Genomic DNA, 124,415 nt, shown 5'->3' with positions numbered 1-124,415 from the left:
TCTTCAGCTGCAAGACAATTTTAGATTAACTAGATTAACAAGATAGGATATGCATGGGAGACAAGAACAAACAATATTATTTCAATTTTACAGATGGGAAAACTGAGACAGAGAGGTTAAGTGACTTACCCGAAGGGAGAGAAGTCAAGGGCTGAGAGTAGAACTCAGTCTAGCGATCTAAATGGGCAGATGAGAACCAGGAACTCCTAAGAGCCAGCTGGAATAAATGGGAGCTGCACCCAGCTGGGGAATCGTCTGCCTGTTGTTTTTTCTAGTTAAACACCATTGCTTTAAGAAAAGTTTGTTTCCGAGTATAAATTTGCATGTCACTTGCAATAACCCCCCAGGACTATATTGTCCATTCATATGCAAATCAGGAGTGACTGCACTGAAATAGACGTAGTTGCACTGGTGTAAGCAAGAGGAGAATCAGGCCCTCTTTTATGATAATTTTACTGTTCTTGGACAGTGTACACGTACCCATTTCAAAAACAGATCTGTATTATTGGCCAAGGCTGGGGTTTTCAAAAGCAGCTCAAGCTCCCAATTAATTTGGGCACCTAACTCCCTTAGTTTTCTTTGGAAAAATCTCAGCTGAAGGCCTCTGGGTGCTAATTCCAGGTGGCACTTGTGTTTTGGGTTTCTGGCCCAGCCCCCATATCAAATGTCCTAGCTACTGTTCGTGGCATCTAAGAATATAACAAACAGCAGATAAAATCAAGGCCAAGCAAATGTTATCATCCAAGTGTCTAGGAGTCTTATCTTTGGACCTTTTCATCTCCTGCCAGGGTTTTGTTAGTTTGGCCATGATTAAAAAGAACTTTCCTTTAGATCCAAAACACTCCTCCTACTCTCTGTGCCACACACAGTGAGAAAAAGAAAAGTAAAGAAACTTTGGATAAAACGGGCAGTCTTTCCCACTGCTCTCAGCAAGGAGTCCCTATGGATTCTTTTCAAAGAAACAATCCTCTAATGCATGTTACATTGTTAGCCGAGATCCCATTTCAGAAGAACCCTATGGGTGACAAAACACATTTATACTATTGGAAGAAGGATGATGTTCAGTATTTCGAGTGATGACCCTGATCTGTATCTGCAGCAGCCAGCAGGCTGTTTAAATTCTCAGTCAGATACAGGGAGGGTAAGACAACTGTGACAGTCTGCAGAATGTCAGACAAGCAAGCAGCACAGCTGCCATGATTTTAAAAAAGCAAAACCAAAACAAAACCCCAAACCCCCCCACACAGCTGAGAGTTGCGGCCAGATATGCTGACTGAAATCCAGGGAGGGATCAACTCTAGGTTTCTCCCCTTCTAGGCTTAAGGCTGTATCATCCCATCCCCAGGCTCTTTTGCTCAGAGGAATGTATAACAACTTCCACCAATGATCATCAATATGGACAGAACCCAGGACCTTCCATACACAAAGTCACTTGGGCTGAACAAATACCTCTATTAGCTAGTAACAGCAGCAGGCTATTATCCTCTGCAGGCCAGCTGCTGTAGAGTGACACATTTAATCTACAGGTTATACAGGCATGTGAAGTATGCGGGTACATGTCAATCTCACTTTTCTCCAGATCCTATAGAACACCACTCCTGCACAGTGTTGAGCTCTACGGGTTTTGTGGGATGGAGGGCAAGGCAGGGCTGTGGGGAGAGCAGAGTTGCTCTAACTCTCTGAACTTGCAGAAGTTAAGCCACACTGTGTATGAGATCTCTTCAAACACACATCAGGTGTTCCAAAATAAAATAACAAATAATAATAAAAACCCACAACCTCTTTGCACGTTGGTAGCCATGAACCTATAATGTAGGCTATGCTACTAGAGGACTCAGAATAGCTCCTAAAGCTGGGTAGGAAAAACTTCCCCTTTGTCTGAAATTGAGCTGCCTCCAGGAACAAAAAATTATTAAATGCAGTCATAGGCAGCAACATGGCTAGAACTGCCGACGCTACATGAGAAGTGAATCATCTGTCAAGCAGCAATGGGAACAAGGATTAACTCAATGCCCGAGAAAGAAGATCTCAGATTGGAAGCTGTAACAAACAACAGTGGAGAAAAGTCTGGGTTATGACGGGAAAGATAAAATGTTGATGATGAAAAAAGAAATAATAATAAAAAAAAAAGCGAGAGAGATGCTGTGAAGTTTTGACGCTTTCAGGTTGGTACAGACACTTTCCAGCAAGCAGCGCCAGGGGGAGACTCAGAAATTTAACAAAAATAGCCTCAGTGCTGGAAGTGCTGGGTAAGGTGGAATCAATTTTTTTTAAAGTCTTTTTACGTTTAAAACCAAGGCCCTTGCCACTTTTGGTTTCTAAGAGTCACAATTAAAAATGGTTTCCGCCACTGAGAAACCAAGTTAAAATAATCTCTCCCCCTTCAAATATGCTGTAGCCTCCCTTGCTGTTTGAGAAGAGAAGTCGTTTAGTTACAATAATTCTCTCCCCCACACACTAGGGTTGCTAATTTTGGTGGACATATTCCTGGAGGTTTCATCACGACATAATCTTTAAACAAAGATTAATCTTTAATTCCTGGAGACTCCAGGGAAATCCTGGGGGGTTGGCAACCCTTCCCCACACCCAATAGTAGAGGTGGATGGATTTTTACTTTGCTGGAATTTTTCAATCTTTGATTGGGAGAACTGAAATGTAAAAGGTCATTGTGGGATGTTGATTAAAAAAAAGTTTAGTTTCCATTGAAAATGTAGACTTTTCATTTTGCCATTTCTCATTTGAAACATTTCAGAATATTCAATCTTGCACAAATTTGTTATTTTAATTTTTCATTCTCATTGGGAATGGAAAGCAATTTTGAAAGGTCAGTTTCCCACATATGGAAAATTCCTTTCTCAAACAGCTCTACCAAGTAGATCTATCAGCCTTGTTCCTGGACACATTTTGTACATGAAAAAAATTACATATATCTTCACAGCAAGGTGTGAGTGAGTAACAAACTTTGATACGGTGGTGAATAGAGCATTACAAATGCATGTACCAGATCTGCACTATCTACTTAAGAAACCATTTCCATGCACTGTCATTAATAAGCAGCTGGTTGCTCCTCATCACATGCTAAGATGTAGACCTTTAAAAACTTTAGGTCAATGACTTCAACTGCAGAACTTGCTTCCCTCTGTTAAAATATCAGTTTGCTCCCATACTACGGTGTATTTTAATGTCCTTTTACATTAAAGGAGTTTGTAGCGGATAGGAATTGGGCAATATCCCTAAAATGCAGCACAATATGACACAAAGACCCTAAAACAAGCAAGCCACCCCATTACAAAACTGCATATAAAATATAAAAATGCCATAAATCAGCCATTCAAAATACAATGCATGTAACAGTATAGGAAAGCTAGGCACAGCACTGGAGAAATGCATATGAAGCTAGCACCTGAGAAATCATAAAAGGTTCAGGCAAACATCTAGAGTTTTAAATGCTGATCCCATCCTACAGAAGTCCCCATAAGGCCCACAGTCCTCCATTCCTTATAACCCCCTTCATCCTCTTCCCAACAGACCTCTCCTTCAACAAAATGAACCAAGAGTAAACTGATGATGAGATGTCTACTTCAGTTTGGAGCCAAACTAAATATCCCCCATCACAGTTACTTAGTGGTTCATTCTTGGTTAAGAAAGTTTGGTCTCCCGTTAGCCCTGTCCAGCTTCTTTTGTAGGGGTAGGTCCACTCTTCTCTGGCAAAATTAAGGGGTCTATCCCTTCCCACACAGATCTAAAAACAAGTCGAATTAGCATCAGCTGACCTCCTTGAACATGTTAATTACGTGCAGAGAATCAGGGATCATTAGGAAATAACATGGGGCTTCAGCTATCTGACTAAATGCAACCAACCAACTCAGCACTCAAAAAGGCAACCCCAGAAAAGATACTCTGACATTTTTTTTTGATGGTGGTGGGATAGCAGAGGAAAAATGTGACCCAACTTGGTGGGGGTGAGGGCTAGGGGAAGCTCTCATGATGAAAATATCCCCCACACCCTTTGGTTTCATAGTAGTGCTAGGGATTTGAAAAGGGCTACATTTCAGCTGTTTTCACATTTCGCTACAGCTATTTTGCATGGGCTGGTTGGCAGTGCTGGGTGGAGTTTAGACTCTTTGAAGGGTATTGCAGTCTGACAGAGTTCTCAAACTTAACTGGTCAGGTTAATTGCTTGCAAGAGCCAAGAGATTTGTCATTTCTCTGACAGAGTGTGTGGTTTTTTAACTTGCAGGTTGGGTGGCTCTTCTAAAAGGAGGTCAAGAGTTACACGTATCCCAATGGCTTTGGAGCTGCAATCCATGGTCTTGCAGTAACACACCAAAGGGAAATAAAGCACTGCAGTCATGTAAATGTCGGAGGGGGAGATGCTGCCTGGCAATGTAGCACCTGTCAGAGTAAGGAAGCAGATAATAGCACCAACTCCTATCACATGTTCTACCCTGTCATGCCCAAGGGGCATTTGGCTGGGAGAGAACTGGTTATCCTTGCTTTGGCCCGATAACATTGTGGCTTTGGATCTGGTCTTACATCCTACCCCTTTAGGATTCCCATCATTACACCTGAAGGCATAAGGCAATTGCATTTTAGCTGTGGAACTCATTCACTCCTGAAACCTCTACTTTATTCCCTCACCCTTTTAAAATATTATTGTTTATGTTAAAGTTGATCCTAAATGCTAAGTGAAGCCTCTTTTCCAACCTCCTCCTCAAAGGTGCCTAGTACCTGGCTATTACCAGGTTGCTAACACCTTCCTTTCCAGTTGCTTATATTAAAATTGTCCTCACCCATTCGTTATCTGCCTGTACTCTAGGCAGGCAGTATTTTAACATGTGCCCTCCATACTCTGTTTTTTTACCTGGACTCCTTGGCAGTGGATGCTGTGTAAATAAAATTATTGGTTTTGATCTGAGAAATAATTTGTAGACAATTCTTTAACAAGCATACGCAACTCCACAGGTGTGGCTAAGAAGAAACATTGTAAAGGGGATGTGCAGCAAGAGACATATGCCATAGTAAGTGCACAGTTGATATCCGTATATTTACGTTATTGTAGTGCATGGACCAAGACCCCATTACACTAGGTACTTATGAACACACAAACAAGAAATTCCTCCACACAGCACTGTAAACATTTGTAGCAGCTCAGGAATAGTGACCCCCATTTGTAGCACTGGTTAGGTATGTTATTGGATTCTGGCTTTTGCGGAAGCTTCTGATAACCTTATTTCAGCATTGGCTAGTACCTGAGTTAATGATCAATACTCGGGCGTTCTGCAAAAGCTACCATTATTGCACCATTATAGCTGAGCAACTAATTCAATCAGTGCTTTTTCAGCCTTGTTGCTGTTTTTTTTTTTAAACTAGGGCCCTGATCCCGCAGAAACTTACTCACAGGCTTAACTTTACACACTGTGTTTAATCCAGCTGACATTGTCTGAGTGCACAGAAGCAGAGATATGAACAGGGTTGGTTAATTTCACAAAAGGTGATGTGGTGATGTTTTCATTTACTGTTTGCAGATGCATAACTCTCAGACCCACTGGTGTTTTAAATGTGTTTCCTAAGATTATCCCCTAACATACACTTAAAATTTCCTGTTTCCACAATTTGCCTACTAGTAAAATGGGTTAGCTAGACTACTTGGCATAAGCAAAAAGGGGAAAAAACCCAAGACTGCCCAGTTTCTGAAAGTAATTACTTTGTTCCAGTAAGAAGCCACCAATCTGATTTCAAAAAAAGTGTTAGAGTCTGCTAAATCAAGTTCCGCAAGGAGTGCCTGACCAACAGCTGCTCTAAGTATATGATAGACATGAAAGACTTTGTGCCTGTTTGATGGTTGAGTAAAATATTGGGCACATTCATACACCAATGTTCCATGATCCTCAGGGGTTTACTATTGTTTGAATAAAGAAAGGATTTCACATTCTTGAGGACCATGCCTTCAAAACTGGGCCATTTGCACATACACCCAGCTCTGAGCTCACACTCCCCAGGGTAGTATTTTGTACACCCACAAACTGAAAGGAAAACAATTTAATAGACACAGTACTTACAAGTGCTGTCTACACAACAGCTCTGGCTCCCACAGGTATTTAACTCTTCAAAACATCAACCCTTTACCTGATCTGTCTGTGATGGGATGTTAGATGGGGTGGGATCCGAGTTACTACAGAGAATTCTTTCCTGGGTGTCTGGCTGGTGAGTCTTGCCCACATGCTCAGGGTTCAGCTAATCGCCATATTTGGGGTCGGGAAAGAATTTTCCTCCAGGGCAGATTGGAAGAGGATTTTTTGCCTTCCTCTGTAGCATGGGGCACAGGTCACTTGCTGGAGGATTCTCTGCACCTTGAAGTTTTTAAACCATGATTTGAGGACTTCAATAGCTCAGACATAGGTGAGAGGTTTATCGCAGGAGTGGGTGGGTGAGATTCTGTGGCCTGCGTTGTGCAAGAGGTCAGACTAGACGATCTTGATGGTCCCTTCTGACCTTAATATCTATGAATAAGAATGCATCAGGTGGATATGACTGGTCAGGTTTCAACATTCAAACACACATTTTCAGACACTTTACGATGGGGTAGATGCACTTTCTGAAATGTAGTTTTATTCTAGAGTTAGGACAATTTATGGCATCTGGTATTCAGGTATTTTGAATGGAGGTCTATATAAGGTTCAAATAGCTCAGAAGGATAGCAGTGTAATACCTCCATCCACCGGATCCTACTATTATATACTTGGAAGGGGTGCGTGGCAGGAGATTTACTAGCATAATAGCTTCCCTCCATGTTTATATTCCCCAGCAGGAAAGACTACTGAATGATAAAAACACTTTAAGCAGATGATAAACAATGTAGTCTAGGGGGTTGGAGTTGGGAATCTTGGGTCCTCTTCCCAGTCCTGCCATTAATCTGCTTCAAGCCATCTACGCTGATGTCTTCAAAAGCAGTCAGTGATTTTGTGTGCCCACCTTCGACAGTTTGATTTGAAGTGTGCAACAACCAGAACTTCAGTTGAAGTCAATGGAAACTGCAAGTTCTCAGCACCTCTGAAGAGTAGAGTCACATTGCCCCAAGTTGGGCACCCAAAAACTTGAGGTGCCTGTGACCAGTGGCCACTTTTGAAATGCTGCTCTTACCGTCTTTGGTGCAGCTTAGCTATCTATAACAACATGTCAATACCACCATCAACTGAGCACGGCTGGTAGGAGGATTAATTAAATATTTGTAAAGCCTTTGAGGCACTCAGATGAGTGGTGCTATGGAAGTGCAGTGTTACTTCAGGCTTCACACTTTTACGAGGAAAAACAGACTCAGACTTTAAGACTCGTAGACTTTAAGGTCAGAAGGGAGCATTATGATCGTCTAGTCTGATCTCCTGCACAACGCAGGCACATCCTGCAAAGCTGAACCCAGCTGTTAGAACACCCTTAAGAAACTTAAAGCGGAAACCCTGCAAACAGTTAGGTTTTTAATCTGTGATTGCTGCAAGCTGACCACAGCCTACAAGGAAACGAGTCACAAGAGTTATCTGCGCTTAAGACTTAAGTTAATCTAGACAGTTCTCCGTTGATTGAGGGTTACTCAAGTTAAGAACTTCTCACCATCAACCATGTTCTTGTTGCAAAGGCAGGATCACAAGGGTGGTATATATTGGTGTCATGATGCAAAACTGGAATGCTTCTTCAGCAATTAAAGCTGCACATTCCAAAGAGAACAGTACCTAGCTGTGCACACAGACACACACATGCACACGCAAACACACAAAACAAAAATATTGAGCATGCAAATACACTAGGAGCAGACTACAGCTTCATTTTAAAACCACAGCGTCTACACATACGCTGGCTTGTCATTTTAGCCCGTTAAGAATGTTAGTGATTAACTCCCCTACAGGCAAACACAGAGCTGAGGATATATTTTTACCAATGTTTTCAAAAATTAGGGAAGTGCATTTAAAAATACATTGTGTTGGCAAACTCAGAATTTGGCTAAGAAAGCAAAAGGAGAAAACAAACATTCCAAAGTATTGTAAAATTTATTGTATAAGTATTGCAGCTTTTAGAATGACATATAATTGCCACTATTGGTTACTGTTACACAATAAGCGTTTACAACAGATTCTTGTAAATTGGCATCAGAGCACATATTCATACTAAAACAGCAAAATATAGATAAGTACTGCATTGCATGTGCGGTCAATAGTTTACACAAGTTTAAACTTGAACAGAATTCAGGATACAGGACTGCCTATAACAAACTTCAAAGCCAAAGCAATGCAACTGGAAGTTTAAGAAAATATCAATACAATGAAATGCGACTATAAGGCAGGCAAATTAGGACTTTAATGTCGTCCTTCATGAGCTTCTATAGTACAGCAAAAATTTGAAGCACAGTTTCTGGAAAACTTTTTTTTTGTAGCTTTGTGTTGTACATAGAAAATTGGAGCTGACAGAAGAGAATAAAAATTCATTCTGTTCTTGACTAACATTGTTTATGCCACACATCTGGATTCAGTCATTTTTCAACCCTTAATAAAAATGTTGGGCTTTTATTTTTTTTCAGTATAGCAGTTAGTGCAATTTCATCGATTCATATGCATACAAAAGGGGTCATTTCCCAAGAAAGCAATCAGTTCTCCTTACTCCCCCACTTAAGATAGAATGCATTTTAAAATACTTAAGGAAACAATGCACTAGATTAGTAAAGCTGATATTCCAACTGTTGAAATCAAGGGTTGTGAAGGGAACTTAGTTTTACCAGTGTTAGAACCAAATAAAACCCATTCTTCCTTGCCATCCTTATTTAACAATCCTTGTTCACATTGCAGTTCACTAAGTTTTGGTGGCACTTTATTGAAGAATGCTGTTTGCCCTACTAGAAGATACAAAGAAAAAAAGGTAACATGACTTTAAAGCTAACATGTCAAACTTCTAGCAAACAGGCAGATTGGGACAAGAGGTTGCAAAGCATAAGCAATGTCTTATTTCTTCTGCTTTTGTTAAATTAAAAAACAAGTGAAAGGGTGCTCCTTCTTAAAGGGCTTCAAACTTTTCCCCCTCCAACTCCCGTAACATCAACAGCAAATCTCCCATTATAGTCCTACACTACAGGAGTCAATCAAGTTCAAGTACAGTTCTCTCATCTGCAGAAAGGCAGGGGAAACCAAGGGCAAAGATACATCAGCTGTTGTGCAGCACAGCTGGTTTTCAGTAACTTGGTGGTAATATCAGTGTTCAGTAGAAATGGACCCTGAGCCAAAAAAAAATTAGACCATGATTCCGAAAACCCTGTTAGGATCTTGGGGTTGGTTTGGGTCCCATCTTGAGTATTTGGGTAACAAATACATGGATTACACAAAGCAGAAAGAGGATTTAGGGGGAAAAATGACTGGGGGTAAATCCTGGCTCCAGTGAAGTCATCTGAAGTTTTGTCATTGACTTCGGAAGAGCTCAGATTTCACTTGAAAGGGTTAAGTGCTGTTGGAAAACTAGATTGGCTGGGATCTGTGGTTTCCCTTTCCATATATGCCCATATCTAAATCCCTGTTGATGGACGTTAAGGACACCTTGTTGGAAGAAAGGATAGATCCTTTTTTGTCTTTGTGCAATAGATGAGTTGAAAGAGGAATTCCTTTTCATTGAAAATTCCATGTTTTGAGCCTTCCTGCTTACACAGACATATCTTCTGCAGACAAGAAAAACAAATGAAAATACTCTTCCTGGGAAATAGTTGGGATAGGGGAGGGAAAGGTGGACATCTTTCTTAAAAAAAAAAAAAAAAGTGAAAAGTGAAAATTAGACTCTATATGTTGACCAGCTCTATTTTCACTATTCTTTTTAGAATCCTCTCCTGCCAACTCCCATTAGACAGACAGTGCCTTCAGGAGAGCCAGATATCTTTCCGATTGATTTTACAGATTTTTGGGGCATGTTTATCCCCTCTTTCCCCCTCCCAATGACAAGACAGTTCAGTTACTTAACAACCTCCAGTCCGGATAATGCTTCCATATTTACTATACAGTTTTAGATGCGATGCACACTCCACCCAAAACCTGCTGAGGTAACCATTTTTGTAGCAAACAAAACTAGTTAGACTACGGAACAAACAAACAAACAAAAAAGAAAACCCAACAATACTATTCACGCATTTTGGCTCAAGAGGGCAGTAGATATTATATTTCAGTTTGTCTTTTGGTTGGTATCTCATTTACAATATCCACTACAGTTTCCTACCCACTGGAATAGGATATGTGCATAAATGTATTCAAGTTACCTTACAAACAGTCCATGAAAACAAATGGCAGAAAGGGAGCACCTTACATGGCTAGGCACATCAAACTGGGTCTAGTGGGTGAAAGGGAGCATTTAAAGAAGCAGTACCCCTTTTAAATACATAATGGGAAAACTTAATGCAAGGATCTAAAGGTCAGGAGACCAGACCCTGGTAACTCACAACACTAGCAAAGATTTGTTTCTCCCTCTTTAAGGGGCGGGTTACTGTTTCTTTAATAAGGCACTAATTAGACATGTTACATAAAGGAAAGATAAATTTTAAAAACTTGTATAAATTCATCAGTTTTGTACCTTTCATGACAAACTAGATTTATTCCTTTGCATGACTTTTTTTTGTTTTGTTTTTTGTTTTCTTGTTTTGAAGGTCAAAAAAATTTAGGTGATATGACTTGTAAAATTATGAAGATTTCAAGAAGCTGTGGAAAAGCAGGCAGTGATACTGCGAAGGTACTGGACTACTACCAGGCAAAAAACAAACAAACAAACAAACAAACAAACAAACAAAACAAAAAACCCACAAGCAAAAACAAAGTAATGATCAAACTTCAAGTTCATCTATTCATTATCTCCTTTAAAATATATATAAATATTGTTCAAATGGTCAAAACTGTTCTCATGGTTTGTTTGTTTTCAAGTAATAGGAAAAGTTGCTTAACAATAGTTTATAGTTATTGCCTTTATATCTTTCATTTATGTTACTCTACTAGTTAGCATCTTGCAGAAAAAGAAGTTACACCTCCTTGTAAAATCTTCACTCTTTGTGGTTCCCCCATCTGACCCTTCCTCACATTTGTAGATATCCTCTCCCAGCAAATGGAGAGGTGTAGCTCAGCTAATAATATCTGCACACAAGGTAGCGAGAACAATTATTCCCTTATGTGTTCTCTCTCTCTCTCTCTCTCTCTCTCTCTCTCTCTCTCATATTTCACACTGTCACATACAAATTCACCACAAGGGTAAAACGTCTATCAGATATCCACACAATAGAAAAAATGTAAACAATAGCATAGTAAGACAAAATGCTTATGAAACAAAGATAAATTAAAAACACATCCAATGATTTTGAGGAGGTGCTTGGAGGGGGGGGGGGGTGGAACCTTGACATTGAGGGACAAGGGATGGTGCTTGTTTTGGATGAAGAAATATTCAGAAGAGGTAAAGGGTTTTGCTTCTAAATCATTAAGCAAGGTTTTGTTATCCTTTATTTAATACATCACAGGAGCAGATTCATTTCCATCTATTGTTTTTTATGCTTCTTTCTCTAGAGTAATAAAAAAAACAATTAACAACCAGAGGCAGTGTACAAGGATTGCAGATATTTATGCAAGACAACTGCACTCCGTTTTATTCCAAATAAAAGTTTTGCAGTTTAACATCGTATGAAAATGACATGAACAAACTACAGATCGTTCAGCTTGTTTCAGTGTCCCATTTAAATACCTATCCAAAAAGCCAGACTTCAGTTATGTTACCGTTTACTCACATTAACCTCAATAACCACCACTTTCTCTCAAAACAGGGGCCTTCAGTTTAATATTTAAAGAAAAGCAAAAAAAAAAAATTCATTGTTTTCCTTCAGACCGAAGCTTATTCCCTCCCCCCACCCCGCCCCTCAAAAAGAAACAACTAGAGGTTGTCCCCCCCCCACTCAAAAGTAATTTTTTTTTGCTTCTGTTGTTTTTAATTCACAGAAGTGTTGAGAGCTTTTTTTGTTTAACTCCAATAATCCTAACTGGCAACATACATGCAAACACACAAACTCCTCTTGTTCTATAGGGAATGTATAAAGCAGTGACTATCATTAAACTACCCAGTAGCAGACTGTACTGTATGGGTAACACTCAGGTGACTATGGAAACTGAAGATTTGCATAAGATGCAGTCTCTCTTGCAATGTTACTTCCAGGGTTGTCACTTTAACTTTAGGATTTTCCACCCCCTTCCAGCTAGTTTGTTCTTCACTTTGAAATGTATCCCTTAACAGTTTTGTGGTAGACATGATAGAGGCTTTGACCAACACAAGCACTGACATATTTATATTAAAAAATAGTGCAAAATTTCAACATTTATATAAATAACTCTAAACCCCTGCTTTTGATTTTTTCTGTTTTTTTTTCTGTTTTTTTTTTGTTTTTTTTTTTTGTTTTTTTACAATGTAATACATACTTTTTGAGTTGGCACTCAAAAATTGCCATTTTTTTTCTCCTAGTTCAGAAAACAACAAAACTTTTTTTTTTTTAACTAGGCCTCTTCTAATACAAAAATACTCCTGCTCCTCACACATACAGTTTCTCTTATTTTTTAATATATATTTATATATATATATTGCAGATCTTTAAACAAAATGTTTTTGTGCAAATATTTTTTTAAAGTTAAGTGAAATAAAAAAAGCATCCACACACACAGCTCAACTAGAAACAACAACAACAAACAACAACAACAACAACAAAAAAATGAAGGACTACGGTTGATTCTTTTTTTTTTTTTCTCCTTTTTAAACTTCTAGATGCAGCTCAATAAAGAAATGTTTTTGCAAGCTTTCTTGGCTTGTGCATTCAGACCAGACATAACAAGTAAATATTATACACAGAGTGGTGGGGAAGGGCTTCTTATTTTTTGCTTGTCTTCCCCAACTCTCTCTTTTTTCTTTTAATGAGAAGTGCAGAGTGTTCTTACTTTCGTGTTTGATTTTTTTTTTTTTTTTAAAAGGGGTGCCCTTTTTGTTTCTCTTTATCTTTGTTCCATGCGGTTGTGCTCTCAAGGCCATTGATTTGTGAATGGTGGAGTCTACTGCCCTCCAGTATCGAGGGTATGCCATTGTTGTTCTGCTGGTGCTGGAAAAACGTAGATCCCGGATAGTGACCTATCACCTCACTGTAGGTCGGTGGCGGTCCTTCCATTCTACCATTGCTTCCATAGCAGGTCGCACTGATGCCAGAGTTACTGCTGGGTGGGCAAGGCCCTCCGAAAACTGAATTATCTATCAAGTCACTGTCGAAGATGGTTCTATTGGGAGGGGCCCGGACCGATTCTCTGTTTAGTTCCATTTGCTGCTCTGGATCTCGGAGTTGTAGTGTGCAGGGTCCCTGGTAAGGGGGCGGCTCCTCTCCATCTGATAGGGAGATGGTGGGTGGGAGATCAATCTCGTGTTGCATGTAGGGGTACGTTGGCTGGAATCTATTAAAACGGTCCCTCTGCAAAAAGGATGGAACTGATAGTCTGTCTGTGGGTCTTGGAGTGTAGATTTGCTGCTGAAGACAAAGGAGAGAGAGAGAGAGAGTGAGTGAGTGTGTGTGAGTGAGTTTTGGAACATTTCAGCCTGTATCATAGCCTGCATGCAAATAGAGGAGGTTATTATGCAATACCAGCCTTGTCCTTACCTCTGTTACTCCATTTCCTGACACTGTGCTTTCTGAAGGCCACAGACTTCCTTCCTACATTGGAAAGAATAGGAGGAGAATTGAGAATCATTCCTGTCCAACCAGAGTCTAAACTGCCAAATATTTTCTAAGGAATTCTACTAAGTTACATTCTGGACCAGAACATCAGCTGGTGTAAATCGATGTAGCTCCAGTCAGTGGAGCCACATAATTTACAAGAGCGAAGTATATAGTCATAGGTCTTAAAAACAGTCAATATTCTTACCTGCATTATTAAGAGCATTAGATTATTAACATTGAAAGAATTCTCAGAATCTAAATTTTCATCATTTATGTTTTTTATTTTTTTTATTTCACTTACAGCTTGAATTGGACGGTGAAAACACCACCAGTGTTACTCTCTCTTTCATTAGAGTTGTTTTTTTCTTTTCTTTTCTTTTTTTTGGTCAGTTTCACTTTTTGGTGCTCAGGCATGAGAAGCCCTGTCTGCATTCAAGCATTGGCCCCAGTCCTGCAATTAGATTCCAGTGTCACCAACCTCAGGCATTCAAAAATCAGGAGCCAAGCCCCAAAACACCCAGTTTAGGGTGTCTCTCCTTGAAATGCTAAAAGGTTAAGTATTAGGACAACCACATACTGTGGAGTTAAAGAAAATGGATCTATAATTTTAGTTTCATACCACATATCTATGCAGCTGAAATGTCTGATAGTAGTTTTTTATAGGGAATTTTGAGACTTTAATATGCAACTGTCTACACGGGCACTGATTGTTTAGTCTATTTAATTGCATATGGCTTCCTTTGCCTACAAGAAGTGATGTTCTGTAAAAATATTCTATGGTAAAATTCTCTCAACATCTAAAGTCACAGAGCACTTGAACCCATCACAGACTGAAATCCTGTCTGGAAACAAAACAAAAAACAAAAACACAATTCCCCCATGCCCTCGCAAAAGGGACTCTAAACAATTAATACCAAAGAACTTTTGAATCACTGGAAACATCTAGTGTAAATCAATGGAATCAATGAAATCGAGGGAGCTATGCCAATTTACATCAGTTAAGAATCTGGCTCTTTGTAACCAAATGCATCTCTCTCTAAAGGAGGAGGCATGGGATTATGTTGTATGGCTAGGCAAGGAATGCAACAGAAGAGATACTACGAATATGAAGATGGCTGATGATGCACTCAGAAGTGAATACAGAGCCAACATATGGCTTTAAAACATTCACTGTGGCTGTACGCACGGATTAAAACTTTGCTGGCTTGGAGGTATGTTTGATTACTGTTTGTTACCTCGATTAAAAGGAATCTGAACCAAAGGGCAGCAGAGGGAATCACTTTGAAACATTTAAGTGTTTACTTTGCAATGTCCTCATGGCAAACTTCCTGAGCAGCTAGTGCCTCACTGCCTTCTGCTAGATGTTTTATATTTAACTTAGCAGCGGGCAATGCCATTGCAATATCCCATCTGCTTTTCCATTTCTCCTGCAGTGATGTCAACCTGTTTCCACACGGGCAGCTGCTATGCAGCAGGAAGGACAGTGCTTTCCCCAAGGCAGAGATAATAACGCCTGCCACTAGATATAATTTTGGGTTTTGCACTGTAGAAGGTAGCTCTCAAAAGGGGAGGTGAAATACTGGTAAGTGAATTAAGTTACTTTCAAAGCTCCCCTCCCACTGGAATCCTCACCTCCTAACCCCCCTGCAGTATCCAGGCAGTAAACTCTTTGGGGCAGGGACTATCTTTTTGTTTGATGTTCTGTAGTAGTCACCATACAATGGGGTCCATGACCAGGGCTCCCAGGTGCTACCAAGATACAAAAATAATAATCACAAGTGGATGATGCCCAAGAGGAACTAGAACAGCATTAAAATGGAACAACCAGAAACTTAAGCAGTGAATGAGTGAGAGGCTGCAAAGTTCAGATCTAGATCCAAAGTTTGAAGTGGTTTGATTATGGGATTTTCTATTTAGGCTTTTTTAGGGCCTGATCCTGCAAACAACTGAGTTACCCCCAATTAAATTAAGGATGTGCTACAGTGTTGCAGGACTGGGGCCTTTTACAGTACCAATCATTATGGTGCCTGAGAGCAGCTTATGTCTCGTCTCCAAATATAGAGAGAAAAATAAAAAGCAGCCAGGAAAGCAGCAGCCAGAGGTGTGCAAAGTTTGTAGGCTGAATTATTAATCATGATTTTCTTCTTTTCTTTCCTTTCTTTTAAAAAAAAAAAAAAAAAAAAAAGACATCCATCTCCTGGCCAAGGGAGCACTATAATGCCAATCCTAAACATTCCAAAATCACAAGGAAGGCCATCCCTCCACCCTCCCACCAAAATCAAAACCAAAACCACAGCAACCATGAGATAACCAGATTTTCAAAATATTACATTGGGAGTTATTATTATATGGCTTTCTAACTTTTGAGCACTCAGGGTCATGAGTTTTCAAGCTTACCTCTGCATATGTGATGGCTAGAAACCTACTTTTTATTTCTTAAAAAGCTGAGATGGCAGTGTTTGTACATGACTCCATGGTCTAAGGCTTAAAGAAAAAAACTGCAAGACTCGCCAAACAATTGGGTGAGACTATAACAAATCTGAAAGTTATTTATTTAAAGAATTCTAACTGTCTATTTACATGGCTGCCCATCACTGTAGTAGTATACGAGTACTTTCCATGTAAAATCAATGGTAATGGCAACAGTAAAGCTTTTGGGGAGTTAACACTGTGCTTAGAGAAGGGTTTCTGATTTTGATTTCCTTTTCCAGGGAGTCAGTAGGGCTTTAGTAGTAGAAGGGGGTGTCAGTGTTTTGAATAACATTTTCATAGTGGAAAAGGCTGTGTCAAAAGGAAGGTTTTGCAGTGTTTCCTAGAGACAGTCAGACTCTGGAGAAATGAAGGTATCTGTGACAGGCAGAGAAGGCAACAGAGAAATATGGTGCCAGCAGTAGTCACATTAAAAACATTTGGGGGGAATTGCAAGGCTCTCTTCTTTTAATTGCAAATGTTAAGAAGCAAAACCGTGTGGGCTCTAATGCAGATCTTAAAAGAAAAAATGTAGGCCACGTGAGTACTTCAGTAGATGGAAAGTGCATGGCTCCATAGGCTTCCCTGGGCATGAAAAAGTTTGCCTTTAAAAAAAACTTCTCAGTGTGCTCTGTGGATTGGCAAACCACTATCTAGTTCAATACAGAGAATGTGCAGGGATGACAGGCAGCAATTGATGTTGGAACATTGTTTTCTACAGGAAAAAAAAAATCATACTGTGCTGAATCTTAAATAGGCCACTTTTAAAATCTTTATTATGATTGATCCTTGTGTAATGAGCTTCCTGTTTAGCACACTAGGGGGCTTTTCTGTCCTTCCAGGAGTGCTCGCAGCATGTCAGTAAGGAAAGTAATGTGTGGCTGTGAGTTAATTACACTGGATGGGGTGGGGGTGAAGCTCTCCTCGGGGGGCTGGGAGGAAGGAAACCAAGACATGATCCATAACTAAAAATAAAAGATAATGTGGCTTTTGATCTATGGAGCTAATTTGTGTTACAAAAGTATTCCTTCGGTGGTAAATTCAAACAGGCTCTGAAAGTATTGTACACAATACAAGCGGCATTGAACTGGCATAGTGTAAACCTGCCAGGAGATTATCTTGGTTTTGCACTGCTTCCCTCCTTCCCGAAGCCCATGAGGTTCCACTTCCAAAGAGCTCTCAAAGACCATAAAGAACTGCACCAACTTTCTGTCCTGTGGGAGGTTTTAGCAGCTTGCTTTAGGCATAACACAAGAATGAATCAGAACCTTGCACATCTCAGCACATAAGCCTCTAAATGCAGGCTGGTCCATCAGGAGCAGGCGCCTTAGATCAGAGACCAAATCTGAGGGCTCGCCACACCTATGGAGGTCTAGTTTATAATAAAGTGCATTGCAGGTGAGCTTTTTTTGCATAGCTCTCTTAATTTCTGACATGTGAATATCAACCAACCCCTCACTAGGAGCAGAAAGATGCTTTCCTGATGCCAAGGTTATTCCCCAAGTGTCCATGATGGGGTATCTTGCACGCCTGAAGTATTTGGGATGAGCCATTGTCAGAGAGCCATGATACCAGACCAGATGGAAAGCTGGTCTGATTTATTAATGAAATCTCTATATAGCTTGCTGTGGGCTAGGAATCTTGCAAGAACAGATTCTCTCCTGAACTTTCAGCTCCTGTCGACTCTTGGCTGGATTGGAAGCATGACAAAAACAGACTCTCTTCTGATATTTTGTTACTGGCAGAAACCAGGTGCATGAGAATTTAGGAAGAACGGCACCAAAGGTTTTTGACACTACCCACTGGGATCTGGATTCAAGTTAGAATTTCAGCTCTGATTCCCTGGCTTATTCACTCCAAACAGGGCAGGTGCTTTTGTAAAATGCCTCATCTGCAAGTCACCATAGTTAAAGAAAGTTCACATACCCTCCTCTCCCACCCTTGCAGTTCACTCCTCTTGCCTGGTTTAAACAACTTGTTCATTCCCTCACTCCTTAGAGACATATTCCACATAAGACTAAATGAAGGGTCCTTTAACTAAATTGCATGATTTCACAGTTGAGGGTCTCTCTCACTCTGGCAAAAAGCCCTTGTCAAGGGGCCTCAGTTACCTCTGATTATTTCATGTGAAAGTGAAAGGGCACTGTGGGATGAGGATGGTTTGCGTTCTTTGGGACATTAAACGAATACTGTAAAGTGTAGGCAGGTTCCATGTTACTACATGCTTTGGGCACTTCAATAGGTGTCACAAGAAGGGCTTACTAGAACTCACTCTTTTGAATGTCAAGTTTCCTGTTTTCAGAGGGATAGCTTCATTTGATTCTAGATTGTACAAAACATTGTATACATGAGAATGGTGCACCATACATGACAAACTAAACATCTGTCGGTGCTTTTGATTTATAGTGGAAACCTGTGAATTGGGAAAAAGTGACTTTTATTTTGCATGGATTTGGGGGCATTCATTTTTTACTTTCTGCCTATGGAAACTCCTGAACAGTTTCAAATGGATGAAGTATTCTTCCTCACTTCCTGTCCCAAACCGTTGAGCAGGGCTGCTATGTACGCCTTCTATACCAGTGGTAGTTTGAAAGATTCTTATTGTTAAAGAGTTTTGGTATCCTTCGGGATGCAATGCAATATATGAATGCAAGTTATTGCTGTACTAAATGGTAGATCAAACAAAGAGTAGTGGAAAATCACATGTTCAGCCGCCAAGAAAAATAAAGATTCTATTTCTTTTTTATGTAGGTTTTTATAATGTGCTCATCACCATAGTGTTTGAACATCTTCCAGTTGTGCATTAAGCAATGTGACTAATATCTGTCATGATATTGGAATGGATTTTGACTGAATTCGTGTCAACACTACAATTAAAATAATGTTATTTCCTCTTTGTTCGAAAGAAGCAGTAAGCTTAAATTGCACCATGAACTTTTCAGGCATTATTTCAGGGAGAATTCACTTTGTTAGACTGACCACATTTTCTGTGTTCTGCACTACAATAATGGGACAAGAAAACCCCAACAACATTGTTCTTCTAGTGGTAATAATGCAGCTTTTGGACCACTTCTACAGAACACCCTAGTAAATTCTGTATTTGCACCCTCATCTCTAATCAAGAGTATAGTTTAGGGACTCCCTGGCCAATGCAATACCCAAAGGACTGCTGTATTTTGGGGTTACGTGAGTCAATAATGTGAATCCCATCCAGGTGTTTATAACTTGTGTTTTCAGATTCAGGGGGATACAAGAATAGCCCCCTTATGCCATGCTGTGGTACCCCCTTTGAGTTAACTTCCGGCCAGTTAGTTGGCATTGGCATACATATTCACAGCTGCATGTCTGGAGGTTGCAGAGCATAAAAACGCTGCTGTGCTTGCCCTCATGCAAAGGGCCCCACTGTAGACATGTGGTGGTTTTGTTCTCAAGACACAGAATGCTAACCTGAAGTTTCTACACAAAATCCTGCAAGACCCCAATCACCCGAAAGATTTAGCTGCTTGGAAGGTGCCTGTTCGTAGGGTTCTAAATGGCACATGCACTTTACTAAGTGGGCAAATGCAATCAAACTGGACTCCTTTCACAACATTTCACAAGCTTCTGATCATCTGGACAGCAATGCACACAGAGATGGGGGAGTTACTTACTGAAGATAGGTTCTCATCTCTCCGTCTTCCTTGACTGTGCCGGTTGATGAAGGATCGTGCAGAGAGTTTGTAGTGGTTCAGCAGACATGTGATAACGACCACCATCACCATCATCACCACCACGATTATGATTATCTGTACAAACTCCAACTCCGCTGCAAGAGACACAGACATGCATTTTGAGCCACCTTAGAAAGCAGCATGAAATACAGCACAAGAAATCCTAGACTGAGTTCCACCACACAGCTAGTGGAGTTGCACAGCTGAATTGGTTCCATGGATATTTCAAGCTATCAGACACAAAAGTTCTCTGCAAGCTTCCACTCAAGTAACATAGAAAAGGGAAATGACTAGCACCAAGGAATAACAGCCCTCATCCATAATAGATGAGGGTCTGTCTTTAAACATGATCTGCAAAGACAAAATTATTCTAAATCATACCTAGATGTTGGCTTTATCGGCTTGAGTTGCGAGGCTAGAGTCCAGAGACCAAGTTTCTCAAAATCTCCCGGGGGTTTGGGTTCAGGCCCATCTCTACCAGAAATGTTTGCTAGATGCCTCCACCAACCAGGCTGTCCAACTTTTACTTCTGTGCTGAATGCCTTGTCACCCTATTTAATGAAGGCACGCCTCAAATACTTCTGGTCTTAATTAAACAATTTTAAAAACTGAGTTTGGTTTTGCAGTACACTTAACATTTACATGGCCTTATTCATATGAGGATCTTGTATTAAATTTAGGCCTTAACAGCCTTGTGAGTTCGGTGAGTATTATCCCTGTTTTACAGGTTTGTAAATAGAGACTGCTCAAGGGGTCACAGCAAGCCTGCAACACTTTGGAATAGATTCCCAGTCCCACCCACACTACAAGTCTCTCTCTCTAGGTCTAGTTAATCTGCCAAAAAACACACACAGTGGATAAGACTTTGTGCTTTTCATTAGAGGACAGACATTGAATCTACACTGACTGCATCCCTCCCCACCACATCAATATACCAGATCTCCAGATGTCATTCAGTTCAGTGCTCAGCACAGCCAGCTGACAGTGGGTGCTTGAATGGTGTGAACTGGCACAAGAGCGTCAACAGGTTACCAGTTAACTTCAGTGCGTCTCCAAGAGACGGACACTAGACAGCAACTGGTGTGGAATGACTCCTAAAGTCAAAGGAAATCATTCCTTACTTGGACTGTAGCATGCATTGGCTGAAACTAGATATCAGAGATAGCACATAACCGTTTGACTGATATTTCCATGCAATCCTAGTTCCGAGAAGATGTATTCAGCATCCAGGGAGAGCCTGGAAGCCACGCTGAGCAACTCAGCTCCCTGACAGCTGGCCAAGAAGTTACTCTAACTGTCTGCCGAACACAGGTGCTCACCTGTTCTCTGGTGCTTTTCTATCTGGGCTATCCTAGCAGAGGGAATCTCAGGGAAGTTTTTTCCCCCCAGCAATATTTGTGAAGACTGGGGCCATTTCAAGGGAAAGAAGGGAGGAAAAGCAAAGCCATCAGGGCAGATGACTTAGATAGAACCTGTTCCTCCACAAGAAAAGCCAAAGAAACCACTTTTTCAAAAGCTGTTCCCTCCGCTATCACAGATACTGTAATTTGCATTAAAATGTAAGAGCGCCTAAACAGAACATCATCACAGTAACATCTGTATCTGATGGGATGGCTTCTGCTGACTCAGGTAGATATTTTTAATGGAGCATTTTCCTTCTGGCAGCAGTGAAGTAAAAGCAAATAAAATGTCAAGCAAAACAGTCCAGGTGGCAATTCTGGCCAGTTACCTTGGAATTAACTCTGCTTAGCAGCAGCAGCCGTATCTGCCACCAAACCAGTCTTAATATTACATTTCCCATAGCACCTTTCATCCCAAAGGAACCCAAAACACTACTGATTGTGCTTACAACCTTCAAAGACTTTGGTATGTCTTCAAGTCATTGGGAATATTTCGGTGCTTAAAATTTAAGCGTGAGAGCCGGTCTTTTCAGGATTGGAGTCCCCCTACCTACAGCACCACTGAAAGTGCAACTACCTCTTGGGTGGAAGGAAGAAACCGAATGGAACAATCAGTCCACAGTACCCTGCACAAACAGTGATGAATGGGAGTTTTAGCTAAGGCCCTGGGACAAACCCTACTCTCTTAAAAAGGGAGCCATGGGATCTTCAACAGTAAAGCAGACCAGGTGCGCACATGTTATCGTGAGGGGCACAGCATGCCAACTACCTAGAACTGCTCTCTTTTAAAGTTTAATCTGAAAACCACACAGGCAGCATACTCTGTGGGAGAATGAAGGGCTATTTGACCCCGCTGGGATTGAGATGTGTGGTTCTAGAGAGAGAGAAGGATGTTTAAAGCGAGTTAATCATCTCTTCCAGGCACAGCCCTCACATGATTAATTCTAATAGTTTTTTTTTTGGGGGGGAGGAGGGGGGATCTATTAAGAACTCTTATAAATCTATTTACTTTTTGTAATGCAACTGCATAGGGAAAACTTCAGGTGAGGCTTCCGTGGAGAAAAATGTGCATTATATTGCTAGATTCCCCCCACCCCCAACACTCCCTTCTCAAACTTTTACAAAGCTATAACTTCCAAGCATGAGCCTCTTGGATACGGAAAAGGGCTGGAAAGGAGATGGCGGGAGAAATTTACCCAGCGACAGCAAAGAGTTCTCTTTCCCCTCCAGAGCCTTTCGAAGTCTCAAGAATCTAGATGTAATGCTCTCCACTGAATGGATAACATACAGTACGCATATTGTCCCCCAACACCCACGTTCACAGCTGCAGCCTGTCGCTGGGGCTTGTTTTGGGGACCGTAATAAACAGAGGTCTTTAAATCCACTCCAGAGAAAAGGCAGCTCTGCACTTTCTACCTCAATGAGATAGATGTCAAAAAGCCACACAATGCCATGAAGGGAAACAGTCACACAGGCCCTCCGCCTCATTTAAATATCAGTCATTAACATTCAAGCGCCCTTTGTAGAAAGTCTCCCTGCATGACCAAAAGGATGAGAGGCTTTAAACCATTACCCGGAGTCCTTTTGTTTCCTTCCAACCATGAGAGGTTAAAGGTAACAGGAACCCTGACAGGGAGACAATCCCCTTGTCCTTGTGTTAACTGCTATCGCCCTGGGCATGCTTGGTTGCTCCCTAGACAGCTCTAAGCACTTGGCAGACAGGCAGGCTGCCTTGAGGGTGGAGTTTGGGCAGACTGCATTTGGCAGTCCTATCACGCACTGCACAGGCCTCAGCCTTGCCTGACAAGGAGGAGGTTCGTATAGGAGCAAGGGGTTTTTTTGTTTTGTTTTACTAACCAGATTTATGGCTGCCTGTCTGCAAGGTGGAGGGGGTTCCAATAGTTGCCATCTATGTCTTTCGGGCAGCAGGAGACCTGCATTTTTGGGCTAGTCTGTGTTTCTTTAGAGAGACGAGGAGTACCAGAATTGCAGAATGCCAGACTTAACTGGAAGGAGCGATTCTGTTTCCTAATGGGGCTATTGTGGTCCTCTGCCCACTGGGAAACACCAAATGCCCTTTAAAAAAAGAAGGTTCCCTGGAGATGATTATTCAGATCCAAAGGCCCGTTGTAAATGGCTGCCGTTTGGAGAGACAGACCTCACTGGGGAGGTGTCCCAGTTCACTTTCCTTTGGGTTGCCAGACTACAAGAGATGGCAGCATATTGCAACAACCCCTTTCAAACTCAGGTGCCTTTCTAAATTCCCATATTCCGTTAATTCTAGTTAGAAACTCTCCAAATCCAGCTACTGTACAATATACTTTCCAGCAAATATCCTCATCACTCCCCCTACTTTCCCTACAAGATGACCCCAATCATGTGAAATCTGAAGAGGAACCTCATTTAATTATTCAGGAAGAAAAATGGAGATCACATAAGATGACTGGGTACTGTAGTGATATGGTATTCAGAACGCACCTGTACCATGCTAGGGATTATACATGCACTTGGATTCACAAGAGTTTGCCATACAGTCATTTCAAAAAATCTGCCAAAGTACAGATAGCAACTAAAACTGCAGTAGACACAAAGACTGCCAGCTACTCAGGCTGCAGTTCTGGTCTGCCTCTCCAATCTGAACTCTTTATGCTCTCTCTGAGCTGTCCCAGCAAAGGTCCTGTGTGTTTTCTGTAACTAAGGCTTGGCACAAAGTCTAGACAGTGCACTTCTGAAGAACATTCCATTTCTAATGACCCTGCCCTTGTCAAAATGCCCAAATTACTTAGTGACTCCATTTCAGCAGATGTATGACAGCTCTTTAAAGCAGAAGGGCACGGACAATGGCACACCTTTATAATGATAAGCCCTCTTTTCCCTCCTACATATTTGTAACAGAGAATATCAGCTGGATAAACTACCATCCCACATTATGGAATGCTTTGCTTGCCACATAATTTACACAAAGCTGGATTTTAAGGAGGCAAGTCAACTTTGCCAGTGATGAAGTGTGACATGTTTTGGTGACTAGAAAGAAAGAAAGAAAGAAAGAAAGAAAGGAGTGATATCAGTGGCCAAATGGCTCATAAAACCCAAGAAAGGGACATGGTTCTACTCCAAAAGATTCTGAAGGCTGTCTAAAAAAACAAAAAACAAAAAAAACAAAAAAAACACAAGACTAGCTGGTTATAAAGAAAAAGTTCTCACACGATGGGTGTGAGACATATCAATTAGCCAAGTCTTGCTAAACTGCTTAAGGAATTTTGTTGGTATAAGTAAAGCTAAAGCCATCTGGGAGTGTTTTTCATATCCCTCCCACCTGTAAAACTCTTAGTTATCATGAGTCCAACCTCAAGTTTTATAGTCCTCTAAAAGTCACATAAAATAGCTTTTCCATACACAAAAGTATCGTGACTGGAGAGTCTGGAATTGAACAAAGGATGTTTTCCCCATGGGGAAGGTTGGGGATGGTGTAAGAGTCAGGGACATAGGTTGTTACTCTATCCCATGTCCAGTACTAAACATTGCCTGGTCTGCCACTAATTTAATTGGCTGATTACAACGTAGGTGCCAAAAGCTATTATTGGAACATGGTATGATTATTAGATAAGAGGAAATATTTCTTTTCTTTTAAAGGCAGCTGTTCGGAATATTAGAAGTGAATACTCAAATGAGGTAGATTAGTGGGCAGAGTGCAGGTGAGATGATGAAATGATTGGTTCTGCAGTATATTGCATAGCACTCTCTACTTTTGATTATGAGTTAGGCTGTTTAAATTTATAATTTAGTTTAACAATATGTGCTGTGTGGGAAAGTTAACAAAATCAGAACTTTAAATTTCTTAATGGAGGGGGGGGGGAGAATTACTTTTGTAATCTCAACAGCCTACAAGCAGATTTTTTGCAGTATCATAGGTCCACTCCTCTCATTTCGGCTATTGTTTCTTCATATCCCACCGGTACTGACTCCGTGGGTGTCCCAGGGCAGGAGCACCCATGGGAAAAAACACAAAAAAATAAAAAAAGCCCAAACAAACAGTGGGTGCTCAGCTTCCCCCAGCGCCTCCCACCCACTGTGGATCAGTTGTCCTGCGGCATGCAGGAGGCACTGGGAGAGGGAGGGGAGGAACAGGGGCAGGAAGAGGTGGGAGGAAGAGATGGGGCAGGGGCTTCGAGGAAGGGGTGAGTGGCAGTGAGGTCTGGGGCAGAGTGGGGGGGTGTCAAGCACCCCATGGCAACTTGGTAAGTGGGCGCCTATGTCTATGCCCATGTCCCTGATCGTTTCTCTTTGTCTGCGTGGGGAAACAAATGGCTCCTAAGCACCTAAAAAATCACTAATAGAGTGACTCTAGATTTTTACTGGACTAGCGATCAGAATCTGAACTTAGAGACTTTTGTGCATCTCATCCAGGTGCTATCTATGAGGGATCTGCTAAGTTTTATAAATAAAAAAATTTCTCACCATTGCATTGCCATCAATGTGCCTCTCGTGCGGGCAATGCATCAGCAACTTTCAGCGCAGGTCTAGATGACAGGGTGATAGAGACACCACAAGTGTCTGGACATTATTGTGCCCATCACAGCTGCTACCAATGGGGATTGCATCAGTGAGATGCCTGCAAGTCTCATTCTGCCCCCAAACTCTAGCCTGCAGTGAGCAGCACAGCATCTGAGCCTGTGGCTAAGTCAGATATTTTGAGATGTGCTGTAACACAATAGGAAGAACGTTCATGCCCCCTTTTGAAAAAAAAGCAAAACAAAAATATCCCACACAATTTGCTCTTTTCAAGCTTCAAAAGGGCCAGATCTACTTGAAGCATCAAAATTTATGCCAACCCCTCTTTCTGTTTTAACTTGTATTCATGTGCTTCATTTTCAAAACTAGTGAAAACTCCCTGGAAATCTGGATCTACATAGTAAAATTTCATTCAAATAGCTAGACTCAAACTAATTAATAAACCCTGAAGTATATAATAACCATGCAATTCAGTCACTGGGCAAATAAAAAGGGATGGGGTGGGGGGGAGGTGACAGGACTGCAAAGAATATCATTTATAATTCTGCTGGTGTCTTAAAAAAAAGAAAATAGAAAAAAAACCCACTCGTTTTGTATTTGGCTTCCTAATCATTGTCATTTTTCAATTAGAAGAGACCTCATTCCATTTCTGTCTGTAATTTCCCCCCAGGGAGGTGTTATGAATGCACCAGGCTTTATGAGATGGACAAATTTGGCTTCCAAATACAAAGTAAGGTCACTTTAATTTAATTTAGCGTAATTTTCACTCCTCGATACATTTCAAACTAACAGGTTCAGACACCACATTTAAGTGACAACCTGTTTCTCTATATTTTCTGTCTAGACAGACATTGCCGGTTTTGGGATCAGTGTGTGATCACTCTGCAGCTATATAGATATAGATATATATTTACAGATTAACAAATTTCTGGAAATGGATATTTAGGGTTAAGTGAGGGCGCTTAAGGAAATCACTTATCACTAGTGCATTCAAGTTTCTATCACTAGTCTGTCCTCTTAAACCAGCTTTGTCCTTGAACAACAGTTTCATAATGGATCATAATGTCACATTAAATCAAACATAGGAGCCCAAAGTGCCTCCCAAAGCTTGTGGACTACAAAAAAACGCAGCCTATACAGTGTACCTCAGATGACAGAAGTGCACAGAGTTATAGCTTCACACACAGCTATTTTGACTTTTTGTCTAAATTTGTGAACAAATTTGGTGTAATACTTTGACAGTGTGCCAAGAGCAAATGGGACCCTTAGCCTTGCCAAGTGTGGGTGCCACTATTGTAAAGAAATTGCCTACTTGCTAAGAGGAACAACTCCTCCCTTCCTGGTTAAAAACAACCATGTGCAAATTTGGTCATGCCTGTGCTTCTGTCTGCCCACAAAGGTGTTAGGAACTGAAAGTGTCTGAAATGTATGAAAATCTAATCTGGCTAGTAACTGTTCCCTATGTGATAAGGCACAGGATAGATAACTCATTGTCATTCTGACCAGCAGCTCCCCATGTGAGTGACTTTCAACTGGCAAGCCGTTTCATTTATCTAGGCTCCAGGAGCACCAGAGCCAAGATTTAGTCCTCATTTGAATGAAGACCTGTTTCTTTAGAATTTAAAATCAAATTGAACCAGACACTGAAAGGAGCAAACTTTCTGAAAGCTGCTAGGAGCATTTCAAATACTATGTCCATTTAGCATTTCATCCACAAAAGTTTTACATTTTGTTTAAAAAGACGACAGTGATTTGGGTTAATATTCATACCGTAACCAATGATCATTACTCTTTCCAAATGTATGAGGTGGTGCAAGTATTCAGCTTTTAAGCAGAACCAACTTTGCCACATGATATTTGCGATCCATTTTGAAATGTGACTATTTAAAATGCATTTCCTTATTTTACAATTATTGTTCCCATATACAGAATAGATAACAATAATTGTTCTTTTCTGCTATACCATTTATTTATGATCGCCAATACTCCACCGCTGTAGGGGAACAAGGTATGTATGGAAAATATATCTCTATTTTGCTGTACTAATTTAAAAAAAAACCCTAAATCTGTAAGTACAAAGGTACAGGGTGGTTTTCAGAAGCGTATTTTCCAGTAAGACCTTTGCTTTCAGTTGGATACAATTTGCAAGTCAGAACAATTCTATTACTATCCATAAGCTTCAGTCATTATGTATATTACATATCGTACAATAGAAAGGGGTGAGGGTGGGGAGGGCCAAATTATTTAGAAGATGGTAATCCAACTACACTTTCTTGCTTTACCAGTTGGTAAAGAATACACAGATCATACATGCTATGGTAAACTGGGCTGAAACTAAAGAATGTTTTTAGTGAGACTTAAAGTTAATTATTAATTCAGAGTCAAAGGAAGTCTTGGTGAAATGGATTCCTCTAATGTTTTTTGTTGCTTTTACTTTGACTACCATTTCATCCAAATTCTCTTGATATTGTCATTTGAATTCCTTGTTTAAATCAGTTTCTGGGGCAGTTCAGATGATACAAAGAACTGATCTAGACCACAATCTAGATCCTGAACCATATCCCAAATGTGTGTTTTGTAAACTTTTCTTCATAAATTTCATGCACTCTTAGGTATTTGCCAGGATTGGAGATGGCTAAATCACAGTGTCAGAAGAAAGGTGGTCCAAGCACCAGATCCAATCCAGAAATACCAGGCACCTTGTAAGAAAACCTCACTTTTTAAAGGTTCACAGCTCATTTTCCAACCCAGAAGGGTTGGGATGTGCACCTGAACTTTTGGATGCTACCTAGACTGGCATCAAAACCAGTGGAGGATCACTCATCACCTCTGGTTTTAATCAAGCACTCTTTGAAGAGAGCATCTGAAACTATATTTTATGATTGCTCCGGAAGCAGCGAGATAATGAGACAGCTGGCATCAGAGGCAGGCAAGCCCTTATGAACATGATACGTTGATTTAGGGCCAAACTTTCAACCAGGTTCAGGTCAGCCTCTGATTTTGCAAGATCACTTTTATGTAAATAACTGTGTGTGTGTCATTCTATACATACAAAATTCACATGTGTGCAAAAGCTCTAGGTGAAATTCTGACCCCACTGAAGTCAATGAGAATTTTGTTATTGACTTAAATAAGGCCATACTTTCACCCTCAAACATTTAAAATAGCTCCTTCCAAGGACAGCAGAGAGATTTTAAACTTTAATACATAGGCCTTATTTTCTTTCTAAGGCGGGTTAGTATTATTATCCCCACTTTACAGACAGGGAAAGCGGAGGTGCAGACAGGTTCAAGGGCTTGGACAAGACCATGCAGTGAGTCAGAAAGAAGATTCTTCTGTCCTTTGCTCTGACTTATCACTGTCATTTTCAAGACAAACATTTACACATTAGAGCAGCAGTAAAGATTATATAGAGATGTTACTCTTCAGAGAAGTTAATTCCTTGTGTTAATAAATTAAAGAAAAAAGGGAGTAACGGTTTGATGAGTTTTGTTACTGAAAGAAAGAAAATGTCCATCCTATTTCCTGCTAAAACCACGTGGCTAATTCTCTCTCTTGGATCTGGTCATGGGTGATGGAACAGTTTTCCATTTATAATAATCGTTCAGGCAGTATTTGCCCACATACTCCACACGTCTTCACTTCTTTTTCTCTGAACCCTAACAAATGCCAAAATAATAGCAGCTGCCTCACATCCTCTGTGCCCATGCACTGCGAGTTTGGCTGGACACTAGAGACCTCTGTGAAAGGAAGCATCAAACCAGTGGCATTCTGAATTATTTTAGCAAGTCACTGTCCATACAAGAAAAGTGCTGAGCCAGGACTAAGAGAGGATTAGGGTGCGTATCTGTGTGTAATCCATTCCCTACCTACCTGTGCACCAGATTTAATGCAGGAGGGTCCAAGATGCTGCTTTGGGGAAGTAAATCTCCATTAGGCTCAACCCATATCATCCCATTGGGAAGGTTTTCCATAGAGTTTGGGAGGGGTCGGCGTGGAAGGAGTGTCAAATATGTTTCAGCCTACTCCCAATCCCCCTCTCAGGGATCCGGGTGGGCCCCTTTACAGCTGCACCCCCTTCCCTAGCATCTCCATGGTCCCCTGGTAGCATGGCTCCAGTGGTGCTGTCCTAACTGTTGAACCTCCTGACCTGTGGAAGGTCCAAGGAGGGGGCTATGCAGAAGAGGATCGTTCTATCAGGCTAGGATAGTATGAATCCCTCCCCACATTCTCCCCATGCTCTCCACTCCTTACTTTCCTCTAGCACAGATCTCAGAATAGGGGTCACCATAGCGGGGGAAGGGGGAAGAGAGACAGCCCTAGAGGGAACTGTACCCCTTGTCCAGGTGGAAATGGGGTGATCCACATACCGCGAGTCCCTCTAGGTACAGAGAGGGGGGCACAACCCGGACCAGTAAAAGGCTGGCTTGTTTTTATACAAAGTCAACTCTTTTCAACGTCTTTTTTCCACTGCGCCCTCAGTCAAGTTCCTGCCCCCTCCAACCCTCAAACAGGTCCAGGCGACCAACATAAAAAGTGGTTGTTGAGTAATATGCAAAGGGGGTCGAAAGTCCTGGGTGATGAGGAGAATACAGGAAGAAGGTATAACAAGAAAAGCCCTGTCTATACCAGGGAAAGTTCTAAAAATTCCCCAGTGTTATTAACACCAGGTTATAGAAAGGGGGCCAAAGCTGGGTTTACAATAGAAACTCAGTCGCAGCTTTCATTCACTAGCATCTACCGCTAATCTATATAGCAAGGCTAATTAAATTAGTAGAAAAAAAGAAACAGGAAGTGAGTAAGAATGTCTGAGACTGTAAAGAAGAAAATAGACTGAAAGGAACACAGATTTTATTATATTACAAGTTTCAGAGAAAAAGTTGTTTCCACTGGACTCTAAATCACAGCCCCCTCTTGCACTGCCAATGTCATTATCAGCACTGCCCAGGAGAAGTACTGAGTAGGTTTTCTTTCACCTAGACTGGCTCTGCTTAAGGGGGAATTTGGTTTTATCTTGATTTGGTCATGTTCTGCATAAGTGATAAGGGACTCTCCTGTTGAGTACTAAGGGGAAAGAAAGAGTGTACAGAGATGGAACTTGACTCAGAGTTACAGGAGGGATAAATTGGTAGGTGTTCCTGGACCGGTTTCTTTTCCAGTAAGATTGATAAAATTGCTGTTTGCAAATCAACACATGAAAGCCTTCACCTCTCAAAAAGAGGCCAGTTTCCTCTGAAAACAGGGTATTATTTTTTAATTAAGAAGTTCAAGAAATGGGACAAAATGTTCAGAGAAATGGGACCCAAGAAGTTAATAGAATGGCTAAAGAACTATTGCCGACATTGTACATTTATTTGCCTTGGATTCTGAATTTGTCTAAGCTATTTCAAATAACTTTTGTGGCTAGCTACACTGGGATACTGAACAGGATATCTTTTGTGCAAAAAGATTCCTGTTGCCAGACTACCAGTGCTCAGTAAATGCTATAGGAAGATTATCAGATTTAAAATTTGCCTCTTGAAAATGAACTAAGGGGCAACTTGAGTAACATCCTCCTGAGTATCAGAATAGTTTTCAGAAGACAGGGGACTGAGGACTTCTTTTCACAGTGGGTAGTTTGAGGATGTTCATCTTTAAAGATATTGATTAGAATTAAATTCTAGTCAGTTTCAACATCCTTTTCCCTTAGCCACAGCACTGCTGGAGATAATGCAGGTGGACGGCTGTGACTGCGGACGGTCAATATAAACAAACTGCCTCGCGGCCCGGCCCGCCACCGGATTACCCTGACGGGCCTCGTGCAGTTGGCGGGCCGCAGGTTGCCCACCCTTGGTCTAAGAGGTATAAAGAGGGTTATGTGAATTCATGAAACAGACATGGTTGACAGTGGGAAGGGAGAGAGGAGCTAACAATCTTTTAGGGACTTAACTGACTCTAAACTAGGTTAGCAGCTAGAGTGTAACCTGTCCTGGGAGACACCGCTGTCAGCCACACTAGGATGACTCCCTGTGATTGAGGTGAGCAGCCTTTGGAGCCCTCTTAAAAATCTCACCCAGTGGCTCAAAAAACAGAATCCTGCTTAAAGATGCAAGCATACAGCAGAAATACTGAATGGAGAAGTTTTACTTCTGTGCACTGAAGACGTTTATGCAACGTTTTTCCCTTGCATAGTGCATTGCATACAAAGGTCTTGTTGCACTTTAAATACCGACCCAACTTTGTAGACACTTTTTGGCAGAACTGGGAAAATGAGGCACAGAGAAGTTAAGGGACTTGCCCACGGTCACATAATGAGGCAGTAGCAGAGCTGGGAATAGAATCTAGGTGTCCTGTGTTACTCCTTCATAAAGCATTTGCAACAATTTGTGAAGTCTCACTTTATGAATATGACTCAGCGCAGTGAAGTAAGAGAATAGGGAAGCACTTCTGGCAGAGTTTAGGCAAGTTGGTGTGAAATGCCATCTCACATCAGGAGGAGAATTCACTTAAAACAATAATATTCTGATTGGGTAATATCTTTTCAATTCAACAAAAATACACTGTCCTCTCCTACATCTAAAATAGGTTTGAGCGAAACACAATGAGGTTGAGGAATGTGTTCTGAAGCTTATACAATCTGAAGTGAATTGCTGACTACAATAAAGCTGCAATCTACCATTATTTTCTAAAAGTGGCGGCATTGTGATACATTTGGCCACACACTTCAACTTCCTCTACAATCTCTGGAAACTAAAACATCAACTTATACGGGTTTAAAGGTCCCACTCTCCCAAATGGAGTTTTAAAAATATTTTTTTGGTCTCGGAACAAGGAGTGCGTGCGTGTGCACATATGCGCATGCACACACTTTCCAAGCAAGACAGAAATAACTGGAGGAATTAATAAAAAGAGGTTCAGCAATCCTTTTTTGCTGGGGTAGTGGGTACTTTTGATCATGTGTTGTTTTCTGATTTTCCATTAACACCTCCAGCAGCCAAACGGCTGCCCTAACAATGCGACTCACAAAGCAAAATGTAACAGTTATGTGCACAATCCAAATTTCTATTTTCATCCTGGTTTTCTAATCCTTTCATGCTCCCCCCCGCCCTGGGCATCTTTTGCTTGAACAGATTCCTTGTAGTTCCTGATGGCAATGCTAGTTTGTAGAACCAGCTGTAAAGGAAATACAAAGACAGTGCAAGGTTTTGACTTTAAGACAGGTTCAGGTGTTAATGATATAAGATAAGTAGTGGGAAGGAGAGAGAGAGGATGTCTAAATCATATGGTGTTCACCATAGTGTTCTGCACCCCCATTTGGGATTTTGCGCCAATAGGTCTCCATGCACTCCTCCCCATTTCTAGCTTCCTTAATTCTGTACCTGATAGGCTTGATGGGGGACGGGAAGGAGACACAGTAGGATGCTGGACATACAGAACACTGGGCTGCCATCAATAATAGGAGAGTCAACTCAAGCCTGTGTGGTGACTTGCAGGACTTTTGAACAAGATGACCCACAGAACATGCGGGAGAAAATGAAAAGCAGCTCTTGGAAAAGAGGGAAGAGCAGGAGCCCTGTGTATCCCAGTTTCAGTAGGAAATGCTTTTCACTATTCAAGACTTTGGACTGCTTTAATAATATTGTAACTTTCTGTAACGCAGCCTACCTTTGGGCCAGCTGCCTGGAGGACCCACCCATCTCCTGCACTTGAAGGGAAATGTTGCTGCATGTGCAGTTTCCCAAAGAACAATCCAATTAAGGTTTGGCATTGAAGCCTCAGGCCCACAATCTATCGCTGCAGGGCAGCCAGAGATGCTGCCTTTCACCAGAACTTACGGACCTGATCTTCAGCAGGGCTCAGCACCCAAACTCAAGTGGGAGCGAAAAGGAGATATGGGTGCTCAGAAGCCATGAAAATCAAGTGCTGGTTATTGAAAAGGGGAAAGGGAAGGGGAGAAGAAGATACCCCGTCATGTCTGTCTGTCAACTGTTGACACGCATGGCCAGATACAGTCAGACAACTTCCTTCCTCTGTCATTGAGTTTCAAAAGCATGACTATTATTTGTACTGAAGTAGTGCCCAGAGGCCCCAGTCTAGACTACAGCACTGTTTTGCTAGGTGTTGTACAAAGATAGACAGTTCAGTTCTTGCCATGAAGAGCTTACAGCCTCCCAGCACTCGGCATGCCCTGAAAATCAGGATCTGCCCAAATAGAGACTTAATCACTTCAGTAGAAAACAAACAAACAAAATAAAGCCTGTCCTCCCTGAACCTCATGCTCTAAAGCCAGACACACATGCGGTGAGCGAACAGTAAGGTTTATGTTGGCTAAAGTCTTGTTGGTAACATCAGACGATGCCCTATTGCTGTTTGAGGCAGCAGTGCCTAAATCATGGAAAGGCTAGAGTTCCTCGGAGGTTTAGGAACACGCAGCACCTCTTTGAAGGCAAGACTCAAACAGACAATCTGCTTGAGTAAGAAGAGCTGAGACCGGCTGCAGGGCCACAGATACATGAGTATCTGGCGTAATGCTGTAGTGTTACATGGGTCAAGCAACATGGCCAGACCTTGGACCCCTGTTTTTCCAGACAGAGCAGAGAGTTTGAATACGCGTCCCTGGAGTTTTGTTGGTGATCCAAAAAAAGATTTACAAAGAAGTCTAATATTAACAGTTAGGAATACAGCTTTTAACTTGTGTGTAACAACTGCCTTTTGGACTACCTGCAATGCCTTGATTATCCAAAGGAGAATGTAGGGGCCAATTCCTACTCCTCCACCCACATAGGAACACAAGAAGAGGGGAAAATTCCCCTGGCAGAGGGGCAGCATTGGGCTGACATGAACAGCCTTGCACTTTCCCCAATGTAAGAGGCCTGCTGTCCTTGAAGCTGCTGTAACTTATGCTGGGAGCTGTTTCAGCCCTTACAAGAGCCAGAACTCAGCTGTTGCCCAAAGGTGGCACAGCACAGAATCCAGCTCCTGGTTTATAGATACTGCACTCACCAGATCCCAAACAACACATATTAGGGAGACTCTAATGTTCTTGCTACCAAAGCTAGAGAGGATGGGAAGAAAGGGCAAAACATTAAGATGGTACATTTCTCTAGTTTATCACTTGCACATCAGGAGGATGGTCATTGTGAGAAAATATGGACTGTCAAACATGGCATCTGGTTGTTACTGCACAGATTTGTCCATTTACCTTCCAAATAACATCAGCTCAGTACATCTGTCAACAATGCGTGATAGAAAATAGTGAAAAAAAGAATATAGGACCCCATCCTGCTCTTACATACATTGCAGGAGTTACTATCTCGAAGTCAACGGAATTTTACTGGCAAAAAACATGGACATAAATGAGACTGAAATCAGGCCCATAATAGCCAGCACAGTAGAACTAGGTACATAACTATGGAAGAGTGAGTTTGATTCAGTTCTGCATCATGCATTCTCAGCACACTTAATAGCTAAATTATATTTCCCAAGTCAACATGGTCAACTGTGTTGTACAAAGCAGAAATAACGCTGCACGACATACTGATTCCAGCTTGAGAACTGTAGCACTGGGGGTAAGGAGTAACAAATCACACCGTGACTTAGAAAGGGAGCTAGCTTGCAACAGAAATTGTTGCTCGAGAAAGATGAAACACCAAGATGTCACCCTCCGCGTCAATTCTCAGACCATAACTCCACTTTAATACAGCTCAGTTTTTCATTTGTCAGACTGGATAAGCAAGTGTCATCGGTTACCTGAGTCACAGACAAAGTATGGCCGTGAGTTCTTAGGACCTAGCCTTTTTGGAGAAAATCACCCTCATTTCATAATTGCCAGTTACAGCCACAGTGGCAACATCAGTGTAGATGGGCCTTGGGCATTTTTGCCACAGCATCATCTAGACCTGCTCTGACTATTGCCCTAAAACACAACTTTGTCGCACTTCTGCTAGTTATAGTGCTAAGATGGGAGTTTACCCAAGCTAGCACAGACACAGCCTTAAGGAATAAGAGTCCGTCAAGTTCAAAGCCAAAGCTCCCAGGAACTGAGAAGGATCTATCTGACAATCCTTAGCACTTACTTGAAGCTTTATGATCATTAATGTTAAAAATCAGCAACTTTTTCAGTTGGGTCACCTTTTTGTTTTAAAGTAACTGTAAAAAAGAAAAAAGAAAGAAAAACAGAAAGGTGGCAACAAGTAATTCCAGCACCGTGTTGGGAGAGGTTTATTACATGGCGGGGGGTGGGGGAAGGGAGGAGGAAGCAATGGGGACAGGGAAGAGACTAACCAGTGTTACAGGAGTTGTGGAGAGAGTATATGAACTAAATGGCAATCCCTTAGGATAGTGAGACACTTTTAAAGATTAACTTCCTTTTTTGCCCAGTTTCCCCCCATGAAGTCTTTTGAACCAACATATTTTATGCACGGAGAGACTCCTCCAAAGCCCATTGGAGTTTATGGAAGAACCACAGTTTGTGTACTATACTTTGGAAGCTATTTCCAAGAGCAGGGATGGTCATTTTACTTTTTAAATTCAGAATCTAATTTTATACTTTTAGACCAACTACACTTTATACAAACTTTCAACCCCCTCCTCTAGCCATCGCCAGCCAAAGAGTAAGCAAAAACAGCTACTTCACCATCCCTTGTCAACTCTACAAAGCTACCACAGCTAGATGGCTGCTCAAGTACCAGAAACAAAAGCCCACTGAGTCGCTGAATTCCCCCTTTTATTCTCCTTAGCAACAGCAATAATTAACAGCTGAAGCTTTATGGCACGATCTCTCAGCACCCTCCCACCTCTCCTTCCCAAAGAGAGAAAAGTCAGACCCCAACTCCACCCTTGACCAAAAGATAACAACCACCCCCAGGCTTCCAGTTTTGCATGAGGCCCTTTACAGAGCGTCAAGAAAGTCAGAGAGACTGTGCCAATCACACTGGCATCAATCAGGAGCAACTCCACACAAATCAATGGCTTTACATTGGTGTAAACATCAGAAATCAAGCCCTGTATATACACACTTTGAAAGACAAAAGATGCTTTGGTTAGCCAGGAGTGCTTTAAACGTCTATTAAAACGAGACAGAATAGTCCCATGTACACTGGAAACACTCTGGATCAATTATGTGGTTTGCTGCTGGATAGGATTTTCCCCCCAGCCATCAGAAACTCATGACAAAAGAGCACCTCTCATTTACGAACTTAGCTATAAATACTTTTGCTAACTGCCGTTTAGGAATTTCATTTCCTGCTTGAGCAAGTCCTGTTGAAAGAGGCAATTACCAAATTTGTTTCTAGTTATAGAAATAGATGTTTGTTGCTGCCCACATCTGTTTCACCAAATTGTCAGCTAGGGACTCTCTGAGGAGAGTGAACCTCTTCCAGAGAGAGCTTTGCCACCTCCCCAGAAAACTAACAGCAATTAGATGGACTAAGTTTCCACTCCCATCTTCTTTTAAGCTCTGTCTGTCACCATACTGGAGAGCTGGCTGGTGTTCACAGGACTTTTCGCATGCAGCTCCATACTTACTTGTGACAGTCTAGATCCCCTCTGGTAGAGGCACTATAGATTGTTTTCTGTAGGATAGTAACTGGCTCTGTTTCCTGCTGCTATTGAAAAGCTACTGCAGAATATACATTTGAGCCATTGTCAGAAATATCACACCAAAGCAGGTTAAGTTATGTATGTCCTGAAGTTTTGAATCTGGAGAAGGAATAATGAAATAAAGGGAAAATTACGTGTGTATTCTATATACCTACATATACCCCCCCAGCCCCAAGGAACGAGTGTCTTGTGGGTCAGGCTGTGACCTGGGCATCCGAAGAACTGGCTTCAGCTTCTGGCTTCCTGTGTGACCTCTGACAAATCAATTAATCTTTTTTTGCTTCAGCTTCTCCATAATATTGCCTCTCCCCCAGCACTTTGTTTGACTTGTCTACTTAGGATTTGTGGACTATTCAGGATCTTACCTGCACTAGTCAGTAATTACTGTACATGGGGCACAGTGAGGCTACTTGTGTGAGTAACTTCCCAATATGCATAGGAGAGTCACAACCTATCTAAGGCCTTGTCTACACTAAACAGGTGTTATCGACAAAAGTCAGCTTTTGTCAATAAAACAGTAGAGGTGTACACACTAAAATGCTCCTTCGCTGATGTAACCCCCTGCTATGCCGACATAATAAAACCACCTCAACGAGAGGTGTAGGGCTTATGTCAGTGTAGTTAAGGCAACGCAGCATCTGCATAGACATTGCATTCCTTACATCCATGGTTGGCTGTCATTCTTGTCAATTTCACAGCTTGGCTGGAGCCCTGAAATTGACAAGAAAGCTGGCTCCCCATCCGGAGCCAGGCTGCTGCTTGTTTTCTGCTCCAAGCCGGGCTGCCACCCAGGCTCCCAGCTTGGGCTCCCTGTCCTGCCTCCCAGGGATACCACTGGGAGCATGGCAACCAACCACACTCTGGATGCGGATCTCCCTGTCGGAGGCAAGAAGCCCCAGGTGACTGCCCCCCTGCTCCCGCTGAGAGCAGGGAAGTGAGAAGCCCCAGGGGGCAGCTGAGTGGAGCTGTGAGCCCTGGCTGTCAGTCCCCCACACTGCCCCCCCTTAGTCAGTGGAAGCACTCCTTGTGAGGACACATACCACCGACAGAAAGAGGGTAGTGTGGACATCAGCCACCGCAGTACTGAATGCAGTGGCTGTACATCAATCTAACATAGGTCAATTTATCTCTGTAGGGTAGACATAGCCTTAGGTTACAAACTCTTTGGGGCAGGGATGATCTCTCACTATGTGCAGGTATACCACTAAGCACGATGGGACCCTAGTCTCAGCGGGGCTCTGTAATACAAATAAATAATGATCCCTGCACATATACACCCAGATACACTGCTAGCCTAAGACAGTAATATTTGATAACATCTCACTCTCACTGGTGCTTTGCTTCATCACCTGACAGCTCAGAACTTGGGATCCGATGCACCACAAAGCCATTTTGCAACATTGTATCTGCTATGACCAAGGAAGAGGCTTTTCATGGGACATTCTGCTGATCATGCCTTTCCCTATCCCACTTTCATTATTTAGACAACAGTTCCATTACAGCCCAGGGTTATATTATTATTGTATTACAGAAGCATCAAGAAGCCCTGACTGAAATCTGGGTCCCAATTATGCTAGGTATCGCAAACACATCAAAAATACAGTCCCTGCCTTGAAGATATTACAGGTGAATGTCCCAGTCCTGCAAACACTTAGGCACATGGGTAACCTTTTTTTACACATATTAATTTGTTAGTCTCTAAGGTGCCACAAGGATTCCTCGTTTGTTTGTTTTTTTGCGCTACCACTGAAACCTTACTCAGGCTGGTTATCTTACTGACTCTAAAAGTTCATTAGGTTTTATGGACTCTAATGGGATTCCTTGGGAAGCAAAGTATTTGCAGGACAGGGGACTATGTAGGCAAGTCAAAGCATGGGAGAGAGGAAATGCTATTACTCCATTTTACACATGGGGAAGCGAGGCACAGAGAGACAAAGTGACTTGCCCAAAGTCACGCACGGGGATGTGGTTGGATTTGAAGCCAGATCTCCTCCTAATCCAATGCAGTAACCAAAAGAACATCTTTACATTTTCTTATTTCCTCTACTTTTGTGCTCCCTGCCTGGTTTGGTCACTTTTGTTTATAAGCCAGAGACACATCACAAGGCAGTTGCTTCTGTCAAGTAAGGCAAATGTCAACTGTAGCCATAAAATTTACCAGAAAAAAAAAATCCTGAACACACACACACACACACACACACGCACAAATCTGAAATTGATCTGAATTTCGCCATTTCAGTATTCTAGTTTTAGTCTCAAAATTGGCTTGAGTGCCTAAGGCGGGGGAGTAGATGAGCAGGAATATCATGGGCCTGGTAAAATTACAGAGGAGAGGGTAATAAACTTATTTCCATTACAATTGTGGCCACTGCCTGAGGGTTAACTAACTTCTGGAGCAAGCACTGGTGTTTATGTATTTTTTTAAAAAAGAATAAATCTGTTTTTCACTAATCCAAAGACCATTCCCCTGTTCGTTTTCCAGCCACAAAGATTTTTTTTGAAACAATCAGAAATCTATTTCTATTTAGTATATGCTTTGGTCATTACAGCAGAAGTGGGATTAGTTTGGAATCCTCATGAGACATCTGCTCCCCGCCCCCTTCCAGCGGAGACCTCTCCCACCCTGCACGTAGGAACCAGAAGGTAGATGGACAACGGGGTTGCAGTGGAAAATTTACAGCTATTCAGTGAGGTCAACACCAACAATAGGTTTTCACAAGGGCAAGGGGATGGGGAAGAGACCCTCTTTCATTCTCTGCTCTTGCCTCCCCCCGCTTCCCACTCTTCCCAGATGTGATTTTAGCTTGGCTTCTAATCAGCTTTGTAGGGACCTAAATATCCTGATGTGCTTTTGGCTCTCGTGGTTTTTTAAGTCTGGTTGCAGCAGTGGATGGCTAGCTCTGCTCCCTCCCCTTCCACCTTGGGTATGCCTATGGTGTAGGTAAACACAGTGACCCTGAGAATTTCAGGGGAGTGCAGGGAATAGCAGTTTACATTGCAGTTTGGCTCTGGTGGGGGGTGAAGAGTTTGATGGGGGTGGGCAGAGGGGAGGATTATCCATGGACACAGCTTGTCCCTTTTCCACTGTTTAACAATAAAGTAGTAGCTATAGCAACGGGTTAATTAATGCACCTAATTTGCATAACTAAAACCAGAAACCCATGCAAACCGTGCTGATATTTTCATTCTTAAACCTGGCATACCGAGCTGTATTCTTCTTACTGCAATGTGAATGCACACAAATAATATATATCAAATATAATCATGGCTTTTGTAATGTGATCTGCCTATGCAACTCCAAGAGATACTCATCCTACCTACCTGTATTCTCCCAGAAAAATGTTAGCACTTGCAAGAAAACATATTATAAAGGCAGAAAACAAAAAGGAGAGTGAAGTGCTCCTTAAAAAAAGAAAAAAAAGAAAGTAAAATAATTTGTGGGAAAACCCTACATTCCAGGTTTGGGGAGTAAAAAGATAGCAAATGTAAAGGTTTCAGACTATCATATAACCAGAGGGGGAAATGTCTTCTCACCACAAACATGCATCTGCATGATGTCTAGACAGTCATAAAAAGGGCAATTAAAGTACTGCATGCTGCAGTAAGCTAATGTCTCCTCTCTGAGTCTAAGCAGTTTAACGTACTGCACTAACTTCTCAAAAAAAAAATAAATAAAAGGAAAAAAACCCACGACTGTTTGCAGGGGGAAATATTTTGAAATTCAGTTTTAAATAAGCTGGTAAATTAATTCAATCTTGTCAAATCTTTGCCTTATAAGTTATTACATATCAAATATTCTGCCTGCATCCTGTCTAGACTGTGACAACAAAGGGCATTTAAAGTCCTGTGAGATGCGCAGACAGAGTAGCCATTTAAAGATGCAGTATTGCTTTCTGCATCTGAAACCATTTATCAGATGGAATTAAAATGAAAATATAGTTAGTAATCACTTGAGTTCATAACCAACATTTAAAAAGCAAAAAAACCCCAAACAAACAAAAAAACCCCACTCACAGCTCTCCGATCTATATCCCATCAAAACCATTCCAATAGATTTTTCCAGTGGAATTTGGCTGGCATTTGTTTTTATTAACTAGAGATGTATATATCTTTGTTTGGCAAAATAATCTTTAATACGGATGTACTTAAAGCCCAGCTCCAAGAGTGTTAGGTGATCCACAAGAACATGAAAGAGTGATTTAGAATGGGAAGCCTTTCTATATAAAGGGTTAACTACGAAATGCATCAACGTATATAAATAAAAAAGAAAACCTGAATGTTGCCTTCAAAGCTGCAGGCTTAAAAATACATAAATTACACTTCATGTAATAGCAACTGGTCTACCTTCACCGAGATGCAACCTGAATAGACATCATCCTCTCCTCTTAGGGCAAAAGGCAACTTAATGCAAATCGAATGGGTGTCTAAACCATTTTTACTGACAAAGGACAATTTTCTCGGAGAAGCACAGAAAGTTAAAAGCTTAGCCAATACAAGAACCATCTCCCCCTTCCACCCCAGTTTTATCATCTGTTTGAGAGCCGAGATATTTATAAAGAATAGGCAAAATATCTGATCTGGCTTAACTGAATTAGATTTACGATGCCTGTGATGCAGTAGAGATTAATGAATGTTCTTGACAGATAATGCTACCGGGCAACAATTTCAGCAAAACCCAAGTGTAAGGCTATGACTTTTAAAGATCTGATTTTATTATAAGATAGGGTAAAACTGGCTAGCCATTACAAAGGGCATCAAAAGCATGTTCTGAAGAGGAGGCAGTTATGCACACACAGTTTCTATTTTAGCTGCTTCATGTGGCAGTTATGAGTGGAGAGTAGGATTGAAGGGGGAGGGGGTTGTCTTTTAAATTCAAAATCGGATTATCTGTTTATTGCACCATAACATTTCCCTCTACTCCATTTGTGTCCCCCCCACCACTCATTGCTTAATTATTATTTTAATAAGACTGTTCCCAACTTCACAGCTTATTCTGCAATAGCCCAAGGGCTACAACTGTTCATTAGACAGAATTTCTGTTTTAATTGCACTGACACAGATGTGTTGGTTATCTGGAAGAAATTACTAAACTGAGCGGTAAAGAATGGAGCTGGATGCTTTTCTTCCCTTATGAAAAGTTTAATATTTTCCCCTATAAGAACAGCAGTGTTAAATGCATTGCAGGTTTTGCTGTCCAAATATGCAATTAGCCCATAATTGCTTCCTGTGCCCTATTCTGTCAGGTGTTACAGAATCCTTACCAGACAAAAGTATTGTATTTATTATAGTGTATGCAACTTAGAAGCCATTTATAAGGATGTTTTAGCACTGGTCAACATGCATCTCAAAAATTATCCTATATCTGTGCTAAGCTTTCGCTGGTTGGAATTGAACATACGGCCAAAAGGGCGTTTTATTTTACTCAAAGCGAGATGATTTCTACAAGGGTTAAAGTGCCATTTTTAACTTGAAGCAGTTTTAAATTTGGTGGCTTGTGGGTGCTTAGAAATCACCTCTCTATCTTCAGTGGAGCTACTCTTTTAAAGTGAGAAGGCAAAGATTTGTGGTGCTGCTCTGATGATGAGCCAATATGTATTTGCAGGGGGCCCAATCAGACTCACATTACACTCAGTTACCTCTTTCCATTGACGTTAATGGGACTGGGCCCAGCGTACGTATGCATGACGTGTGCTAGCCAGCAGGAACTGTAGAAAGTATCAAGATGCCAAATCCTGCTTGCATTCCAAAGTCAATTGGTTAATTTTTAGTGCAAGGTGAGCCAGACTGGGGTACAGCTTTTGGGAAGGAACGCAAGTCGCTTCACTAGGCTAATGCAATCACTGGCTAGGGTTGCTAACTTTCTAATGGCACAAAACCAAACACCCTTGCCCTGCCCTGCCTCTTCCTCGAGGCCCTGACCCTTCTCCAAGGCCCAGTTCCTCACTCACTCAATCCCTTCTCCCTCTCCCCCACCCTCACTCACTTTCACTGGACTGGGTCGGGGGTTGGGGTGTGGGAGGGGGTGAGGGCTCTGACTGGGGCCAGAAATGAGGGGTACAGGGTGCGTGAGGGGGCTCCAGGCTGGAGATGAGGGGTTTGGAGTGCAGGAGTGGGCTCAGGGCTGGGGCAGTGGGTTGGGGTGCGGGAGGGTCTGCGGGGTGAAGGTTTCAGAAGGAAGTTTAGATTCGGGAGGGGGTGTATGTGCGAAGACTCCAGGAGGGAGTTTGGGTGTGGGAGGGAGCTCAGGGCTGGGAGTTAGGATGTGGAAGGGGGGTGTGGGCTCCAGAAGGGGGCTCAGGGCTGAGGCAGGGGATTGGGATGTCGGCTCTGGGAGGGAGTTAGGGTGCGGGAGGGGGTTCCAACCTGGGGCCAGGGGTTGGGGTACAGGAGGGGGTTTGAGGTGCAAGGGTTTGGGGTGCAGGGTCCAACCGGGCGGGGCTTATCTCAGGCAGCTCCTGGTTGGCAGCACAGCGGGACTGAGGCAGGCTCCCTGCCTGCCCTGGCTCCGCAAGGCTCCCAGAAGAGGCTGGCATGTCCGACTCTTAGGTGCAGGGGCAGCCAGGTGGCACTGTGCCTGCAGGCACCGGCTTCGCAGCTCCCACTGGCCACAGTTCCCGGCCAACAGGAGCTGTGGAGCCAGCGCTCAGGACAGGAGCAGTGTGCAGAGCTTCCCTAATTGCCCTTGCACCTAAGGACTGCAGGGACATGCCAGCCACTTCTGGGAGCCATGTGGAGCCAGGGCAGGCAGGGAGCCTGCCTTAGCCCCGCTGCACCGCCAACCGGACTTTTAATGCCACGGTCAGCAGTGCTGACCAGAGCTGCCAGGTTCCCTTTTCGACCAGGCGTTCTGGTCGAAAACCAGATGCCTGGCAACTGTACCACTGGCTCAAGATATTTGGCCTAATCATAAAAGAGTTCCTCTGGCCAAAGCTCCATTTTGAACGATTATGTGTGTTTGTGTCTTTGTGGGTAATTGGTGGCACCTGGGCTCAAACAGTTGCCAAACTGGAATGGAGAAATTCAGAAAGTCACTCTTTGGCAAGACATTGAAAAACCAAATGTTTGAAGGGGACCCCCCAATACCTCTGTTTTTTAAAAATGGCTCTCCCCAATTCCAAAACCAGCTTTGCAGAACCCAGGCTTCTACTTCCAGCTTAGTTAAAGTACCTGGGTTTTAGAGCTGGGGTGGGGAGTAGGTTTACTGGATTTTGTTCCGCTTCTAACCTCTCCCAAGGTGTAAATTACCAGACAGATTTGCTCTGTAAAAATTACATCGTTTCTGCTTAACAATCAGGCTTCAAACCTGCCACAATTCTGCAGCTGTCAAATCAACCATGGAGTTTATATAGAATTCTTCCTTGACTCATTTTGGAAAAAGCCGGAGATAATAGCCTTAGATATCTGGAGAAATAGCTATCGGTTGTATTCTTTTTAAAGCCACTGTATTTGACATGACAAACCCCCCCACCCTCCCTCCCAAAATGCTCATAATTTCATTGTCCCTAGAATCCTGAAGAAGTTTCTTGTATATACTATCCTACATATGTGCACTCTACATATATGATAGGCACACACACATATAAACACAAAAGCGGGGCAAATCTTGAATCATTTTACTTCACAGAGAGTTTTGCCTAAATAAGCATTTCAAGATTTGAAAGCCCACTGTTACTATTAAATGGTTTTTAATTAAATGAAAAGAAGTACTAGCCTGCCAGTTTTTTTTGTCCTCTTTCCATGGGACTGTGATAAATGTGCTTCCAACACATTTATCTAACAATTTCAGTTATAAGGCAAATGGGCCAAACGCAGACTTTAGTAGCAGGGGCATAACTGGACCCAAACTGTCCAATGAAAGGTAAAGCTAGGGATGATCTAAGTTTAGGGGAAGCTGGACGGTAGGGGGCAGGGGAGGAGAGACACAGGAAAGACGTGCACTGAATAAAGCTAAAATTGCAGATTAACAATTCTCCTTCAAACAAAAACCATCTGTGATTTAAAGAAATAAAAATTAACAAATATTTCATCACAAATCTGCATAAAAGAATCAACAACTTTGTTGCTGGGAGTTTATTTGCTTTGTATCTGCTGAAAACCTTTGCAATCCCACTATTACATTCAATAAAGCCCTAAAGACTGAACCATCTTGTATGCGGTCTTCAAGAGACAGAGGCAGGTCAGCTGCATCCTTTATATATAAAGTCCTCTGCTGAGACCTGACTTCGTTTTGTATCTTGGTCCTAGATGCTTTTTGGCAGTTTGCTCTAGACTTATTGGCATAGGCTAAAAGGTTTTTATTTAGACTGTGTCAGCTGAGCATCTGTGCATGTAAGAACTGGAGTGGGAGTAATCTTGACTGTATTTCAAAAGCACATTTCTCTCTGGGAGCTGCCTTGATAATTATAAATCTGAGCATGTTTAAATAGCGGGGTTACTCCCACTGGCGGAGTCCCCGTTTCCTTTCCCAAGCATAGCTCCATATTCTGGGATGCTTTCCCTGATCAGTCAAGAGAAGACTGGCTGGGAACACTCCCTAACCTCTGATCCCCACTAACAAAAGGTAGAGAAAGCGTCTAGACCTTCAGTCTGAATGTGAGAGAAGGCAAGTATTGTATTGTGGAGATACAGGCTTTGCCTTAGAGAACAGAGGCTGCTATAGAAGGAGCCAGACTAGACAGGAAGGGAAGGAGAAAGCCAAAAGTAATGGAAGCTCCAGCCCTAATATTTGGTAAATAAAGCCCAGAACTACATCCCATCACAGTGAAAGAGTTAAACTACATTTGTCCCTTCTTAGCCAATCGATGCTTTGGGATAGTCTTCCACAACACAGGGTCCCTCTGGTCAGTGTTGCTACTCTCTAGGGAGTCTAGGCAAACAGCATTGCATCAAGTCTGCTAAACCCCTGGGGGCTGGAATTTGCTTGTCTGACTTAGTATGTTCAATTTAAATGGGCTTGGATTCCCCTTAGCATCTTTGTATTCTGCAGATCTCTGACAGCTCCACTAATGCAACCAATTCATGTTCAATTCAGTGCAGACTGTTACAGGAGAGAGATGCTCTCTCATTCAGTCTCTACTTTTGTCTTGCTGTTAGTCTAAAATAAAACATTTTGGGGAAATCCATTCTGATCCTGTGATTAGGATGCTGGCTTAGGAGTCAGGACACCTTTGTTCAAGTCCAAGCTCTACCCTAGATTTCTTGTGTAACCTTGCGTAATTCACTAAGTCTGTGCCTCCATTCCCCATCTGTAAACAAAGATAATAGTACTTTTCTACCTCACAGGGGTGTTGTGAAACACTCAGATACTACAATAATGGGAAATATACAAGCACTGTACAAGTAGAAACAGAGACCCACCAAACACCCCCGCAAGTACTTCCCCCAGTCTTAAGGAAATTGGGTTGTTACCAAATACTTAGAGTGTATTTTAGTACTCTTTTTAAAAGTATTTGAAAATATTACAGATGAGCAACATTTGGAATTTCCATCTTGTGGGAAATTCTGACATTTCAACAGTTTTTTGACCTGAATAGGGACGAAAAGTTGAAATTTCAAAATTTTTCATGGAATGGAAATTCCAAAACATTTTGATTCAGATATGTCAAACCATTTCATTTCACCATTTTTGATCAATACAAAACATTTTGACATTCCCAAACTGAACTGTTTTATTTCAGTTTCTTGAAAGAACCTAAAATGCTTTGTTTCAAATCAGTTTAACATTAAAACTGCATTTTCCATCTGGGATGCGTTGCCTCTTGGGAACTGTAGTATGGAAACCTGATGCCCCTATTCTCCCCTATGGGCCAGGCTTCCTGGTCAGACTACATTTCCCATGACATACTTTGGGTCATGTGCCTCCCATGATGCACCACAAAGAGCTTTTTCAGAAAGAAATCTGCATTTCATTATAAAAGCTCATCCCATAGGAGAGAATGGAGGCCGAAACGTCAACTCCTCTAAGGCAATGTGCCATAGGGAAATGCAGATTAATGTTTCATTTCAAATCAGTCCAATAAAACTTTCTGGGTCAATTCAATTAAATGAAATAGTCTGATTCAGCCCAAACCAGCACGAAACAAAAATATTTAATTTAGATTTTCCTGATGAAAAATTAATACTTTGTGAAAACTGCATTTTCCATCTGGGAATCTTCCATCGGAATGATTTTCAATCACCTCAAATAAATAAATAACTAAATAACTAAATAAAAATCAATTTATGCATGGGGAGCCAGTGCTGTTTTCTGTGATATCACCTGGGGAAATTACTGCCGTATCCAAATGTAAGTGGTATTTTCTGGATCACGAAAGCCAGTCAGCATGGCAGTGAAAGAAGAGGAGGATTTACACCAACTTATCCAAAAGTTTCCTTTCTTTCAGCACAGTGAAATCCACAGAACTTACAATGGGTCTTCGGAGCCCACTTGCAGCCCAGTCACTAAACTCAGAGATATGCCTAACAAAGAACCAGACAAATAAGTCAGCTTCCACAGCTGCAACAGAAATGGAGCCCTTATAACCAAATATATCTGATAAATAAAACATTAACTACTGACTATGCATATGCTTACTGCAGAGCATAAGAGCTTTGTTATTCACTTAGCTACCAAATGGTCAACCTTTATAAGTCCTACTATGTGAAGAAAAGAAATTTTGGGGTAATTGCATGAACATTTTTCTGTACTTCAGCACAGAAAAATCCATAGATCCTACAAAGAGGTTTTATCAATAGCGTGTAGCTATGGAGAGGAAAGAGTGTAGACTAATATAACCAAATATTGAAAGAACAGAGTGAAATAAAGAAATATGGACATAGGCCATTTACCAACTGACTGAGGCATTACAGGATTCAATTCCAGTCTTTTGAGAACAGTGACAGATGAGGCTTGGATTTCAAGCATTTTGATCCAAAGCCCAAAGAAGTCAACGGAAAGCGCATTTTTGCCTAGATATATATTTAGCATTGTGCAAACACCAATGTGGTTTCTAGCTTTTATGAGGAATGGTAGAGACTGGGAGGAGGAAAACTGTAATTCTGTCTCCTGTGATGAACGGGATATGGACTTGACTGTGGAGCAGAATGAACCACTTTGTCAGAATGAGCAATGCAGTTCCAGTGTCCACTTGGCCAAAGCTTCCAATTAAGATACTCGTCTGGTGGGTAGTTTTCTTGTAATGTTTACTAAGTCCAGTAATCACCAACTCTATATACCATATGGAGCCACTAGAATCATAACCCACGTCTGACACATCCATTAATGCCAGCCAGACCACTCTTGAAATATTACCAGGAAATTGCAGGTGAAATATGCAAATGTCTAAACTGAGTAACCAAGCAATCTTACTGCTGTAAGATTTGTCCCCTCACCCCACTCCTTTCCCTTCCATTTTATTGCATATACTGACTGTATCTCATCCAAAATAGGACTACAAGCTCTTTGGGGAAGGAATCATCTCAAGTTCTCACGTTATAAAATAAACAAACATTTTTTGAGAAGCCACTGTGAAGACAGTAAGAGCTGCTTAGTTTTTCGTTGCCATATATTTTGATGGAAGGAATTCCCAAGTGCCTCATTCAGCTTCCTGGTTCTCTTTTGGAAGCAGAAGTTCTTTAGCTCTATATCCATTGTCCCACGTCCTTTAAAAGGATAAAGCCAGAGATTCAAACATCAACTGAATTTTTGAGAAAGAGCCCTGCAACCAAACTAGAAGATTTGTACTAGGTATTCAGGAGTCAGCAGGCAAAAGTGGGAAGAGAAAAAAATAAAAGCAGTTAACTATAAAACTCTCTCAGATCAGTCTTACTTGAAATAGTATTCCCTGCCTGGTGCTTGTGTTTTGACCCCTTGCATGAAGAGTTTTAAGAGATTTATCTCAACATCCAAAGAGAGATGTAGTTAGGGATTATCCAGCGAAGCCAGCACAGATCTTGGCTAATGCTGCCACTGGTGCTATTGTGGTTGTGCAAACTAACAAGTGTTTTAATGCCAGGTTGTCACAGCTAAAGGGCAAGTCATTAAATGCAAAGAAGGTTCCATTAAAAAAATCCCCTTTATTTGAGTGCAACATGGGGCTTGCATAGAAGAGAGGGACGCTTCTCCCTCTTACCCCTGCTCAGTCAAGTGTAGTTTTTAGTGCATCCTCCCTTAGAAGTGAAAGCTTGTCATTCCCTAAAAATGCAGCTCCACATGCCCAAGAATGCCAAAAGAGGCTTGCAGGCATCTCTGTGTGGATTCTCAGGGGAGGTTTTTCTGTGCAAGCTATAGAATAAATCATGTTTTGGATTTGGAGGTTTTTGCAATATAGGCACAATCTGTAGCTGCAGTCAGGGGCCCAGACAAAGCCTCTGAGAATAACCATCTGACAGAGGGAGTTTTGTGTTGCAGACTGCAGCTTTTAAGTGCCTTACAAGTCTTCTCTTGTTTTTTTCCCTGTGTTCTGCAGTCTCCCCTTTTTGTGTAACATTTAAGTAAAAGGTTCTTGGGTGGGGTTTAAAAAAACAAAACAAAAACCCTGGTCAGCCATTAATTTGAATTTGAGTGAAATTAGGTTCATGGTAAGATTATTAGAATGCCTTATGTTATATTCCAAACAACCTTTTTTTGGATAACTCAAGGAAATGTTAGGCAAAGGAGCCAAGACGTAGTGAATCCAGAAAATAATTAACTGTCATTAGAAAGACTCACATTTAATCCTCTTCTACCCCTATAGAAAGACAAATTCTCAGCAGAATCTTTTCAAAAGGGGGGAGGGGGAGAAGTGATGCCAATAATGAAAATTAAAAAAAAAAACCCACAAAAAAACAACTTGAACTAGAACAAGGCTCTGCTCACATGCTACAGGAGAAAGATAACTGGTGCAAGTTTGACAAAATTAAAACCACAGTTGAACACCTGGGCTTTCTGGGCTGGTCCAACATATTTACAGAAAGCTTCTAAACAGCAGAGAATTTGGAAGTATTTGGTGCTGCATTAAAAAAATATATATATATATTTTTTAAACAAAACAAATCCCTATCAGATTTTAATAAGTCTTTTCCTCACCTGATACATTGGCTACATCTGTTCTTGACACTGCTCCACACACCAGCTATTTCCAACCTGGGGCTCCATTCTCTGTAGCCCAGCTCCTTGAGTCATTATTTCCACCAATCCAAAGTGAGTGCAAAGCCTTATTAAGAATGGTGGCTTTTCACAGCCACTTGGCACTGGTGAAAGCGATTAGTTTGCCCTGGACCTTGTAGAATCTGGACTTTTTTTTTTAATAGAATCATGCATAAAGCTTTTTGGTCACAGCTTTTGATTGAGGATTTATTTATAAATGGTTTATAAAGGGCTAACAAGTGATTTATAGGGTTTAAAAGCATGTTACAAACATGAGTAGACTGTGTTATAGATGATTGATTATAAGCCAAGGTTATAAACAATCTACTGACTTGTCAGGCTCTACACCAATTGATTCATAGATGTTTTAATAAATAAATTTCCTAACACTCTGTAAACTCTTTATAAATGGAACCTCAATATAAAGGATTAACTTTTAAATATACGGATTTCTGCAAGTTATGTTTTAATCAAAGAAGAAAAGATGTTTTATATTTAGGGTAAATTAAGGTAAAACCAATGCCCAAATTTAGGTCCGTGAACCCCATAAATGTAATTATAACATATTCTTCAGAAAGCAAAGAGCATTTTGCAAGCAGCTTCAGATCATATCAGAGAGTCTGGTCTACTAGGTACTTGGGACCAAATTTTCGTGGGTGCTAAATAAATACTTACAGCTCCTACCAACTTCAACTGGAGTTGTGGCTTCCCAGTACTTATGAAAAATCAGGTCACTGAAGTGCACACACGTCTGCCTTCATAGAATGCACAGAAGTGTTTCCTCATTAACCAAAGTCTAAGTTTAGAACAGGAGCAACAAATAGAAGAGTGATCAAGACTTTAAGGAGAACAGGAAAATTAGCACTTTAATACTAGACAACAGTGGAAGTTGCAGGTTACACATGATAGCTCCTAGGTCTGTCAAACAATGGAAGGAAAAAAAAAAAACTATGCAGGTTTGTAGAATTAAATAGATCAGTTGGTACAGATGGTTCCTCATAATATTGCAGCCCTCTTGCCACACCCAATATGTCAAATATCTACTGTCAAACACATACTATTTCATTAATAGCGTGACAATGGGATTTACACCCCATTTCCATTGAGTGAACTATGAAAGCTGTTTGTAGTCCAGCAACATACAGATAAGCTTCATAATTAGATCTTGTCGCTCTTGAAATATTTAACTTGCCCAGTTTACCTGGAAAGGTGAGACCAGGATTTGGTGCCTGGATACATTTGAAAGAAAAACAAAAACACAAAGCACCATACAAACATAGGGCCGGAATGGACCTTGAGAAGTCATCAGGTCCATCCCCCTGCACTGAGGCAGGACCAAATAAACATAGACCAGGAGTCAGCAACCTTTCAGAAGTGGTGTGCCGAGTCTTCATTTATTCACTCTAATTTAAGGTTTTGCGTGCCAGTAATACATTTTAACATTTTTAGAAGATCTCTTTCTATAAGTCTATAATATACAACTAAACTATTGTTGTATGTAAAGTAAATAAGGTTTTTAAAATGTTTAAGAAGCTTCATTTAAAATTAAATTAAAATGCAGAGCCTCCAGACTGGTGGCCAGGACCCTGGCAGTGTGAGTGTCACTGAAAATCAGCTCGCATGCCGCCTTTGGCACGTGTGCCATAGGTTGCCTACCCCGACCGAGACCATCCCTGACAAGTGTTTATCCAACCTGTTCTTAAATATCTCCATCTTCCACAACCTCCCTTTGAAGCCTAGTTCAGAGCTTAACAACGCTTATAGTTAGAGAGCTTTTCCTAACATCTAACCTAAATCTCCCTTGCTGCAGATCAAGCCCATTTCTTCTTATCCCACCTTCAGTGGACTCTGCATATAAGGTTTCAACATATTTAAAGACCATTACCAGGTCACACTTCAGCCATCTTCTCGCAAGATTAAACATGCCCAGCTTTTTTAACATTTCCTGAAAGGTCAGGTTTTCTAAACCTTATATCATTTTTGCTGCTCTCCTGTGGACTCGCAACTTTCCTAAAGTGTGGCACCCAAAACTGGACACAATATTCCAATTGAGTCCACACCAGTGCTGAGCAGAGCAGGACAATTACCTCCCATGTCAATATATATATAAAAATTATATAAAAATAAAATATTCCTGTAAATACACCCCAGAATATTAGCCTTTTTTGCAACTACACCATACTGTTGACTCATTCAATTTATGATCCACATTAATGTCCAGATCCTTTTCAGCAGTTCTACCCCTACCCCATTTACTCACCATTTTGTAATTGTGCTTTTGCACTTTTATCTTGCCGATTTCAGATCAATTCTCCAATTTGTCAAGGTTGTTGTGAATTCTAATCCTGTCCTCCAAAGCACTTGCAAAAACACTAGTGCCATCTGCAAATTTTACAAGCATACTCACCACTCCATTATCAGGAATAAAATATTGATTAGTACCGGATTCAGGACTGACCCCTGTGGAACACCACTAGATATGCCCTCCCAGTTTGACAGTGAACCACTGATAACTACTCTAGAAGTACGGTCTTTTAACCAGTTGTGCACCCACCTTATAGTAATGTATCTGTACTCCTACCACCTTAGTAGCCTCACCTTTGTAATTCCCATACAAGTAGTTATTTGCTATGTTTTGGGGCCTGATTTTCAGAAGACCTCAGGAAATTTGAGAACTTAAAATATCTCTGACCCTTAGTGCCATTACCCCTGCAAACTTCAGTGATACTATTTTTTTTTTTTTACAAATTAGTTTGTTCCATTCCTGTTAAAAAAAAGTACTGAAAAAACGCTCTTTCCAAATGAGCTGAAGTTATAATGAATGAATTCCCCTTTTAATTCACTGTTATACCAGTACAACTGCTTACCCAGTAGCACTTACATCCAACACCAGGTCAGGACTCATGGCTTAACCTTGGAAGGCTTAGATAAAAATATACAAACTTTTCAGGCCTTATCTAACACGTTGGCGGTCAGTCACCCTTCTCCTTCGCTCCCAGCCTATCAGAGCCTTCCCTATCATCTCCAGTAACAACAACCTCTTTTACCTTTTACATTGTGTCATACAACATTGGTGGCCTCAAGTGGGAGATTCTCATGGGCTGTCTGTCTATCTTGGAGTATCATGTCTTCTGTACAAAGGCCTACACTGCACCTGTTCTTACCCTGGGAGAAATCCCAGGAATCTTCACTACTAGATTTTGAGACAGCTAGCATTTCAGAAAAGGCAAAGGCCTCCTAAGATACTCAAGTAGTGGTGGATACTTACAATGATCTGAAGAAGACTTTAGCTTTGGGCGGAACATAAAAATTTGCACTAATGATTTGTAATAACAATAACTGAATGTTGTAACTGAAAACACGTGACCTTCAGATGGGCCAAGAATAATCTAGGCACTAGATCAAAGACTGAAACTTCAGCAGGTCACGCAATCCTGTCATGAGTTCAACTGAAGGTAATGCTACAAATATCCATTTCTAGGCTGACCAATTGATTAAACAGCTAAGTGGTCTCAGATACCTGATCTAGAGCTCAGGTAAGGTGCATCATTTAGGTGATCATCCTTGGACGCAGGCTTGCTTTGATCATGGCCATGATGCAGCACTTGGATATAATGGGTAGGGAGCTACTATGTCATGTCCCCTTAAATATAATGTAGCATATTATGTGAGACAGAGTTGCGGAGTTCTGCTGTATAGGATGCTGCAGATTCGTAAATCTGTGTTTGACACAGCCCTAGAACACTAGTTGGACTTCCATTAGAAATTAGCACTTTGTTAAACCCTGCCTCACACCAAGCAGGAAGAAATCCTAGAACACCAATAAATAAAAAATGCAAGTTTTTTTTATAAACAAGTTTTTTAAAACAAAATACAAGTTTTTGTATAAAAATAAAAGTTTTGTATAGCACTCACCAATGACTCAAATGGAGGTTTCCTAGAAAGGCGTTTATTAGTGATCAATACAAACCTGCTAGATTATAGATAAAAGGCTTTGAATTGCTTATTTTCTTTATGTATTTTAATGCAGTATTATTTAGTCTCAATTCTTAATTAATGTTATAACCAGTTTGAGCATCTGCTTCCAATTATTAGCACAGGTAAACAATTTCGGCACCATTGTGATATACATTGAGTTCTTTCACTCATGTAGCCACAATTCACAGAGCGGGGGAAAGAAAAGAGTAGTAATGTCCTGCTAGTGAGTGTTTGGTATCTGCAGATAAAGACTACCAGCCTTGCATAGTAGGAGATTTTTTGAATTAGTCAAAATTTGACGCATAAACAGGAGGGCAACACGTGCCATAGACATCAAACACACTAAGGCAGGAGAGTCAACACCAAAACTAGCAAATCAAAGGCGGCATTACACCTCTCTCTCCTCCCAGCCTTCCCATTGCAAGATGGCAAGTGAGAAGCGCAGGAAAGCAGTCTAGGAAGCAATTTAAAAGGTTATGTTAACACAGCCTTTCTCCTGAAAGAGACCTTTAAAATTACTTCCAATGTTCCTGAGAGGACAGAGATAGGCAACTTTTTCCTAGAAAGAGATTAAGGGTCAGAGTGTCAGTGTAAATTACCGCAGTAGCTAAACAATTTGGGATTTCTAAGCTCAGAGTCTACTCACTGCTTTTAAGTCACTCTGTTTTACAGGAGCAAGTTCAGATACACTGCAAATCAATTCCTTGTTCACAGAAGGAATTAGGAAGTTATTTTGTAAAATGTAAACTGTACCCTCCATTTCCTTTGGGCAGATGGGACTTCACTGGGCAGTGTGCAATAGTGGCACATGTGTATGCAATAAAGTTTTAATTGGAAGCAGCATCTCATAAATTTATCATGAATGGAGAGAAAATGAAAAGAAATCTTCCAAGCTCAACACCCACTTGTTGTGACAAGTTCTATCCGCCTCCTTGATCTTTTTCAGCCTGCTGGTGAAGTGAAGATACCCAACTGCTTTCAATTTCTAAAACCTACAAAAATAGCTAGATATAGGATGAGTCCCACTTGGGATAGGTGATATGGGATTAGAAAGCAGTCACTGGTCACTTCCCTTCCACACCACTTCAAATTCAGCTTCAGGTGCTTATGTAGCCCACTGCTGAGTGTGTTACCAGTCCCCTACCTGCTCCCTGCCCCCATGCCAATCCACAGAGGATGAGTTGTTACAGCCGGTAGCTACAGAGGCTGGTTCTTTAGCTCAAGCTGTAGCAGCTCATGCTTTTAGCTCTCGAGGTTCCTGGTTCAATCGCTGATGTGTCAGCCAAGAGGGTGGCCATCACTCATATGCCACACAGTGTACACACACATTATTTGCCCCTATGACTTATCCACAATGTTTTGGGACTGGCCGTGGTTGGGTGGCAGATGCTAGTCCGGGGTTTGTGTCATCATGCGGGGTTTTAGGAAGTTATGTCCTGCCTTTCTCCCTGGCCTTGTCTGGCTATACTATGCTCATATTTGTCCATTAATTTGTATAACCCATTTTACATAGTGCTAAATATGAGTGGGGCTATCAAGGAACAATGTTCAAAGTGAATTCTTGCAAACGATTTAAGCCACCACCCTTTCCTCTCCTTTCATCCCTTCTAGACTACTCATTGTTAGAGAAAAGACCTGAGCACTGCAGAACATTCAGTGAATTGTCATCATGGATCAGTGCCCAATCACTTCTGTGGCTGCACTACTACTGAACAACCCTCTAAACCAGTGGCTCAATCAGCACCCAGCCCATGTGACATCCTCAGGGCCATACAGGTAGTATGTATATTGTATGGATGCAACCCACATAACACAGAGTCAGCTGCATATGCAGCCCACAATGGTAATTAGATTGAGAACCACTGTCCTAAATGGTGCCCCACAAACTCCATCTACAAGCAGGAACAGGTAGTTATATTGGCTTGGCCAACACCTGCTGCTGCTAGTGGTTTCATCTTATACGGTTTGTACAACTGAGTGTCCTGCCAACAAAACAGAGGTGTACACAGCTTAGGTGGATCTAAAAAAAAAAAAAAAAAGTCTATGTAGGGGCAGCCATGTTTCAAGGTCCAAAATACATTTGGCACAAGATATGTCCGTATAACCTCCTCCTGGATAAGCTCTTTTGTTTTAGTCAATAAGGAGAGTTCAAAACAAGCAAAGCCTTAATATTCAAAGGACTATGAAGTGACAACCTCAGCAGTGAGACTGTGGTGGGGAGGGGTCTCTCCTCTTTCACTTCCACTAGAGCCCACTCCAGGAACTGACACTGTTGAAAGCAGTTTCCCAGTAGTTTGTTATAGAGGGCAGGGAAATGCAGTGAATAAACCTTGACTCAGATTTAGTTTGGAACAGCCCTTCCCCATTCTCCCTGCCAGGGCTACCAGAAGGCTCTAGCCAGCACAATCCCATGTGGCTAGCAAGGAACTCCAGGTCAACCACCACCTGGTTCTTACGCCCTAGAAGCAGCAGCCTCCTTCCTTCTAGAGGGCTGGCTCACTTCTTCCCTGCTTTGTAAAGGCACAGTCACCTATTGATGTAGAGAAGTTCCTTACAGAGAAGCCCGTTGGTTTAACAGCAATGAGTATTCTCAGATCTCAAAATTAAGAGCCTTTCAGAAATCTCTCTCTTTCTCATGAGTGTAGATTTAATGCAGGATAGCTATTCCAGAATAACTCCATGCGTAGACATGCCCTAAGACGGATACGATTAGAGGAGAAAAGAATTGCCAATAGGCACACAGCAGGTCATCGGCCAAGCTGGGAACCAGGGCTTCATGCTGTCTTCAAGGTGGATGGCCATCCTAAAAAGTATATTAAATTTCAAGAAAAGGGCTTTTCAGAAATAAGCTAAAATCCAGAGATTTCAGTGACAAGGTTGAGGGGAGACTACGCTAGCTATGGATTGCTCATATGAGTCTTTAGCTTTCATCAGTGTTTGTAATCAGCACAGCCTTTGGCAGGCAAAGCCAATATGCACTGATCTACTGCAATAGTTTCCCTGCCGTACCTCAACTTCCTTTTTTTTTTTGCCCCCTTCCTAGAAGTCACTATTGCTGCATTTCTTGTATTGGTTAAGATGCTGCTCAGAAAAGAAACATGGTTTTCCCCCTTCAGAGGCCTGTGCATCCGAGGAAGTCATTGTCTCACCCGGTTACCCCTTAGCCAAAGTTGAAGACAGGCCAAACAGACTCCCAGGACAGAGAAAAATTGTTAAACAATGGGTTGAATAAAAGGGAAGGAGTGCACATCACACTATAGCTGTGCCGATGGATGTTTTGCCCTGAAGGCCTAGTGCCTAGTTTCATGGGCAATACCTGGTAAGCAAGCCTAGTTAAAGAAAAAGAAAAGAAAAAAAAAGAGGATGCTTTGGATGAAGGGCCCATGTTATGCCCCTCCAGAAAGGAGAATGAAAGGCTTTATATGGCAACAGGAAAGTGTGTCTAGCTGAATGTGAGGCTGCAAGGTCAAAGCATCATATCCACGGTTTCCTTTGTCCCTCAATTCCAAAAGGGTTGGGTATCAGCCACAGAAAGTGTCAACTGACAGTTGTTTGAGGCAGGGGAAACTTGTATTCAAAGGGAAGTCCCCTCCTGTCCTTCCCAAGATGGGCAAACAAAGCAATCCAGGCTCACGCTAGTCAGACAAGAGTGCCTACAGCTACTAAATTATCCAACTACTTAAACTAACAACATTGATCAAGCTAGAAAACTGAGCTTCAGCTTTTGGCATCAGTACAATTAGAGAGTACAGCTGCAAGAGAGTTTGCATTTTTCACCTTCCAGTTGTTACAACAATTAACAAAAAAAAAAAGTCTTTACACTCCACCTACTGCCAAATACTGAGAGAATGAACATTACAGATATAGTCTGGCTTGCAAATACAGTGAAGAGTAATGTCATCTCCCAGCCTTCTTAAAAAACAAAAAAGCAAAACAAAATATAACAGATGTATTTAGTTTGGAAAACAACAGGAAATGTTTTTCCTAGAACTTTATTCCTATTATCTTAGGTTTATTGTCCCCCCCCCCCATGATGCCCATCATATTTTCAGTTCAACTAAAGTGATCAGGATACAGGATATTATGACATTAACATTAGAAGCTATAAAAACCATTGTGCAACAGACCTACTTACCTATTTTTGTAACACCTAATTTCAAATTTTGCTTAGATTTGTTGTTGTTTTTTTTTTTTTTTTAATTTAAGTGGGCCTGTGCCTTGCACCTGAGATCTTTTTTTGGAAGAGACTGGCTTGGTTTAATGTAAAATTAAAACAAAGCTGCAGTAAAAAAATTCTTCAACATATAGTCAGGGAAGATTCACACACACAGAGCACATTCTGATCCTACCTATGCCAAGTGAAAAAAAAAAGAATGTAGGATGGCGCAAGATTTCTTCAAAGCCATAGGCTCTTTGAGACTGAAGTGCATTTGTCATCTGGAGTGCAACAAAGCTCGATGGTCAAGTGAATAAAAAAGTTCCTTAATGTGCAGGTACAACTGCTACTCTTATTCAAGAGCAGCTAGTTCTTTACTCATTACTCCTACTTCGGGGCCCATTCCCCTCTTGCTCCATAACTGAAAAAATTAGACCCATTCACGCAGGTTTCCTTCAAATCTGAAATACCTTCTTTCAGAACTTACATATCAGTGAATGCAGCTTCTATTAAAAAAATACTAATAAAAGGACATAGTGAATTTATCCAACTCAGTTTGTCCATTATGTTCATTTTTCCTCACAACTCAGGCCTGTGGCAATGACCGACACGTCCAACGAGAACCGTATTTTCAGTAACACTACCCTAGAATTCTGCATGATTAAAGTCCTCGGCAAGATATGATGGCAAAAGCTGCAGCAAGAACAATCTGTATACACTGTAAAGTATCAGTCATTCCAGGGTTGGAGAATGAGTCTTCATTGCTTCATTCACAACCAAGATCATTAAAAATATTAAACTACTTGTGAGGGTGGGGCACGAGGGGGAGACAAACAAGAATATTTTAGTCTTTGAAGTTACTATATACCAACAAGGTATATAGTACCACATAGGAAAAGTACTTTCCCTTAAAAAGTCTCCACTATAGGCCTAAAACAAGAACAAAGGAGATACTGTATCCTAAACTAGAAACAATTAAAACCTAAGCTAATTTTCATTCAGGAATGAGTGAAATAGAATAATGTGACTTATGGTTAAGTATTATAAAGTATAACTTTATTGGACAATGCTGAGCTCAGTTTGGAAGGGACCAATGTTATATATGCTGGGGTCTGTTATTGGAGCCAGTGGAGCACACAAGCCAACTGAGACACTGAGTAGCGGTGGAGGGAGGCTGTTCGCTCTCTCTCAGATGTGGGGAGGAGGCGAAGGGGAACCACAGCACTTCCTACACCTGTACAAAAGGTTTAGGATTTGGTTTTCAGAGGAGCCGAGCCCGTGCAGCTCCCATTGACTTCCCTGGAGTTGCAGGTCATTGGTACCTCTGCAAATTGGGCCTATAATGCGCACGTTTCACATCACTGTCTTCTCAAAGCACGAGCAGGTGTAAAGTGGCATCAAGCCTACCATGCGCCAACAGACCAGAGCAAATGCAGAGACACCAGAAAACTTGGACCTACTGAAGCCAATGGCAACACTCCCAGTTACTTAAGAGGGCCAGGATTTCACTCCAAGTGCTTTACCGAGAACTAGAGAACATTCTCTGCTCAGAAATCCTTCCTCCCACAATGTGGAAACTGGAGGGCCAAGACCTCGCTGAATTCATCTCAGCTCCACAAGGCCCTTGATCAAACCCCTTCCCACCCAGCTACCCCCTTTGTGCATGTGATTAACAGAGAGCACAGCTGCTGTATTGTGGGTGCTTCTGCACACATGTGATGGCAGCAAGGGCCTTTGTATTTTAAGCCACTAACTCCATTCAGGGGACCCCACCCTTGGCCACATACACCAAAGGAATGTTCAGATTAGCCAAGTCTGTGTGAGTAACTCCACTAGACATTAGTGTGTGTCTAGGATCAGCAACAGCAGCATGTGGAATGCAGAACAGGTGAAGTGTGTGGAGACCAGGAGAGGTTTGGGACTTCACTATGTTTTCCATTTGAAGGTTTAAAACCAAACAACAACAAAAACTCCAACCCAGCGCATTAAAGGTTGGATTTTCAAACTTTCTCAACATAGAGTTAGATCAAAGCTGAGCATTTAGAAAAAAAAAATCTCACTTTAAGAGCATAATCCCTAGTCCTGGGATTGAGAACAGTTAAGTATTTTCAGAGGTTCCAAGAACCCGCAGCTCCCACTAAAGTCAGTGGAAGCCACAGGTGTTCAGCACATCCGAGAATCAGGCTACGCTTACTCAGGATCCTAATTATGGATTTAGAAGCATTAATTTAGGTATTCAGGTTTGAAATTTTGGCCCCAATGTTCAATGGCTAGAAGTCTCATGGGACTTGATCCAAATGGCATTGCTCCCTCCCTCCCCACACCCTGCAAGTAAGTCTAGCACGTGACTTACCCAGTCTGTTAGTTTAAATAAAGTGGGAGAAGAATGCAATTCAGACATCAGAAGAGATTCATCAGTGTTTGAGCAAAAGTCCAGGTCAGTTCTCCTCCTGGAGTATATTTCCTGTTTGGGCCATTTGTGGGTGCACACACAGCAAGTATACAAAAGAGCCAAGATGGTCAGGGACACAACCCCATGCTCTGTGTGGCCCTAAACCTCTGACTGCCAGAAGCTGGGACTAGATGAGTGGGGATGGATCACTTGATAATTGCCCTGTTCTGTTCATTCCCTCTGAAGCATCTGGCACTGGCCACTGTTGGAAGACAGGCTACTGGGCTAGATGGACCATTGGTCTGACCCAGTAAGACTGTTCTTATGTCCAGCTAGTCAAAGTGTTTAAAATTTTCAATTTCAAAAATTGATGAAGTTTGTGCCAGATTATTCCCACTTCTCAGTCAGCCCTAGTGCACATGTTCAACTTACTGAGTAATCAAGCCACTGATCTCTAGGCTTCAATGTACTCTTATGTAAGCGAGGTGCACCACAGATGTGACCAAACCAACCCCTCCTGGAAAGGGGTACCCTTGAACTTGGGCATGTTGCAAATTTCATGAACTACATTCAGTGTTGCCATTCAAGCTCATCTCCAATGTAATGCTTATCCATGTCCCTGTGAGAGGTATTTATAAAGCACTTTGAGATTTGTCACTGCAAGCGTGACGTCTTGTATAACAATACACTTACTTCTTGCATGAAGCATTTCAGTTTAAGACAAAAGAGCTATATATGACCCTACACCTGCAGCAGAACTCATTGGCTTCATGGGTGCATGAAGATTAGAGAGGATTCCGTGGCCCAAAACCTGCCTCTTAGTCCTTTCCACATTGCTAAGCTGGTCCTAGTCGATAGACAGCAAGAGGAAGGATGGTCCAGTGGCTAGGACACTAGTTTAAGATTTAGGCGATCTGGGCTTAATTCCCTGCTCCACTCTGCGTGACCTGGACAAGTCACTTAGCCTCTCTGTGCCTCAGTTTCCCAATCAGTAAAAGTGGTAATGATACTAGAACCTCACAGGGCTCTTGTGACAGTAAATACATTTAAGCCTGTGAAAAGCACTTTGAGATCTACTGAAGGGAAGCTCTATAAGAGCTAGGTATTATTATTACTACAGCATCTGTCCCTTGATACTCTTATTAGGACTTTCCCTTCTCTCCTATTCGCCGCAACCCCCCTTCTTGCTTCTGGCAGCACAGACAACAAATGCCATGGCGTTGCCTGTATCTGGCTTCACTACACGTCTAAGCAACGCTGAGGCAACTCTGAATCCCCCAAACAGAAGACAGAATGAAGGAGTTTCTATCTGAGCAGAGCACAGTTTGAATATTTGGTGCACTTAGCACTGATGCATTCATTCATTTGAGCGCAGAGTGAAATCAATTCTCACCACTAGTCAAATGCAAAGGAGAAAAAGTCACTCCAGAATAGATGTCCTGACTAGAACCAGCTTTCCACTCAAACAGGTAACACCAAGGAAGCCAATGGAGCAGCATCTGAGAGGAGAATCAACCAACTTGCCCACTGTGTTTACTTTTCTAAGCTGTTCCATGGAAGTTTTGCTAGATGTGTAAAAATGGAATGCTATCCCTGCTCATGAACAGGCAAGTATTGGCCCAAATTCCGAGTGCAGTGGAATAATGGCATATACCAGTGCAACCCTGGATAACAGAAAGCAAGGGTTAAGCCATTATCTACAAAGACAATTAATGTCAGCCTCTAGATTTTGAGGTAGGTTAAAGGGAACTATCATTATAGTTATGTTTGTTTAAAAAAAAATCACAATCTCAGTAAACTTAGGTCAGATACACTAAGTGGAAATGATAGCATTTTAATGTAATCTATTGTAATTAGCCCTAGCAACAAGCAGAAAGTGGTTTTTAAGTAATGGTTAGTGTTGTTTAACTGGTTACATTCAGCAGTGAAATTGACACCTATTCCATCATCCTTAATACACCCACTTCTTTCTCCGATACCATAAATAGATTAGAAAAGTTTCTGCAGATGGCCATGACCCCATTTGTTTGTGCACTTAGCCATGTATGAATCACTCTTGGCTTCTAGCACTACTCTGGAATTACTGAAAGATAACTAGTCAGCACAGACACCAATAAATGAATCATGCTTTCCACAAGACCAAACCTTTGGGCTTTTACAGACACCAATTACAAAGTAAAAAGAAAAGAACAAAGAAATTACTCAGTCTGTTTGCACAGTGTCATGCAAAGTTGATTAATAGTTTTACAGAATTATTACTGACAATGTTTGCAGGAGCTTACAATAACAAACTGTCTACTTGACATTTTGGACAGAATGTGAATAAAAGCGATACAAGACCAAAAAAAACCCCCCAAAAACAAACAATTCCTGCATATATCCTTGCAAATTTATATAGATTTTTGTAATTAAATATTTTCACTTTTAGTAACTTTAAAACTGTTGGTTAATAAACAGCTTGCATGTACGTATTTAATCATCAAGCTAAATTCTACTTGTTGGATTGCATGAGTCGCGTTTGCAAATGTGGGCAATTAAGTTGCACCTGCTGAAGGGTAATTCCATATTACATGCCCAAATTTTCAAGCTGCAGATGCAAACAAACAGTACTAATAGCCTGGCATCAGCAAATATGTTTGCACATGTAAATGCTTTTGTGCATGTATTTTAAGTGCTAAATTAGCCATATATAATTGAGAATCATGGTCAATTTTATTAAGTGATTTGCGCAGTATTGTACGTATATTGTGCATGCATGCACACACACACAATTTGAAGGCATTACAGAAATACACAAATACCCACAGAATAACTTCAACAAGCATCTTGAGAAGTTAAAAATTCTGTGCTAGATCTCAGTGTGAAAATCTATAGTCCAACTGTCATTACAACGCATCTCAAAAAAGAAAACTAACTCTTCTAAATACAGCATAAATGCACCCCCTTATCAAATACAAATTCTAAAGTTCAATGATACTGTTCTACTGTATAAATTATACATGACTCTCTCAAAAAATTTTCTACACATATCACAAAATTACTATCAGGTCATAAAACAGAAAAAAGGTTTAGGAGGACTCAGTGCTAATATCAGGCACGTGAGCACGCATCACTTGTAAATTCAGCTACCATGCTTGCAGGTTTTACAAGACACATGGCCATGTGCGACCATAAGTCCAATTTCAGCAACCAGTCTCAAGTACATGCACAGCATAATAAAGTCAAATTGAAGGAAGACATTTTAGTTCTAGAGAAGGGTGCAGAAAGATACAAGTTAAATAGACACAAGACCTTGTTTGTCCTAAGGCATTCATATGGGACTAACTATTACATGGCTCTGGAGACCTGGGTTCACGTGCTAGTTTAGATTACAAATGGAATGGAGCTGGTCTCTTCTGAACATGACCTGACCATGACCAGTGCCCACAGGCAGAAAGCTACCAGTCTGGGGCAGTAGGACATCTCTGCCCTAGAAAGTCCTGTGACTAGTGCAGTAGAAAAGCAACCAGTCAATACTAGAAGGCACTGGTGAAGCTATTTGCAAAAGCCTGCTTTCTAGGCCCTCATCCTTAAGGACATCAGTTTCCCAACCAAAAAATAAATTTTGCACAGATCAGCTTCAAGAAAGAAGGATTAAGAAGTAAAATAAATTAAACCTTTTTAAAATGTCTTCTGTGTTTCTATCCATCTTTCTTCTAGATAAACCTGGATCCACATTACATCCATCAAACACAACAGTCATCATTTCTCATGTGTGAGAGATTGTGTGTGTAACAAGCACCCTAGACTTTTTCTGGGGACCAATTGTTAATTTGATCAGGAAGGTGAGGTGGAGGATGTAGAAAAGATTCTGAACAGCTAGAGAAAACCAAGCAAATTATTTGTACAAAGTGCCTGACATGTTCATTTAAGTCACTATCTTCTAATATGTGAGAGACAAGACTAAGCAGTTTTAAGTGTCCTATTTAGGGAGAAAAATCTAAATCAGAGACCCCCAGCATTAGGTAGAAGGTAGACAGTCAAGATAAGTCCTGTATAATATACAGTGTTCAAAATGCTAGTGCCAGTTTAGGTTTCTCACTGGAGAAAGTTAGTGTATTCAAAAGAAACTCAAAGCTTTGATAATAAATTAACAGCTCTACTAATTTCCTGTTTGCCATAATCATGCCGTTAGGAGGTATACCACTACATGTGATGAGCTAGAATTTTTGCTGGCTCCAAGGTAGATAATAAATAATAATTCTTAGCACTTATATAGCACTTTTCATCAGGAGATCTCGAAATCCTGTATTTTACAGATAAGGAACTAATAATAAATGTCTGGTAATATGTTTTTGCTATTCTTTTTAATAAAAAACAAACCTCAGCATTACAGACTTAGAAAGAAAATTATGAAAAATGTTCATTACAAAGAAACATTTAAAATGCAGATCAAAGTGCTGTCTTCTAAGCTATATTCCTTGGCAAACCATCAAACCCCTGTTTACCTGGAATAGTTACCCAAATCCTCTGAATAAGGATGACAAACTGATACAGCTGAAATGTATCTGAAAAGAGATACTGCCTCCTCAAATTATCCAATAGCCTTCAGAAAGTCCATTGAGTTTATTTTAAGTCATTTTTGGCAGCGTTAAGCAAGTTACCCTTTACCAAAAAAATAAAAATAAAATGAATCCGTAGTCCTTGGGAATTGTTGAAAACACTTAAAAATCAACAGGTATACAAATGATCTCTGTCCCACCCCGTAAATGACTATGCTAGCCTTTCAAATACTAACAATATTTGTCCAAACACATACAACACTGTACAATGTAATATTCTGCATTTATACCTTGATCACTCTTCAAGGAATTCAATCAAAGACCACTAACTGTTGCAACAGTGAAGTAGGGAAGAAGCTACAGATGGAAATGTAGGCACAGTGAGATAAAGGATCAAATCCTAGTCTCACTGAAGTTCAATGGAGTCTTGAGATGAAATCCTGGTTCCTCTCAAATCAGTGGAAAGACTCCCATTGACTTCAGTTGGGCCAGGATTTCACCTTTCATTGACATCAATGAGACAGGGATTTGATTCCAAGGAACAGATCCTCAGCTGGTGTAAACGACCATAGCTCCGTTCATCTCAGTGGAGCTATCACCATTTACACCAGATGAGGATCTGCCTCAAGTGACTCGACCAAGATCACCCAGCAATTTAGTCACAGTGCCATTCCCTCTAGCCCCGGACTCTAATGGACGAACTGGCACATTCCCTCTCTGGATCTTGGTCTTAGTGCTAGCATACAACTCCCATTAACATTAATGGCCCCTTTCCTGCATGTTTGTTTAGGAATATACTCATGTGAACAGAGAATATACATAATGCAGCAGAGGGCCCCTTGTATATCTCTACTTGTATGCCTTCCATGCCAGGAGTTGCTAGTAACAAGGCAAAATAAATACTGCTGATAACAGACATATTGTAACCATCTGAACCAAAGAACTTAAAGTACTGGATTAGAAAGTGTGCCACACATGCCATTTCTTTATAAAAAACAAATGTTCTTCTTGAAAGATGGTTTTTATTTAAAAACCATTACAAGTAAATAGCCCATTAGCTGATTAGAGTTACTAAATTATAACTGGTAATATTAAACTGAAACAAGACCAACACCTGCGACTGTACAATTGTTTACCGCATGGGAAAAAAATCTAGATCATCACAGTTACTGTCTGTGAGAGTCACTGTATATTTACGTGGTTCCCTTGGAAAGGCCTTTTCTATCCATTTATAATTTGGGTTTTCAAATTCATTTGAGGATTCCATTGAGCCTGCCAGCTCTCTGACCAAGAGATTTTTGAATTTTAGCATGTTCGGAGAGCAACAGCAAAAGAAAAACAATAATAATTTAAAAGGAGAACTTTCTTCTTTTAGGCACCTACTCCTTACATTTTCAAAGAAATCAGGAGAGTCGGGCTAAATTCTTTTTTACAATATTGAAAAATGTGGAGAAAACCTCAGTCCCTACGTAATCTAGCTATTTATCAAATGCATTTCTACAACATCCATCAGGCACCCCAATTATTAGTATTCGAGAACCTGATACAATTTCAGTACACCTAAAAATAATTTTAAAAAGACTTATTTGGTGAGTAACACATACCCTCATGACACAGAGTAACAAAACTTATCGTGTCAAGTATTCTCCTAAATCTATCACGATATCGACCAAAAAGAAGAGTTAGTTGTATCATGTCAGTGCTTTGCATTATACATGAATTCAGGTGCCCCCCTTCCAATGCATGCCACCTGACTTTGACCCACCTTGTGGTATCAGGACATGGAGTACAGCACAGAAGAAGAAGAAAAAAGTCTGACTCTCTTTCTTTTAAATGTACTTGATACTTGTTCTTCCTCCATTTCTTTTATAATCAACACTGAATGAAGGGAATAAAGCACAAAGATTGAAGTCATTGTCCTGGGGCACATAATAAATCATCATTTTAAGACCCCTGTGATATCTAGGCACAGTAGGAAGTGAAAAGTAAATTATAATTATGCCTTCACTGAAAAAAAGAAAAAGTTTTAAACACAGAGCTAGCTCGAGATTCCTATGTAAAATACCAGTGGAGACAAAGCACTGGTAGTTCTTCCCTTAAAGTAGCTACAACCTGTTCTTTGCCTGCTCTTGGATTTTACTGGAGATGGCTATCTTTGTAAAAACACCCTTCCCCCCTTGAAGACACAACCAAAGAGAGGCAGAACTCTCCTAACTTTGGTTTGTACATATCAAATTGAGATTTCAGCGACAAAGTAGGCTTTGTGTAAAGAGACAGCAGCTTTTTAAAAAGCTGGTAGCAGACCTGTGCTGTTTATGGGCCATTCGCTGACATGTACTGGTCTTGTTTACGAAAACTTTAGTCAAAAACTATATTATGTGACAGAAAAAGTCAATATTTTAGTAACTCAGATTCTTTCGGTCAACAGAGGGCAACAGGTCAAGTGCTGCCATTGACATGGGATGTCAATGATGACACACATTTGAAAAGAAATAGTTTGGGGGCGGAAAGGAGACATGATACTAGGGTGAGCCATCTGTATTTGGTTATTAAACTCAAAAATGCAAAGATTTAAAAGTTCTACCTTCAGAAAGAAATCCACTCAGATGGTCAACTCAGAATGGTTTAAAACCAGCAATCTAAGCCACTTTTAAATTTGTGTATAACGTCTGCTTTCCAGCTGTAAGGATGTCAGGAGAATGTTCTCATTTCCTTACAGAATATTTTAACTACTTTAATAATAAATAATAATAATAAATCTCCAGAATATTTTGGTTAACATCGGTAAAAGAAAACCGACCAGTTCCTTACTCACTGTGAATAATAATAGCACCTTACCCCTTAAGCATTCCCACTGAAGTCATTAGTGTTTTTCACCTGCATCACGCTAGCATATTTAAGTTCTAGGAAAGCACAGAAGCATTCTCTGATCATGGCCGCCTAACTTCCTCAGACCGCCTTTTGTGGTCTAAAATAACCCTGCACAGTTCAGCTTGGCATCCACAAGGAACCCATTACCAGTGCGAATGACTCTAGTGCTGGACAAACTGGGCAGTCACAAGACTCATCTATGGAGAACATTGAACTGAATAAAAACAGTTTTGCTGGTTTTAGCAAGCAGGAAAGTGAGCTATTGAATGAAGGGCGCAGCACTGATTTGTTTATTCAGATGAATAATTAGTTATTTACAGACTCAGCCAACATTTAAATCACCCCTGAGCTCCTTCACCCAGCCTGATTGATTAGGGCCATAGAGAAGACGTCTGTCTGGTTTAACGTGGCACAGAGTACTGGCACTACATCAAGTCAGGCTGTGTCTACACTGCTACTTTCAGCGCTAAAACGTTTGTAGTTCAGGGGTATGAAAAAACACACCCCTGAGCGACAAACGTTTTAGCGCTGAAAAGCGGCAGTATAGACATGGCTTCCAGCGATAAAGCTACCACCACTTGTTCAGGATGGGATTTTTTTTTTTTTTTTTTAAATCGCCAGGAGAGCTCTCCCCTGGCGATTAAGCATGTCTACACTGCCCATGTCACAGCGCTGCAGCAGCTGCGCTGTAACTGGGTAGTGTAGACATGCCCTCAGAGGACTCTCTTTAGTCACTACAGTAGTCAAGACTTTGAACCTGGCATTAAAAAAAAAAAAGAAAAAAAAAAGAAAACCAAAAAAACCCCTTTGCAATCCTAATCCCAGAGTGCCACAAACAGATGCCACCTGCTTTAATCTGTCTAAATACTCATGCTTGTCATATGGACTAAAGACTGCACCGAAACGTTGAGTAGGTTTCACAGCTTACCTACTTATAGAGAGAGGGTTAAATTAAAAAGAGTTTGCAGTTATGCTAACTTTCCTGCTGCATTCCTACACTATATTTACAGCTACAAAATTGACCGCTTTTAGGGCCAGTTAAAATAGTTATTTTAAAAAGATAAGTCAAATAGCCAGTGAAAAACTCTGCTAATAATCAGTCCAGTGGAGGCACAACTCTGTCTTTTCTATTAAATCCAGACCAGGAGCAGCGTTCGTGTAACTAGTCCCATTTTACACAGCAAGGTAACAACTCGGGCCTCACAGAAATTAGCTATTTGCCAGCAATTTAAAGTAACCTACTGCAAAATAAACTGTTATGGGTCTGATCCAAAGCCCAATGAAGTCGTTGAAAAGGCTTCCATCCACTTCAGTGTGTTTTGGATCAGGATCACAGTGCTGATTGACTGACAGCACAGGAAAAGTGTGCAGTGTTAGAAAGACACTGTTTGGTAGAGGAGCTAAGCAGTGTAACAGTCTGACATACAAGCTTCTAGCAAAACTGGTTCCATCTTAATGAAAGCGATTGTGCAAAAAACAGTTACATTTTCTTAATTCTTCCTGGGGTTGCACACAGGCAGTAGCAACATCAGTGATTGGCATCTGTCTGCTGCCGAGTCTTTCAGAACCTGGAGAAAAATCTGAAAATGGACAGTACCTCTAAAAAAAAAAAAAAAATCAAGGAATAAGATTCAAAAACAGCCCAGACGGTTCCAAAAAGAAACCCATGCCATGAGTCAGACTGTAGGAGAGACTTTTTCTTCAGAAGACAAACTGTGCAGATGCTATTTCTTTTAATATGCTACTTTTTACATCATCACTGCCTTGACCTGACCTAGTTTTAAAAAAAATAAAAAGTTCCTCAGATTCATTATGCTGTGGGACAGAGAAATAATTTACATTTATTCACTGGTTGGCATAAAAGGGAGCGATATCTTTATTATGTATTTATATAGTATCATTGGTATGCATACCTAACATGGTCTGTTAAAGTCAAAAAAGAATAATGGTCTATTCAGTACTGGTAGTGTTAATAAAATCAGGCAAATCCAGCTTAGTTTTGTCTGAACATGAATGAGATTAAATCAAGATTAAAGGTGCATACCGTATAAAGGGCATGGTTTATTTTAAAATTCAAGATGAACACGTTTTAATGCCCAGCATGTGAATGCCAATAGATTTTTCAAAATTCAAACAACCTGGTCAGTCCAAGATGTGCAGGGAACACAGGAATCTGACCATCCAAAAGCCTAAGGGCCCAATGCTGTCCAGTCTGCTGCTGAGTCTTTCAGAAACTGGAGAAAAATCTGAAAATGGACAGTACCGCAACCCCAATGAAGACAATGGGCAAAATTCCCTGCTGGCATCGATGGGCACAGCTCAATTTACTTTCACCTCCTTACATCAGGAACTAATTTGGCCCAATAGGGTTGTCTGAGCGTAAGTGAGGGCAAGTCTGTGCCCCAAATTTCCATTTTTCACTCAATGCAGCAACACACCCAGGTTCAGATTCTGCCCTGACTCAAATAGTGTTGCACAGGGTATAAATCAGATCAGAATCTGGCCTTCTAGATGTAGAAAAACCACACAGGTTGAGATACTTTGATTCAGGTTCCAGACAATACATTTAAAAATAATAGCTAGAAAAGCCAATCAACATCTCAAACAATAATAACTACAAAAACACCCCTATCCCCGAAACTAAAACCCATCACACCAAAACATAGCTCGCTTTCTATCTCAGCTCCATACGGTCTATTTTCAAAAGGCAGAATGGCAAAAGGCATTTCAAATGGCATTTCAAAAGGCAAACACAAAACTGGAGATATTTGGTCCAACAAAATACTCACTGCTACTCCATTTTTATGGATTTAAAAACAAAAAACTAGTTTTCCAAATATTTGCTCCATTTCTGTGTGTAGCCCTCTAACCTCCAAATAACTACATGCATACATATAATTTTAATGCAGTGGCTAATTAAGATACTTAAAAGTAAGATTTATCTGTTAAAGTGTTGACAACACTAACCTTATGGGTCAAAATCTCCTGAGCATCACTTCATCAGAAGGGAGAGAAATGTTGTCTATTTGGAAGAGCAGACAACTAAATTAACCAAACTGCCTCAGTGTCAGCCAAAATATCATTAGGTTTATGTTTATATTCCTAGCTGAGGGGAAGAACCTAAATAAAAAATGATGAATTTGAAAAGGATTTATTTTATATATATATATGCTGAGTGGGGGAAGATGGACGATCATAATTGTCCATTGTACAAACTACTCAAAATATATATGGAAGTAGCATTAAATGCAGTTTTGTCCTCCTAATCAAGTAAATTCTTTGCATAGCTTTATAATAAAACTGCATTAATATGGCTAGGTTTTATTAATGTGAGGATGCTGTGTCTCATAAATATTCTAAATCCTAAACAGCAACAGATGAAAGATCAGGGCTAGCATGGAAAAGCCATTAAAATAGCAACAATTATTTTTACATGAAGGAGCTATTCTATCATTTCAATGGACTTACTTATCTTTAATTAGGAGAGGGTTTTGACAGGCAGAACCTGACATTGCTCTCCCAGCAAAAACTTTACATCATTGGGTGGGGGGGGTGTGTGTGCTGTGTCTAGGAGGTTTGTATTCTGCTCACAAAGCCAAGACACCAAGACTACTTGACAGCACCCAAAATGGAGAAGGACATGGTCTTTTGTTATTTGTACCTTTTGTATAATACTTGTGATGTTTAAATACCAGGCAGAGTCTTCCTGGAGAAAACACTCAGCCCAATGTGTGGCAACAGCATATGTTAAACTAGCTAATGAGTCAAGTGTGATCATGATCATACATGGGTGTCTACACATCAACGCATTCATGTCAAATAGTTTATTTAGGATGTGACACATTTAGAAATTTCTGCAGATCAAAAAAAAAAAAAATTGGAGCAGAAAGACTAAGAAAAGGGCTGAATTCCATTGCCTGATGGTTTTTTACTTCACTCTGTCCCTTCAGCAATATCTCTACAAGTTCTTTAGTCCCTATAGTTAACCCTTAGGTATTCAGACCTTTGTGAACAGATCCAAGCTTTTTTGTATTTGGTTTCACAGTCTGTCCAACAATACAGCTTATTAGCCAGGCCCTCTTCCCCTTCAGACAGGCAGGAAAACTTTGACTTATTTAACCACCCTACAGGCTAGACACTGTCTTAATCTACTTCTCAGACCTAGCGATTACTATTTATAGTCACAAATTCTAGATTGCTGGATGTACATGTGTATCTCCCCCCCAGCACACACACACACACACTCACAAATTGAGGAGACCACTTAATGCTACTACTACACCATTGTTATTGTCTTGGGTAGGGGGAGAGAAAAGGAGAAAAACACAGACATCTTTCTGCAACTTCACTGATTCATCATCCTAAAATCAAGACATATAATAACAGCTGACTGTACACTTCAAAGCTGGAATTGGTACAGAAGGTTAGTGGGACCTGCACAATCTCCCTATCACAGCCACATTATCTCAAATGCACCCTTTAGGAACAGACAACGGAACAACCAAGAATGGAGCTAATACTGCACTCCCCCAAATCCTGCTCTTTGCAAAATCTAACTGGGGAATGGAGGGGGGAGACTACTGAGAATACAACAGCTCCATGGGATGGGGGAAAGCGCAGGAAAAGAGAATCACAGTGAGGGATACCTGGGATGTCAGGGGAATTACAGGGGTGAACCGTTGTAATAAAACAAGAGGGAGGGTTCATGTGTCTGGCGGAGGTAAGGACGCCTGGAGCTGCTGGATCCGCCAGCCTAACGCCGGGACTCTCTGCCTGCGCTTTAAATAGCCCTCGCAGTCTGTTTCCCCGTCTGCCTTGGGGGCGCAGGCAGAGACAAAGCTAAGAGAAGCAGCCAGCTGAAACTGACTAGAACTCACCCTTTCCCAGATACAGACCTTTCCTCTCCCGCTGCCACCCCCGGAACACTGACCTGGCAGCAAACCCTCCCTGTTAATACTACACAGCAGAAGTCTGCTCGGTCTCCCATACAGCGACTCCACGTACAACTGACAGGCCCCCATAAAGTGCCCTGGGGAGAGGAGAGAGTTCGTTCCTTACATACATGCAGATCTTTCCAAATGCAACTGATTCCCACATATACACAGGGTGACCAGACAGCAAGTGTAAAAAAATCGGGACAGGGCGTGCGTGTGTGTGTGTGTGGGGGGGGGGGGAATAGGTGCCTATATAAGAAAAAGTCCCCAAAGTCGGGACTGTCCCTATACAATCGGGACATCTGATCATCCTATATATACACAGCAACTTTTGAGGGTGGAGGAGAAGGAAGTAAGAGAATTGGGGGAGGGGGAAAGGCAGGAGAGGGCTGAAATCGGATTAAAGCACACAAGTCACACAGGTTTCAGAGTAGCAGCCGTGTTAGTCTGTATTCACAAAAAGAAAAGGAGTACTTGTGGCACCTTAGAGACGAACAAATTTATTTGAGCATAAGCTTATGCACAAGTACTCCTTTTCTTTTTACAAGTCACACACACATAGCCAAGAGGTCATCACCGCGACTCGCTCCTTGGCGGTGCGTTACGAGAAAAGGTGTACCGGGCGGGGCAGAGAGGGAATTAAACAATGTGTTTATTTTTAAAAGACATTTTAAAAAACCCAACAACTTTCCCCTCTCCGAGAGGCAGCGGGGGAAAGACTCCGGAGCTCAGAGCCTGCCAGCCAGGACCGGGGAGCAGCAAACACGCTTAACATTTTGTATTTCTAACCCTACAAAGCGATCCGTCCGGGGTGGGAGTGTGTGTGTGTGGGGGGGGGGGGGGAGACACGGACAAGTACACACACACACACACACACACACACATCTGTGAAAGTTGGGCGGGCGGGGAGACAGCGGTGAGAGAGAAGGAGCAAGTACTTACTGATCTCCATAGTCTGGAACAAAGACCGCTTGCAGTTGCATGTGCAGGAGACATTGGGCTGTGTGGCTGCGGCTGTGCTGTTCACACCCATCAAGTGATACATTTAAAAAAAGGGGCGAGCGAAGAACGGGAAGGCAGCCGAGCTCGCCGGGCAGCACCGCATCAAGCCGGGCTCCTCCTGGGGGCCGGGGAGGAAGGGAGGGAGGGAGGGAGGGAGGGGAGAGGGCACGGCGAACAACTACGGCGGCAGCCCCCCCGACGGACAGAGAAGGAGACCCGAGCCGGGCCGGGCCGGGCTGGGCTGGGCTCTGCTCGCGTCCCTTCCCTTCCCTCCCCTCCCCCCGCCGGCCCGGGAAGTTTGCTCAGGGCTGGCTGGAACAGACTCGCGACTTTGTTTCGCTCTCGCTCCTGCCCAGGCAGGCTCCGAGCGGCTCCCCCCGCCCCCTTCGCTCCTCCTCATTCAAGTCCAAGGAGATTCAGTTTCCTAGGGAAAGGGGCGTCTGAGGCAGACAGACAGGGTGACGTCAGCGCTAGACGAGGCCTGCCCTCGCCATCGCCCCGCCGGGCTGGGAGGAAACAGGCGCTGGAGGGGCACTAGGGACGGGAGAGAGAGACAGGGGCAGGTGAGTGACGGCTCTGCAAGCCAATCCCAGCTCCGACACCCCGCCCATTGTGGGCGGGAGGAGCGCCCTTGCCCCGCCCGCCGCAGCCGTCGGGACCCGCGCCGCGTGGGGTGAGCGCGCGGCGAGGTCGCTGGGCGCGGCGCCTGCGCGCGGCTGGCCGCGTTGTTCCCTGGTGGGACGCCGCCGATCCAAAGCCCCAAGGCTCCCGCTGGCTCCGGCCGTGCAGCGGGCTCTCCGGTGGCGGTGCAGGTCGTTCCCGGCGACGTGGGTAATAATGGACCGTCCCTGGTAGTGGGGCTGTGGGGAGCCCCCTGCCCCCGAATTGAAGGGGGGGGAGCTAGCCACCTGCACATGGGGACACCCACCCCAGACCCCCCCAAGGAGGCAACTCCTGCCAGGCCTGGGGACAGCGAGGGGTGGTGACGCATCACCCCCCCTGCTCCCCCCATCCTGTGGGGTCTAGCGCAGATGAATTAAAAAAAAAAAAAAAAGCGAGACTGCTGCCCCAGACTCACGCAGCAAGTCGGTGACGGTCAGGCGTCGACCCCTGGGGCCAAATTCTGACCTAAACGATGCCAGTGTAAATCCAGAGTAACTCCCCTGGGGCTAGTCCAGCTCCACAGTGGTGTCATGGAAATGAGGTGTGTTGGCTCCCAGCACCAGGTCAGTTCCCTTGAAGACCATCCTTACCCCAGGGTAGAGGGCAGCCCAATTTATAGAGAAGGGGATTATTATAAGAATCAGGCTGTCGCGAAGGACTGCCGTGTGCAAAATGTACTTCCCAATTATTATACCTATCCTTTGATTACGGTGAAACTATTCTGAAAAAAAAAAATCACTGGAACAGTTCCCACCACATATGTTTTTAAAAATAAAAATCAAAAATTATTTACATAAATTTTATGATCATACAGGAACGTTGCAGTTCAAGCTGTTACTAGAAGGTTTTCCTTTCTTTGTAAGGAAAGTCCACCCCGTGCAGGTTTGCTGTGCAAGTCAGTGGCCTGCTTTTCAGAGCACCACAGCTCCCCTTGACTTCAGCAGAAGTTACACTTCTCAGCAGTTCTGCAAATGAGGCCCCAGAAATGTTGTATTCTTGGTTTCGGAGTAGTAGCCGTGTTAGTCTGTATTCGCAAAAAGAAAAGGAGTACTTGTGGCACCTTAGAGACTAACAAATTTATTAGAGCATAAGCTTTCGTGAGCTACTGTAGCTCACGAAAGCTTATGCTCTAATAAATTTGTTAGTCTCTGAGGTGCCACAAGTACTCCTTTTCTTTTTATTGTATTCTTGGTTAATGCTGTTGTGACCCACTGTTAAGTACAGATGTGTTTAGGAAATCTGTAATGTACATTAAAATGCACATTCCAGAGATCACCCTTACAGTAATTCTGATTTTTAACATTCCCTGAATTAGGGGTTCTGAACCTTTCTTTTCTGCCCCCCCTCCCCCCAACATGCTATAAAAACTTCATGGCCCACCTGTGCCACAACAACTAGTTTTCTGCATATAAAAGCCAGAGCTGGCATTAGGGGTAGCAAGGAAGGCAATTGTGTGGGGCTGCATGCCACGGGGGTCCTGCGACACTTAAGTTGCTCAGGCTTCTCCTTCAACCCCGGCTCAGGGCCCTGGGCTTCAGCCCCATGCAATGGGGCTTTGGCTTTGTACCCTGGGCTCCAGCAAATCTAACACTGGCCCTGCTTGGTGGCCCTCCTGAAATCTGCTTGTGGCCCCCCACGGGGCCCTGTATCCCTGGTTGAGAACCACTGCCCTGAATAATTTCTAACCACTTGAAGCATGCAAAATCAGTGCCCTCTTTTGAAAATTTTGGCCTTGGACTGTACAGGATATACAGGGCTTTATCACGGTTTTGTTATATGGCTAGGTCCCTTCAGCAGAAACAGAAACAAAATAGGGCATTAGTATAGCAACATCCCTGTGGCTTTGCAAATTTGGTTGTGTAGACAGATCCTAAGTGAAAAGTTGGGGGAGCTTTCCAGGGAAGGGAATGTGGAGGTGTGGAAAATAAAAGCTTTGAGGAAAACAGAGAGTACCGGATTCTGCTGTCATTGAAGTCAGTGGGAGTTTAGCCATTGATTCAGGCTCTGAAGTTATAAATCTTGAAATATAAATCTGTGGTCTTTCTACAGGAAAATTTCAGTGCAACCTTTGTGTATGTGGAGTAGTTACAAGATTGGGCTTAATGTAAGGTCACTTTGGGGCTTGCCAAAGCATGATGGTGCCGCTGGTAATCCTTATGAACAGGAGTTTTAATGACTTCAGAAATTCCATGTCACTTTTTTTTTTTTTTTTTTTTTTTTTTTTGGTAAAGGCACCAAAAGCAATTAGACATTGTGTGGCTTGATCACTTGTCAGCTGAACCAGCATTTGCCTTATAGGCACAAACCTCAACAAATAGTCCAAAGAGATACAGTTCTATTGTCATTTAATTTAAAAATGTCCAGCCCAGTTTAATTTTTAGACAGATATAAGGGGGGGAGGAATCATCCACACAATGAGAGTTTGTGTGCCAAGTTTTAATCAGGAGTGATTTTTTTCAGTTGAGAAATAGATCTGTGAAAATTGGGGTTTATAATGAAAATGCTGATACATGCTTTACTATCGTGGTGCGAACAAGGTCCCATAATACTCAAATAAATTTTGTTAGTCTCTAAGGTGCCACAAGTACTCCTTTTTTGGGGGATAAATCCTGTTACTGAGAGAGAAGGTCAGCTTCAATTATCTTCCAAGAAGGCATATTTTCCCATAATTCTTGATAGCTATGATTTAGTACTTGGAAGTAGTTAAAGGGTCTTCACTTGAGCCTATGCTCCCTAAAGATGCTATCATGAATATTGTGCTAAAGAAAAAGCATACAAACTATGAATACCACATTAAAAACCAAAATCTCTTGCAAAGCCATAGAAATCATGGAGGATGGAGGGAGAATGTCTTGGAGTCAGGCATGATTTACTTATTGGCAAGTTTGAACTTTTATTTTCATCCACAGAAAATAGGATTTTTTTCACATGATTATTTACAATGTGTTTTTAAATAATCCTTTATACCCCTCGGAGATGGCTATGGTTCCATCTACCCCTCAGGAAAATGCCTGATGGAAAAGGACATGTTATTGAAAGATTGGGTAGGCTTTACACTTTGCCATCTGACAGTAGGTATCTCCAACAATAACTAGTCCAATATGAACAGGGGGAAGAAGTCTTGCATCACAGATAGCAAATGAGCCTTAAGAAGCTAGATTGTGGTTCCGAACAGTGTAGTGCTAAAAGGAAATGAATTTTTGTAGAACTACAGATGGCAAAGAAAACCTATTAGGTCACTTTGCCAATTCAACAGATTTTTCTTTCCATAGTAAAAGGCATATTTGAGTGCATGGAATATAACTTTGAGTTAAGGAATTAGAAGGAGAGAGTAGTGTCTGTGGTTAAGACACAGAACTGGGAGTCAGTAGGGCAAGAGTTATTTTTTTGGCTGTGGTGCAGATTTCCTGTAGTCAGGCTATGCTTTTCAAACCTGGGTGGCTCCCTAAATTAGGCATGTTTGTCGGTTCCTAAAATTGTGGTCTGCTTTTTCAGACACATAGAGAACCCTGACGTCAGTGGGAGCTGGGAGAGTTCAAGAACTCTGAAAATCACAACAATTTTTAGGTGTCTAAATATGGATTTAAGTGTTTAAATGTGAGTACTCCAATTTGAAAGTTTTAGCCTAAATCACTTACTCAGGGTTTCATGAGAAGTCTGTGTTAGTTCTGGGGGAAAAAAACAGTAATCCTCTGGTTCCCAACTCTGTGCTTTAGCCAAACCACCGTCGTCTTCCAGCTCTTTGAGTATGCCTCAGTTTCCCTGTCTATAATCCTCATCTCCCTTATGGGCTCAATTCATTAATAGCTGCAAAGTGTGCCAAGATCCTCTTTGTTAAGTGCTATGAAAACACAAAAAATTGGTTTTGTTACTGACATGGAAATGCAAATAGAGAATTTAAATGTTGGTTTTGATATCTAAGAAAAGCCATTTTAACTTGAAGCTCAACTAAATTAACTTAGGCCTTGATTCAGCAGTCCAACTCTATTCAGCAGAGTATTAAGCATGTGCTTAAAGTTAAGCACATGCTTAAGTGCTTTGCTGAATTGAAACCTTAAAGAGGAATGCTCTGTTTTGCCTCCGCAGCCTTAAATGACTTAAATGGGGCCTGGATAACTGGGTCTTTTCTTCCAAAAAAAGCTTTTGATGCAAGCTGAATAGCAAAGACCCTATTTCAATGGACCCTGCTTGCTTGCCCAAAAAGCTCTGTAAACATGTGAGCTAAGCCTAGGTCATACTACTTGCAACTAACATATGCCTTTACGCTTACAGTGTGTAGCACAGTCATAAATAAGTCAATGTTAACAATACAACCTTATTCACATTTCATGGGAAACCATTGACCTACTCGGACTAATCTTGCAATTAACCATTCAAGCCTCTGTGTTCTGTATTCTAATATGAATCCATGTTCCTGTACAAGAATAAGTGACATTCTGCATCATGTTTGATAAATAATTACTCCATTTCAGGCTATAGACTTTCTCATTTAGGCCTCTGTACTCTTCGCACAGCCAAAATTCCTACTGAGGCTAGGATCAGTTAGTTATCAAGTGGAATCAATGGATTTTGGGGTGAGCAGGATCAGGCCCAGACTTAGCTAAATGGGAGTTTTGTGATTGACTTAACTGGGAGCAGGAGCAGGCTGTAGGTGAGTAAGAAAGAGCAGGCACAGGAGATGAAAGGACACCTTTCTTTGTGGCTGGGAAAAGGAGGGGGAAAGAGTTTCTGTTCCTATGAATCATCTTTCTTGTTTTAAGGGGAGATTTTACAAGTTTTGTACAGCTTTGGCAGATATAAGATCCAGTTTCAGATGCAGGCTTCTGCAAGTTCACACATTTTCTCAACCTTTCATCCAAGATAAATAAATAAATAAATAGATCACTGTTTGCAAGTTGACGCTGGTTTAAAAATGCAACGTTAACTACCCAATTTAATAGGAAGAGCTACATGTGGCCTTAAGAACAACCAACATTTTTCTGTTGTGATGTAAGAATGAATAATTAAAGTCATTCTAGATGGGGATTGTAAAAATTAAAGCACATCAGATGACCTTTACTGATTTATTCCGAATTTTGTACTAATTTTACTAATCCCCTAGTAATGTGGTGGTTAGAGCATTGGTCTTGCAGTCAGGAATCTAGGTTCTCTTGGTTCTTCCACACACGTAGTGGGAACCTAGGCGTGTCACTTAACCTCTCTGTGCTTCGGTTTTCCCATCTATGAAATGGGATTAATTTTACCTCCCAGGGTTTCGTGAAGCTTCATGAGTGTTCACAGTGTTTTGAAACCCTTGAATGAACTGAGCTGCATAAATTCATCATTCTGTTCTGGCTGTATTTTGATTATAAGATAATATTACTCCATTTAAAGAACAGAAGTTCAGTATCTGCCTTCAGCACCTATACAGTCACATGTTTAAATCTTTGCTTTTAGGCCTTACTACAAACACTTTAGATTTCTTTAAGCATTTGAGCTATCCCATGTAATTATTATACTGAGTATAAATTCATATAAAGTACTGTGAAAAAGAGATCCATAATAGAAATAATCAAACCTAGGAGTCAATTCATTTTCTTAAGAAAATAAGTCAAGGCAGTTTGGGGGGATGGGGGGGGAAGAAAAAACACAAAAATCCAACAGCGCTCCCCAAAGATTTGTTAACTAAATAGGTGTCCAATAAAGAGACCAAATATTTCACAGCATTAGTCCCAGGATAAATGTTAAATCGATATTCAGTAACGCAATAGGGCAGTAGTTACCATGGTGAATAATTCTATATTTATTTTCAAGCAAGCCTTATTTCTAACAATTCCAGACACGGTTTTCACTTTCTGGTGACTAACCTCTCAATCCACATTTCTTTTTTCTTTTCTTTTCTTTTCTTTTCTTTTCTTTTCTTTTCTTTTCTTTTCTTTTCTTTTCTTTTCTTTTTAACTGTTTGGTGCTAAGGATTCCAATCTGCTCCATGCCAGTTATAGCAAGTTCCCTGGCATGGTAAAGCAGAACAGTGCTGTGCAGAGACACAGGTGCATGTCAGTTTCAACTGAATTTTGCACTTGTAAAGCACCTTTCTTCTGAGGATCTCAGAATGGTTGACAAGAGTTATTCACCCTACACCATATTCCTATGAGCAGCATGGGGGAACAATCTTCATGTCCCACTCAACTCTCCCAGTGTTCTCTACCTAATCTACGTGTCCACCCACCCCAGGCATTTATACTGTACTCATAGCTCATCCTTGGTAGCTGTTGAATTGTCCTCCTTCCCACTCCTTTGGGTGGATACACCTCTGTTTCTTTCCCTTTATTGACTCCTCCCTCGGCCACGTTCCTCCTTCCCTCCCACCCCCTGTGATACTGTGCCATCTCTCACCTGGTTGTTCATGTTCCATCATTCCTGGTGACTTAATTACAACTCTGTGTATGGTGGGATTAAAAGAAAAAAAGAAAAATCATCTAGAAAATAGTCATCATTAAGGTTCAGTGTAAACCCTCAATTTAGATGAAAGGAGACAGCTGCCTTGTAGCTAATGCTTTATTCTGTCTCTGCAAACTTACAGTATTTGCCTGGGTCATGCATGGAAAGTTTTCTTCACAATCAGGAGGGTTAGAAAGTCCACTTGTTTTTTTTTGTAATGACAAATTGTACTGAAACCCTTGGAGTGTTACTTTAGTCTGTTCCATCTGATTTTGGTCCCAGTACAACTCCCACTGAAATCAATGGAAAGACTCCAACCTAACTTATATTTCACTGGAAGCAGTGGTAAGAAATATAGCATACAATTAACAAAAAATAAACATCCTCAGAATTCATGATTTCCAAGTTGAAAACATTTTACTTTCTTGCTCTGAAAAGCAAGAATAGCAATGACAGTATGTAAAATAAAACAGCGCTAAAGAAAGCACTTTAAAATACAGAAGCATAAACTCCGGCTGATTTTTCTTGATGGAAAGACAGTCACTTTGGACAGAGAAATGGTACTTTGGAAGGCAAACAAAGGTGACACTTTGAAATTCTGAAATTGCAGCCAGCATATCAAAGTTAAGTCTTCTAGCTTTTCTGGTGAAGCAGTTCAGACATTCTGAAAGCAGAACTTTGTGCACCGCTTTCAGACAGGGTTTGCTTTGAGGGCGCTTTTTTGTGGAGCAGTCTAGATGGCCAATGTCGGTGTGCATTTCGTATGTTAAGCTGTCCAAATTTTATATATATATAATATGATCTTTAATTAACTATATAAAATATCTTATAGTCAAAACCTAGCCAGAACAGAATGATGCATTTATATATCTGTATCGACCATAATGGATATCTCTCCATGCCTCATGACCCCTTGATGCTTGTAGAAAAGCAAGCTTAGAGAAATGCAGATTCTGCTGTTCTTCTTGCTGATGAGACATGTTCACAAATGTATTCTTGTGTTTTAAAAGGAGTAGCAGAACTACTTTTTAGGGTGCAGGTAGCTCTCCTCTTGTTGCCTCTGTTCTGCACTTTTAGATGCAAAGGGGCAGATTTTCCCCTGGGGTGAGTTATCAGTGCTCCACGGAACTCCATTTCGGATCTCTGACAATTTTCACCAGCTGAGGATCTGCCTCCAGAAGTCTATAGCTGTCTGCCTGGTGAGGGGCAAGGCTATGAGTGGATTTTAGATGGAGGCTCTTACAAAATGAAAGGCACACTCTCGTCTCGCTCCTGGAGACCTTATTCTTTTTTTGCTGTTTCTTTGCTCTCAGAGGAAACCCCAATCCAAACTTTAAGAAAGGGCTTCTACATTTGGGTAAGTTGCATGGGGTCAGTCCAAATCTACACTGCTGCAGCACCTCTACCCTGGGGGTACATCTTCACTGCAGAGGTAGCCGGGCTGTTACCCAGCTGTTGCCCCGAACCCCTCTCCTGTCCACACCCAAAACCCTCTGACCCAAATTCAGTTGTGGTTTCAACCTGAGCTAGCTGGGGATATGGGTTAGAGCCCAGGTGCCTATTTCATCTATTTTGCAGTGAGGATGAAGGCTAAATCATCGAGTGCTGCCAGTTCTGCAGTGCCTTCCCACAATTTCCGGACAGACAGCTTCTCCTACAATTCACTGTGAAAGACTCATAGACTTACTACAGCACAAAGAGCCATGGGATACGCCGCCAGAAGTCCTAGCGGCACAGTCAAGGGAGCACACCACTGAGGACACAGTAATTGAGGCAGGGCTTTGCAATAGGGTGGCTGCTCACATATGTGGACAAGCTAAATGGAATGCTCAGACCTGGTTGCCGATCACAAGTTATCTCTGCAATGAAGACGTACCCTAGGGGGAGCGAACACTGTTTTAGCTACCTCAGTTACTACCACCCACAAATGCTCTGTGGTTTGCTCTTTATTTATGGAAACATTTAGCATTCATTTAATTCACAGAACACAAGCTCAAGGCAGTTATTGTGGTCCAAACAGCATCTCAGCTTTCAACAGGCTTCAGCTCACTTTCAGTGGCAAAGCAGATAAGTCGTAGTGACAACGGTGTTTTCAGCATGGCTCTGGTAGCAGCACTTGCCTGCTTCTCATTTGGCTATGACAAGGGATCAGGTCTTGGCTACATGACCAAGAACATCACTGCAGCTCTTTCCTCCTTTCACTGCTTCCTATTTCTGGAATAGCCCTGAGCCTCCAGCAAGCACGTATACACCCACAGGTGCTGGAACAAGGGGGTGGGTGCTGCTGCACCCCCTGGCTTGAAGTGCTTTCCAGTATATACAGGGTTCACAGTTTGGTTCAATGGCTCTCAGCACCCCCACTATCCAAATTGTTCCAGCACAGCAGCACCCATGTATGCACCTTTGTATTCCCGCATGTGCTTCTATGCACCCTCCACAGAATTAAGTTGACTTTTCTTCAGGTTCAGGATGATGCATGATGAGGCAATGCAGCACTTGAGGTTAGATCCAAAAACACAATGGAGAACTCTCCCCAGGCTGCTGGCTCACACAGAGCTCTTAAACCCAGGAGTTGACTCAGAGGCAATGGAGTGCCCACAGTTCAATTCTTCAGTGACCCGAGCAGATGACTGTCTGATTTAGTGTAATTCTGTCCATGGATTCTGTCACATTGCCACTCAAGCATTTGAACTATCTACAATGTAGAGCTGCCTAAATTAAAAAACAAAAGAAACAAAATAGGGACATTATATTGATTTCACTATCAATTGCTGTGAGACAGATGTGTGTGCATGCATCCCTTCTCTCAAATAAGGAGAATTACAGGGTACAAATTTTGCGTAGAGCCCAGACCCAAGTTTGATGCTTGCCGTCTCTTTTAAATGACAAGTCTTGCTTTGCCTATAGGCAAAAAATAAATAAATTAGAGCAAATGCAGTTTATTTCTATTTCAGTTGCTAGAGGATGATCAGATATTTCAAGACTCTCCAAGAATGTCCCTCCGAAGGGAGTTAATGCTACCACTGAAAAGAACAGTGAGATTTGATGGTTTTGAATATGTATTGTGTGTTCTCCATCTATTTCAATATACATACTTTTTTCACTCTATCCGTGAAAAAACAGCTTGATTTTGTGGTCAGGAATATGCAGTTTTTCCTCTATCTATCTATATACCCAAGGAAATATACAAAATATTTAAAAATATAACGGTGTACAATCATAACTATCTACTGCAGCTTAGAGGAGAAGCACTGATCAAAGTGCTGCTGCTTTAAATCTCTCCAGACCCCCAAGAGGTGGGTTTCAGACATGGTTTGATGTCACTCACAGACAGGAGTTTCTGAGTCTCCACATGTAAATGACACCATCGCTCGGCCAATCAAAAGTTCAGTTCCTTCAAGTGGAAGTTTCCACTGGTTGCAAGGGAGCTAATCAGCAAAGAGAAGGAAGGACCCAGCCGTCCATGTGGGATTTTAAATCCACGTGTTGCAGGGAGGGAGGAGGAGGTGTCTGTGCACACAGACACAATTCATTACCCTTGCAATCAGAGGCTGTTGTAAAAAGGGGCTGCTAACCTCAGTTTGACCCACTGCTATCACAAAGGAATAAACAGCTTCTTCTCCCTGAGCTAGACGCATTAAAGAGACAGGCCCCCCAGTTGTTCTGCCTCCTGCAAAAGTAGCACCAATGTCTCTGTCTACGAATAATGACAGGTTTCAGAGTAGCAGCCGTGTTAGTCTGTATTCGCAAAAAGAAAAGGGGTACTTGTGGCACCTTAGAGACTAACAAATTTATTTGAGCATAAGCTTTAGCTGTAGCTCACGAAAGCTTATGCTCAAATAAATTTGTTAGTCTCTAAGGTGCCACAAGTACTCCTTTTCTTTCTGTCTACGAAGAGATGGAGACATGTTCCTAAAATCCATAATTGCTTCTTGCCATGGATGAAGTTCAATTTAGACATAGATCCGTCGTCTTGGTTTTTTTAAAAAAAAGAAATTAATTTCTCCTGTTATTTGGTAGCTTCAGTGTATTTAAAATATACACACCCATGTTCCAGTAGGAAAGGGAGAAGTAAACATGCTGCACTCACAAAGAAAGGAAAAATGCAATTTTCAAGATAAATTCATCACAAAGGCTAGACAAAGGGTTTGTAATATGTTGGATTTCTGTGCCTGATTCTATTAGGATCTGATCCTGAGTCATGAGTGATCAGAACCTGCTAGAATAAATCCCATAACGTTTAATTATATGGTATCATTTTAATATTATCAATAAATAAAAATAGGGGATAATGCCAGAAATAAGGAGCTTTTTGTCACCTGATGCAAGACTTATGCAGGGGAGTACCTTTACAGATGTGAATAGAGCTGGTGTAATAGCACTATTCACCTGTGTCAAGTTACTCACACATCTGTGTGTGCACACGCATCAGCTTCCCCAAGAAATCTACACACAAGCAAACAGCCTGATACAGAAGCACATCCAGGCTTATATTTTTCTATGCCACAAGGGACCCAATCTCACAAGTGCTTCCCATCAACGGCAGTGCTTATTCCTAGTTGTAACTATGCTCATTTTGAAGGATAAGGGCCCTTGTGGGTCATCAAATGCTAAACCTTAAATCAAATACAGCATTGTTTATATGTGAAGTCTCAGCACCAGGTCCTCACATGGGCAAATTGGCAAATCTGTTGTCTTCAATGGTGCTGAACTGATTTACACCTGCTGAGGATATGGCCCTTATTTTTTAAAAACAGAAGTTTCAGACATTCTCTGCACTGATTATTGACACTTCACACATACACAGCACTTTACAGAGATTACAAAATAACAGCAGCTCTTAGTGACTACAGAATTGTTATTTACCGTGTTATTAAACCAGATAAGCTTTCGGTGACACATGCTTGTGTATGCCCCTAGTTTAAACACAACTCACTCTTGGCACCTCTGTGTAACTGGGTGCAGAAGGTGTGTACTAACCCCCCCAATAAATTCAAAAGAACCCTTTTCATATTTGTCACGTGGATTCTGCTCCCAAAAAGTCAATGGCGAGGCTTCAATTGGAACAAGATTATACTCTTGAACCCTGTTTTTCTTTAGTCTATTATTTCATACCCTCCTCAATTCCACCTTCCTGATGCTTTTAACGGTATGCCTTAGGAATCTCATTCTATGAAAGATCTGATCTGATTACTGCTCACTAGGGAAAAGTGCAATGGAAGTGATCTGGTTGCAGCTGATAGAAATCACTAAAGAGCACAAGGAAAAGTCTTCTTGGGGATTTTGTGTGTGTGTGTTGCAGACTCTTGGACTGTGCTTGATTGGTCACAGCTTTTGGTGGCAATCAACCAAGCACGTAGTTGAATAGACCTATTGCTTTAGAAAGGCCTATTGTTTGGGGATGAGCTGCTGAACTTGAACTCAATTTGCTCAACTTATATGTATGTGTTACAGTCTAGAGGCTTTGTTGATTGCATAGTTGCACATTTGACATCATCATCATTACCTAATAAACCTGTTAACTTGGAAGCTTCAACACAAAAGGGGAAGGAAAAAAAGGGAGCGGGGCACTGGGAGTGGGAATCCCAAAATACAAACCCATCCATATAGATATTCTCTGTAAATGTAGGTTTCAGAATAGCAGCCGTGTTAGTCTATTTGCAAAAAGAAAAGGAGTACTTGTGGCACCTTAGAGACTAACAAATTTATTCGAGCATAAGCTTTCGTGAGCAGCTGTAGCTCACAAAAGCTTATGCTCAAATAAATTTGTTAGTCTCTAAGGTACCACAAGTACTCCTTTTCTTTCTGTAAATGTATTTATTCAGCAGCTGCTAAAATGATTTTAACGGAGTTATTAGTCTTACATGTTAAAACCCAGCCATCTACTCTGTACTCTGATATTTAAAATCATTCATTTTCTAATTTATCTGCAGTGTTTTTTGCTTAATTTAAAAACAAGATTCTGCAGTATTTTGGTCCTTAGTTACTATATATCCTCACATTTTCTGCTCACAGTGAATCACACATATTAAAATATTGTAGATTGTTTCCCCATAAATGGTGTTGTGCTGTGCTGATCCGGAATTCTGTCAAAATGTTTTTTTGATAGAAAAGGCTGTTTCCCATAAAATAGAACTTTTCCCATAGAAAATTTTGATTTTCCGGACATGTTCTGATTTTCCATCAGGAGAATTGAAACAAAATATTGCATTTTGGTTCAGATTGACACTGATATGTGTCCATTTGAGCTGCCAAATTGAAGTTGTAGTTCAGGCTCCTCACGCTACCATTCTCCTCATTGTGCCACGCTCCGTGGCTGGACTACATCTCCCAAAACTTATGTCATGAAAAAGTATGGTGTTATATGCGTATGACTAATTTATGGAGCCACATCATCAGTTGGTGTAAATGAAGCGACACCAAGTTACACCAGCTGAGGTTCTGGCGTATAATACCATGTGTGTTAAATAATAAATAATAGTAATAAAATATATGTTAAAACACAAAGAGCCAGATTTCTGTAGCTCTTTCTGAAGTCATTGGGAGTTTTGCCTGAGCTCTGCAGTGCTTGCACCAGTGATATTTGCAGTCACATTTAAATAAACCGTATGAATCAGGAATATTGGGTTGGTAGAGGGTTTTTGTTTTCCATTTTAGATTCCTTTCATTATGATTTTGGTCATTTGTAAACTGATTAATTTTAGGCTTAACAGAACATACCAAAATGACTCCTTCCCAGGGGCCACACATCAATCTGGTTTTTAAAATGAAAAGAGTTATAATATCAGTTAAGACCTGGAGGTTTTACTTTTGCAAATCTTTTATTGTAGATTTTATATAGCTAATACATCGCTAGTGTTTCCAAGGAAACTAATATGCCCTGTGTTCACTGAACTGAATCTCACTGTTAAAACAATTAGAAACTTAATCTTGGTTCAGATTTTTTTGGGGGGGAGGTACCATCTTAACACATTTTAATTAAAAATATGATTGTGATAATATTTTACACATATGTTGGCTGTGCCATAAATTACCCAGGGTAAACTTCATTCCAACACATTATAATTGTGAATAACATATATTTTTCAACATTTCAGTAAAAAAAAATTAAAAAGAAGTCTTGATAATGGAATTATCCCCACTGTAGACTCTTGGCCAGCTGAAGACTCTTGGCCAGCTGATGGTAAGTAGTTGAAAACACGGCACTGAAAAATATATGTCTGTGTATGGCTTAGACAGGGTTCTAAACTTCAGCTGAAACACTGTTTGCTAGGCAGTTCTAGGGGGTATTAACAAGGATTAGTGTTAGCTATTCCCAGCCAAAGAACAGTGAAAGTCAGCTCTCCAATGAGGAACACGATGGTCCCACATAAATACTAATCTATTACAAGGGTGATCTCATGCTTTGGTTCATTAAGTAGCCTAACAGTGGATAATGCGGGTAAAAATTTCAAAGTATTGGCATCCTCTTTTGGGCCACCAATTCATCAAAGCATTTTAGCATGTACTTAAGTCCTACTGAAGGCAACATACATGTAACTACAAAAAATTGAAGACAAGAAAGATCAGGCCCCTGGGAAGTCAATGAGACTTTAGCAGGGACTTAAAGCTGAGTACACGCTTAAATGTTTTTCTGAATTGAGGAGCAATTTGTGCCTTCAAAATTTGAGCCTGCCATTGAATTGCTGGGTCAAAGTTGGGTTCTAACACTTGATTGTGTATAGCTAGCAGCACAAGTTCTACAGTTTGCACCGACACATTTTAACACTGCAAACTGCCTACAGAAAGAAGGGCTGGGCTTCATCCCTTTTGAAAATTAAACCCCGAGGGTGTGTCTGCACTAGAAATCCTGCTGGGTTTTGCAACTGGTGTCAAAAACAGCTTTTTTCCAAGCTCTTCCATATGTGCTGGAATTGAGTGACTCACTGGTGTAGACAGGGTCAAACACATTTCCTTCTTCTGCCAGGTTTCTAGCATGCTGAGCTGCAGTACTTGTTGATTTGACTGACTTTGTCCACATCCATGAGAGAATTGTTTTCAACAGTGGCTAAGAGATGCCAGGGAGGAACTTTCCTCAGTTCAGATCTAGGGTTCTAATTTCCATCTGAGCCTCTCTCTCTTTTAGGTGTGCCAATTTTGGTTGGATGTATTCCTGGAGGCTTCATCACATGACATAATCTGTAATTAAAGATTAATCTTTAATTCCTGGAGATTCCAGGACAATCCTGGAGGGTTGGCAAACCTACTCTCTTGGTTTATTTATTACTCATTGAGTGCCACCGCTGTTCTTAAGCACTTTGAAAACATGAAGGCACAGTGGCTGCAAAGGAGCTTAGAGTAAAGACGCAGATACTCAGTTCAGACTCTTTGTGTCTGATGTGTTGTGCTGGTGTGAACAGAAGAGAGATAAGAATCCAGCAGTGGAGTTTTTTTTACAAGGCTTCATTGCAAGAGTGTTGGTTTGAGAAAGGACCTGAAGGTCAAGAGGCTCATGGGAAAACGGAGACCATTCTAAGCCTGAGCAGTGGATGTCTTTGGCAAGACAACAAATAAAACCCAGTTGTTTTGTTTTGTTATCCACACTTAGGGCTCGCAGATCTGCCTGATAGATCTTGACTCTGGTATTCTGCTCTCCTGTCTGTGTGACATCAGCAGGAGAAGTGAGCATGGAGGGAGAGCAGAGAGTCAATGTTGAGATCTTTCAAGTGGATCTGAGAGCTGAATTTTCCATTCCATTTCACTTTTTTAATTATACAGAGGAGTCAAGAGCGAAGTGCACTTGTGGCTACTTATTCTGGCATTATCTGAACATTTAGACCTGTGCAGGGTATCTCTTCTTCCATGGGGCCAGTACCTATGCAGTGTGGGAGGAGACATAAGGAACTTCTACTCCCTCTCTTGTTCTGTGTAAAGCTGGCTAGGACACCACTGGGAAGCATAGTCTCTGCTACCACCCAAGACCCTGGGGGGCATTTGGTGTCTGAAACAATTTGGGGCCATGGTTCCTGCATTCCTCACCACTTAATGTCTCTTTTACAGTAGTGCATCGGGTATGCTGGTTGCTCCCAGAAAAACTTCCAACTGGGACAGACAGAATTCTCCCTGGGGATGACTCTGGCTTGTGCATAACTTCACCTGACTCTCTACCCCAGTGTTTGCAAAACAAACAAAAAAGTAGCCACACATCCATGACATTTGTAATGTGATTAGGGTGACCAGATGTCCCGATTTTATAGGGATAGTCCTGATATTTGGGGCTTTTTCTTATATGGTCACTCTAAATGTGATACACACACATCAATATACAGCCCTTCATATAATCCTGACATAAAATGTCTTATATCCAGAGGGACATAAAAATGTGAAACACGTCAGCATTAGGAGAGCTGATGCCCTGGTTTTGGTGTTTTGTTTTGTTTTTTCTTTTCCAAGGGAGTTTGCTGCATTACTTTTAGCCATCTGCCCTTCCTGTGCTAGGAAGTATTTGGAATACATTCCACTCCCCTAATGAACGTACAGCAGCAGGGGTGCGGCAAATAAGAGAGAGAAAATCTTTCTAATGAACAACAAATTAATATGGAAATCAGATCTACACAGTGTCAGCTTATGTTTCCTATAGCTTTAGGGTGATTAATGTAGACAAAATCAATGATATGCACTAGTCACAGGTCTAGCATGGCGCACATAAGCTTTACCATTACCCAAGCCATATTTGTTTAGAATACAATTTTAGACTCTTGCTAGATTCCTTTTCTCTGTAACTGAAAAGAAAAAATTCTTAAGTACAGTAGCTACAACTCTTGTTAATGTTTCTCAAAATGTGTTGAATTTATGTGATGCCGTCAAATGCATATTAGTATTCATGACACAAATCACTTTGCTGCAGACTGATATATTGGGCTGTATCGTGCTCTTTTGTTGAAAAAATAATGTGCTCAGACTGAAAATTTTAGTGGATCTTTATACAATAAAAAAGGGCTTAAGAACTTCAGTTGAATCTTGCCCTTCAAAAATTGTGGATTTGTGTTTGCAGGTCTGGCTATGAGTGAATTTTCAGATCCAGTCCAGTCCAGTGTCAGGCAACATACACACCATTATGAAGATGCCATAATCTGTTCTTGGTTTAAAAGCTCTGGCTACTGCAAGCCATTCAGGTACAAGTGACTTTCCACTTCAGGGCCTTTGTTGTCAGAAGCTTGGCCTTATCAACTGGGAAATGCATTCTCGGCTTCAGAAGAACAAGTTTTACAAAACACTACGCAGTTCCAGCAACGAGTGGGAAAAATGTGAGAAACGTAGCATACATGTGGATACACAACTCACCTTTATTAGCAAAATCTGTTCAGACAGTGTGATATTCCCTCATGGAGCAATCTGCATGGTACTTGTTGGGAGAAGCACAGGTTGCAGGAAGGATGAGTTTGGAGGAGGCACCAGGAAGTCAGTTAGTTTGCACATGGCTGAAATGCTAGCTGTAATTGCAAGATCTCTGTAAATAGTTCTATTAATAGCCAGTTTAGTTTTAGAAACAGGGTGTCCTCTCATGTTATTACCCAGCACTTGGTTCATGGAACACTTCCCACTTCCATTATTTATGCATTTATTTCTTCTGCATTGATCAACAATCTCTAACCAAACATTACAAAATGTCATCTCCAGGACCCAGTGCAACTCTCAGCCCTTAGTCTGAAAACAACTGGTAGCAGAGATGAGCTTTGCAGCATGCACTGAAAATCCAGAAACCTGGGCTCTGGTGGGTCAAAGAAGGAATTCAGTTCCTGAGCCAAGTGGAGAGGTGGTCGCTGAAACAGGCAGGGCCTTAATCATATAATGTTTTATGAGATAAAGGTAACCGTTTAAATTTCATTCAGATATCATCGGGTTGACAGTGCAGATCATAGAGCTCCAGTGTAATGTGCTCCCTGCGGGAAACGCTGCTAGTAGGTAGACTGGGAAAGAACATTGCTTCGCAAGAGAGCCACCTCCTTCTGCACTAGCTGAAGGTTCCAAATGATCTTGAGTTATGGCAGCCATGTAGCAACCCACTATAATAATCCAATCTGGAGGTGACAAAAGCATGGATGACCCACTAGGGATCTCTAGGATACAGGGATGCCTGGCCGTACCCACTTTTTTCCAGGCCAAGCTCACTGCACCACTAGGTGGAAGGGAACAGGTGTAGGAGCTATTCTGTTGTCTCTATGCCCCTGAAGGATTCCCCTTCACAAAAGAAATCTTCATGCGGGCTTTGTAGCACTGGAGGATCTGGTTCAGTGGGTGCGTGCTGATCTTTTGTCATAAATATATCATTTTTTTGAGCCTGGTTTTGTAATTCGTACATGCACAGAACTCGCATTGAAATCCGTAGGAGTTCCCTTTGTGCAGATCATGCATGATTGGGCCCCTGTATTTCATAAAACTTTCTGAATGCAGACTGAATTTCTTCCTCCTGTATTCATTGTTGTATTACCTCACTTTAACAGGAACGACAGTCAGCTTGATAAATGGATTAAAAGGTCACTGGTTTCCCTGTTGCTCCTAGACTTTCACACTGGAGCATACTTGTAAAAAGATAACATTTATACAAAAAGCAATTTCTTGGCTGGTTGTTTCCTGTATTCCCATCAGTATCACTGAAGATATTTATGTCTCCATATCAATCCAATTTTTCTTGCTTGATTCTGCACTGCAGTCACAGTGTTTATATTAGTCTGTTGCTGTGAAAATTAATGTGACAACACAAAATGCAGCATTGTGACTAAAGGTGTGTAACATACTCCTAGAGAAATGAAATATTACTTGAAATTCATGGCAATATTCCCCACCACACACACACCTCCACCCTGTTCCAAATCTGATGGGACAATTTTCAAAAGGGTCTATATTTTCCAAGCAAAAAATGGGCACTATTTTTGTTGGAAATTGGCAATTTCTTGAGCAGATCCAGTCTCATTTGCAAATGAAAGTAACTCTACTTTCCACATTGGAAACACATGGAAATTCATATTTTGAGAACTCTTGCAGAACAAAAATAGACTCTGTCTCTGTTTTTTGCACTAGTGTGGATACACCAGTGTAGATGTGATGCACTGGTGCATGATGGGAACTCTATTAGTGTGACTTATCCTAGTGATTACTGGGGTAAATTAGACATTTGCCATGGTGAAACAGTTTTGATGTTGCTACATTACAAGTTGCCCTAGTCTCAACAAGTCCATAGCCATGTCAAAATTACAAATAAAGGTCAAATGGTGGGGACAAAACGGTGCAAACATTACAAAATTTCACACAAGGTCCCATGAAATTGGTGATAGCACACAGCACTAACTCTGGCTCCAGTGAAGGTTTCACCAGGAGACAATGGACTGAGAGGCAAAAAATCCTTTATTTAAATACAAATGTTGCAAGAAAAACAGGAAAAAAATTATAGCCAGAGTGAAAGCTAAGTGATCTGGGGCCAGATTTCCAGAGAGGTGGCTTGTCTTTTAGGGATGCCATTTGCTCTTGCTGGATTTATCCCTGCATTCTTGGACCTGCCATTGAATTGTGGATGCAAATCTAGTTGCATTTCTGCTGGCAGAAATCTGATTGAAGATGCAAGTCAGTGGTGTAAGTACTCAGACTTGCCTGCAGAATTCCATATGCGGATGACAGTTTTGCAGGTTCATTTTCCATCTGCAGAGGGAGGGCAGGCCTCACCCCTTTGGGAAATGTACTCCCTTTCAGCGTATGTCTGACAGGTTTCACATTTTCCCCCCAGTTCTTGAAATGGATGGGGCAGATTCTTGAGCCTCTTACTGCCTTGAGTAATCCCATTGACTCCAATGGGGCTATTTGCAAAAGGAATGGTTGCAAGACCAGAGGTACAAATTTCAAAAGCAGCTACAATTCCATTGGTATAAGGGATTGAAGCACTTAGCTGCCTAAGTCCCAGGCCAGGTCTACTCTAGGTATACTTTGCCGGTATAGCCATACTGGTATACTAGCACTCCTAGTGTGGACAAAGCTTATACCAGCAAAACTGCATGTTTGCCAATACAGGTTATTTCATTCCCCATGAGCTAAATGAGTTATGCAGAAAAAGTGCAGTTTTGCTGGTATAGCTACACCTATACCAGCTGGCTTTTGCCAGCACAGTTGTGTCCATCAGGAATCTGACCTCTTCACATCCTTGACCAACATGGCTATAGACAGCAGAAGTCTGTAGTAGCCCCACTGACACTTCAGATTGCTTTTTCATGGCAAATTCTCTCACAGTCCTGTGGGTTTGTGCCATGAGATATCTTTTTACTCAAACATTTTAACTCGATTTACACCTATCCCTGCCACTAATTGACTTTATTTTCTGAGTGATGGCTTTAACACACCATTTGTTTTGTATTGTGGTACTACTCCTTTTAGAAGTCAGTGCTTTCTACAGCAGAGGTAGTGTTATGGAAAAGAAAGAACCAACTTTCCAGATTCCAAATCCTCACAGGCATTGTATTCCTTAAGATAGGCAGCTAGAATATATTTTCTCATTACTGACAAAAAGATAGAGGTGTTCTTTTGTGAGCACGAGGCATCAAGTAATTTGTAGCAGGCATGAATTATTGCAGTGACTCCATCCAAAAAAAGGGAACATCTGTATCCCATTTTCACTGGCACCACAAGATACCTGGCGTAGCCCCAGAACTGTATGTTTAGCTACAAGGGTTTAAAATATGCAGTAATTTGCTGTTGTGTTATCTTCTGGTATTCTCTGCTTTGGAAAAAATACTTTATTAATGGAGTCCTCCCACTGTCTATTGGCTTTGCTCTAGCCCAGAATAAAATGAATCAAGTTAGATGATTTCCAGAGCATCATTTAGTTTTCCTCTGAGGAGAAGTAGTTATGGGAGTCAGTTGGTGCAGGATTCCATGGAGGATGGGGCATGTCATGCAGCCCTTTCTTAAGAGGCTATGTTATGCAGACAGGAGGAAATGCAAATTCATTTGTGTGACAGGTTCCCCCCCGGGGTGCCACCTGGAACTGGGGTACCACTAAGCCCCCCGACTCACCAGCATGGGCTCCTTTTTATACTGTACTGCTGGGACAAGCTGTCAAGCCCTCTCCAAGCTTCAGCCTTCCCTTTCCCCAGCATACGGACAGGTAGGGACACCCCAGGTGCAGTTACATGCAGATGCTCTGACCAGGAATTCATCTAGGGTACTTCCCAGCTACTCAGACATGTACCCCGTCTGGAACGTATACCCAAATTATACCATCTTGCGCTGAACAGGGAACTGTACAGCGTAAGCTCATGAAATTTGCCCCCTCCCTCAATGGGGAGACAAATATGCAACAGCTTTCTGCCCTGAGTTATGACTCCCACACACTGGTTTTAGATAAAGCAAAAACAAGTTTATTAACTACAAAAGATAGATTTTAAGTGATTATAAGAGATAGCAAACTGATCAAAGCAGATTATCTAGCAAATTAACAAAAATACAGACTAAGCTTAATATAGTACATAGATCAGCTATGAATAGCAAATTCTCACCCTAAGTGATGATACAAGCAGGCTGCAGATTCTTAAGGGGCAAGTTGCACTTGCTTACAGCTTTGAATCCCCAGGTGTTCCATTCACAGGCTAAAAATCCCTTTATCCTGGGTCCAACACTTACCACAGTTCAGTCTTTGTTTCTCAGCTATTTCCACAAGTCATCTTGGGTGGGGGAGTCAGAAAAGAACCACGATGATGTCACTCCCCTGCCTTATATAGCTTTTGCATATGGCGGGAATCTTTTGTTTCAGAGCTTGGTTCCCACACCAATCAGTGGAAAAATACTGACATCCCAAGATGGAGTCCAGCACCAGGTGACCTGGTCACATGTCCCTGTAGTATCACAGCAGCCATTACTTGGAGGCTTTCTGTAGGGTCCTCAGGAAGGCTCCCCAGGTGAGACATAAACTTCTCCTAAGGCCTATTCTCTCTAATGGCTCATTAACTTGAATGGGCCCTTCCCAGCCAGCCATCTAGATTGAGAGCCTTTTGCCTAGTGGACATTGCCCAGGAATAGCTACACGTGAAATAGATACATAGTCAATATTCATAACTTCGGATACAAGAATGATACCAATAGGATAATCATATTCAGCAAATTGTATCCTTTCCAATGACATCTCACATGACTTATAGCGCATAAAATACATCATAACTATGTCATAATCATATCATAATAATATCACTGAAGAATATGGGATGCAGTGTCACAATTTGAACTTACTAAAGGTGGTGACGCTTGGAAAGTAGCATTCAGTGGTAGAAACAGTGAGAAATTTATGGAGGAGAAGGCTAGTGTAGGTGATCTATCTATTTATCTGGGGTTCTTGTATTGGCACCCATTACCATAATATCTGACACCTCTTTAGGTCGGGTCTTCAAATTAGGCCATGTTAAAATAAGACCTTGAGTTGAGGAGTCATGTGAACTAATAGGATGTTAAACATGACTTTCCTGGAAGTGTAGACTGAGATAAGCTGTATTTAACATCACGTCAACTAGTTGTAGTTAACCCTATAATGTAAACCTCAGGGTTCACCCATGAGCAGCTCATCTGATGTTTAAGGCTTTATTATCACTGCAAAAAAAGTGTGGTTTAAAAAGCAAGATAGCCAACTTGAGTTAGCGCTCTCGATGCAAAATCCTAGTGGAGACGAAGCATAAGAACGGCCATACTGTGTCAGACCAAAGGTCCATCTAGCCCAGTATCCTGTCTTCTGACAGTTGCCAATGCCATGTGCCCCGGAGGAAATGAACAGAACAGTAGTCATCAAGTGATTCTTTCCCTGTCATTCATTCCCAGCTTCTGGCAAACACAGGCTAGGCATACCATCCCTGCCCATCCTGGCTAATAGCCATTGATGGACCTATCCTCCATGAATTTATCTAGTTCTTTTTTGAACCCTGAAATAGTCTTGGCCTTCACAACATCCTCTGGCATAAAGTTCCACAGGTTGACTCTGTGTTGTGTGAAAAAATACTTCCCTTTGTTTGTTTTAAACCTGCTGCCTATTAATTTCATTTGGTGACCCCTAGTTCTTGTGTTATGAGAAGGAGTAAATAACACTTCCTTATTTACTTTCTCCACGCCAGTCATGATTTTACAGACCTCAGTCATATCTCCCCTTAGTCATCTCTTTTCCAAACTGAAAAGTCCCAAGTCTTATTAATCTCTCCTCATATAGTAGCCGTTCCATACCCCTAATCATTTTTGTTACCCTTTTCTGCACCTTTTCCAATTCCAATACATCTTTTTTGAGATGGAGCAACCACATCTGCACGCAGTATTCAAGATGTAGGGGTACCATGGATTTATGCACAGGCAATATGATATTTTCTGTCTTATTAGCTATCCCTTTCTTAATGATTCCCAACATTCTTTTCGCTTTTTTGACTGCCGCTGCATATTGAGTGGATGTTTTCGGAGAACTATCCACAATGACTCCGAGATCTCTTTCTTAGTGGTAACAGTTAATTTAGATTCCATCATTTTATATGTCTAGTTGGGATTATGTTTTCAAATGTGCATTACTTTGCATTTATCAATTTTGAATTTCATCTGCCGTTTTGTTGCCCAGTCACTCAGTTTTGAGAGCTCCTTTTGTAGCTCTTTGCTGTCTGCCTGGGACTTAACTATCTTGAGTAGTTTTGTATCATCTGCAAATTTTGCCACCTCACTGTTTGCCCCTTTTTCTAGATCATTTATGAATATGTTGAATAGGACTGGTCCTAGTACAGACCCTGGGGGACACTACTATTTACCTCTCTCCATTTTGAAAACTGACCATTTATTCCTACCCTTTGTTTCCTATCTTTTAACTAGTTACCAATCCATGAGAGGACCTCCACTCTTATCTTACTTTGCTTAAGAGCCTTTCGTGAGGGACCATGTCAAAGGATTTCTGAAAAGCCAAGTACACTATATCCACTGGATGCCATGTCCACGTGCTTGTTGACCTCCTCAAAGAATTCTAGTAGATTGGTGAGGCATGATTTCCCTTTACAAAAAACATGTTGACTCTTCCCCAACAAATTATGTTCATCTATGTGTCTGACAATTTTGTTCTTTACTATAGTTTCAACCAGTTTGCCTGGTACTGAAGTCAGGCTTACCAGCCAGTAATTGCTGGGCTCACCTCTGGAGCCTTTTTTAAAAATTGGTGTCACATTAGCTATCCTCCAGTCATTTGGCACAGGTAGTTCTTACCTTGATGCAGTCAGTCAAGGTCAATTGTACAGCCCTTAACTGGAGCTGACTTCAATGAATTACATTGAGGTAAAAATGGCAGTGCTTTGTCTATGCTAGGGTTGCACATCAAGTAATCTCTCTTGATGTAAAAATGCCCCTTTCTTTGCAATGAAGACATAGCCAGACATGATGGTCCCTGCCTACATGGGCCACACAGTGATAATTAACATGGTGTGAGTGAGGTAAAGGGCTAAAATGCCAGTATTTTCTAGTGAAAGCAAGCCCTTAAAGACCAGGGTGTGACCTCGTCTCTCTACAAGTTCCAGTGGTATTAGGACTATATACATTTTTATAGTCAGCTGGCGTTTACGTTAGAACTTGTAGTCAGCTGGCCATTTACTCAATAAACTAATGCACTTAAATCACTGTCAGCTCAATTAACACCTTCCTGTGTTGTGAGCCAATCTCCTTTAATTCCCTTCTTTACCAAGGATGGGTGAGGAGGGCAGATCAGGAGCTTGCTCTCCAGATTAAAACTGTCCTGGGTCACTTTTGTAACACACTGTGTTTAAAAAAAAAAGGTCTCGATCTCATGGGGTGAAATTCACACCTGTACAGAGGGTCCCACACAAGTTCTCTGCACCACATTTGCCTTCCACACGAGGTGCAGGATGGAGCAGCATTATAGCAGGATCTTAGTACCCCCTGTGCATAAGGAGTGAGCTCTTCTGTTCGCTTAAACAGGCTGGTGTGGAAGGTGGTGGAGGGGACTCCTGGTTCCTCAGTTACACATTGGCCCTAACTCCACACAAGTGCTCTGCAGTACCCTGAGCCCAGGTTAAGGGCTGGGTTTTTCCCACTGTACTATTGTTCTGGCTCTACGCTGGTGCTGTGAATTTCCCACTGGATGCGTTAGGAAATGGAAAACATTGAAGTGATACTTCAAATAATTATACAAAGTGGTGTGTCCATTTGTTGGCCTACTGCTAGTCCTAATCCATGCCACCACTTTGTGCATGCCAGTAATAGCATTTAGCATTCACACACAGCACTTTACTTCTTCACGGCACTTCTCAAACATTAACATGTAGCTATTCCTCATCACCCCCTCTGTGCGCTATGCGTGCATTATTATTTTGCAGCTGTGAAACCAAGGCAGAAGAGTCAAGCTACTCATCCAAAACCACAGCTGGGCCATGGCAGAGCCAAGATAAGCATTCAAGGGTTGTTGGCTCTAAGGCCTGGGCCCAAACTTGTTAGACCACACATCCCCTCTGAAGAATCCAGACATCATGTTTCTAAAGCAATGTTTCAAACTTTGTTCTGAAATAAGTAAAACCAGAGACAATTAAGACAGTAATAAAGTTCCTGATGGGATGTTTAATGCCCCTGGGGAAAACTGAGCATACAAAACAATAAACAAATTTAGAACTGTCACTAAACAGTATGTTCATTTGTTTAGAAAAGAATCAGACGGAGAAGTAAGTAAGACCTTGTCTACATGGGAAAGTTTGCCAGTGGTATCAATATCATTACACAGACAGAACCCCCTCTAGATACTCTTACTGCAGTATGAGTGGCTTCTTCTCAAGTAATATAAACTAAACTGGAAAAGGGCATTCTTATACCAGTGTGCATGTGAGGTGGAAGGTTAAATCATGAGAGCTAAATTGGCATAAACTTATACCTTAGTTATATCGAAAAACTTACCCACATAGACTCCAACCTTGCAATCCCTATTTATCTGGCACACATCCCCTTAGTGTATGAGCACCTTGTAATCTTTAATGTGTTAATCCTCACAACACCCCCATTGTATTATCCCCATTGTACAGCTGGGAACTGAGTCACAGGGAGGCTAAGTGACTTGCCCAGGTCACACAGGAAGTCTGTGGGGAGTAGGGAACTAAACCCACCTCTCTCAACTCCTAAGATACTCCCTAACACTGGACCAGTCTGCCTCACTCTGTGCAACTGTACTCCCATTGGCTTCCTGCATGGGGCCAGCAGGATTGGACCCTGAGATACTGTATACCCTAATATGTGCAGGGTACTTTCTGTGATAGCATCAAAGGGAGAGAATGTCGCTTGCCCAAATGTGATGGACTATTGCTGCAAGCAGGAGTAACTTATGCTGTCAGTATTTCAATTAGCACCACATTAAATTAAATGTCTTGTGAATATTTCATAATGATCTGGCAGCATTATATCTGGCTTTTTGGCATTCCCTGGCTTTTACCAGGCCATTTCCATTCCAGTGTGACACAATGTGGAGTTAAAAGTGGGATGGTGAGCCAATCTCACTTGTATGATTGCCTGTTGTAGAATCAAGTCTTATAATTAGAAACAAAACAACAACCTCAATTCACTTTTCAATTACAATAACCCATCTTCGACTAAGAATTGACAAAAGTGGGACTTGCTATATGTCACCTCTTTTTTCTCCTACGGTGTATGTTTAATTGGGACATTAGTAAAACACTTTGTCAGATGCAGGAGCTGGGATCCTGAAGGCCTTTATATTTTTGGTTTTGTTTTTTTGTAAGGATCTCTTGAATCAAGTGGTAGAAAATAGGCATGTCCTCAATCTGCTATTCCAGCATGTTAAAAAACATTTGAAAGCAAATTCAGTACTAGAATCGGCTGCCAGATGAATAGCAATGTGACTGTCCAAATGAACTCTGTGTATGGAGGGTGAAATGCATTTCTCCCTGCTCAAAACTAGAGTTAATGGGCCTCAGGTGGGAGGACAACTGAGCACCAATTCACATCCAGCCACCCACCCCTTGATTCCGCAGATTATATGCAAGGCTGCAGCCAGACATCAGCCCAGACTGGTAGTCACAATAATCATTTATCATCTGGGTGTATGATTGATTGGGTGATAGGAATTGGTTACCTTGGTCCCTTACAAATGGTACCAGCTGATCATCTTATTGGTAACCTTAGAGAAAGGTGGAGGAAGGAATGGATATGCACTATGAGATAACCTCTCACACACTTCTCAGAGTGGTAGCCATGTTAGTCTGTATCAGCAAAAAGAATGAGGAGTACTTGTGGCACCTTAGAGACTAACAAATTTATTTGAGCATAAGCTTTCGTGGGCTAAAGCCCACTTCATCAGATGCATGCAGTGGAAAATACAGTAGGAAGATATATATATACTGAGAACATGAAAAAATGGGGGTTGCCATACCAACTGTAACAAAACTAATCGATTAAGGCAGGCTATTATCAGCAGGAGAAAAAAAACTTTTGTAGTGATGAGGTACTACAACACCCATTTTCAGCACACATCCTTTGGTTTTGAGATTAACAAAAATTTAAAAATTTACCTGCAAAATTAATTTTTTTTTGTTTTTTTCATTTTTGTCAGAAAATTCTGCCGCAGAAAAAAATTGCAGACCAGCTTTACTGGTGACTATTCTTCACCAATGGGGGTTGTTGGGCTGAGGGCTATGTTAGAGCTTCCTTCTGTAGCAGAGCTGTGTCTTCCATGGGTGAGAAATGCCCTTTTGTTTTTTTACTATTTTTTATGAAAAACGGCATAAAAATTGCCCTTTGCATCTGAAAATGGGATGGGGGGGGAATAATCCAGGACACTTATCTCCCATGGGGCTGTGAACTGTCAGTAGATTTTAAGTGAAAAGCTACATTCCCTAGCAGAAAAGCAAAACTCTGCTCTGACTCGAATGAACCCTCGCACAACTACTCAGCATGTCGACATGGCAAAGTTGTACTGGTATAAGCTAAGGTGTGAATTTAAATTGATAGAGTTATACCACCATTATCACCTCTCTCCCTGCTGTGTGGACACTCTTATTCTGGTATAAGAGCAGCTTTTTTAAGTTTAATTATGTTGCCTGGGAATGGGTTTAAGCGAAACCAAAAAAAAGCCATTCATACTGGAATACGAGTGTCCACAAGGAGGCTATACAGGTATAACTATACTGCTATAACTAGTATAAAACTTTCCTGTGTAGACAAGGTCTAAGACTCTCACAGCTCTGCTCCCCATATTGCCTCATCCCTACGCTTTTCTCTTTCTTTGGGCCCAATCCTGTAACACATCTGATACAAAACTACCACTGACTTCAGTGACACTTCTGTGTACAGAGAGGCTTCCCATAATGCAGTCGGTTGTGGGCAGCATCTGGATCCAGGCCCAAAGATTCAGGCAGTAAACCACTTGCTTAGCTTCCCCCTCCCCCTTCTCTGCTCCTGGGGTACTCAGCTAGACCACGAGAGCACATTCAGGCCAGTATGATGGAGCCACCCAGGGACCATCCCCTTCAGCCTCCAAACAACATTGAGGGAAAATTTTTCAAACGTGCCTTGGCAACTTAGAAGCCTGCATCCCATTTTTAAAAGTGACTGAGGCATTTAGGAGCCTGAGTCCCAGTAAGACTTAAATGCCTCAGTCTCTTCTGAAAATGGGACTCAGGCTTCTGAGTCAGTCAGGCACTTTTGAAAAATGTGCTCCATCTTCTAGAGAGCAGGGAAATAAAAAGAGGAGAGGGGACCATAAAGGGTTTTAAAATCAGAAGCAAAAAGGCATGGGTTGGGGAAGAAGGGACTAAAGAAGGGAAGCAGAGGGAGGGATGCAGAGGAAGGTTGAAGGTGGGGATTAGGATAGACCTAGGTAGGTCCCCAAAGCATTGCTATTAATCTCTCACTTTAATGAGTGGTAACCCCTCCCTTCCTCCCCCCCCTTCAAATAATAACTCAATCCAGCTTCTGTTCCAATGGTGGATTCACTAGTCAGAGCCCTTCTGAGTCTGCTGACATTAGACAGCTGAGTAATTTGGGACGCAGTGCTCTAGCCTGCCACGTGAGGTGTAGGATTCTCTGTCGAGGGGCTCCTGTCATACATGTAAGAGACACGGTGGTCTATCAACATTAAACTGCTGCAGATAATGGATGCAGCACAAACAGCAAAACAAATCCAAGCCTTAATATATTCCGTCTGGGGCCTTGGAAATAGGCAAGAGCCAGTGATTAACATTAAACACTAGGAGTTTTGTTGTGGACAGACAGCATAATTAACAACAGAATGTCTTGACCTCTTTACATTGGAATTGCTGACATTTACCCGAAATGGTTGATCTAATATCCTTGATAGCAGTGATGGCATCTTTCCAGCCGATGGTATCAGTATGTTTTGTACACAGATCTGATTTATTTTATACGCAGTCACTTGTATGTGAGGGTTAGTGTCTGAAAGACAAGTTAATGGGCTCCCTTTCATGGTTCAAACCTAAAGCTTTCTGGACTCTTCCTATTTCTTTGCTGGTTCTGGATAACCCTGTTGAAGAAAGGGAATCCTGTCGGAGTTGGGGCAGGTGAGCGATGGGCTATATTTGTCTGATTCTGTCTTCATATTTATAGCAGGCATTTTAAGAGCAGATACAAGAATGTGTTTTAAAAATGCCTAAGTCCATAGTACATTAGTAGCATTCATCTTGGGACTGTGGGGGTTTTGTTTGCAAGCCTTAAAAGAAAAGGCTGAATTCATCATGTATTTTGCTACAAAAAATCCGCCCACAAATTGAATCTTTTTCCCGTGGCACCAAACAGTGAGTCAAATGGAATAGGAACACTTCTAATTCGATCAGACCTTCTCTGAGGCACCCAAGTCACATTGGCTTTTACTGGGTTGTAAGAAATAATTAGGACATTTTAAAAAAATGCTTCTGACTTGATTAACATGATGTTCCACTTAGCCACTCTGCTGTTGTTGTCTATATATGTGTGTTCTATTTCCCCTCCTCCCTGGCTAGCTCACAATGAATTGGTAGAGTCTAATATTAAGAGCATAATTCTCAACCAACATATCGTACTTCAGCCTCAACCTTCCAGGGCAAAAAGAGAGACAGAGGTCCAAAATGAGGGACACAGGAAAAACAACAGCATTGAAACCCTTCAGTGATGTGTGACTATGTTATTGCATTATTCTACAAACACAAGGGGAGACTGTTACAGCTCTGACTTGGCTGCACAGAGCTTTCTACTTCCTCCCCTTTGGGACATACTCACCCAATATTCCTTGCTGCAAGGGTGATGGCTACTATTTTGGCTTGCACTGAGGAGCGAACTAGCTAATCTCCAGATCAAGACTGTCAAGAAGAGCTGCTACACCTTGAGCTAAAGAACTAGCCTTTTCAGCTAGTAGCTGTAATAGGCTCACCTCCTCTGTGGATTGAGCACAGAGGGAGACACATAACACAATGAGCAGTGTGTTATATAAGCAAATAGATGGGGCCTGAGAGGAGCCCTGACCGGCTCCCGCACTGGCTAGCTGAGTGCACAGAGAGATGTAAGAAAAGGGCACAGGAACTTACTCCTTATCCTGAGCAAGGAATAGCTGGGCAGGAAGTGGGACTCCGTAGGTCACAACCCTTTCTCTAGTCTCCTCCTGGGGCAGTGCAGCTACGCAGGGCCCCTTACTCAGGCTAGATTGTAAAGTTACAATCTAGCCCTTAGAGTCAGATTCTGCCACCTTGAGGCATGCTGAGCAGCACGCCACAAATATTGCTACCCAAATGGATGGGGATGCTCACAGAGTGAGGAGAGATTTGGGCAATGGTGGCAGAGTCTGTCTGTCCCTTAGTTTCATGATTCAGCATTCTGGATTCCAAGACAGGGTGAGATGGTGCTCCCAAATTCCCTTTCCACCCACCTTCTGGTACACGGCTATCCTGGAGCCACACTCAGGGATGTGCAGTGTAATCGCAATGGAAGGGAAAAGGGGTTAGACTTTGAGGATCTTTTCAAGTTTCCATCTGAAGTTGAAAATGGGCCCCCATTTCTCTGAAAGGTTTGCCCTATTTCATGCTCCATTTGTTCTAAACCATACTCCATTTCAACTGAGAGTGTGCCCATTCCTCAGCAATATGAAATAGGAATTCCCTGCTGTATTTACCCTGAACATCGACATTTGGAAGGACAGTTTTGTGGTTAATAGGCAGGATTCAGAGCAGCTGCGATTGCACCCTAGCCTTGCCTCCAACTTCCTGTGTCACTCTGAAAAAGTCACCTAACAACTTCTCTGTGACTCACCTTCTCCAGCTGTAAAATGAGGCTAAAGCTGCTTCCCTACCTCAGTTGGGAGTGAAGACTAAACAGTTCAGACTAGATTCTTGGCCCCACTCCGATCTCTTTAATTCACTCAGGCACCACCAATCCCCCAAATCCTCTTCTGTGGACACTCCCTGGCATGGAGTAGTCACTAGGGGGCATAGAGCTGGCAAGGCTAGCTCTTACTCCCCCCGCCACAGTCCCTAGTGCAAGGGGCATATCAGGAGCAGACAAAAACAAGGAGGGATGTGGAGAGAGAGTGGCTGGAGAGTGATGAGCTTTCACTATCTATGGTCACCTAGGGGTGAGCTATCTCCAGCTGGTGCAGTTTAGAGTAGCCCCCATGCTGCTCTTACCTGTGTCTGGAGTCAGGCAGAGAACGAAGGACCTGTAATTGGCTCTCAGACAGCCACTGTCTTTGGCACCCAGCAAAAGCTGAGCTCAGCAGAGAATCTTTTCCTTCATGTTTGCAAAACGTGTTGAAGTCTCCAATGGGAGGCACTGTAGGAGCCAAAAGTAGTGTAATTATTGCATCACTTTCCAAATGTTTAAGGGCTGCAAAATTCAACTCTAATGGAGGAGAGCGTTGCAATGAATTGTCAACAGGCTCGCCCAGCTTTAGGCTTCCTGTTCATGGATAGAGCCACGTATGGAACAAGTGTTGCCCTTTGCTTGTCTCACTGCATCCAGCTATGACCAGCCATCTCAAACCTTGGTGGACATTAAACGCAATCACATGATTTTTTTTCTGGGCCCAGGCCTGTATAGTCAAGTGCTATTCGCAGTATTGTGCACTGGTAGGTAACAGGCCCTAAATGGAGAGTGAGGGCATCCAATTGCATTTGGGCACAAGAAAATGATTCAATGGGGGAAAGGCCTACAAAAGCCGCAGTGCCTGTGGGTCCCCTTTTGCCTCTCTGTAGCTATAAAGCTATTAAAAACTCCTTTTTTCCAGAAGCATTAGTACTCACCTGGAGCTTGCAGGTTTCTCCAAGATGTTTTATTACATGAGTGTTGTCAAATTGTGACATTTTGTGAGTGTAAGTCATAGGGTTGTTGTTAATGCCAATTTAATGGTGCTAAAATGATTAACTATGGCAGTTTTTAAATAATGAGGTACATAAAAGGTGTTAATAACCTCTTAAGTGCTTTAATAATATTCTGTGCCATCATAAAATGTTCATAATTGAGCCTCTTAACTTTCATCTGCCATAAAGTAATGAAAGAAAAATCTCGGCAGAGCAGCTGAAGAGCTTAAAATTTTGCTTAAATAAGAGAAAAACTGAACAATGGTGAAACTGAGCCCTGTTTGTTAAAAAAAAAAATTAAACGGAAAGCCCCATGGAATTATGCATTTTAATATCATGCAAATTTTTTGCATTTCTGAAAATAAAAGGCTCTAGTAGAAACTACTGCAAGAACAAAAGATACAGATTCATGTCATGAGGGCTCATTGAGACAGTGCTAAACCCTGTGTCAGACTGAATATTTAGGTCTTTATCATATACAAGTAAGAGAAGGTTTTTCTTTCCAATCAGTAACATATGGGTTGTCTCGTCTATCTGGTTTGTCCTTTACTTTATTCTAAGCTGAACCTGGGTCACTTCTAGAGACTACACAGATGAGCAAAGCTTCTTATACAGGTTTAATTACAATGTGGCCGATCCTGCAATGGGAATATGCTCTAAGGAGTGCAGAGTTAGGCAATAATAATAACTACATTTTCCATGTTGAGAGCACTGTTTGTTATAAACTGAGAAAGGGATAATTTAAATACATCAGTAAAATGCAGCCACCTCTGGGGCAAAACACTCTGGTTGTTTAACAGCACACAGCTACAATACTTGCCAGTGTAGGGCAGGAATGAAAAATATCATGTACAACAAAAACTGCAAACGGAATTTAAGGAGGCAGAATATAAATGACTGCTTTGAAATTTGCTCAGGACACTGGTGTTAACACCCAAATGTTAGGGAAAAGGCTAGGTGTCATTTAATACAGATGATGACAGTGGGAACATTGGTTTTAAATCTCATCTAAAAAAATAACAGCACCAGCAGTCGAATGCCCCTGCAAACATACTGAGCCATTGACTGAGTACTGACTCCGAGAAAAGAGGGCTACCTACTGAATTACCAATCCCATTTCCGGCAGCAACAGGGGTGTTGTTTAGAAGTCTCCCATCCACATACTGAGTGTGACCACCCACAGACAGTTTGTAGGAGGTGTCAGGATCACCAGCACTAAGTGGAAGGTTTCTGGTGCAGCGGGTCTCTAGGGGGAATACTTAAAGCTATTACTTGCTGGCTGCCTTATGTGCTTCACTTTTATTGATCTCTGACTTTCTTCTCCCTGCTTATTTAAAATAGAGGTGGGCTGAAATGATTCAGATAAGCAAATCTCTGAATATGGGGCATAACCTAACTGTGAGTGGTGAAACAAAGCTATTTTGCACCTCCATAGTGAGTTAGGTAGCTTGGGATAGTCATCTATACCAACCTTAATGAAACCTAACACAGTAAGGAGTCTGTAAAGGCCCTTCATTGGTTGAGAAGCTGTGTCAGATGATCTCTTTAAAAGTTGTTTCCAGACATTTCAATTTGCCTCGGATAGAGAATAATGGACTACATTCAGAAGTACTAAGCAAAGAGGTGTAAATTACACATCCGTGAGTGGGACTAAGTCTGTGTAATTTGGGTTGTAGCCCACAAAAACTTATGCTGAAATAAATTTGTTAGTCTCTAAGGTGCCACAAGTACTCCTGTTCTTTTTGCTGATACAGACTAACACGGCTGCTACTCTGAAATAAAACAACTTAGAATCCCACATATATAACCTGTAAATTACACCTTATAATAATCATACCTAGCCCTTCTGTAGTGTTTTTCATCTATAGATCTCAAAGCACTTTAACCACCTTATATGCTGCTGACTTTGGCCCAAAAGCTAAACTAAAAATATAGTGGCCAAAACTTAAGAACTTTAAACAAACTATTTTTAAATATTTTGATGCAACTTAATAAAACTTTGCACCCCCTTTTTGTTCACCTGTCTCCACAAATGTTTGGGGAATGACTGGCTTTTATGTAAAAGCCTATATTTGCACCCAAACTACAAATAGTTTATCTACATCTCTTTAGAATGTTCTTGGCTGCTTTGAATGCTGGCTCTTTCTGCTCTTTACCATTATTATTTTCTCATTATGGATCAAATGTTGTTCCTGTTGAAAGTAGTGGCAAAACTCCCATTAACTTCAATGGGAGAAAGATTTGGACCCATAAAATAATTCTTCATCCATAAATATAATGCTCCCTAGACCCTTGTATTTAACACAGAGGCTGCTACCCACTCACTAGCATAGCTCTCCAGAACTGTTACAGCTTGTAAGACTCTCTCATTCCCAACTCCAAGGCCCCTGAACTGGATCATATATCCTCCAACTTAGCTGCTCTTTGGTTCATTTGACTCACCCATTATTTTGAGAAACATCTTTACTATTGTCCATTAGGGAAATCCTGAATGAGATTATTATGCAAGCTTGGGCTAACAATCCCTCTGGATCTGTCATTATGTTTTCTAGGACTTTGGAAACCCAGTGTGAGTTGAGTTAAAGCACACAGGCTCATATCTCATATAATCTATGCTGCTCATCACGTCATCCTCCAGTTCTGCAACACAGCTGCAGCCTATATGCTGGAAGCAGCTGCGTAGCCCATACGGAACACTCTACTGAGACATGTGCATGAGATTTGGGGGATCTTTGGCTACATTTATAATGGTTCTTGGCCTGCAGACTGGTTAATTTATAGCTGGTTGATTTTTCTTCTTCTTCAAGTCCCCACTAAAGCCGCACTTCTTTCAATCCTTTCCTGCCAATGCCAAAAACACAATATACATTTTAAATCAAGTCCCTGGAGTAGCAAGAGATGTGCCAAGCCAAATATGACCTTCCTCTTTTGTTACTCCTTCTCCAGTTCTTTGCCTGTCCATTAGTTCAGACTGTAAACTCTTTCGGGGCAGAGTATTCTGGTGCTTATCTGCAAAGCCCCCCGCTCATCTATAGAAAAACCACAACAAATAAAAATAAGAATTTGATATTGTTGACCAGGAAAAAGTATATGGGTTAGGGCTGGTCTCACACTGGAGAAATGTCCCTTGTTTTTCTTGTGCTTCAGCATGGGCTCTATTATGGCTTTGCCACAAGCTCTGTATAAGGCTCACCATGCTGTTGCACTGCCCCAGGAACAGACTTGGGACCTGAGCCCTTTACCTGGCATAGATTACCTGTCATGCTGCCCCAGCTGTGTTCTACTGGCCAAGCCTCCGCCCACCCTCACCCAAATATGTGGGACAGAGTGTAGCGTCTCTGTAGAGACTGTTCCTCCTGCTTGCCTACCTATGCGAGCAGCGTGCAGTGCCGTACATTCTGTTACTTTTTTGTGGGGGTACATGAGGTGGCTCAGAACTGAGCATAGGAATTTGGAATCTGTTTGTTCCAAGGGCTATGTCTATATTCTCTGTGCTATCCTATGGATAGATTCTGGCTTACGGCCATGTTGATACTGCGGAGGGGTTGACTGCACTGGGAGTCTCCTGAAAGAATTCCTCATAAAGACTTCCAGCATGCACATTCGATCCTGGCAGCTCGGCCACCCTTGGGAGAACTGGCAATGTGCATTCCCCTCTGCAATGGACCACCCTGCCAACCAGTCCTCTCCTTTCCCACCTTCCCAACCCTTCCTGTCCCTTTTGGGAAGCTCTAGCCAAGTCAAGAGACTTTCCTATCACAAAGTGCTGGGGTGTTAAGTTTAAGGGTCTGATCTTCTAGGCCCTCTTCATGTAGAGCAACCATTTGCTTCAATGGGAGTTCCATGCATGGAGCTCACGCCCTAAAGAATCACAGAATCACACCCTAAAGCCATTTTCACGGGATCCAGGCTTTGCTGCTGAGCAGCAAATGTCACAGGAAGGAGAGGTGCATTCTGGACCATTGGCAGCTCCTCCCAAACCATCGCATGGCAGGAGAGAAGTTGCAGGCAGGTGATAGTTGGGGATCTGATGACTGATTTGGTCAGTGTGTATGGCACATACTGCTTGCTGTCTTGGGTGGGGCCACCCTTTTTGGAAGGGAAGCCAAATATTTGGTGGCTCCAATCTCAATACATCCTTCAACCACCTCTGGCGCCATATTAATTTTTTCAGGACCATGTAATGGTTAATGCACTATGCTTTGCATTATGGAAAAGAGGCAGATAAAAAAAATCAGTAGCATACTTGCAAAGTTGTTTTGCACTTAATTTCACGTGCATTTTTAGAAACCCACCCTTCCCTGCCATTCACCCCCACCCCCATTCTATTCTTGGAGAGTAAAAATTGTGATGTACTTTGTAGCCGAAAGTAAAGTCATAAAGAAGTTTGCTCACGTTCCCCGACACATGAGATATAGAGTTAATTAAAAATTGTTCCCTGTACAACAGGTTTGTTTCACTGGAAAATGTCACTGATGTAAGGCTGTTCTATTCCTGTTGCCAACTACATTGCATTGACTCCATTATAAGCTCCCCCCGCCACGCACACACACACACACACTTTGTTACTTTTCTTTCTATAATAAACAAGACAGATCGTGGGTCCCAATGCTTTTTAGGAGACGGTGCATTAGGATTAGCTGAATTGGGGCAGCCATTTTTTCATCCCCAAATTCCCTGTTTATCTGTGGTTCTACAAAAGAAGTTAACACTTAGCCCATTATATGCACTGTATACAGGAGATATTGGATCCTACGTACACAGTTGCTATTACAATATTTTTAATTAACTAAATAAATTTTAAGAAAACAGTTTTTGCAGAATAGTTGCCTCTAGCAACCGTAACCATCAAGAATAAGCTTCATCTTCTAAAGGGAAGAAAACTCTTACACAGGGCTAATGTATTATATAACACCAAAAGACGCTATTGTAGAATTAATGGAATGTGGCCTGTGCTCCAAAGGAAATGGGCATTCATTTCATTATTGCCTTTAAGCAGTGTGCAGATCTGTACCTTATTTTTTCCAGCCAGGTTACCAAGTTTCAGTCGCAGGATAGAGGGAGACCTGGACCAGGCTGGAGGTAGATTCTGTGAGTTGCTTTCTTCCATCGGAGATGTGCTTCAGATTGTATCATGTAGACTTCACCCCCAAGGAAAGCACTTGGGCTCCATCTACACCATAAGGACTTCTATGCTTTTTAACCAGACCTTGACATCTTCATCCGACCCCATTGCAACAAACATGGGTGAATTGTATCCACACAATACCTTTCTTCACAGCACAACCACTGGTCAACTGAAGTTGTGTATCCACTCCTACCACCTGTCTAAGTGTGAATGTATCAATGCATTCTGGAAAAATCTGAGCAGCTATCCCATGCTGCTTAAGCAGGGAATTGTGCCCAAAGAACATGCACAAAGGGTTTCACCAGCATCATGTGGAGCATGCATTCTGGGATGTTCTGCTGCACTAGGAGCTGGAAGGAGGGCCATCCCAGCTACACAGTCACAGTTTGGCATCCCATATATTAACCATGTTATGTGTAGGCACAAGCCAGGTTCACTGGTATTGACAATGATGGGAGAGCTAGGTCTTGAGCAGCACTCAGTACAGATGAAGGGAGCAGCAAAGGTGGCTTCACACCACTTTAACATACCCTGCCCCCCCAGTCCTGGAGCTGGCCATGGGCTAGTTTGACTCCCACACCCCACCGAGCTTCAGGGCTGCCAGGGCTAGGCCATTGTGAATATAATATCTTTCATCTTCCTTTGGAGGATCTCAAAGCACTTTACAAATGTTAGTGACTTAATCATCCCAACATTCCTGTGAGGTAGGGAATCGTTATCCCTAGAGACTCAGCACAGACTAGGCACAGTGTAGGCAGCTTTAACGGGAACTTTTCCATCCTCACCCCCATACTCGGTATATTTAGCCTTGACCTAGAAAGACCATCCTTTCTAGGGCTGAGTTGTGATTCAGACAGTCTGCTTACTAGCTTAGATGTGAGCCACATCTGAGTAGCAACTGCCAACTGTGCCGAATCAGATCTGATTAGAGGTGGGAGAAAGCTTGAAAAACAACATACTCAAGCAAATGTGGTGTGCTTGGAGCATGTCACGAAAATTATATTTAAGTTCATTGTGATGACTTAAAAAAATTCAAACAATCAGCTCTCCCTCACTCCACCCAAATAACCCCTCCCTGTCTTTGATGGGAAAGAACAGATAGCCAGAGTGTTGCTATTTTGAATTGCAAAAAAGTAGAATAAGGGAGAGCATATGAATATATGCATCCTGCTGCTACTGGAGACGTACATGTATATGACATATGTATATGTATATGGGGGAATGTCCCTTCTGTCCCATTCAAAGAAAGAAAGAAAGAAAAGGACTTTTTTTCAAGTTCCTTGAGATTTATGGCAGACTCTAGCTTTCTATCATGGAAGAAAAATTCCAGTTTTACACCAAGAAATGGCAGCCCAAAATATGTTCAAGAAATTGTCCTAAAACATCTAAAATGCATGCATACTCCCATTCGTTCTGTGTGAAAATCATAGAATTATAGAATCGTAGGACTGAAAGGGACCTCAAGAGGTCATCTAGTTCCATCCCTTGCAGTCATGGCAGGACTAAATATTATCTAGACCATCCCTGACAGGTGTTTGTCTAACCCACTCTTATGACACTGCATAAAAACCTCCAATGATGAAGATTCCACAACCTGCCTAGGCAATTTATTCCAGTGCTTAATCACTCTGAGAGGATGTTTTTCCTAATGTCCAACCTAAACCGCCCTTGCTGCAATTTAAGCCCATTGCTTCTTGTCCTATTCTCGCAAGTTAAGGAGAACAATTTCTCTCTCTCCTCCTTATAACAACCTTTTATGTACTTGAAAACTGTTATCATGTTTCCTCTCAATCTTCTCTTCTCCACACTAAACAAACCCAGTTTTTTCAATCTTCCCCTATAGGTCCTAGACCTTTAATCATTTTTGTTGCCCTTCTCTGGACATTCTCCAATTTGTCCATATCTTTCCTGAAATGTGGTGCCCAGAACTGGACACAATACTTCAGTTGAGGCCTAATCAGCGCAGTGTAGAGTGGAAGAATTACTTCTCATGTCTTTCAGAGTAGCAGCCGTGTTAGTCTGTATTCGCAAAAAGAAAAGGAGTACTTGTGGCACCTTAGAGACTAACAAATTTATTACTCTGAAAGACATGAGAAGTAATTCTTCCACTCTACACTGCGCTGATTAGGCCTCAACTGAAGTATTGTGTCCAGTTCTGGGCACCACATTTCAGGAAAGATATGGACAAATTGGAGAATGTCCAGAGAAGGGCAACAAAAATGATTAAAGGTCTAGGACCTATAGGGGAAGATTGAAAAAACTGGGTTTGTTTAGTGTGGAGAAGAGAAGATTGAGAGGAAACATGATAACAGTTTTCAAGTACATAAAAGGTTGTTATAAGGAGGAGAGAGAGAAATTGTTCTCCTTAACTTGCGAGAATAGGACAAGAAGCAATGGGCTTAAATTGCAGCAAGGGCGGTTTAGGTTGGACATTAGGAAAAACATCCTCTCAGAGTGATTAAGCACTGGAATAAATTGCCTAGGCAGGTTGTGGAATCTTCATCATTGGAGGTTTTTATGCAGTGTCATAAGAGTGGGTTAGACAAACACCTGTCAGGGATGGTCTAGATAATATTTAGTCCTGCCATGACTGCAAGGGATGGAACTAGATGACCTCTTGAGGTCCCTTTCACCGAAAGGACTGAAGGTAAAAAATCCATTACAATCTACATACCACACAGACTATGCTGACAGCTTGTGCCACACACTCTCAAGGAAACTGCGGAACCACCTGATCAACATCCTCTACAGCAAACAGGGAAAGATTAAGAATGAGCTCTCAAATGCTCTAATAAATTTGTTAGTCTCTAAGGTGCCACAAGTACTCCTTTTCTTTTTTCTCATGTCTTGTTTACAATACTCCTGCTAATACATCCCAGAATGATGTCTTCTTTTTTTGCAACAGTGTTACACCATCGACTCATATTTAGCTTGTGATCCACTATGACCCCAGATCCCTTTCTGCGGTACTCTTTCCTAGGCAGTCATTTCCCATTCTGTATGTATGCAACTGATTGTTCCTTCCTAAGTGGAGTACTGTGCATTTGTCCTTATTGAATTTCATTCTGTTTTCTTCAGACCATTTCTCCACTTTGTCCAGAACATTTTGAATTTTAATCTTATCCTCCAAAGCACTTGCACCCCCCATCCCAGCTTGGTATCATCCACAAACTTTATAAGTGTACTCTCTATCCCATTAGCTAAATAATTGATGAAGATATTGAACAGAACCAGACCCAGAACTGATACCTGCAGGACCCCACTTGATATGCTCTTCCAGCTTGAATGTGAACCACTGATAACTACTCTCTGGGAATGGTTTTCCAGCCAGTTATGGACCCACCTTATAGTAGCTCCATCTAAGTTGTAATTTCCTAGTTTGTTTATGAGAAGGTAACTTGAGACAGTATCAAAAACCATAAAGGTCAAGATATACTACATCTACTGCTTCCCCCATCCTCAAGGCTTGTTACCGTGTCAAAGAAAGCTATCAGGTTGGTTTGACATGGTTTGTTCTTGACAAATCCATGCTGACTGTTACTTATCACCTTATTATCTTCTTCTAGGTGTTTGCAAATTGATTGCTTAATTATTTGCTCCATTATCTTTCTGGTACTGAAGTTAAACTGACTGTTCCAAAATTCCCTATGTTGTCCTTATTTCCCTTTTTATAGATTGGTCGTATATTTGCCCTTTTCCAGTCCTCTGGAATCTCTCCCATTTTCCATGACTTCTCAAAGATAATTGCTAGTGGCTTAGATATCTCCTCACTTCAGCTTCTTGAGTATTCTAGGATGTATTTCATCAGGCCCTAGTGTCTTGAAGACATCTAACTTGTCTACGTAATTTTTAATTTGTTCTTTCCCTATTTTAGCCTCCGTCCAATCCTACATTATTTTCACTGGCATTCTTTGTGTTAGATGTCCAATTGCTATTAACCTTTTCAGTGCAAACAGAAACAAAAAAGTCATTTAGCACTTCTGTCATTTCCACATTTTCTGTTATTTTTTCCCCCCACCATTGAATAATGGGCCTACCCTGTCTTTAGTCTTCCTCTTGCGTCTAATGTAGTTGTAGAATGTTTACTTGTTACCCTTTATGTCTCTAGCTAATTTAATCTCATTTTGTGCCTTGGTCTTTCTAATTTTGTCCCTACATGCTAGTGTTATTTGTTTATATTCATCCTTTGTAATTTGAACTTGTTTCCACTTTTTCCTCTTTTTTGAGTTTCAGATCATTGAAGCTCTCCTGGTTAAGCCAGGGTGGTCTTTTGCCATACTTCCTATCTTTCCTATGCAGTGGCATAGTTTGCTCTTCAGCCCTTAATAATGTCTCTTTGAAAAACTGCCAACTCTCTTGAACTGTTTTTCCCCTTAGACTTGCTTCTTACCTACGAACTCCCTGAGTTTGCTAAAATCTGCCTTCTTGAAATCCATTATCTTTATTGTGCTGTTTTTCCTCCTACCATTCCTTAGAATCATGAACTCTACTTGCAAAATGAGGGTTGTATGCAACAGGCACTGAGCCACAACTACCAACCACATCCAGACTGCGAGTTGGACTCCAACCAGACATCCAAAGGTGAAATCTTATCTCTATGCATATGAGAAAGCAGGAGGAGATGCAGATGGTCCTTCTAAACTGTTCTGGTAATTCAGTCAAGAGAGTGAAGCAGGCAAATGCAGCATATCTCAGATTGGAGAGAAAAAAACATGAGAGACTAAATGCAATGGTTTAGCAAATAATTACGGGTTCTTTATATGGACTAGGATTTGTAATCTACCTTCATCCACATTTCTTTTCACAGTTTAGAATTACAATGCAAAAGGGATCAGAGGGAATCATAAAATAATGTCCTGCATTTGCTTGCAGTGCAGACAGTCTCTGAGGGTTTTAGACAGTCCATTTGATACCCTTTTCATGAAACATTTACCATGTTGTACCAAAGTGTTCACTCCATTGTACGTTGGCACACATAACACACAAGCTGTTACAGGCAGGATTCTTGAAGCCATTAAAAGCTATAAGTGAAACTGACCAGAAGAGTTTCCCCTTTTTTAAAATTCAGTTAAGTGCGTTCCTTGAAAATTACCTCCATAATAGATTCGCCACACAATAAAGCATCAGAGGGAGTAGTGAAGTAATATCCTGCATTTCAATGAACTACACAGGGTCTCTGCAGGTATGTCTACACTTCAACAAAAGACCTGTGGCTGGCCGGGGTCAGCTGATCTGACTGGCAGGCCTCAGGCGGCAGGGCTATAAAATTGCAAGGTAGACGTTCAGGCTCAGGCTGAAGCCTGGGATCTGACACTGTGCAGGGGTGAAGGGGCTCAGAGCCCAGGCAAGCTCAAATGTCTATGCTGCAATTTTTAGCTCTGCAGCCTGAGCTGAGCCAGCCTGATTCAGCTGACCTGGGCTCTGAGACTCAGTGCTGGGGGAGGGGTTATCGCAGTGCAGAGATACCTTTACTTTGGGTGGATACATATGCTTTTGTTTTCTAGGTTCTATACATTTTGTCTTAACTGGATGGAGGAGGATAGTACTGTGATGAAGTACTGTGGAGGAGGATACTACTGTGATGAAGGCATGGAACTGAAGTTTGAGGAGCTGTGGTTTACTTCCCAGCTCTGCTACAGGCTCTCTGTGTGACCCTGGACAAGTCACTTAATTTCTCTATGTTTCAGTTCCCCATCTGGGAAGATAATACTTCCATTCTCCTACCCTTCGTCTGGCTCTCCCATTTATTTTGTAAGCACTTCAGCGCAGGCACCATGTCTTATCATTTGTTTGCCGGGTGCTTGTCACAATAGGGTCCAGATCTCTGTGGAGCACCTAAATGTTACTGTAATATACATAATTAATAATACCAATATGGAGCTTGTGCTTAGTTGAATTACAAAACAAAAACATATTTTTGGACGTTGCCCCTTATTACTCCTTTCAAAGGTATAACGCCAACCTCAGCCACTTCTTTTGCCTTCAGATATCAGATCTTAACTTCCTCCTTTTCCTTGGAAAGCAATGTTGGGGCAGCTTTGGAGAACGTTACTGAGGGGAGCTGAGAACCTTAGCTGCACATGGCCCTGCCTCCTCTCTCCTTTGAGGAGAGCCGCAGCTCATGTTGCAACATCCAGATGCAATGTCATATTCCAGGTCCTCCAAAGTTTGCCAGAGTCCTCCACAAGGAAGAGGTAAGTTACAACCCAATAATGCGAAGAAAATAAATGCATATTTTATCCTTGGTTTTTGGCAGGAATAGAACCACTATGCAGCTGTCTTTGTACACTATAAAGAAGCAGGAAAGTGCCCAAACACCATTTGTTGCCCCCATTTGTTCAGCTTCCTCATTTCTTTGCTGAGAAGCAGCATGGTTGAGGGCAATGAGCATAGGGCTTGGCATCAGGAAATCTTGGCACTGCCACTGACCTCATATATCACACCTCCATGTTTCAGATTTCCCGCAGGTAAAACAGGGATAATAATATGCATTTTCCTATTTGGAAGGGGCTGTGTGGGTTAACTGATTAGCTAATATTTGTACAGCATATAGAGCCTGATTCTTTTACTATGTAGGGCCACTTCTCCTCCTCTTTCATGCCTGTAATTCCATTGGAGATACTCCTGATGTACACAGGTGTAAGTGAGAAGGGAACCAAACCCATAAAATGCTAGATAAAAGCAAAGTTCACTTTTAAATGCACATGATATCCCAGGTCCTACATAGGTCTTTAATAAAACTATTAATTGTACAGATAAGGCAGGTCTTTAATATGATCATTCAGACTCTCACACGCCAAACTTCCCTTTCTAATGAACTGCCCAGGATGTCCCTGTCCTGTTGACTCCTTATTCACTACCCTTTATCCCAAGTCCTGATAGTATGAACAGCCTTGACATCACTGAAGCAGGGTTATACTGGGAGTGATTTGCACATTCTCTCCACCCAAACATACTGGGTCTCAATGTTTGTTTGTTCTGATCATATAACTTTCAATGAAAAACAAGTTCTGGAGAGTCAGAGGCTGACCCAAAGCCTCTGGAATCTTCACACAGTCCAGCTCCACTCAGCAAAGCATTTAAGAACATGTTTAATCATGTGCTTAAGTCCCTTTGATTTCAGTGGAACTTAAGCATGTGCTTCTGCAATTTGTTGAACAGGGATGGAGTGCAGAATAAGTGCTTAAAATTAAAGCATGTGCTTAATGGGGCTGTAGTTAAGCATTTGCTCAAAGGCTTTGCTGAATCAGGGCCCAGGAGCACATGGTGAAAAGAAGAAAATAAAGCATGTTCATGCAGAAATAATCAGAAAAAAGGCACAGGCACTTGGAGGCTTTTGAGCTTCTTTGAGTACAGTATTTCCGAGATATGTTTTGTATGTCTGAGAAACCATGCTATTCAGCAGCACAGAATCTCTCTTCCATCTTCAGCGCTGACAAATAGAAAAAACACAGCATGCAGTCCATTATTCTGAAAGAGCCTTAATCATTCCTCCTCATGAAACTGCTGCTCCATTTGACTGACAGACTTAGAAGCAATCCAGATAGTGAAAGAAGAAGAACAAAACAGCCCCATTTGGTTGTCAGGCTGTGGGTACATACACAAAGCTTTTATCAAAAAAGAAAAAAGAAAAAAAGTTGTTGCCTTCCTAAACCACATCTATATTAGTGAGATGAGTGACAAGCTTAAGGGGAAAATTATAAATCTTTCTTTCTAGCTTTTCTGTTATTGCCCAGCCATATATTGCCCAGCTTCCATGGAGTGGTGCCACTAAACACGCAGCAGACAGACACAAGCCCTGTAGTTAAGCTGTGCTTGTTGCCAGACGAGTCTGAGGTAACAATAAGTAAATTATTAGTAGTTGCCCATTGGGTTCTTTTGTTGTCCCTTCTGCATCTGACAATATCAGAGAAAGCTGTAAGTGACTTATGTGGTGCTTTGCCTCCGCACATTCATAGATTCCAATGCCAGAAGGGATCGTTGTGATGACCTAGTCTGATCTCCTATATAACACTGGCCAGAGAACTTCCCAAAATAATTCTCAGAGCAGATCTTTTAGAAAAATATCCCATCTTGATTTAAAAGGTGTCAGTGATGGAGAAGCCGCCATGATCCTTGGTAAATTGTTCAAATAGTTAATTACCCTCACTCTGAAAAATGTCAGTCTTACATCTCCAAGTGCTTTACAAAGGGGGCGTAAGTGTGATTGTCCCTATTGGCCAGCTGAGAAAGCTGCAGAGCAGGTTGGTGAAGTGACTTAGCCAGTGAATCAGGAATAGAACACAGGTATGTGGACTCCCTTCAGTTTGAAGCATGCTGCCTCCCTTGGATCAGGCGTTTGGCACTCAGAAAATCTGACCCAGTTAAGAAGCTGTACAGATGAACCTTCATTTTACTTTGTTTTCTTTGCTGCCCATCCGCCTGCCCAGGACACAAGAACTCTGGGGCCTGTGACTCCAGAGCCCCAACTTCAGGAGACTGCCCATCTGCCCATGCAGAACACGAGAAGACACCTGTCTGCAAGGCTTGAAGAGAACACGCCTAGCCACCTGAAACAGGTGCTCTCGGACCTCCGGCTGCAGAGCTGTGCTTCAGGAGATCACCTGAGAGCACAGACACACTGGAGTTCTTGACCTGTGGCTGGTCAGCACCAATAACAGAAGAAACCAGTACTTCCCATCCCTTAAAGGGACCCATCTCTGCCTTCAATGAAGCCAGCACAACTCCCCAGCAGAGCTCTCCCTGCACATCCTTCCGGCTGGCTCCAAGGGAAAAAAAGAAAGGAAGATAATGAAACCATGTGTCTCTTGGGACCATAGAAGTAAACCGATTTATGTCAATTAAAAATAATTCCTTTAGTCCCAAGCTTTCCTGCCCCCGCAAGGCAATATGTTACTGATGTTGCCCTTGGAGCCAATCTATGTTTGTAATGTATGTGTTTATACCTTACTCATTTTCACTGTGTGTCTCCTGCATAAGACTGAATGTAGACTTTTGAATACCAAAGTCAAACAGACACTGCAGAAAGAGATCCCTGCTCAGGTTTTACTATCTGTGACCACTGTACTTCTGTTGATAGTAGCCTAATTACAGACAATCCTCTTTACATGCTGACATGCAATGTTAAATTGTTCTGCAGGTGAATGAGTGGGTATAAAATTTCTCTGAGTTCTCTACAGTCATGTAGTTTTACTAACTGGATTTGTGAATGACAGGACACTGTCTAGAGACATAAATCTATTTAAAATCTGTCCCTGATTTCCCATCACCAGAACCACTAAGTTCACAGTGTTAAGGGGTTCTTGGGAAGAAGGGCCTGGGGTATGTTAAAAAATTAAAGAAATACATTTTAAGGATCCTGCCTGGGTTTTGAAAATTCACCTTCCAATGGTTTATCATTAATCAAAGGCAATGATGCATCATTACAATTCAAAAGGGGAATGGGGAATAAGAACATAAGAACGGCCATACTGGATCAGACCAAAGGTCCATCTAGCCCAGTATCCTGTATTCTGACAGTGGCCAATGCCAGGTGCCCCAGAGGGAATGAACAAAACCGGTAATCATCAAGTGATCCATCCTGTTGCCCATTCCCAGCTTCTGGTGAACAGAGACTAGGACACCATCCCTGCCCATCCTGGCTAATAGCCATTGATAGACCTATCCTCCATGAATTTATCTAGTTCTTTTTTGAAACCTGTAATAGTCTTGGCCTTCACAACATCCTCTGGGAAGAAGTTCCACAGGTTGACTCTGCGTTGTGTGAAAAAATACTTCCCTTTGTTTGTTTTAAACCTGCTGCCTATTAATTTCATTTAGTGGCCCCTAGTTCTTGTATTATGAGAAGGAGTAAATAACACTCTTATTTACTTTCTCCACACTAGTCATGATTGTATAGCCTTCTATCATATCCCCCCTTAGTCATTTCTTTTCCAAGCTGAAAACTCCCAGTTTTATTAATCTCTCCTCATACGGCAGCTGTTCCGTAGCCCCTAATCATTTTATTGCCCTTTTCTGAATCTTTTATAAGTCCATTATATCTTTTTTGAGATGGGGTGTTCTGGGCCAAGGTGTGCGAAGTACCACAGGCCTGGCAGGAGTACTTTAAAAAAACGAGGCTTACACACAGCTGTGAGTTATTGGCTTTATTGAAGGTTAGTGACCCACCCGCAACAGGGACTCCAAGCATTGCAGTCATGGAGGCGGAGAACCCAGCACACCGGAGCTCTGCCTGGGACGGAGTCCGACGGAGGGGCAGATGGCCAGCGTTAATAAGTACTGCACGAAAACAGCTTATGAATATAGAATTAGGTATTTTTTAAAAGGGGATTTTTGCTGCCTGGCAAAGGGCCATGCAAAGCAGTTATAACCAGCCGATGGCTGGTTTTAGCTGAATTTTTATGTTTTGCAATAACCTTTTAGCATGAGAAAGCGGAAGTTCCCTAGGTAGACCGTAACAAAGTCTTCCGCAGTCTCCTACATGGGGCGACGACAGTATTCAAGATGTGGGTATACCATGGATTTATATAGAGGCAATATTATATTTTCTGTCTTATTATCTATCCCTTTCTTAATGATCCCAATAAAATTAATATCAAGATTAATAATCCAGGTGTTGCTGTGCTGTTTTGCAAGCAGGGTATATACAAGTAATATAGCCCCAAAAGGTGAAGCCCTCAGATCCTTTTTACCATACATGCATTAAGTAATAACAATGCTAATTTGGGGTTTTGTAGCTCCCTTCATCTTGAAAGATCCCAAAGAGCTACAAGCTGCTGACCAACAGCAGCACTGAAATGCACCTTCCCTAGGATGGAGGAAGAGAAATATTTGAACAAAGATTCAGCAGAAAGAGAAAAACATCCTCTTAGTTATCCAGAATCTTTAATGTAGAAAACAGATAAAAGACACACAGACAGTACCCTGTGCCCAGTTCATTTACCTCAAGATGATGAGGGGCTAATCTGGTTAAGATTTGAACCTGACAGTTCAATCCTAAAGGATCTGAGTTTTCAGATTAGGGGCTATATTTTTTAGGAGGTTTTGAGCAAGCAGAACTCCAATGGAAGTTAGTGGGATCAGTGGATGCTCAACATCTCTGAAAATCAGGCCCCTGTTGTCTAGGCATCCTTTCCAATCTCAGTTTGGTCTGTATTATAGAAACATCTGCAAATATTTGCCTTTTCAGATCTCTTCTTCAAATGGAGCAGGATCTAGAATGTGCCACCATTACCTGGAGCTTTGATATACTCCAGTGATAAGTACAGTATTAATAACTTCTGGTAGATGACTAATTGGGCATGGATGTGTGTTCTCCCCATTCCCATGGTAGGCAGAGCAATATCTGTTGTGAATCACTGAGCAGTATGACTATTAGAATTTAGCAATAACAGTGAAATAACAGATCACCCACTAAGAAGCAGGCACTGCCTGAAGTTACAGTGATGCTAGACAGACTTTTTCTATCCAGCCCCCAAAGTCCCATTTGAGATGAGCGTAAAGATTAGGCTTATCTTCCACAAAATATGGACTAATATACACTAATGTTTTTTTGGCACCTAGAATATTTTAACGTGTCAGAAAGAAATGACTGTAGCTTAGTGCGCAATGTTTAATTCCCATCAGCGACTTTGCTACCCTGTTGGCTCAATTTACCTGAGAAAACCAGCATTGCTTGTACAAGCCAATGCACAGATACTGGAGAAGATTAAAATAAGTGCTTCCCTGTGCTCTATCTGGTATCCAAAACTCAGTCTACCTTCTTCCTAGTTCTTTCATTGCCCTGCCAGGGAATGGGCTAGCTCACTTTGCCTTATTTCAAACCTGCTCAGAGAGTGTTGCCTCACCTCATACTTTGAAATGTGTTGGGTTCACCTTCTCTTTTGGAGAGGGGCTGTGAAAATGAGAGTGGAGATAGGGGAAGAGAGAAAAAGAGGGTGAACAGATAGCAGGTGGAGTGAAAAACTAGCATGAAGAGACTGAGGAAAAGAGTGGAGAAGGAAAGAGAGAAATACTAGCAGACAAAGCATATGCCATATGTTTGTCTCAGGTTAGCATTTGGAGGAGGGGAGACAAGGCAGAGAGATTGCAGCACTAGCATGTGCCTCTAGGGTCCCTGTATTGGTGTGGTCTTCATAATTGCTCTCTCCCCAACTTTTGCAGCCAAGCATTGTTAGCCACGTATGCCACAGGAGGCTGCAGCCTTCTACTGGTAGGATTAGATTGTGTCACGTATGGAGACCCCAGAATAGGGAATGGTGCAGAGCTATACTGCCACAGGACTGAAATAAGGATTGTACCTCAGGAAGCTCATCATGGTTCAGCTTTTGGGCCAGGGGAGCACATGGTCTTGCTTCCTTCCCAGCCAGTTGGGGGTATTTTTTGCCCCTGGGGATACATGGAGGAGCAGTCCCTGTACTTACCCTAGGAGCTGTGTGCCTGTGGCTGGCAATGTGGAGTGCGCCTCAAACTCCACAAGCTTGGCCCAGCCCAGTCAT

The 124,415-nt window shown here is 41.7% G+C and overlaps 1 protein-coding gene and 1 long non-coding RNA gene across 4 annotated transcripts; one reads left to right on the top strand and one right to left on the bottom strand.

The window, feature by feature from the left end:
- Positions 1 to 8,023: 8,023 nt before the first annotated feature.
- On the bottom strand, positions 8,024 to 74,948 carry PMEPA1 (prostate transmembrane protein, androgen induced 1). 3 transcript variants are annotated; one of them, XM_038370294.2, is made up of 5 exons: positions 74,329 to 74,761; positions 67,347 to 67,459; positions 19,858 to 20,012; positions 13,679 to 13,732; positions 8,024 to 13,549 (listed from the first exon to the last, which is right to left on the bottom strand). In XM_038370294.2, exons 3-5 carry the CDS (start codon positions 19,969 to 19,971, stop codon positions 13,001 to 13,003), a joined length of 717 nt encoding a protein of 238 aa, XP_038226222.1. In that variant the 5' UTR covers positions 19,972 to 20,012; positions 67,347 to 67,459; positions 74,329 to 74,761; the 3' UTR covers positions 8,024 to 13,000. The 3 variants fall into 3 exon arrangements, with proteins under 3 accessions (XP_038226222.1, XP_038226218.1, XP_038226220.1); XM_038370290.2 differs by lacking the exon at positions 67,347 to 67,459 and having other exon boundaries at positions 74,329 to 74,948; XM_038370292.2 differs by lacking the exon at positions 67,347 to 67,459 and having other exon boundaries at positions 8,024 to 13,546; positions 74,329 to 74,872.
- Positions 74,949 to 75,045: 97 nt separating this feature from the next.
- On the top strand, positions 75,046 to 95,300 carry LOC119842326. The gene is made up of 3 exons (XR_005288717.1): positions 75,046 to 75,219; positions 88,569 to 88,654; positions 91,505 to 95,300. It is a non-coding gene; the product is annotated as an uncharacterized LOC119842326 (long non-coding RNA).
- Positions 95,301 to 124,415: the final 29,115 nt, after the last annotated feature.

This window comes from Dermochelys coriacea, chromosome 13 (assembly GCF_009764565.3).
Source record: "Dermochelys coriacea isolate rDerCor1 chromosome 13, rDerCor1.pri.v4, whole genome shotgun sequence".
NCBI lineage: Eukaryota > Metazoa > Chordata > Testudines > Dermochelyidae > Dermochelys > Dermochelys coriacea.
Note: the sequence above shows the minus strand (reverse complement) of the source record. Positions and strands in the feature narration are given on the sequence as shown.

Excerpts from the sequence above, each read along its gene's own strand:
- PMEPA1 (XM_038370290.2), bottom strand. The coding sequence starts at position 74,431 with ATGTATCACTTGATGGGTGTGAACAGCACAGCCGCAGCCACACAGCCC. Across the intron at positions 20,013-74,328 it reads GTTCCAGACTATGGAGATCA|CGGAGTTGGAGTTTGTACAG; the intron begins GTAAGTACTTGC and ends TGTCTCTTGCAG. Across the intron at positions 13,550-13,678 it reads CAGGAAATGGAGTAACAGAG|CAGCAAATCTACACTCCAAG; the intron begins GTAAGGACAAGG and ends CTTTGTCTTCAG.